Consider the following 115,437-nt stretch of genomic DNA (forward strand, 5'->3'; position numbering starts at 1 on the left):
ATATTTTGTAAAGTCCATACATTTTACATAAGAGGAAAATCAAGTCTGACATTGCAAAGTGGAAATAACAAACTTGAGAAGCCTTTTTAAACCTCAAATACACTATACGTTTTAAAATGAAGATCCTACATCTATGTACATCTATCACTTTACTGTAACGCAGAGATGGAGAACATGAGGATGACTATCAGATCTCTGGAGAAGCTCAAAAACAACAGGTAAATGGATGTTAAAATGTACGAAAATATATAATAGATTCAAATTAATGTAAGTATTTTAATGTCTATTAATGATTGGCAAGCACAAAATACGGGGCTTCGAGCGCTGATACATTTTGATCATACTGATCAACCGCTTCATGTGTTTGCAAACATTGCCGCACGAGGGCGATGCGTGTAAATTGGTTTCGAAAGACTGGGAAGTTCTTATAGAATGCCAGAAAAAACGCCTCTTTTTACATGTTGCTTATGAGTGCATTTCACACTACTTTTGGATTATAATTGGATTTTAAGGCTTGTATGAATGTCCTGCTTAATATACTGTGTGTGTCATCATCGCAAATCAACTGCATTATACTTCAAAAACATCAACTTCAAACAGTAAAATGTACTTTTGGCTAGCTTTTGCTACAGCCTATTATGTAAATGAGCGTTACTATTCTAGATAGCAACTGCTGCAACCCAAATAGTTATTTTTCAAATATCACAACCAAATTTTAAGCGTATGAGACCCCCCAAAAAGGTATTTTGTTTAGAAGTAATAAACATGTAAATCTAGGCTTTGTTGAATGGGTGCAGATAGCGATGGATTTCTTACTGCGGCCAAAAGTCGCGCGCCTCTCGGGTCTATGGAGGAAGGATATCAATAGATGGCAATGCATTGATTTATAATATTTATCAGCATCATTATCAACTTACAGTTTGTCAAAAATATATTGCTGTGTATATACTGTATAAGAGGCAAACATTTCATTAACCATATTGTATCCTTATGATGTGGTTTAAATGGACTGTAAGACTTGTCATAAGCTTGCATGACCCCCTAATAATGGCTCATCTCATTATAATTCAGTTGACAATTTGCTACTTAAAGAGACATAACATGACCAATATTTCTGCCACAGCTATCTCTTAATCTTCAGCTAGTATGAACTGCATGTGTAGTAAACGATGTATCCTGTCACTAGGGAGATTGTCCACACTCCACCAGTCTCAGGAGAGTGCTGCTGGGGAAGACATTAGGAAGAGTGCAACTAGAAACACCATCCTGGGAAGAGACGTGTTCAAGGAAGATGTCTATGCTGGATCAGTCACCTTTGAGTGTCAGAAGGAGATGGCTGACATCAATGGGAGACATTGTAACAGTGATTGACACTCCAGGGCTGTTTTGCCCAACAGTGGATAATGTGGAGATCATGAAGGAAATTGGTAAATGCATCTCTATGGCTGCTCCTTGGCCCAACGTCTCTCTCCTGGTCCTAACTGTGGGACGCTTCACTCAAGAGGAGATAGAAACAGGGAAGATGATCCAGAAGATGTTTGAATACAACACGTCCATGTACACCATTGTACTGTTCACTAGAGGAGATGACCTCAAAATGAAAGATCATTGGAGAGTTTGTTGAAACAGCGAGGAACGACATAAACCACACAATTCAGAAGTGCAGGGACTCATACATTATATATCATGGTCATTAATTCCTATATACGCACACACACACACACACACACACACACACACACACACACACACACACACACACACACACACACACACACACACACACACACACACACACACACACACACACACACACACACACACACACACACCTTCAAATTTGTGGATTCGGCTACATCAGCCATACCTTTTGCAGACAGGTGTATTAAAATCGAGCACACAGCCATGCAATCTTCAAAGACCAACATTGGCAGTAGAATGGCCTTACTGAAGACCTTAGTGACTTTCAACGTGGCACAGTCATAGGATTCCACCTTCCCAACAAGTCAGTTCGTCAAATTTCTTCCCTGCTAGAGTTGCCCTGGTCAACTGTAAGTGCTGTTATTGTGAAGTGGAAACGTCTAGGAGCAACAGCGGCTCAGCCTCAAAGTGGTAAGCCACACAAGCTCACAGAACTGGACCGCCGAGTGCTGAAGCGCATAAAAATTGTCTGTCCCTCGTTGCAACACTCACTACCGAGTTCCAAACTGCTCCTGGATGCAACGGCAGCACAAGAACTGTTCGCCGGGAGCTTCATGAAATGGGTTTCCATGGCCGAGCAGCCGCACACAAGCCTAACATCACCATGCACAATGCCAAGCCTCGGCTGGAGTGGTTTAAAGCTTGCTGCCATTGGACACTGGAGCAGTGGAAACGCGTTCTCTGGAGTGATGAATCACGCTTCACCATCTGGCAGTCCGATGGACAAATCTGGTTTTGGCAGATGCCAGGAGAACGATACCTGCCCGAATGCATAGTGCCAACTGTAAAATTTGGTGGAGGAGGAATAATGGTCTTGGGCTGTTTTTCATTGTTTGAGCTAGGCCCTTTAGTTCCAGTGAAGGGAAATCTTAACGCTACAGCATACAATGACATTCTAGACAATTCTGTTCTTCCAACTTTGTGGCAACAGGTTGGGGAAGGCCCTTTTCTGTTTCAGCATGACAATGTCCCTGCGCACAAAGCAAGTTCCATACAAAAATGCTTTGTCGAGTTCGGTGTGGAAGAACTTGCCTGGCCTGCACAGAGCTCTCACCTCAACCCCATCGAACACTTTTGGGAAGAATTGGAATGCTGACTGTGAGCCAGGCCTAACGCCCAACATCAGTGCCCGACCTCACTAATTCTCTTGTGGCTGAATGGAAGTAAGTCCATACAACAATGTTCCAACATCTAGTGGAAAGCCTTCACAGAAGAGTGGAGGATGTTATAGCAGGGGGGGACCAACTCCATATTAATGCCCATGATTTTGGAATGAGATTTTCGACGAGCAGGTGTCTAGATACTTTTGGTCATGTAGTGTACCATTTACTTAACAGCAATGATAGACGCCACGCTCAGGTCACGGAGCTCCTGGGTAAGATAAACATCATGGTGAAAGTGAATGGAGGGAGTTGCTACACCATTAAGATGTTCCATAAAGTACAGGCCCTAAGGGAGGAGCAAGCGAGAATACTGAAGGAGAGGAAGGAAAAGATCAAAAGAGAGAAGGAGTTGAGACAAAAACAAGAGGCAGAAATTGCTAAGTTGAAAGAAACCATTCAGAAGGAGGTAAAGTGAGAGAAATCAGAGAGCGAGAGAAAAGGGGAGCTGGATTCAAAAAGAGAGAGCCGAAGATACTGAAGGTAAGAGATGCTGAGAAGGAGAAGAAAATAAAGTTGGAAGAGGAGCTCAAAGAAGGAATGTTTGATGAGAAAAACAAAGAAAACGAGGAGAAAGAGCAAAGTCTTGCCTGTGAAATAAATGCATGAAAAATAGATAAAAGACCTGAATATGGAGAGTGAGAGAGCAGCAAGAAAGAAAGCAAAAAAATAATTCTGTGCTCCACTGGAGAAAGAGATTGCAAAAGCTAGAGAAGAGATGGGGGAGGTGTATAAGGGAGGAAAGGATGGGACGAGGCAGGGCGGGGAATTAAGATGGGGAGAAGGAAGGGTTTATGAAGGGAGAGGAGGGTAAAATGGAGGGATATAGGAAGAGTATCAGAAAGGAGAGAAGGTAGGGAAACTAGGATGATAAAGTAGGCTATGGGAAGGGGAACAGGAGGGATATGATGATGGAAAAAAGATGCAATATCCAAACTAATGGGAAACAGAGCAGTTGAGTTGGGTAGAGATGCAAAGTACATATTTTGCCAAATCTGCTGTGATTGGAGTCATCAATGAGGGTAAAGGGAAATGTATGAAGAGGGGAATAAGGCAGGGCATGAGGAATGGCAGAGATAGCAGAGGGCTATTGCATTTTGTACAGTCCAAGGCCCTTGGGGTTGAGAATAGACCATCTTGTAACACTGTATTTGAGCGTTTGTACAAGCAAACAAGAACATGCAAGCCAATCTTTTAAAAATAGCTAAATTAATCTACAGTGCCTTGCGAAAGTATTCGGCCCCCTTGAACTTTGCGACCTTTTGCCACATTTCAGGCTTCAAACATAAAGATATAAAACTGTATTTTTTTGTGAAGAATCAACAACAAGTGGGACATAATCATGAAGTGGAACGACATTTATTGGATATTTCAAACTTTTTTAACAAATCAAAAACTGAAAAATTGGGCGTGCAAAATTATTCAGCCCCCTTACTTTCAGTGCAGCAAACTCTCTCCAGAAGTTCAGTGAGGATCTCTGAATGATCCAATGTTGACCTAAATGACTAATGATGATAAATACAATCCACCTGTGTGTAATCAAGTCTCCGTATAAATGCACCTGCACTGTGATAGTCTCAGAGGTCCGTTAAAAGCGTAGAGAGCATCATCACGCTACTTTGTAGCGCCACCTTTTGCTGCGATTACAGCTGTTTTGCACATCGAGAGACTGAAATATTTTCCCATTCCTCCTTGCAAAACAGCTCGAGCTGGATGGAGAGCATTTGTGAACAGCAGTTTTCAGTTCTTTCCACAGATTCTCAATTGGATTCAGGTCTGGACTTTGACTTGGCCATTCTAACACCTGGATATGTTTCTTTTTTAACCATTCCATTGTAGATTTTCCTTTATGTATATAAAAGAATATATGAAATACTTCTGGTCATGGGGTTGTACTACTTCATAACAATTCCCAGTTCTCTGATCATCAAGCTGACAAGTTTTTGCTCCTCAGGTGGCCAGCGATGCGTATCCATGGTGACAAGACTCAGCCAGAGAGGGACTGGGTGCTGACAGGTAAGACGTGGTTTATTAGGTGTATTATATGGGCTAGTATAGGGCATTGGTTGTTGTCGTGACACCATCCTTTGTGTCCCTCAGCTGATCTCTTGGCATTTCCTCTCTCCTATAGAGTTCCGTAGTGGCAAGGTTCCTATTCTTATTGCTACTGATGTGGCCTCACGTGGTTTGGGTATGTACTGTGTGCTCAGAATAAAAGCACAGTCCCTCAGTCCCCCCACAAAATGCATATCCAGTGCTGTCAACAGTTAAGTAACTTTTTCAGCATATTGTCAAATGTAAAGGTTATTTCATTGTACAAACAGGCAATCTTAGTTTAGTGAACTAATGTGCTATTTTTGCCTTTCGGTGTATGAGGCAGGTGCTACCGTTTCTCTAACTTTTCTCAGCTCATTCAGATATTGCGCCTTTAGTTTTTCAGCTTTAATTAGTTTGTACGTAAGTGATTATTTTCCCATTTAGAATTTCTCTGTTAAAGGTGGTCAGTAATTCAGTTCCAGGACAGTATTTTGAAATATGGATAGACATTTCCTGTCATGAGGTAGTTATTCGACTTCTTATGTAGGTTACATTTTAATTGCTTATTTTGTGGGATCATTCCAACCCCTCGGTAGCTGAACCATATTTCATTTTTGTTTCATGGTCTTGGGATATTGTTTCTCTATTGAACTCTGTAAACCAGTCACACATGCTTGTTTCTTCCTAGTGTAGGGGTGTATCGGTTTGTGCTTGGCTGCTGTTTGTCCTTTCCACCTGTAGTTGAATCATTCTAGTATGTAGACAAGACCAACCTGTAAAATCACATTTTTACTGTCTGGTTTTGTTTTTCAGGTTTCAATAAAGCTTTTGAAGGTGTGTCTTAACATTTTGTTTCTGTTCTCCAACTAGTGCTCTTAAAACTACCATTATGTGAATGAGCTTGGTTAAGATTGTCAGACTCCTACATCTTAATGACAAGAACAGTTTAAACCCCAAGAAAAATAACTTTGCAAATGTACATGAGTTGTATTGGAGATGCCTGGTGGAATGTGCTTGGGAGACTCGAGGCTTTGAGGAAAGAGTGTTTGTCAAGTTGTCTTGCTGAATCCTTCATCTTCAAAACAGATAATCTGTGAAGCAGCAAGGAGTAAAAGACTCATACCCAAACTCAATGTCTGAAAAGATTTATGGATCAAACGAGTAACAGGTAAAACAATCCTTAAATAGGCACAAATGGCAGATTAAATAGGACTTCAGTGTTAGAATGTCTAATTCTACATGACAAGGATATCAGGCAAACCATTCTCCGTGCAGAAAGAGAGGAAGAATGATCCTTCATTATCACAGTAAGCAAACCTGGGCGCATGGTAGGGTAAACGCAACGTCAACCGTAATTCAGCAGGGCATTCAACAGCTATAAAAAGACTCAAAGATAAAGATGAGCGTTCCCCAAAACCTCATTGCAAATTCGATGAATAAAGGACAACTTATTTGTTAAAAACAAGACATGGCTGTGACAGTACTATTGCACAGCAGACAGTGTGTTTGAAAGCAGCCAAATAAAGTTCTGTAAAGCTGCACAGAGGACATTCCTCCAAAGCATAAAGAAAACACACCGTTGTGATTGGCTAAGCAAGGTAATCAATAGAAATAGAAGCATTTTTATAAAGGTTTATGCCGTGTCTGAGTGAGATGCCAAATCTTGTCAATCTGTTGAATGTTAAAGATTGCCCCATGTGTCTGAAGGTGGAAACTGTGCTACAACTCCTCTTTCATCATGGTCTTCCTCTCCTAGCGTGAAGGTTAGCTTGTATTGCAACTGCACCTTCTCCTGGAAAAGAGAATTGAGGGTTGCAGAAATCTATTTGGCTTCATAGTTTATAATTACAAGAAAATGTTGGGGATGCCACAGAGGTACATAACAGGCCTTAAATGAATGTCTAGTACCTTGTGAGGGTTGGCCAGCAGCAGGACCTGTGTGATGGCAGCAGGTGGGAGGATTGGGTTGAAGGCTGGAAGCTCTGTTCCTGATGGGGGCTGTAGGTTCACTCTCATTGTCTACAACAGAGGACATGATGTCAACCCTACACTGATAATGGAACTGAAGGTGAAAAAGGCAGATTAAGAGAGAAGAGGTCTTACGTCAGGGACAAAGGCCTGGAAGAGGATGTTGCTGACTGGAACCGGGGAGGAGGAGAGCATGGAGATGATCACCACCAGCACATCAGCAAGAGAGGGCAGAGAGTCACGTGCAAAGTGGAAGAGCACTCGCAAACTGTGGCTATCAAACACCGTCACAGGCAACAGGCTGCCTGGTTACAACAAAGAGTTTAAAACACTGTTCAAATGTGATGCACTATTAGCATAGCAAGTAGATACTACAAATATTATAGATACTTACTGGGCTTAATGGACTCAAGCGGCACAAAAACATCTGTCAGGGTCATTTCTATAGGGGGAATGACTGTGTGAACCGGAGAGGTGTCCAACAACCTATCACCGAGGAGAGCCACCGGGTGCTCAGGGGAGAAGGCCGGGATAGGACTTGGATTACTTCCAGATTTGTTCTGGAGATCTCGTAGAGTAGGTTTGAATGGAGGCTTGTCCCTGAAAATAGATAAAGGTACTACATAAAAGGTTGAATAATGTTGCTGAGTGTCTGTCATGTTGTTCTAACAAGTTGGCATGGTCAGCACCCCATGATCCTTCATATATGATTTCGCTTCTTCATATATTGTTTTGCTTCTACAGCACTTGAAGTGACTTCAAATCATAATGAACACAGTGGTCCATCAATACTGTACTAAGCAGCAACATAACTGGCAGACTAACACGAATACTTGACACAAACATCACCTGCGGTGTAAAACCATCCCATAGTGAAGGGTTAGTTACCATTTGACCTGCAGGCCCTCTGGAGGTAGGGACTGCTGCAACAGCGTCTTCCCCAGCAGATCCAACTCATCTAAGGCTGAGCTTCCAGACGTGGCTCCAGTAGAAAGAGGCTGGGTGTAGGGGAGCGGATCTGGACTCAGTAGTACACTAGGCGCAGCTGGGATATCAGTAATATCCACACTGTCAGAAGACTGCAAAGAAAGTGACACCATGTGTAAGACACAGACGTGACACTTGTTGTTAAGGTATAAATCATGAACCTGCCTAAGTAATGGCAATCAAATCGTATTGTCACATACACATGGCTGGCAGATGTTAATGCGAGTGTAGCAAAATGCTTGTGTTTCTAGTTCCGACCATGCAGTAATATCTAACAAGTAATCTAACAATTTCACAACAACTACCTTATACACACACAAGTGTAAAAGGAATTAATAAGAATATGTACATAAAAATATATGAATGAGTGATGGCCGAACGGCATAGGCAAGACGCAGTAGATGGTATAGAGTACAGTATGTACATGAGATGAGTAATGTAGGGTTTGTAAACATTATATAAAGTGGCATTGTTTAAAGTGGCTAGTGATACATTTATTACATCCAATTTTTTATGATTAAAGTGGCTAGAGATTTGAGTCAGTATGTTGGCAGCAGCCACTCAATGTTAGTGATGGCTGTTTAACAGTCTGATGGCCTTGAGATTGAAAAACAGCTTCTATCTCTTGGTCCCAGCTTTGATGCACCTGTACTGACCTCGCCTTCTGGATGATAGCGGGGTAAACAGGCAGTGGCTCAGGTGGTTGTTGTCCTTGATGATCTTTTTGGCCTTCCTGTGACATCGGGTGGTGTAGGTGTTCTGGAGGGCAGGTAGTTTGCCCCCGGTGATGTGTTGTGCAGACCTCACTACCCTCTGGAGAGCCTTGCGGTTGTGGGCGGAGCAGTTACCGTACCAAGTGGTGATACAGCCCAACAGTATGCTCTCGATTGTGCATCTGTAAAAGTTTGTGAGTGTTTTTGGTGACAAGCCAAATTTCTTCAGCCTCCTGAGGTTAAAGAGGCGCTCTTGCGCCTTCTTCACCACGCTGTCTGTGTGGGTGGACCATTTCATTTTCATCCGTGATGTGTACGCCGAGGAACTTAAAAAAACGTTCCACCTTCTCCACTACTGTCTCGGCGATGTGGATAGGGGGCTGTTCCCTCTGCTGTTTCCTGAAGTCCACGATCATCTCCTTTGTTTTGTTGACGTTGAGTGAGAGGTTATTTTCCTGACACCACTCTGAGGGCCCTCACTTCCTCCCTGTAGGCTGTCTTGTCGTTGTTGGTAATCAAGCCTACCACTGTAATGTCATCTGCACACTTGATAATTGAGTTGGAGGTGTGCATGGCCACGCAGTCATGGGTGAACAGGGAGCACAGGAGAGGGCTGAGAACGCACCCTTGTGGGGTCCCAGTGTTGAGGATCAGCGGGGTGGAGATGTTGTTTTCTATCCTCACCACCTGGGGGCGGCCCGTCAGAAAGTCCAGGACCCAGTTGCACAGGGCGGGGTCGAGACCCAGGGTCTCGAGCTTAATGACGAGTTTGGAGGGTACTATGGCATTAAATGCTGAGCTGTAGTCGAACAGCATTCTTACATAGGTATTCCTCTTGGGTTAGGGCCGTGTGCAGTGTGATTGCGATTGTATCGTCTGTGGACCTATTGGGGCAGTAAGCAAATTGGAGTGGGTCTAGGGTGTCAGGTAGGGTGGAGGTGATATGATCCTTGACTAGTCTCTCAAAGCACATCATGATGACGGAAGTGAGTGTTACGGGGCGACAGTCATTTAGAGCAGTTACCTTAGCTTTCTTGGGAACAGAAACAATGGTGGCCCTCTTGAAGCATGTGGGAACAGCAGACTGGGATAGGGATTGATTGAATATGTCCGTAAACACACCAGCCAGCTGGTATGCGCATGGTCGAGGACGCGGCTAGGGATGCCGTCTGGGCCGGCAGCCTTGCAAGGGTTAACACATTTAAATGTTTTACTCACGTTGGCCACGGAAAAGCAGAGACCACAGGCTTTGGTAGCGGGCCGTATCAGTAGCACTGTATTGTCCTCAAAGCGAGCAAAGAAGTTGTTTAGTTTGTCTGGGAGCAAGACATCTGGGTCCGTGACAGGGCTGGTTTTCTTTTTGTAGTCTGTGATTGACTGTAGACCCTGCCACATACTGCTTGTGTCTGAGCCGTTGGAATTGCGACTCTACTTTGTCTCTATACTGATGCTTATCTTGTTTGATTGCCTTGCGGAGGGAATAGCTACACTGTTTGTATTCGGGTCATGTTTCCGGTCGCCTTGCCCTGATTGAAAGCAGTGGTTTACGCTTTCAGTTTTGCGGGAATGCTGCCATCAATCTACGGTTTCTGGTTGGGGAAGGTTTTAATTGTCGCCGTGGGTACAACATCACCGATGCACTTGCTAATAAACACGCTCACCGAATCAGCGTATACATCAATGTTGTTGTCTGAGGCTATCCGGAACATATCCCAGTCCACGTGATCGAAGCAATCTTGAAGCGTGGAATCAGATTGGTCGGACCAGTGTTGAACAGACCTGAGCACTGGCGTTTCTTGTTTTAGTTTCTGTCTATAGGCTGGGAGAAACAAAATGGAGTCGTGGTCAGATTTGCCGAAAGGAGGGTGAGGGATGGCTTTGTATGTGTTGAGAAAGTTAAGAGTAACAATGATCCAGAATTTTTCCAGCCCGGGTCACGCATTCAACATCTGATGAGCCTTGTTTTCAGATTAGCCTTGTTAAAATCCCCAGCTACAATAAATGAAGCCTAAGGATATGTGGTTTCCAGTTTACATAGAGTCCAATGAAGTTCTTTCAGGAACTCTTAGTAGAGAAGCTAAAAAGGGACTCAATGGATTTGGTGTTACCTGTTAATATTATGCATTGTCTCGCATCATGTCTCCCTGTGTGAAGTGCTCAGTTCTCCCCTCACCTGGAAAGAGTCCCAGGTGGTAGAGTCCTCAGGCTGGGAGGCCGGGTTGGAGGTGTGGGGGGTCCCCTCACTCAAACCTAGGAAAGATAGGCACAAAGTTACCCACAATTAACACACACAACATGGAAGTAGCAGAGGTCTTGGAAGACTTACCCAGAGACATTAGCTCATCATCAAGGAGACTGATGCCCATCTCCTGGGAGGGAGCATTTAGGCTGTCTGTTGGAGTGGAGAATTCTGGTGATGGAGGTGACGTATCCAATCCCGATAGATCAAGTAGCGCCACACTACTTCCTGGAGGAGATAAGTATTACAGTGAGAGGAAAACTTTAGCCCATGCATGTAATCATATACTCTAGTCCCCTCCTACCAAGCTTGTGTCAAGTGACCCTATCCATGCATGTGTCATTGACCCATTATTGCTCACCTGTGAGCCTTTGTGTATTAGCTGAGTTGTTCCCGTTCACCAGCTCTCCCTTCACCTGCTGCCTGTACAGGTTGATGACCTGAGTCAGGCTGTCATTGGCCTGGAGGATCTCCGCTGCCCGCCCACACACACACACAATTGTAATATACTGTATATTGTCACCCACATATTCTTCTCTCTCTGTGTACCATACACTTAAACACATTGAGGAGTGTCTGAAACCTCACCCAGAGCCTCATCATTGTCCTCTGTATCACTGGCCAGTCTGAACAATGTGGGTCTCATCTTCTCACAGCGCTGGTACAAGTCCTAAACACACAAATACACACTATCAAATGTCTGTATCTGCATGCAGTGCTTTGTATACATCATATATAGGTGATGCTGTTATGGCACTGTGGGAGGTGTCTCTGGCTTGTGTAAAGGTGCCAAAGACCTGGATGAGCTCTGCATTGCTCTGTGGGTTGGTGGTCCGGTCATAGTCCTCCAGCAGCTGAGTCAGTAGGCTGACACTCTCATTCACATCCTGGATGGCGTTCACACGCTTGGACAACTTCTCCGCCCGCTTCTGGTCCTGAGACACACACACAGGTCAGGAAGAAGAAACCAGGGAGGGAGGAGGGGGAAGAAATGTATCCGTTGTCCCTAAACTAAAGAAGTCATGAAAGCACTGAATGATTCTGACAAGGAGACCACCCCTCAGGGCAGAGCTCCCACTTTCTCACTCAGTGCCCATACATGACAGTATAGTACTAAAGCACTTGGGCATTCACTTTCTCACTCAGTGCCCGTACATGACAGTATAGTACTAAAGCACTTGGGCATTCACTTTCTCACTCAGTGCCCGTACATGACAGTATAGTACTAAAGCACTTGGGCATTCACTTTCTCACTCAGTGCCCGTACATGACAGTATAGTACTAAAGCACTTGGGCATTCACTTTCTCACTCAGTGCCCGTACATGACAGTATAGTACTAAAGCACTTAGGCATTCACTTTCTCACTCAGTGCCCGTACATGACAGTATAGTACTAAAGCACTTAGGCATTCACTTTCTCACTCAGTGCCCGTACATGACAGTATAGTACTAAAGCACTTGGGCATTCACTTTCTCACTCAGTGCCCGTACATGACAGTATAGTACTAAAGCACTTGGGCATTCACTTTCTCACTCAGTGCCCATACATGACAGTATAGTACTAAAGCACTTGGGCATTCACTTTCTCACTCAGTGCCCATACATGACAGTATAGTACTAAAGCACTTGGGCATTCACTTTCTCACTCAGTGCCCATACATGACAGTATAGTACTAAAGCACTTGGGCATTCACTTTCTCACTCAGTCCCCTTACATGACAGTATAGTACTAAAGCACTTGGGCATTCACTTTCTCACTCAGTGCCCTTACATGACAGTATAGTACTAAAGCACTTGGGCATTCACTTTCCCACTCAGTGCCCATACATGACAGTATAGTACTAAAGCACTTGGGCATTCACTTTCTCACTCAGTGCCCATACATGACAGTATAGTACTAAAGCACTTGGGCATTCACTTTCTCACTCAGTCCCCTTACATGACAGTATAGTACTAAAGCACTTGGACATTCACTTTCTCACTCAGTGCCCATACATGACAGTATAGTACTAAAGCACTTGGACATTCACTTTCTCACTCAGTGCCCATACATGACAGTATAGTACTAAAGCACTTGGGCATTCACTTTCTCACTCAGTGCCCATACATGACAGTATAGTACTAAAGCACTTGGACATTCACTTTCTCACATGACAGTATAGTACTAAAGCACTTAGGCATTCACTTTCTCTTCCATACTAACACACACACAGACCAGATTATACAGTTCACACTGTGCGATGTGATGTACATCTCCGTATTACTGTAATGAAACAGCCTATAGATCTACATTATTCATACATTTAGGCGAGCTTGAGAAAAGAGACTGTACCTCCTGCACCATTTCCTGGATCAGTTTGTTGGCTGCTTTCAGGTCCTCAGGTTGAGTGCTGTTCAACAGGCGAGTCAGTGTCTACCAAGACACCAGGGAGGAGGAAGAATTTAAAGTTAAGGGGAGGGGTAGTAAATGGAGTGGAGAATGCATGGTGAATCACATTTGTAATGCAACATTTGAAGAAACAAAATAGTATGTTTCTTTTGTTTAACAATGCCTTACCTTTGACTTCTCCTCATCCTCAAATATGGCATTTTTTGGTCTGGGAGGTGGAAGCAGGAGGAGTTTGTCAGCTGGAAGAACTGGGTCCTGTTTGACAATGCCTGGTTTAAAAAAAAAACATTAACAACAACTGTGCGTCCATCACCATCATAGATACACTGAAGTCACCAAGTGTAGAACAGCTCACCCTGTTTTTTAAGCATCTCGTAGGCATCAGCGATCTTTGCCTCGTCAGGCAGCCCCAGTGTCCAACTATAGATGAGCTCCAACACCTTCTTCTTCACTGGCTCTGGAGCCCGGCTGCCGAGGTACTGAGGGAGAGAGCAGGAGCATGCTGAGTGAGAGCTTATCCAATTTTAACATACTTGCTCAGTGAAAGGCACAGACAGAGACAATCATTACCTTTGGAGAGACCACTTTGATGAGCTCGTTGAGGAAGCGAAACTTGCCCACCTCACTGTGGAACCTTTCCCCACAGCTCTTCATGCACGTCTCCAGCAGCTGGTTGTACACACATCACAAGTGAGTCAAACAATTAAGTTATTCAATATGAATGTAGGCACACACACTCGACAGAAGGCTGTCAATTGTATTGGCTATGATTCCTATTACAACACACTGCCATCACTTAACTCACCACGAGTGCCTGCATGGCCTCCCACTCCTGAGGGGATTGGATCTTGTGAGCCAGTAGCCTGGTGGCCAGCTGGGGTCTGAAATGGAACGTAAAGAGTTTGATGTGGCTGAATTTGGTAGCAAATCTATCTACCATTGACATGCAATTTTACATCTCCCTCTACTCTAGACAACCCCATGTTTTTTTATTGAATGACACAGATGTCAGCACAGGGTCAGTGTCAGAAATCTTTATATGTGGAATATGAAGAAATCGCTCCCCCATTTCCTGGTTGCAAAAATTCTAATAGTTTACCTAATTTCAGTTTGTGTGGCAAAACAAGCAATGTATAGTGTAGAGCATCATCGTACCATCTTAATCTATTAAATATATTATAAATAACTACAAATACTGTATTTTCAGCTGTATGAAGCTGGTGTGCAAAACCAAAAGTAAGACGCAAAAATGAAAATTAGGAATGGGACACATAGAAATAACACACAAAGAACAAATCTACCGCTTCTTAGACTTGTTTTCAATGAGAAAAACTGATCTAGAACTCACATTCCTATGTGAATTTGAACATAGCCCAAAAAGTTCCATATTGCAGCTTTAAGTAACAAGCATGTACTCAGTACAGCTACTCCGGAGAGGTGAAAACATAGTGCTAAGACGTGTACATGTCATGAGACACTGACATACCCCTCCAAATCATTGTTGAGCTGGTCACAGAAGGCCTGGATGCTGTCCCAATCTGTGTCTCTGTTTAGTGGGTTTGTGGCCTTGTCTAATGGGAGAATGAAGGAAATTGGGAAAAGGGGAAGTAAAGGTTAATCTGAATATTTTTTTCGATAGTGACACATATCCATGTTTAATTCAGGGAACTGTCAAAAATGGAGATGAACATCAATCAATTCTGTTGCAGAACTGTTTTGAAAACAGATAATAGCAAGTACTTTAGCCTTCCAACAGTACTTTGGACACGACTTTGTAAGGGACTCCAACTCCAGTTCTCCCACTGACCGAGTGAGCTAGGCTTCCTGCATTTGACAGCACACTGTCACATAGTTAAGCGTATAGTCACTGGCAGGATATGAATTCACGATAGGTGGCTTGCTGGTTCCCGTATCTAGCAAGAGTTTGATGCATTCTCTCTAGTCTAGATAGATTCCCAGAACCATCTGGATAGCTAGTTAGCTCACGTTAGCTTTACAGCTGGCTAGCTTGCCGTTTATGAGAGGTCTAACGTCACAGTCCCTCTCAATTTGCACCTTGATTTAGCTTAAACTGTCATCTCGGTCGACTGCAACACGGTTATTTTTCCAAGGATGCATGCTCCAATAGCTCTCTATACAAATTAAATAACTTTAAAAAAGACTTACTGATACGTGCCTCCAAACTGCCCGTGTCAGGCGGCGCCGCCATCACTACGGGAATTCTCTTTACCATGAACGTGTCTCGCGAGGAACAACTTTGAGAGCACCCTTTCTCACCTCCCCGACAGTGATGGGTAGATGATGGACACGATGGCAGCTGGCACTGGAGCATAAGAATATATAACACAGAAAAAAGGTTATCATACTTTCTAATGAACCTTCTCGATCATACTGTAGTTGTTTATTGCAAACCTGTGCAGACAGTGCAAGCAGTTTCAGATTTCTACCGGTTTTCTCTACCCTCTAGCGGCACAACGGTGTACTTCTGTACATGTGTGTAGACAGTGCAGTTACGGTGTAGTACATTATCGGGTTTGTTTTGGTGTTTATTCTGTGTGATCAACTCTTCGGGATAGTACATTATCTCGGAAAGCCACGATCGCTAAACAACGTAACACATTTATTAAAATGTAACCCAAAAGTGATTCGAACGAAAAAAATATTTATTGTTTTGTCAACATTTTACAGCAAATCAACCCGCGAAAGTGGACGTTGCTCGCTATTTTCTACTTCAAGGATCTGCTTCGCTGAGATTATAGAATTTTGGGGAACAGCACATTGGAAGCAAGTTACAGTGAAGTCACATAGGTCTTCTCAGTAAAAACAATGTTGAACTTAGTTTGACTTGGTCGATAAAATATAACCAACAAGCTAACGTAGCTAGTGGGTGTGCTAAACAGTTTTGAATGTCCAGGATCTGACAGGTTGAGGTTGAGTGGTTGTTGACTTTCTCAATTTAACATGGGAGAATTAAATTCTATCATGGGGACATTGAACGCTTTACAAGAATGGTGTGGCATAAAATGCGAAAATTACCCCAATGTGGAGATAAGGAACATGTCTTCTTCATTCAGAGATGGATTGGCGTTTTGTACTATTATCCACAAACACCGACCTGATTTGATGTAAGTATATAAAATAAATTAGAATAGGAATGTGAACTCTCTTGTGAGCTTCCCCATCCTCTCCACTACGGTGGGCCATCACTGGCACCCAGTCTCCCACATAATCCTACCTCTGTAGCTCTGCCCCAGTCAGTATGTTGTATGTGAGTACATTGTTGATAGTAGGCCTATAGGACGGACGTACAGTCGGACTCAGTTCCTGCCTGTCCTTAGGCTGATCCAGAGCGGCTGGCAAACTCTAATCTGTAGCTGTAGCAGGGACCTGAATCCTGTCACAGTGGATTTGTCTGCCCTGATACATGGAACCACAGCATGGCCTAAGCTCCAAGTTAACTCTTCTTAATCTTCCTCTCTATCTTTTCCTCTCCCCCTCCATTCTTTAATGGAAATGTCTCTAATGTTAAACATGTAAAGTGTGGTGTGCCGCAGGGCAGCTCTCTTGGCCCTGTACTTTTTTCTATTTTTACTAATGATCTGTCACTGGCATTAAACAAAGCCTGTGTGTCTATGTACACGGATAATTGAACCCTTCATGCGTCAGCAACCGCAGCTAGTGAAATCACTGGAACCCTGAACAGAGATTTGCAGTCAGTTTTAGAGTGGTTGGCCAGTAATAAACTAGTCCGGAACATCTCTAAAACTAAGAGCATTGTATCTGGTACAAATCACTCCATAAATTATAGACCTTAGCTGAATCTGATAATGAATAATGTGGTTGTTGAGCAAGTTGAAGGGACTGAATTACGTGGAGTTACCTTGGATTGTAAACTGTCATGGTCAAAACATATTGATTCAATGGTTGCGAAGGTGAGGAGAGGTCTGTCCGCAATAAAGAGATGTTCCACATAGCAAGTCCTGCAGGCTCTAGTTTTATCTTATCTTGATTATTGCCCAGTCATATGGTCAGGTTCTGCAAAGAAGGACCTAGAAGAACTGCAGCTGGCCCAGAACAGAGCAGCACATTTTGCTCTAAACTGTAGACTGGCAGTCTCTCTTGGCTAAAAGAAGAGGAGAGACACTTTCTTGTATTCATAAGAAGCATTGTGTTGAAAATTACAAATTGTTTACATAGTTGACTTACACACACACTTACCCCACCAGACATGCCACCAGGGGTCTTTTCACAGTCCCCAAATCCATAACAAATTCAAGAATATGTACAGTATTATATAGTGCCACGATTGCATGGAACTCCCTTCCATCACAGATTGTTCAAGTGAACAGCAAACCTGTTTTTAAAAAACAACAACAGATAAAGCAACACCTCACGACACAACGCCTCTCCTCTATTTGACTTAGATATTGTGTATGTATTGTTATGTAGGCTGTGTGTGACTTTATACATTTATGTAGTTCTGTCCTTGAGCTGTTCTTGTCTATTAATGTTCTGTATTGTATAATATTTAATGTTTTGTGTGGACCCCAGGAAGATAGCAGCAGCTAATGGGGATCCTAATAAAATACCCAATCCCCTCTTCATTACATCCCAATGTTGTTGGTCAAATTATTATTAAGGGGTCTGTGATGGCCCATCATTTGTATCACATAGTACTATTCTGATTTTGCTCCAGAGACTTCAACTCCCTCTCCAAAGATAATGTTTATGAAAACAACCATCTGGTGAGTTTTACATAATTATGTTTTACATGCATGCATGCATAACTGTCTCAATGCACGTTTATGTTCATACATTGCACTACATCTGTTTATATTGTCCTAACTGTCTGGCATTTTTCATTATTGATCCCTGTCTCCTACCAGGCATTTGAGGTCGCACAGTCAAAGCTGGGCATCCCTGCATTGCTGGATGCTAAGGACATGGTGTCCACAGAGGTGCCAGACCGGCTAAGTGCCATCACTTACCTCTCCCATTACCACCACTGCTTCAACAAGAAGTCTCATGGTGTGTGGCTAAATGGTGTCATAGTCAAATTGGGAAAACAGCACATGGTTGGTTCCACCTGTGTTTGTCAAATGTGTGTGTATTCAAAGTGTTCATTTTTACTAAGCAGCCGGTCCAGCCAGTTTGAAGACGCCATATGTCGCAGATGCTCCAGTCACTCCCAGACACAACCTGACTCTCTTGGAGGTTTGCAGCCCGCCAAGGTAATGTAATAAAGTTGTTATGAAGCCATTTTTATTTGAATTTTGTATAATTTTTTTATTACTTAATCTCAATTCAAAGTTATTTATCTCAATTTCCTCTTTCATCCCAAATTCTCACATTTCTTCCTCTTTACTGTCGCCATTGGCTGACCTCCCCTGCTCAACAGTCAAGGACAGAGGAGCGATCCAACAGTGGCAGGCCATGCAGCGTTTGTGCCTCCTGCATGAAGCACGTCCACCTGGTGCAGAGACATCTCACTGAGGGGAAACTCTACCACCGCAGCTGCTTCAGGTAACACCACTGCAACGCTAGCTTATCCTTATCTGCAGACAGTGAAATATAATCTGTGATTTGTCTCTCATGTCATCCTGTGTTTCTTTCAGATGCAGTGTGTGCAGCAGCACTCTCTTACCAGGGTCTTACAAAGAGGGGAGTGAAGTTGGCTCCTTGGTCTGCACCCACCACTTGACAGCCAGTCAAAATGCCCACCCCGACTACAGTAAACAAACTGGATCATTAGAGAATCTGCCCAAATTAGATGAGCAGGAGGTGACACTATCTCAGGGTGGATTTACAGACAACCCTGATCTCTCTGATTTTATTAGAAAAACAGACTCAGGTGAGACAGTTATTTCTGGAAGAGGAGAGACAGAGACAGAGGGAGGTGAGAGAAAGACAAGGCATGACACACTTAAGAAGCCAAGGCCACCCTGTCCTCCAAAGTCCACTGTAGAAGAGGGAAAGCTTGAAGAAGCAGGGACACGGCCCATTCAGACAACAGAAACTGTCACTGTAACACCAGACAGCGGTTCGGCTTCTGCAAGCCCTGGACGGCCAGTTCCTGCACCCAGACGAGTGTTAGACTCTACCCCTCCTCGTCCTGCACCCAGAACCCGTCCACCTAAAGCCATGGACAGCCCCCTTGTTTCTGGTGAGTAAGACAAAGCCACCCACTCCAGCTTCTCAATTCTGACCTCACTTTACGACTGTATGAAGAGTATGTCATTGTTATCAAAATATTTCAGTACACTCAATTCTGTGTAGTCTCCCCATCTTCTCCTCATTTCAAACATATCCACTAAATGTTTCTCTGTCCATCTCCCTCTCTCTGCAGGTTACACAGTTGATAATAAAACTTTACCCAATCCTTCTCTGAGGTAAGTTTGACATAACACATTATGTATCAGACATAACACATTATGTAACTTTGAGTAGAATTGTCCAATTAATGGCTATTTATTTCTTTAACTTTTGACATCAGGTTTGGCCAACCCAGTGGGCCCTGTAAACCCAAAGACCCACCGTGGCTGGAGCTTGTCCTGCCAGGGCCCTGGCCAAAGCTTCCCCCTGCCCCGCCCCATAGTATGCCCAAGCCCCACGCTCAGGCTCTATATACCCTCCCTCAGAGGCAGTTGGTACAGAGCGAGAGAACCCCCTCCCAACCCCTTTGGGGAGTTTGAGGATGAGGAGGCTGATGATGATTACACTGGGGAAGAGAACACAATGAGTGGTGCTGAAGGCCAAGCACAGCCCTCAATGGTAACCAGCCAGACATGGTGTGGTACCAGTCAGTTAGCTGAAGCAGCCAGCTCACATTGCCAAGCTCATTTAGAGGACACATCCAGAGAAGTTGACAAGTCTAGTATTGCTGGAGCGGATGACGCAGTAAATTTCCCTGAAATTGCTAATGCACCAAATGTAGAAAGTTTAGCTGAAGCAGGATGCTCACTTCCTGTATCTAATTTAGCAGAAGAACCTTGTTCAATTGATATATCTGAGTCAGCTGATGTTGGTGTGATAGCTAACATTTTCTTATTTTTTTTTCACCTTTATTTAACCAGGTAGGCTAGTTGAGAACAAGTTCTCATTTGCAACTGCGACCTGGCCAAGATAAACTTGTCCAAAGCAGCTAGTTCACTTGGTTTGCCTAATTTGACTGAAGCTAAAACCACAAGTTCATCTTACTTGGCTGAGGCTGCTAGTTCCCTTGGTGTATCTAATCTAGCTGAAGTAGCCAGATCAAGTAGACAATGGACCTGATCGGACAGCTCGGAGCCTCTGCTCTTTTCTGTCCATAGGAAACAATTGTACCTCCCCATTACACTGCACTTTTTGCACAAGATGTGATTGCTCCTGCATTCCGTAAAGCCGTAGTCAGCCTATGATGAGTTGCAGCATAGAATCATTCACTAATGGGATTTATTTTTGCAGTTCAACTTTGGTAAATTATATTTAATAAAACATTGTACTTTGTATGAACAGAATGCATTTGTATGATCAGAATCTTTTGATAATGTTTTAAATGTCATTTTAATGTGTGTGTTTTTTTTAAATGTACCTCCTACACCTGCCTAATGTATATTTCAAGAAAAAAGTCTTTGCTACTCCAGATTGTGGCGATGCTTTCCATTGCCTGTACTGTCTGATTTATTGGGCAAGATCTTTGTGAGATTGAGATTCACACTGTATTCAGATCTTTGTTATTTATGTCTCCCAATGTGGGCATTAACCACTTCTTGATGATAGGTATTTTATCATGCTCAAAACTACATTATACTTTCTAAAAACAAATACACGTTTAGTTAGTATAATACATTTGGAAAAATAAACCTAAATATATATTTTTAACTATATATATATATATTTTTTTTTTTACATATCTCGTTCATGTGTTAAGCCGCTCTGCGGAACTATATAATATGGTGCAGTTGATAGTCTACCAATTAAGTCGACGCACTACGCGACCGGAAGTTGGTTAAACGGTTTATGTCTAGATGTTAACAACAGCGTCTTGAAATTCGCTATAAAAACACTCGTTTAAAAAATAAAGGGAACATGTCCGATAACGAAGGAGAGTAAGTATATAGAATATTGTTATCTACATTTTTTTTAAATTTATTTTTTTATAAGTACAACGATGTATGTCGCATGTCTTTTTAGACTCAACGTAGGGACCTTCCATGTTCTCTGATTTTATGTTAACGTGGTGACCTTTTCGTTTTTCTCCCAGCGAGAACATGAATCATGTTAACCAATCTATCTGGTTAAATTCGCTCACGTTGCCTCAACTCTCCACGTTTTCGTGTATTATTCTTTACTCCTCTTATTACCTCTGCAGTTTTGATGATGGAGACTTTGATGACGCTGAAGAGGATGAGGGATTAGATGACCTGGAAAACGTTGAAGATGTGAGTTTTCTACCTATTTGTTCTTCCTAGTTAGCAAGGTATTAACTCTTAAAGTTAATAGTAAGTGTCATTGTATCTGGACAGATTTAAAGTGTTTTTAGTAATCTCTTGTGATCTGTCATATTCATCTGATGTTTTTTATTTCACTACAGTCAATCCATTACTGTCTGTCACCTATTCAATGTTCAACAATTTCATAAATTCAAACTCAATTTATAAAAATTCTCCCAATCTCTTCCTCTGCTCTCTCTGTCTGTTTCTTGTTGTCCTGACCTGTTACTAGGAGGACCAAGAGAATGTGAAGATCCTGCCTGCAGGGGAGGGGTCACAGGCCAACCAGAAGAGGATCACAACCCAATACATGACCAAATATGAAAGGGCCAGGGTGCTGGGGACACGCGCCCTGCAGATAGCGTGAGTACACCTCAGCAGTGTTGCAATATGCTAGGAAAGTGAAACCTCTGCTTCTTTCTAGAAATGTCTTTCTGCCCTTGACTCCCTGTGAATACGGTCTATTAAAAAGAGCCCGTGTCAAGCCTCTCAGCTGAGAGCTAGTAACCATCTATGGGTTTCTCAAATGAACATTTTGGAAGTGAATTAAAATACGATATGGAGATGACCTTTAACTCTTACATGGCTGTAATGCATATGTATGATTCCACCCATGTCTTGCCTTTACTCAAGACAGTCATTTGTCTAAAGGTGAATATCAATATTGAAACAGAGAAACTAGGACTCAACTAGCTAAAAAAAACTACCGTAATACACATGACAACTGACTGTGTTCTAAATGATCAAATACGAACATAAAGCTAGCTGTTTTGGTACAGAATTACAACAAAACTTTCCAAAACCAACGTGAATCACAACTTTGAAGGAGCTTGGTGCCTACAGCATGGCTGACAAGATGTACAACAAAGGGACAAAATGACAGCAGTGGACACGGAAGATAAATCTCCTCCCACGTGGATGCCATGTTCCCAGCATATTACAACAGATGTTTAATTTTGCCACTACTACAGGTACCACTCACCTTGTGCTCTTGCCATATTCTCTACCTCGGGTGTCAACTGCAGGTTTAGGTGGTGACCGGTAATCTGCTGAGTATGTGGAGGAATGTATAGTCTGTCATGTTGTCACTATTCATAACTTTCTCTGTGATATAGGATGTGTGCCCCAGTCATGGTGGAGCTGGAGGGAGAGACAGACCCTCTGCAAATTGCCATGAAAGAGCTAAAGTAAGCTATGCTTAATCTTGTTTTTTTTCTAGTTCATGATGGAAGGAGTCTATACAGTTTGATACTTGGAGAGTGCCTGTTACTCTTCAGTATATGATTGAGTGTGTGACCGTTACAGGTGCAGGAAGATCCCCATCATCATCCGGCGGTACCTTCCTGATGGCAGTTATGAAGATTGGGGCTGTGACGAGCTCATCATCACAGACTGAGCCAGACCAAACCGGACTGGCAGAGGCAGGGCCAGACCACCTCGCAACCCACTAGGCTGGTGTGAGTGCAAACTTTTGTTCCAGAAAGCATTAACACACCTTATTTAACTAGTCGGGGTCTATTTAAGACTATGATTCATTGATTAGTCAAATCTTGTGTGTTACTGCTTGGCTGGAACAAATGCCTGCATACATACTGGTCCTTTGCTATAACCTCACCTGCACTGGGCCAACCAGCTCTACAGGCAACCTGCAGAGTGAAGTCTTCAATTAATAAGACTTTTTACATTTTAGGCCTGTGACTCCTCCCACTGTATCTCCATTTATTTAGAAAGCATTGAAGCATGTACACTCTATGAAGTGAAAGTAGGGCTTCTAAAAGCTATGTGCTGTAATTACAGCTGTTATTCATAAGGGAGAATTGTAACTCATGTCTGCATTTACATTGTGTTAGGAACATTTTTAATTGTGATAATGAATAGTTTTATGACGGGGAAGAGCAGTTGTTGTGAAAGAGCTCTGTTTTATTGTTGTGATTAAATTGTTTTGTAAGAAAGTACTTTTTGTATTTTTCTTACCAACACAATTGACTTATTGCAATGCAGGTCTCTGACTGTTTTTATAAGGTTTAAAGCAAAAAAAGTATTTGGAATTTTTTCATGCAGTGTTAATTGCAAAACATCTAATTAAATATCTGCTACAGATGGTGCAACTCACAAATTAATTTGAGTGAATAGCTTGCTGAAACAATTTCAACTATGCTCTGAGCAAAATGTCTTTAAATAATCCTCCCAAAGAACTGAGATTTCTAAGAGATCTGTGTTGATATCTCAGAAATATGACATAATATGTTTTTCTTGGAGGCTGGCTGAAGTACTGAGTCACACTGACATGACCCAAACACAATTATAGACTGAAGGCTTGTGTGTTGCGCTGGGTTTTACTGTATCAGTTGTCTTTTACTCTGTACTGTACAAAGCTCTTGCACCTAAATCTTCTGAGTTGTACAGATAAAACACCTATCCAACCCAACACCCCAAATCGCATGTTTTCACAACAGTCAGTGTTCTTTCTCCAGTTTGAGTTCCACAGTCAAACAACTCTTTTATATTATTGTGAAAGTTGTACCCATACCTCCCAATGATGGACAGATACTGACATGGCTCTCACCCTCTTACTTGTTCTATCTGCACACACTCAAACACACAAGCACAGTCAGTTCATTGTTTTAGTTGAAATGGTTTGTTACTGAGGTAACGATCCCTACCCAAGTTTGGGACAGGGACCCTTGCCCAATTAGCAGATTTGGGTGTAAAGGGGCCATGACACCCCAGTCTAGTTTTACTCTAGTCCTTACAGTGGGCCGACATTCTCCTACAGGCCGAAATGAGTAGAAAGAAAGCTGTTGGAAAGAGGATGAGGGATATTCCCAGGTCAAGCAGGAAGAAAATAGATCTTTGCCTTGGTCAACCAGGGCCGTGCAGTTTCTGGCCTGTGACGCTTTTGATAGGAAACCATTTCATTTTAGCCTTGTTCAACCATCCACATTTAATTAACTTATATTTAGTGATTTAAGAGGTCCACAATGGGGAATGGCATTGGCGGGATCTTTTTTTTTGCTTGTCTTTTTGGGTCTCAGTGAATTTGGAAGACTCCCTGCCTGAGGATGGCACAGCATATGGGAAACAAGATCTTCACATGACCATTTCCTCAACCACAGAAAAGGGTGCATCGCTAGGGTAGATGCACTCTGGTGATGGCGTACGTGCATAATGTCTGGCCTGGGCCTACACTTACCTAACACCCTCCTGTGTTCTCTTGTCCCCCCATTCACCTCTGTTTGGAGATTTCTGTCCATTTTTATACCCATTCCACGAAACGACAACATTTGAATATCCTGCAGCCTCCCTCTTTTCCTCCATCATACAAGCATTTTGCCCACATCTCTCTCTCTCTCTCTCCAGTTTTGGAATGTTTTAATCCCATTACAGTCCCAACCTGAGCAGGCAGGGGAGTGTGGGGGTGCAGAGACTGTGCAGCCAGTATGAGAGTCCCTTTGTATCCCAGCGAGCTACAGGCCAGGCAGTTATGGGTATGGCTCCCTCATTGCCCCGTTTCCCTCCACTCACTGCTTCCTCTCAATGGCTCTCTTTGTCTTACCAAAGTATCACACAGCCGATTAAATAGAGGGAATTAGAGTCAGGCTTAACCCACAACACACAATCACACACAAGCATGGACATAGGCATACACACACATGATTTAAACTGCTGAAGTGCGTGTAGTGGGACCGGTCAGAGCAGTGGACCATAGTGGGGTTCAGTGTTGTCTGTATGGTGCTGTGTAGCCTGTGCAAAGAACAGCAATATCCAGCAAAAGGGTTCTGTGCCTAGAGCTCATGGATGAGGGCTGCCATGGTTTTCAATATTCTGTAATCATACTCAGCCTAACTGAATTAGCCATGATCCATTCACTGAAATTGCTTTTGTTAAGTGTATGAAACAATGATTGAGTTACTCCAAGCGGTGCATAACTGCTGTTGTTAAATAATTCACTTTGGCAAGTAGCATTTATGGTATATTGGAATTCACTGTTTGTTGTCCAATGGCATCTTACCTTTCTCAGGGTAGCCGGTATAAAAACATTAGTGGAGACAGACTTTTACAAAAGCAGAAAGAATACAGTTTTATTTAGTGTGAGAGGAATTCATTAGTCATCATGTCGCTAAGGTCTTGTTTCCGCTAGTATTTACAGGTTGTTTTGTTCTGCTGGCAACACTTACTGAGAAACACTTACTGAGAAAACACCAAAACAACAATAACAGTCAAAAGTTTTCAACACAGTGAAGAAAACCTGTTAACAGCGCAGAAAAACATACCAGCAAATATAAATAATAATTGTAATATTCATAAGAACAAGCAATTCCTAAAGCAAGATGTAGGATTTAAAATGAAATGTCATGTGCTTCTTACACTCAAGACATAATGTACAAAAATGGCCCAAAAGTAGTTCTGGGCCAAAAGGAAGCACTACCATTATTTAAAATAATATCATTGAAATCACATATATTAGAATAAAGTAAACATACAAGGTATTATTTCACATTACAACATGAAGGGGCATCCAACTTTAACTACAGGTACTGTTATTTTGGGGTTGTCTCTTGGTACCTCTCTTTAGAAAATAACCCTTTGGATTGTTGCTATTCTGTTGCAAACAAGGGGTTAGTATTTCATGACATAAAGGCCAGTTTGAGATCTTACCCTCTGTAGACTCGAGAACTCATTCACACATGCTGTTAATCACTCAATCTCAGGCAACTGTGTTTCTGTGATGGCATTTCAGAAAAGCCATAAACAGGTAGCAAAAATGTTACAACTATCTACAAATCTAACATTTTACACTGAATATGGTACACTGAGTGTACAAAACATTAGGAACACCTTCCTAATATTAAGTTGCAGCCCCTTTTGCCCTCAGAACAGCCTCAATTCATCAGGGCATGGACTACAAGGTGTCAAGCATTCCACAGGGATGCTGGCCCATGATGACTCCAATGATTCCAGCAGTTGTGTCAAGTTGGCTGGATGTCCTTTGGATGGTGGACCATTCATGATACACACGGGAAACTGAAACTGTTGAGCATGAAAAACCCAGCAGCGTTGCAGTTCTTCACACATTCAAACCAGGACGCCTGGCACCTAGTACCATACCCCGTTCAAAGGCACTTTAATATTTTTTCTTGCCCATTCACCCTCTGAATGGTACACAGCCCATGTCTCAATTGTCTCAAGGCTTAAAAATCCTTCTTAAGCCTGTCTCCTACCCTTCATCTACACTGATTGAAGTGTATTTAACAGGTGACATCAATAAGGGATCATTGCTTTCACCTGGTCAGTCTATGTCATGGAAAGAGCAGGTGTTCCTACTGTTTTGTACACTCAGTGTATAGACACATTTTGAATGTCAAACAATGAAGACAAATGTGAGGGCAGTGGTGCAGACTTTCAGTGTAGTGATGGCAAAACATTGGCAATATAATGACATTAATAGTAACGATTATAACAATGAAAATAATGTATTATGTCTACTGAAGATACATACTTAATGACCTCAATTTTGGTTAATAGAAGATGATTATATCAAATCATTATTTAGTATTGTCTTCTTATTCGCTATTCAGTTTTGAAATTTTCTGTGTTAAAGAGACAATGCTGAATCAACATAATAGTCAGTGCCATGGGGAAAAAAATATTGAGGTTGATAAATCAATATAGTGTTGAGGGTATGTCACCAAAGAGCTGTAATCAGGTCAGAAAAAAATGTGTTGTAATTAATTCAACATCAATGTAGTACTGTAATACAGTGTCATACAGAGGGAAACAACTTAAATAATATTTTTCTCTTTCTTTAAAGTTTTGGTTTCAAAACTTTGGTCATTTTAATTTATAAAACATTTGTAGAAACATATTTTCTGGACTGTATGCCCTTTGTTATAGTTTTACAGTATCTTCCAATTACAACATAGGCAACTTATACGCGCATTCTGTATGTCATTTAGCAGACAAATGTATCCAAAGAGACTTACAGTCATGTGAGCATACATTTTACGTATGCGGTTCAGTCGATACAAGAAATTGTAGGAAATATGCCTCTAGGCCAATCACAGAATATGTCATTGATTATATATTGTATATTGTGTTACATCATGTAATTCATCTGTTTTAAACATGCCTGAGATGTAGATGGATGGGCTAGCACTGGCACTCTGTACTGTTGACATCTTTACATCATAAAACCATTTCAACGATAAGCCTCTAGATTTGAATACGGATTTGATTTATTCTCTTATCCAACCCTCCGAGTACTCAACATTGAAGTTATACACCACACGTTACCCCATAAAATCATCTGATTTCCATTCCTCCTTGGACCCTACAGGCCTTCCTGCATCTGGGCCAGACCAGAAGGGGATTCCATCGCCCCACTGCCTCCAACCCAGGTCTCCTCCGCTCTGTGGGTCTGCCGTTGGGGCCAAATCTGCACCAGAGCCCTCTGCTCCCGGTCTTTGTCAGGGCCGCGACAGGGTGGTGTAGACCGGCTGCTCCCAGTGCGTGGGGCTGTGTGACTGTGGCATGCTGGACGGGTCAGTGATGGCTGTGTACAGGGGCCTCTGCGTGGGCCCCATGTAGGAGAAGGCAGAGTACAGCCCTGAGGCCTGGCTGGAGTGGGCGTAGTAGGATCCCGAGGCCTGGTGGTCAGCATACTCTGCAAACTGGGCCCTGGAGGCCAGCGAGGGGAAAGCAGAGCTATAGTGGGGCAGGCTGAGGGGAGTGTAGGTGACATGGGAACCCCCTGAGGATGCTTCAGCAAAGTGACCCCCCGAGCCGGCCTCACTCTTAATCTGGGCCTTGGAGGGGTCGGAGCCCAGAGGTGAGGCATGATGCTGCTGGTGCTGCTTGGATAGCCACGCTGCAGAGTGTCCACTGGCCACGGCCAGGGCAGAGGAGATACCGTAGGCATAGGGAGATGCAGAGGACCCTGCTGCTGCCGCAGACCCAGCACTCTGTCCAATCCCCGGGTGCCCATTGGGGGGCAGGTACTGGTCAAACTCGTTCACATCAAAGGGCTCCATGTTGGCCATCACCTCGTGGCTGATCTCACCGATGTCCACGTTTCCGAAATCAATGTGTGGTTTGCCTGACCCTGATCCAGAGCCACCCTCCGCTCCTACCCCCATTCCCCCACGGGAGCCCCCTGCTCCACCGCCCTCCCGCTTCCCATCGCCCGACTTCCCAGACTGGAGCTCCGTCTTGGGGGTGGTGGGTGGTGTAGGAGGGCTGTGGCTCTGGCCTGTGGGGAGACACAAAGCAGAGTTATTGTCAGCCTGGCTTGTGGTATATTATTTAGAATGGGGATGTGTGACAAACTGCATCGATAGGGCTGGTCAGACTCTGTGGCATACCTGCAGTGTGTGGGTGGTGTCCATCAGCCAGAGGAGACCCCGCCCCCCTAACGTGGGCAGCCACGTCCAGGTGGAGGCTCTTGTAGTGCGATTGGCTGTGGCTGACTTCACCCTCAGAGTGGCCGTCAGCTTCAGAGCCGGAGCCGGGTTTGCCATTCTTTCGGCGGCGTGGCTGGTACTTGTACTCCGGGTAGTCCTTCTTGTGCTGCTTCCTCAGCCTCTCCGCCTCCTCGATGAAAGGCTTCTTATCACTCTCATTCAAGAGCCTATGAGGGAGAAAATCGTTTTTGAAATAACAATGATAGAACATTTTAATTTCAGTAAGGAGGAACTTAAAGTTTGCAGGTTAGCCTAGTGGTTAGAGCGTTGGACTAGTAACCGGAAGGTTGCAAGGTCAAACCCCCGAGCTGACAAGATACAAATCTGTCGTTCTGCCCCTGAACAGGCAGTTAACCCACTGTTCCTAGGCCGTCATTGAAAATAAGAATTTGTTCTTAACTGACTTGCCTAGTTAAATAAAGGTAAAATAAAAAAAATTAAAAAGTAGAGGTGTTTTGTGCTGCTGATTTGATGCATGTGTCAAACTCTAATGCAGTAAGCCATTCTGTTTGAATGAGGAAATTACAGTAGTCTGAGAACATTTAACAGCATGTATTTTGATAACATGATGACCGTTATGTGTGTGTTAAGATAACAGTGACACAGTGCTGGTTCCTTTGACACCTCCACATCCCAGAGGTCAATAACCCTGGCCAACTCCAATAGAAGAAGAATGACATTTTATTTACCAGGTGGTCTGTGTCAACTAGGACACATCACCTTTTATATTCAATCTACTAAGTATTCTAGTATTTTACTTTTTTTTTTTTTATGTCTAACTGGTGTAATGGCAACACACTCATACGAAATTATGCTATTCTCCTTGATTAGCATTAAAACATTTTTAGAAAACAACAATTGACAATATTTCTACTGTGGAGATTATTTCTACCGTCAGTTTTGCCTCTGAAACATTCATTTGATTTTCATCTCGTTCTAAATCGGATCCGCCATCTGCACAGCTGCATCAGAAACCCTGCCCACACCAGGGGATTTTCGGCTGGACTGTAATGAAATGAAGACACAGGCTAAAGATGCATCCTGTGCACGTAACATAAATCCATATTACTGATGGTGGAGTCAGGGGGACTGGCATGAGAAAACACTGACCTTTGAGACTCCCAGTTCAGCATGTTTCTTGGCCAATTATACAATCAAGCGCAGGCTCAAGGTCAAGTCTTTATCTAATTAATGTTGCCTCCTTACAAGGTTAATGAATTAGCCTCTCTGGGCCTTCCCATCAGCACGCACTTGTCTGACCTAGCAACAGTCCTCCGTGTTTTATCTGTGTTTTAAAGGCTGACTGAACTAACCATTCAACCCGTTGACCAGTAAAATCTTGGATATGTTTTTACATAGTAGGTTCTTTAATATGGCACTCTCAATTACAAATGACAGGGCTGTAAAAAGTGTATATCTGACATAATGGTCTATGCTTTAAAATATATAGATGAGGGGATTACAAAAACCTCAGTGATTCCCACTGCAGCCATCTCCCTCCTAAACCACCATGAATTAAGTGGGTTATGAAATTGGGCATATCCAGTCACTATAATGTGAATACAAAAAAACACAGAACTACATGTTTTTTGTTTTCTGTAGGCTACATAATCAACATAATTACTATTATTTTTAATTAGGTTGTAGGGCTTTTACAAGCTTTATTCTGAGCTGGTAGAATATTATTTGAACATATCTCAGCTAATTTGATTGAGAAACTCATTGTTGTAAAGAAGGGAACCTGCCTTGAAAAATCTCAAATCTATGACTTTTTAAATTGTTTTTATGTTTTATGGGTCCATAATTCAAGTCTACTGTAGCATGAGGTGTCCTTTGAACTTTTGACCCAGAATGTTGTGACTAAGAACGCATTTGAACTTGTGTAACCCTGGATGTTTATTGTTGTTTACCAAAGCGGACCGACGCTGTAATAAACGCTTTCCCTTACCTCCATAGTTTCCCGAGGGTTTTGCTGAGCTCCGCGTTGTGGAGGTGGGGATACTGGTCTGCCAGTTTTCTCCGTGCGGCCTGTGCCCACACCATGAAGGCGTTCATAGGCCTTTTCACGTGCGGCTTGCTTTTGCTGCTGGAGTTTACACGCACAGGCATTGGCACGAGAGTCCAGTCGTAGCCGTTCAGCACCTGGCTCACTGCCTCGCGGATACCAATAGGAAAGCGATCGTCGTCTTCATCGGACTTGATGGAAATCCCGCCAGCTACATCGGATAGGGCGTCGTCGCCGATCCCTGGCAGCTGGGGCTGCGGACCGGACAGGGGGGAGTCTCCTCCGCCTGCTGCACTGGAGGAGTGACCCGGTGACAAGGAGTGACCGTCGTCCGAGACCCCCGGACTCATTTCTAACTCAGATAAACTCTGCTCCTCTCCCGACATCTTTCCTCTCTTCCAAGAAAGCTTCCTCCCTCAGGTGGGTAACAGAACGTGCACAGAGTGTAGTTTCTTGGCCTATGGGTGTTCAACGACTAATCCTAGGCCTATCCCTATGTCTGAACTAATGAAGAAGTTCACCCTTTCTCAGGAATATAAACTCTGCCTGTTTAAAACGAAAGGATTGCTTCTGTCACTCGAGGTCTCCTTTATATAAACTCCCAGTCAGTCTCAACTCTCAGTCTACGTTCTAAAATTCTGTTTGGATTCCTCATCAAAGTTCTTTCCATCCGTGTTGCTGGTATCTTACGCTGAGCGCGTATTGTGGATCCCAGTTTACCTGTTGATTCCCACCTCTTGCTCCAGTAGAACAGTGTCTTCTCCCTTGCAGTCTTTGAAATTGTAGTCCTTTATCTAAATACTGCAAAGGACATAAAGTAGAGTATGTATTAGAAAACAATACCCTAGTGAGTGAAATATAGAACATATTATTAAACTGGGTGGTTCGAGCCCTGAATGCTGATTGGCTGACAGCCTTGATATATCAGACCATATACCACCACAGGTATGACAAAACATGTATTTGTACTGCTCTAATTACATTGTAACCAGTTTATAATAGCAATAAGGCACCTCTGGGTTTGTGGTACATTGTTTGCTCAGAATACTTTCATTTAATTAGCATATAAAGGATGTAATAACAATTATTCGGAATTAGGATATAGAAGTGAATCTGAAGCCCATACAGTTAGTGCAGACGGTCTGTTATTCTAGCCCAGGCCTCGAATCCTGCTAACAAGCTACTGTTTAAGGTTTGGCACTTATTGCAAGCTCCCCAGAGAAAGTGTTGGAATAATATGAGCCCGCACCAGCACAGGGCTTCGATTTATACCTCGGAGCTCTTAGATAAACACGGGCTGGCGCTGGAAATATAAATCGCGTGGGTACGTGTGTATGCGCGTGTGTGAATTGGACACTGTCTGTTTGAAAAAAGTATAGGCTATGTGTCTGTATGCGACCTATTGGGGTCAAATGTGTAGTTTTGTCCATAGAATAAACGCCCGCCTGTGTAGGCCAACACGACCTTGAGGTTTTGATTAAGCGAACTTGTGAACTGTAATAACAAACTATAGGCTGTGTGTTTTGGAATTGATTTAATCGTTGAATCAGTCATATTGTAGAAGTTAAATTCATAATGCTTGTCTCTCTAGTGCCCAATTGATCCTTTGTAACATTTGGATGCCAATGACATACTGGTAGTGAATTATCAGAGCATTGGCGGGACTGTGCCATCTCATCTTGTACCTCAACCACGTCCTGTTGTGCACCTGGTGGTCACAATTACCCCCCCAATCCTTTCTGTACGCCGATTTGTTATCCTGTCCACGCACATAGCTGTTGCCCCCATGATAGTGTTACTGTTACATTGGTCAGTAGGGAGAAGAGCATGGGGTGTGGTGATGATGCTTCCTTTGCCACGGCCCAAATGTGTTTAATTACAGCCGTATTAGGCCTAATGGATCGCATTGCAACGCCGTGATCTTGCAAAGAGATTTGACCGGTGCGTTTTAGTCAATAAGGTTTTGACTAATACCAAAATGCAGGTTAGACGTCGCCTTTCGTGGCTCTCATCCAGCAATAGCGCGCCTACTAGTATTTTCTCGAATAGTTGGACCATATGTCTGTTTCGTTGAAGCTTATTAACACGTCTCTGGCACGGATGTTAATCTGAATAGGCCTATGTCGGTATGGGTAACTGCGCTCGCAACAAACGATCTCCAATTGCGCGTCTGCATAAGAGGCTATGGGCCTACTTTTCATATGACAGGAGGACACTCACACAGGCTACTTAGAATAAAATATTGAAGCTTTATACACTATTTATACAAAAGTATGAGGACACCCCATCAATTTAGTGGATTCGCTATTTTAGCCACACCTGTTGCTGACAGGTGTATACAATCGAGCACAACAGCCATGCAATCTCCATAGACAAACACTGGCAGTAGAATGGCCTTACTGAAGATCTCAGTGACTTTCAACGCGGCACCTTCGTCGGATGCCACCTTTCCAACAAGTCAGTTCCTCAAATGTCTGCTCTGCCAGCTCGATCAACTGTAAGTGCTGTTATTGTGAAATTGAATCATATAGGAGCAACAACGGCTCATTCGTGAAGTAGTAGTAGGCCACACAAGCTCTCAGAACGGGTAAAAATGGTTTGTCCTTAGTTGCAACACTCACTACAGGGTTCTAAACTGCCTCATGAAGCAATGTCAGCACAAGGACTGTTTGTTGGGAGCTTCATGAAATGGGTTTCCATGTCCGAGCAGCCACACACAAGCCTAAGATCACCATGCACAATGCCAAGCATAGACTGGAGTGGTGTAAAGATCGCCGCCATTGGACTCTGGAGCAGTGGAAAGGTGTTCTCTGGAGTGATGAATCACGCTTCACCATTTGGCAGCCCAATGGACTGGGTTTGGAAGATGCCCGAATGCAAAGTGACAACTGTAAAGTTTGGTGGATGAGGAATAATGGTCTGGGGCTGTTTTTCATGATTCGGGCTCCTTATTTACAGTGAAGGGACATCTTAACACTACAGCATACAATGACATTCTAGACGATTCTATGCTTCCAACTTTGTGGCAACAGTTTGGGGAAGTCCCTTTCCTGTTTCAGCATGACAATGCCCCTGTGCACAAAGCGAGGTCCATACAGAAATGGTTTGTCGAGATCAGTGTGGAAGAAATTGATTGACCTGCACAGAGCCCTGACCTCAACCCCATCGAACACCTTTGGGATGAATTGGAACTACGACTGCGAGCCAGGCTGAATGGAAGCAAGTCCCCGCAGCAATGTTCAAACATCTAGTGGAAAGCCTTCCTGGAAGAATGGAGGCTGTTATTGCAGCAAAGGGGGGACCAACTCCATATTAATGCCCATGGTTTTGAAATTAGATGTTCGAAGAGCGGGTGTCCACATACTTTTGGTCATGTAGTGTATGTATAGGCTAAGAACGGGTTTGTAATGGACATATAAGGCGACAATAATTGATGACAACTCCGGTCTTGGTGCGCTCGCCCATTCGAGTTGGTTGCAGCCAGAACAGAGTTCCTATGTGATTCAATATTGACCATTTCTTTCAATTAGCAATTGTTTTTACAAAGAAATTATTTTCACCAGGTTGTCCTTCAGATTAGTTCAGAACTATGAAAGACACACAGTTTGTCTGTCCTGTGATTATTAAAGCAGGAGTTAAATGCCAATTTTTGCTCGTCCACATTGAAAACTCGTATCTAATTTATTGTCAATATAGGCTCTACTGTATATATATATTATGTAGCCTACAGTATATTGATTGTTCTCAACATTCCTCTTAAATGTGTGTTTATGATGTCTAACTTTCCATCAGTTAGACTTTTTCTATAGCAACCGTCATTAATTTACATGAAAGAAGTGGACTCCAAAGCCCTTCTTATCGCTTGACCTAACAATACATTTCCCTTCATTTACGAAAATATTTTCCCATGATTGATGCTGTAGTCTCTTTCCCTTAGTTAGTTGTAAACGTGTTCATTTATTATAATAAAATAAAAAACGTTAACATATCCAGAAATGTGGCATAGCCTATCTGAATCTGCGATTTTTAAAATTCCAAAACAATTGTCTCTAAACAATTGAATAAAACGTGACAATTCTATGACCTATTTGAGTTTTATCGTGAATTTGGCCTTCGAGTTTGTGTTCTGATGCAGGTCTAGAATATTGTATGCATTGAACAGGTTGTTGGCACGAACCACTGATCAGAGATGACGAGAACTTGTTCTCAACTTGCTTACCTGGTTAAATAAAGGTGAAATAAATAAAAATAAATAAAAAAAGAACACGACCAGCTTTTAACGCATTATGAAATGGATGATCTTGTTGACTAACTTTCTCTCAATGAATGAGTATATTAGTCAACCTGTAAATACTCACGAATAAATAGGCATAATACTTGTCAAATGCCTCATATCGTTGAAAATAGTCCCATGCGTCATGAATTTTGGGATAGTCAGTAGATGTAATTAAGGAGTCAAATTTTGCTGTTAATGGGAAAAGTTTCGTTGATTTCAACTTGAACTCGATCGATCTCCTGACGTTATATCTAAAACTATATTTTTCACTGGTCTATAAATAATTGTATCTTCGAAAGGACCGTTTACGACAAGGCACACCTAAACGGAATACATAACTTTGAAGCTGGTTCATAATTGAAATTGTATGTCAGTAGGCCTATTTGTATTAACCTATATAGTCTGTAACATACACTTGCAAAAATATATATATAATATATTGCTGGGATGCGTATTAAACATGTATTTCATATCCTGCTATAACAGAGCAGGCGATGCCCACTTTACACAGCAGGATTATCCATTTTAAATGTAACAATAATAATATGGTAATAGTTCTAATGATAATAACCTAATAATAATAGTCTAATAATTTAAATAAAACAATGATTTAGAAAAGATGCAGGTGTAATACATCATTTCTAACTGCACAATTTAGATGAACTTTATGGCTTGATTATTTGACAAATGAAAGAAAGAGAGAGAGAGAGAGAACAGCAGAGACAGGAAAGTATTTCAAAAGCTAAGCGCCTTACTTCAGTAATGAAAAATGAGGTCGCCCGCTTAGCACGAGAGTCCGTGTGTTCCCGAGTTTCCAAAGTGACGCTCGCGCTCACTCCCTAGCCCCCTCGCTCGCGCTGCCCTTCTATGAATGCCTGCTCTGTGTCGCGCCGGGGCTTAAAGAGCTCCGTTGTGTGAGGAAAAAGAAAAAAGTGGGGGAAAAAGTCTTAAAGGAGCAGCAAACTTAGACGCATGCAACACCGGCAATCAATGTGATTGGTCGATTATTATTTTTGCTCAGTTTCTTGCAGGGTAGGATCAATATTATGCCAATTTTACGCCTACCTGATTGTTTTGGTTAGGTAGGCTACTTATCTATTTCTAGGCTGCAGTGAGATGCTGCATTTGGGTTTGGGTATTTCAGACTTCTCAAAAGCAATATCTAGCCTATGGAAAATCCTTTCTGTTGGGAAAATGTATGTGATATCATCCATATTTGGGGTGTGCTACTTTTTGACCCTCTTGTGGTGATCAGAGTAGGGCAATTCCAATGTGGAACACAAAAATATCCGTTTTCTATGAACATTTGTTAAGATTAAAAACTATAATTCAGTAAGAAATTATGTTTTTCTACGTTGTGATTTTTCAGATCCATGTTATTCTCATACGTCATTATAGCCATTACAGATTGGGTAGCAGATTTTGATTTAATGATTTAATGTGATGGATGATTTATATTATTGATTTGGAATTAGGGATTCCATCTCTAAATGTAGGCATAGCCTAAATATCTATATAATGCTCAAATCATAAAATAGCAATGTTGACTATGATATTTGTCATGTTAAATGTATTGGAGAGGGATATTAGCGGCATGCGCAATCCTTTACTGAGAAATTTTCATTTGCAAAAGCTTATAGGGCCACACCAAAAAGAGACCTTAAAAACATAAGTCATCACTCAATTTCAAATAACCAATGATTTGGGTTTCTGAATCATTCATAAGGCCTGTATTATAAATAGGACTACCGGCTAGCCTTATGTGCATTTACGCATGAGGTACATTGATATTTACCAAACTCCACAATCACCTTGAACGCGTTCCCCTGGATAAATGTTTTCGTCTTATTGTTATTATTATTATAAGCCATATGTTTTTGTAGAAGGAGCGTAGGCCTATTCTCTGATGTTATCAAATGTCATTTATTTTCCTGTTTCTGCATTTCCTGTTGGTGGTGTGAATTTGCATTTGATTTGAATGATAGGCTACATGATGTAGTGTGCCCCACAGGAGCTTGTCCAGCACCCTGTCACTCACATCACTGGATACACGCGTCAACAACTGACTTTGATGTGTCTCTTCTTATCCTGTTTGAAGTGATGTCCGGGGACATCATCTAAATTAGCATCGGGGTCTCAGGAGAACACACTGATGCTTTGTTTTTGCACGCTCATATCAGAGTCCCTCCCTCAGAGTCCCTCTAATTTAGATATCGATTTTACGCACGTTTTACGCACACAAACTAGGCTAAGTGAACAGTTGGCATATAGGCATTTATCTCTTGATATTTTGTGTTATATTAACTTAAATTTCACTGACACTGGTTTGTTGGATAGAGCATCAACGTTGGCCTACAGTAGACTATCCAGTGCAGGCCACTGACTGTCGGAATTCAATATAATTCCAAGGCGAACACTGCGCTACTTCATCCTATGTGTGAGTTTTATAATTGCATCAGTGCGCAGTCACTTAGATACACAGAGCACACATTTAAAACCAAACAGCATTTGGAGAAAATATAGAAAGTAGCGATGGGGGGTATAATGTGTCGAACGCACACAAATACATGCGCTGTTCTTTTCAACAATGACCCCTTGTATTTCCTTCTCCCGACACTACCCCCTCATCCCAAAAAATCACTTATTTGTTCATTATCCATGAATGTTGACTGTGATAAGGGAATCCTAACCATGAGTGAATCTCTCTGTCTGGTTCTCTCTCCCTCTCTCGCCCTTTCATTCCCTCTCTCCTCTTCTCTTTGCGCCCTTTGTTTTATCTCAGGTGAATTGTAATCATGTGATCAAACGAACACCCCCTTCCATTATCCCCTTAAAATGAAAAAATGAGGAACAAAAAACAGTTCTGTGTATATGAAAAGAAAAAGAGAAAAAGACATGTCTCCGTTTAGTGCGTCTCTTTGTCTGGGTCTCAGCAAACGCTCACATATAGGGGAAAATGCTCCAAGATCTCTACTTTGCTTATGGATCTCTGTCGCACTGTCCAGCTCTTGAGAGGGGGAAATTTAAAATGCAACTCCGGTGGACTGGCTGGTCCTTCAGGATTTGTGGCCTGACCGCAACATTGAAGTGAGTTTTTGTGAGTGTGCAGTAAATATTGGGAGAACATCAGGAATTAATGGTGTTTGGGGGTGAAAAGACTAGCCTATTACTGCTCTTTTCATGTCAATATTTAGCCTACATTTTGTAAGGCGTGAATATTTGAGAAATAAGTGTGATTCGTATAATTTCTGAGCCTCAGTGTTTGGTATGTCTATTATGTATTATACGTTTTTTGTTATAAACTAAGGATGTTGTAATGCAAAACGCTCAGAAAGATACACTTCATGTACGTGGTTAGTGTTTCTTTATCGAAATCAATATCCCGTAAGGACCCAGCATTTGTGTGTGATTGTGTTGTGATTTATTAAAGTGATTTAAGAGGGAGAGAAAAGCCAGATGAACATATCTGTGGTCGCATGTGTCGAATCGTTGTTGTTTAAATATTTATTTTAACTGCACCGTCATGACATTACATTTTATGTTCTCCTCTAGGCAAATTATAATCTTTTATCGAAAGAAAAAATGTATTAAATTATGTATTTAACAAAGAATATGCTTCCATGCAATTTGGTTGATTAGCCTAATGTTAAAGTTTAATTTAGCTGGTTTCTTAATTAATTGTGTAAACATTTAGTAGCCTAGACGATTGGTGTAGGTTAATAGAAGGTCGTTGTTCAAAATAACTCGGAATTGTTAGACATGGTTATATCGTTATAATCGATTCTCTTATAACATCAGGTGAACTATTATCAATGCGATTTGTTTTTGTTGGTTTGCTTTTAGGCCTAACAATAAGTAATTTCACCGTTAGGACAAACTCTTATGAAAACTCCGCGTCTAATCCATCTACCAACCTGGCCCCATTACATCATGGCCACCGAATCATCAACCTCATTCCTAATTGGCATACATCACTCTTAACCTCTCCACCTGAACGCTGATGTGTGGTGAGCGTTTTGGAACAAAAATGGTCGCCGTGCATCACCCAGGTTGGTGCCGCACATTGGTGGTGATGGGGTGAGTTTCCCCCTTACTACGTAAAGCAAGTTGAGTACTTCAGTTGGTAGAAAAGCACTATATGAATCCAATCACGTATTATTATTATTATTACAAAAATTGGAGTAAAACAAACGTATATATTATAAGTTATATTCTTCAACAATCAATGGATATATATAATTAATTTACATCCACAAATTTATATATCAACTAAGGAATCTTGCTTTAAATATGTTCAAGGATATGATATGTTATACTTTCTAATTGTAGCCTACATTTACTGAGTTTGTTGTAGGACAAAATGGTCAGACTATTGTTTTTGTTAACGGCAGCAAACGTGACAGAATAAGACGAGAAATACATTTTCCTCAATTTTACATTAGGACTAATTTATCAGAATATTAGAGGAAGCATTGATGTAACGAAAATATATATAAAGTTGTGCAAATGTGGCTTATCAATTTTGGTTGCATACAACGACTAACAGGTAATTTATGTCGAAAGCCTAAATTAGTATCAGATCATTATTAAACCAAATATTCTGGAAAATGTTTTGTCAAAATAACAAAACTTAATGTCAGACACATTTTTTAAATATATATTTTATAACAGAAGCCTAACTCCTTCACCCTCTGACTTCGCTTGTTAATGAATAAATATGCATTTTCTATACGATAAAACAGCGTCCAACTTTGTTGTAAACCTTTTAAAAATGTAAAATGGTGAATATATTTGCTCTGTTTTGTTGTTGTGTCTTTAGAACCAGTATTTGAATATTGTGCTAAACTGTATGTAATGTATTGACGTTTACAGATGTAGAGAAGTAAAAAATAGGGTCAAATTATATAATTATCAATAGAACAAATCGTTAACATGATGGTATTGATGGAAAAAAAATAAGAGGCAAAGGAATAAGAACAGTTGTTAGAATGAGACTTCTCTTACTTATTGAATATTCATTTATTATATGTTGATTCATAATGAGGATTTATTTGCTATTTGTTTATTTAGCTTTGTTAATTTAGAATGGAATATGTCGCAGTATTGGGACATTTTCTACTCACAAACCTTCATCATATCATTTTAAATCACTATCTGAAAGTAGAAACAAATGGACACTACAAACGTTGAACTTAGTGCTTTTACTGTGACTTATGTTGCTAAATGTTTCCTACAAAAGAGAAATGTGGTTCATGTTGAAACCGTCTCTTTAGTTTCTGAGTTTCCCATAAATCCGCTGTGGTGCCAGGGACCTGACATGTGACACTGATGATGCCGTTTGTTGTGCAGCCGTAGACAGTTGTGACGGTAAACAGTTGGAACTCAGGTCTGTGACCAGGGGGGTAAGGGGGTCACCCTCAAAGCAGACTGCTAATGTGGGCCTCATGGTTCTGTGACTGTGACACTACCTGAGGGGGCTCTTCCATTAACCTGGTCACAACAGGGACAGATATCAACAACATCCTGTGGCACTAGACTGGATCAAATTTGTTTCAAGAACACCTAAGGGATAGAAGAAGAACAAGAAGAAGAAGAGAGAAAGACCAGAATCTTCTAGAGCAAATGTATTTATCATTTTGTGTCTGTGAGGGAAGGGTTGACCTTTTGTCTGTGTGCTGGCAGAGAAAATTCCTGGGGGAATTCCTGCATTCTCACAAAAGGAGAGAATCTGATAGGGGGAGAGAAAGAGCTGGAGAGGGAGAGAGAGGTCAGTGGTAAAAAAAAACAAATGACTGGACATAGTGTAATGATCTCATATTTTCTGGTGGGATGGGGAGAATTCCGCTGTCATCCATCACTTGAATAAGGTGCCCAGTAAACACCCAAACTCTTCCTCCTCATAATCCTATTTTTGGCACTGAGCAATGGCAGCTGAGATGGATTGCAGTGGACAAGATGGACTAGGCAAACAACACAGAGGTCCATTACAGAACAATAAGTCATTTACTTTAATTTAAATGTATCTCTCACTTTTAGCTACGTTGTTTGGTGTCTGGCTTTGTTATGGATATTTTGGAAAAGTTACAGATTGCAAACTTTACCATACTTTTTTTGGGGTTTGCTTTTCATTTCTGATATGGCCCACAGACCAGACATTCAGCTTACCCACTCTTAAATATGTGATCTGCTCTAAGCTGTTTGGCAGTAACAGATTTTGCACCTGTACAAAATCAAACAGGTGCACAAATATTTCCCATTGCAGCAGGTCAGTCAAAGCTGCTGCAATCACCCCCCCCAAGTCAATTTTGGAACCGCCATTCTTGGATGTAGACATTGACAGGTTAGCACAAGGATATCACACAGTCCCTCTTCCCTTCGAACGTAGACTCCCAGTGTATCTGTTGTCCACTACTTCACATTAACACTTAGAACCAAAGTTCACAGACACTCAGCACTCCTAGAGTTGAACTCTTTAAGATTCCTTACATTTACCATATCACAATGACTGAATGGAATCCTTCACAGAAATGCCTCACTGATTGTGATAAATAATGATTAAAGCTCATTAAAATGTCAGGCAATCTTCAAAGGGTTAATAAAAATAATTCAGCATTCCATGAGACCTTCTGACCTTTCTTTTCAACCATCTTTTTAATAAATCGATGCAGCTGCGCGGCGCTTAAATAGGTCCCCCTCTTGAGTGTCTGTGGCTTGCCATGAATCCTGTCTTTGTGTTCCTACCACTGAATTTCCTATTCTTTTGTGTTCTTTTTTCCGATGTTGCTGGTGGTGGTGGTGGGGGGGGGGTGGTGGTAATAGTGGAGGGGATAGAACTTGGACTGGCTTTCAATGCAGCTGGGGAGCAGGGTGGGGTGGGGTGGGGGTTAGCAGGAGAAAATGCTAGAGAGAGATGGGGCGAGGAGGCAATAGGGGATGGGGTGTGGTGGTGCTGGGAAGGGGTGTGGGTCGATGTATTGCAAGCACCATGAATGGCCCTTTGTATGTCCTGGTTCATATCTACACTAGCTAGCCAAAGGGAAGAATCTAGTTACTTCAATTGTGTGAGGGGACATCTAAAGGAAATTGATAGGGGGTTGTGGAGTTAGAGTCTGAGGTAAAAATAGCGGAGTTTAGTTACCTGCCGGATCTTTGGTGGCATTCTATAACCATTCATTTGCCATTGCATGCCATTTTGTGAATCCTGCCGTTATCAATAGCATTTCAACCATAAACAAATACTTTATAATATTCTGCAGATTGCTTGTAAAGTTTTGATGATAATGTGCATGCATCTATGTTTTGCTATCCTTGTTTTTCCTGTGGCTAAAATTTCCAGGCAACTAAGTAAACTGTAACGCACAGGTGTGCCTTTATTATCTATATTATGATGTAAAGTCAGTATTTTATTATCTATATATTGATGTAAAGTCAGTCTTTTATTATCTATATATTGATGTAAAGTCAGTCTTTTATTATCTATATATTGATGTAAAGTCAGTCTTTTATTATCTATATATTGATGTAAAGTCAGTCTTTTATTATCTATATATTGATGTAAAGTCAGTATTTTATTATCTATATATTGATGTAAAGTCAGTATTTTATTATCTACAGTGGGGCTAATCTTTGCTAATTTAGAAAAAAGAAAAAACTGAAATACATCATTTACAGTGGGGCAAAAAAGTATTTAGTCAGCCACCAATTCTGCAAGTTCTCCCACTTAAAAAGATGAGAGAGGCCTGTAATTTTCATCATAGGTACACTTCAACTATGACAGACAAAATTAGGAAAACAAATCGAGAAAATCACATTGTAGGATTTTTAATGAATTTATTTGCAAATTATGGTGGAAAATAAGTATTTAACTCCTTCACCCTCTGACTTCGCTTGTTAATGAATAAATATGCATTTTCTATATGATAAAACAGCGTCCAACTTTGTGGTAAACCTTTTAAAAATGTAAAATGGTGAATATATTTGCTCTGTTTTGTTGTTGTGTCTCTAGAACCAGTATTTGAATATTGTGCTAAACTGTATGTAATGTATTGACGTTTACAGATGTAGATAAGTAAAAAATAGGGTCAAATTATATAATTATCAATAGAACAAATCGTTAACATGATGGTATTGATGGAAAAAAAAATAAGAGGCAAAGGAATAAGAACAGTTGTTAGAATGAGACTTCTCTTACTTATTGAATATTCATTTATTATATGTTGATTCATAATGAGGATTTATTTGCCATTTGTTTATTTAGCTTTGTTAATTTAGAATGGAATATGTCGCAGTATTGGGACATTTTCTACTCACAAACCTTCATCATATCATTTTAAATCACTATCTGAAAGTAGAAATAAATGGACACTACAAACGTTGAACTTAGTGCTTTTTATTGTGACTTATGCTGCTAAATGTTTCCTACAACATAGAAATGCAATTCTGCAAGTTCTCCCACTTAAAAAGATGAGAGAGGCCTGTAATTTTCATCATAGGTACACTTCAACTATGACAGACAAAATTAGGAAAACAAATCGAGAAAATCACATTGTAGGATTTTTAATGAATTTATTTGCAAATTATGGTGGAAAATAAGTATTTGGTCAATAACAAAAGTTTATCTCAATACTTTGTTATATACCCTTTGTTGGCAATGACAGAGGTCAAATGTTTTCTGTAAGTCTTCACAAGGTTTTCACACACTGTTGCTGGTATTTTGGCCCATTCCTCCATGCAGATCTCCTCTAGAGCAGTGATGTTTTGGGGCTGTTGCTGGGCAACAGAGACTTTCAACTCCCTCCAAAGATTTTCTATGGGGTTGAGATCTGGAGACTGGCTAGGCCACTCCAGGACCTTGAAATGCTTCTTACGAAGCCACTCCTTCATTGCCTGGGCGGTGTGTTTGGGATCATTGTCATGCTGAAAGACCCAGCCACATTTCATCTTCAATGTCCTTGCTGACGGAAGGAGGTTTTCACTCAAAATCTCACGATACATGGCCCCATTCATTCTTTCCTTTACACGGATCAGTCGTCCTGGTCCCTTTGCAGAAAAACAGCCCCAAAGCATGATGTTTCCACCCCCATGCTTCACAATAGGTATGGTGTTCTTTGGATGCAACTCAGCATTCTTTGTCCTCCAAACACGACGAGTTGAGTTTTTACCAAAAAGTTATATTTTGCTTTCATCTGACCATATGACATTCTCCCAAGCTTCTTCTGGATCATCCAAATGCTCTCTAGCAAACTTCAGACGGGCCTGGATATGTACTGGCTTAAGCAGGGGGACACGTCTGGCACTGCAGGATTTGAGTCCCTGGTGGCGTAGTGTGTTACTGATGGTAGGCTTTGTTACTTTGGTCCCAGCTCTCTGCAGGTCATTCACTAGGTACCCCCGTGTGGTTCTGGGATTTTTGCTCACCATTCTTGTGATCATTTTGACCCCACGGGGTGAGATCTTGCGTGGATCCCCAGATCGAGGGAGATTATCAGTGGTCTTGTGTGTCTTCCATTTCCTAATAATTTCTCCCACAGTTGATTTCTTCAAAACAAGCTGCTTACCTATTGCAGATTCAGTCTTCCCAGCCTGGTGCAGGTCTACAATTTTATTTCTGGTGTCCTTTGACAGCTCTTTGGTCTTGGCCATAGTGGAGTTTGGAGTGTGACTGTTTGAGGTTGTGGACAGGTGTTTTTTATACTGATAACAAGTTCAAACAGGTGCCATTAATACAGGTAACGAGTGGAGGACAGAGGAGCCTCTCAAAGAAGTTACAGGTCTGTGAGAGCCAGAAATCTTGCTTGTTTGTAGGTGACCAAATACTTATTTTCCACCATAATTTGCAAATAAATTCAGAAAATATCCTTACAATGTGATTTTCTGGATTTTTTTTCTCATTTTGTCTGTCATAGTTGAAGTGTACCTATGATGAACATTACAGGCCTCTCTCATCTTTTTAAGTGGGAGAACTTGCACAGTTGGTGGCTGACTAAATACTTTTTTGCCCCACTGTATATATTGATGTAAAGTCATGTCAACATGTGTATGAAGGCGAAGTCAGGTGCAGAAGAGCAGAGTATGATAAATAAAGCGCACTTTATTATAGTTCCAAACCGGGAGCACAACAAAACAAACGCGCTCAAAAAACAGAACAATAAAGTAAAGCGCTAAACGAACATCACTAGACGTGAAAACAATTACACACAAAACATGATGGGAAACAGAGGGTTAAATACAAGTAGATTGATTGGGGAAATGAAAACCAGGTGTGTATGGAAACAAGACATGGAATTATGAAAAATGGAGCGGCGATGGCTAGAAAGCCGGTGAGGTCGATCGCCGAACGCCGCCCGAACAAGGAGAGGAGCCGACTTCGGCGGAAGTCATGACATTACCCCTCCCCCCCTTGACGCGTGGCTCCAGCGGCGCACCGACACCGGCCTCGAGGACGAGGCGCAGGGAGATCCGGCCGGCGATGGTGAAACTCCCGCAGTAGTTCAGGGTCCAAAATATCTGCAACCGGAACCCAGCACCTCTCCTCTGGTCCGTACCCCTCCCACTCCATGAGGTACTGAAGGCCCGACGCCTCGAATCCAGGATGGAACGAACGATGTAAGCCGGGGCCCCCTCGATGTCCAAAGGGGGGAGGGACCTCCCGCACCTCAGATTCCTGGAGCGGACCAGCCACCACCGGCCTGAGGAGAGACACATGGAACGAGGGGTTAATACGATAATCAGAGGGAAGTTGTAATCTGTAACATACCTCGTTCACCCTCCTCAGGACTTTAAATGGCCCCGCAAACTGCGGACCCAGCTTCCCGGCAGGGCAGGCAGAAGGGCAGGTTACGGGTCGAGAGCCAAACCCGGTCCCCCGGTGCGAACATAGGGGTCTCACTGCAGTGACGGTCCGCACTGGTTTTCTGACGACGCGCGGCTCGCTGGAGATGGACAAGAGCGGCCTCCCATGTCTCCTCCGCGCGCCTAAACCAGTCGTCCACCGCAGGAGTATTGGTCTGACCCTGATGCCATGGTGCCAGAACTGGCTGGTACCCCAATACACACTGAAAGGGGGAGAGGTTAGTGGAGGAGTGGCGAAGCGAGTTCTGTGCCATCTCGGCCCAGGGCACAAACGCTACCCACTCCCCCGGACGGTCCTGGCAATAGGACCTCAGAAACCTGCCCACATCTGTCATGGAGAATTGTCTCAGAAATATAATACTCTTACAATAACTTGTGAATTCAATATACACTTTAATACAAAGTAGCAAAACTGAGCCCTTTCCCTGGAAGGACCTTATCACTAACATAACAGAGCCGAGCTCCTCCATGGAAGGACCTTATCACTACGTAACAGAGCCGAGCTCCTCCATGGAAGGACCTTATCACTAACATAACAGAGCCGAGCTCCTCCATGGAAGGACCTTATCACTAACATAACAGAGCCGAGCTCCTCCATGGAAGGACCTTATCACTACGTAACAGAGCCGAGCTCCTCCATGGAAGGACCTTATCACTAACGTAACAGAGCCGAGCTCCTCCATGGAAGGACCTTATCACTAACATAACAGAGCCGAGCTCCTCCATGGAAGGACCTTATCACTAACGTAACAGAGCCGAGCTCCTCCATGGAAGGACCTTATCACTAACGTAACAGAGCCGAGCTCCTCCATGGAAGGACCTTATCACTAACGTAACAGAGCCGAGCTCCTCCATGGAAGGACCTTATCACTAACATAACAGAGCCGAGCTCCTCCATGGAAGGACCTTATCACTAACGTAACAGAGCCGAGTTCCTCCATGGAAGGACCTTATCACTAACATAACAGAGCCGAGCTCCTCCATGGAAGGACCTTATCACTACGTAACAGAGCCGAGCTCCTCCATGGAAGGACCTTATCACTAACGTAACAGAGCCGAGCTCCTCCATGGAAGGACCTTATCACTAACGTAACAGAGCCGAGCTCCTCCATGGAAGGACCTTATCACTAACGTAACAGAGCCGAGCTCCTCCATGGAAAGAGACTAAACTCTCATATTACAGAGTCCTGCCTTTATAAGATTCTGTCTTTGCATAACATATAGAGTCCCCTCCCTCTATATAAAAATAGCTTCCGTTGACCTTTCTCCATTATTTTCTTTTCATCTCAGAGCTTGCTTGTTCACGCCCATTAACGCTCATATCTGCTTTTGGTTAGGTTATAATGATGGTAGAACTCCTTTCACGTCCTAAAAATAATGTATGCATTGCATGCTTATGTTTCACGTGTCAGTCATCAGTTATCTTGCTTCCATCCTTCTTCCTTTGTCCTTCTGACCATAGTACGTCCAGCTGTCATAAATGTACGTATGGTCTTGGTTAATGCACTCTTTCACAAATAGAGTACAGCCTGGGTGTCATATGGCCTGGATGTCATCTTATCTTAATGTGCATGTCCTTGCTACTTCAGCCTAGCAACTAAACCTATCTATATTTAATGCTGAGCTCTCCTTAATGGTTCGCTCCTACACATCCTGGTTGACTCTCTCTCTACCTGCCCGTTACTCTCGGGGTGAAAACCTGAGGTAAGGCTGGTTAAGACCCCCATACGTTCCATGAACACCCTCCAGACCCTCGAAGTGAACTGGGGACCCCGATCAGACACTATGTCCTCGGCCACCCCGTAGTGCCGGAAGACATGTGTAAACAGGGCCTCCACAGTCTGTAGGGTCGTAGGGAGACCAGACAGAGGGAGGAGATGACAGAAAAACGATCCACACCGACCAGGATCGTGGAGTTGCCCTGTGAGAGAGGAAGATCTGTTAAGACATCCACTGACAGATGTGACCAAGGTCGTTGTGGAACGGGTAAGGGATGTAACTTACCTCTGGGCAGGTGTATCTGAGCCTTACACTGGGCAGACACCGAGCAGGAAGAGACATAAACCCTCACGTCCTTTGCCAAAGTGGGCCACCAGTACTTCCCAGCCAGACAGCGCACCATCTGACCGATCCCCGGATGACCAGAGGAGGGAGACGTGTGGGCCCAAGAGATCAACTGGTCATGGACAGCAGACGGAACGTACTTACGCCCAACGGGACACTGGAGGGGAGCGGGCTCCGTACGCAGCACCTGCTCAATGTCCGCATCCAGATCCCACACGACCGGCGCTACCAAGCAGGAGGCCGGGAGTATGGGAGTCTGATCCATGGGCCGCTCAATATATAGATAATAAAAGACTGACTTTACATCAATATATAGATAATAAAAGACTGACTTTACATCAATATATGGATAATAAAAGACTGACTTTACATCAATATATAGATAATAAAAGACTGACTTTACATCAATATATGGATAATAAATAAATGGAGCGGCGATGTCTAGAAAGCCGGTGACGTCGATCGCCGAACACCGCCCAAACAAGGAGAGGAGCCGACTTCGGCGGAAGTTTATTTATTATCTATATATTGATGTAAAGTCAGTATTTTATTATCTATATATTGATGTAAAGGCAGTATTTTATTATCCATATATTGATGTAAAGTCAGTCTTTTATTATCTATATATTGATGTAAAGTCAGCATTTTATTATCTATATATTGATGTAAAGTCAGTATTTTATTATCCATATATTGATGTAAAGTCAGTATTTTATTATCCATATATTGATGTAAAGTCAGTCTTTTATTATCTATATATTGATGTAAAGTCAGTCTTGCCAGACCAAGGGTCAATTGTAGGCAATAATGACCATGAAATCATGCTGAGATGATTTGTTATCAAAAAAGACTTTGCATATATCAGTATGAATGGAGCCATTGTTTTCCACCACACTGACTTCCTCCAAAAACCAGGCACCCTTTGAAAGTCCCAGTATTTACCATGAAACAGGTGTAATTGGGCAAAGATTGAACAACAGCAGAGGTGCATAAAGATGGTGGTCCACATCACCACAAATTCCTTGTTTTGCTGAGTTCGCCGTACATTGTTCAACATATTGTTCATTGCTCTCCACTACAATGTTTGGTAATTACCACCATATACATGATCCCAATTTTAGATTCAAGAAGCCGGCAATTTGAAAAACCGAAAAGGTAGATTGTGCTGATTTATTGGCACATTGAACCATGTCACGCGCCATAGTTTCCAAACTCAGTGGGTAGTGCTAAAACATGACATCGTATCTCAATTCTGCCATCTTTATACACATCTTTACAAACAACAGACTTGAGGTTAACTGTTACTTTCTTTATTCCTTGAATTTCAGTTCACTCCACGGCCGCTGTCCCGTTCCACATCTCTCCCTCGCTCTTTCTTTTCAGCCTCACTCCGCCTCTCTGTCAGTATGCTCCCCCTCCCCTCCTCTAATGCAAAAGCATGAGCACTGCTGCAGCTGTGGGAGAAAGGAGGAGATGGAAGAGAACTGGGGGAGACGCATGAGGAGTAAGTGAGAAAACATTCAATGGAGCCTTGTGTCCCTCCCAACCATTCCCCCTGTGGTCCTGGAGCAAAACCAATCACCTACTCTTTACCTCCTGTCACCACTATCTCCATCTCTCTGTGTCACCTTCTCAGTGCCACATAACATAGTGTGTGTGTATTATGTGATAACATTTGGAAAGTTTTATCCGTCCCTGAGTGAGGGGCGTAAGACACAAACATGCTAATTGAGTGGAATGAGAGGCGAGGGACGAGGAGATTCAGGCATTTGCAGAAAATGATGCACAAGAATTTGGAAGAGAACAAGTGTCCTTTGTCGCCATGTTACTGTCTGGGTGCTGGCTGGAACGTGGTCAGAGTCATTTGCATCACTGAAAATATTCAGATGTGTATGGACTTGGCTTCCCTCTCAGGCGTGGCCATTTGGTCCCTATACAAGATCAATATTCCTACCACATGTCTTCCAGCCAACTAGGAATGTATCAGGGGAAATGTTTGTAGTTTTGCTGAATTGTTGCGTGTGCCCGCAAATCACAAACCATACACAACATATTTACACGTGTAAAAGCCTGCTATGTTTTTCACAAGCTGGTGTACAGACAAGTGATTATCAATCTGCAATTGCTGATATATGAGCTGTCATATTGTGGCAGAAGTTATTGCTGTTAATGAGCAATCACTTTTGTAGGTAATGAGGCCTCTATTTAATCAATAGCAGATGGTGGGTTTGTGGATTGTGTTTTTAAAGGTATGTTTGATATGCTGTATGTCCTGGATTGTGCTTTTAAAGGTGTGTTTGATTTGCTGTATGTCCTGGATTGTGCTTTTAAAGGTATGTTTGATTTGCTGTATGTCCTGGATTGTGCTTTTAAAGGTATGTTTGATTTGCTGTATGTCCTGGATTGTGCTTTTAAAGGTATGTTTGATTTGCTGTATGTCCTGGGTGGAGGATGTTGACACTTGATTTTAAGGCTAATGTTGAACTAACGGCAATACAACTCTGATCATATTCTCATGCTGTGAGGCAGCGGTTAGTAAGGCTGCTCAGCCCCATGATCCCCATTCTCAAAAGTCAAAGTCAAAAGTCAATCAAAAGTAATCAAGCACGACGACAGCTTTGAAGTGACTGTGACTCCTGTGAGACGAAGAGGGGCGAGAGACAGAGGTGAACAGATTGATTTGGAGGGGACGCTTAATAACAGTGTAAACTGTGTGAGAAGGAGTCTGTGTTTGACTCATCCTCTGCCTAGACTACAAGCTTCACATCCATTTGGGTAATTACCCGCCGGCTGTGATCCTCGCGACCTCGCATAATTAACACGCCTCGAGCAGGGAATGAAACTTTGATTGCCGTGGCCCATGCCCAAGTAGTAGGGGTTGCATCTGTCTCTGCCCTGAACGACTACTGTTCTGACATTGTGGGGATGAAACCACCTCTTTCAAGGAAGCCTCTAACATGATAATTAAGAGGAAGGCTCTGACAATAGGACATTCAAGCAGTCGTTTATTCCCAATTAGTTGAAGTTCATGCAGTTAATAGTCGATCAATCATGGCAGGAGAAAAACAACATATTTTATGGCCTAAGATGTGCTCATGTTCATAGTGGTGTGTATTCATGGTTACCAAGGGAAGCCAGGCCTCCCCAAAAATGTACTAATAAAAAAATTAAAAAAGTTCAAATAATTTATCTTTCATCTCTGTGTTTCATAATTTTCCTTCAATTCGCAAGAGGCTGAATGTATCTCACTGGAGAGAAGGCATTCGAGAGAGCAAAACAGCGCCCCTCTGTCTCTGTATGTGTAGCCCATCTATCTGATGCTGTCTGGTCAAAAAGGGTATGACATTGTTGCCACCCCCACAGCATTGGATGCCAGAGAAGCCAGCGAGCATTTGACCTTCCATGATTAAAAAAATACACAATAATAGCCAATCAGCGTTGAGTTAAACTGAGTGAGCTCAACTGTATATGGTCCTGGCGCACCAAAAACAGTGTCAAGGGAAGCCAGTTTGGATTTGGCTTCACAACAATCACATCACATCAAGTCAAACGTCATTGACAGATAACGTTTTTTATTGTTGCATCTTCTTGTGCTGTTGTCCTGCGGTGGCTAGCTAGCTAAAATTGTCCCTTTCCTAAATTAGCCATGGACAAGGATAGTGATTTGGACTTGTGGTTTTACTTCATTCTCCTTATTGGCCAAGGATTATAATGGAGATTCTGATCCAACCATAAATTCATACATTGTTCCCCTGGACTGAGAGGATGGAAGGTCAATATGTAGCTAGATGTAGAAGGCTAATGTTAGCTTAGTTAGCATTGGCCATGAAAAGAAGTTGGGCTAGCGAGCAAGCGTTTTAGCCAGGTAGCCTAAGACAACAAAAAATGAAAGTGTGTACTGAATGTTTCGGCAAAATGAAAGAGAGGAGGATTGGCATTTCTCAACAAGTAGGGTGAGTCAACATGTTTTTTTTTTGTCCCTACGCGCACACACAGAAACCAGTACCATGGACAGCCACATTATATTTAGTTTAGTCCTTCCCCAGTGTTTTCACCCAGGCACCGTGACTGCAGGTTCCTCTTGGTCAGCCGGAGCGATTGGTTTGGTCAGTTTTCTCTTGAAGTTCTTGTTTTGCTCTTATTTGGTCCTACTACATGTGTAGTTAGAAATCTATTTGGGCTTCATCGCTGAAAGAAACCCAGAGCATAGTGCATGAGGTGGACGAGGAAAGACCCCCCCCCCCACCTAATCATCTGTGTTATTCAGTCCTAAGTTATATGTTATTATAAAAATAATTGCAAAGAGTGTTGATGTGTATCCCGTGTAGAACCCACAGACAGAAGCCAGGTTGTTTGCTCATGTGATCATGCATCGCCTGTGGTGCCAGCAGCAGTGGTCTTGGGTCTACTGCGTGATTTGTTGGAAGACTCTCAGGTAGTGAGGGCAAGATGCCAATTCCTCCCTCGGGTCTTTCCTCTTCATCTTTCGTTTTGAGTCTTCTTTATCCATCCCTTTGATCAATCACCCGTCATGTCACTCTACCGCCCCCTCACCCTCCCCTTCTGTCCTCTCTCCCTCACCCTCCACTTCTGCCCTCTCTCCCTCCCCTTCCCCTTCTGCCCTCTCCCCCCTTCTGCCCTCTTTCCCTCACCCTCCCATTCTGCCCTCTCCCCCTCCCCCTCCCTCCTTAGACACACATCTGACCTGTGTTTTGGCTGCCTATTCTTAACCCTTGTGTCATTGACTCCATGCTCTCACACTCTCTGACCATATCACAATCCTGTTGCCACCGGTGATGATGTGTCCCATTCCTTCCTGTGCATCAGGGCAGATGTTGTTTTGATGGGGAAAACACAGACAGTAGAAGAGCAGGGAGATGAGGGTGGTGGGGTGGATACAGAAAAAAGAGTCACTTTCCAATCATGAGTTTTTCTCGGAACATTGAATTAAGCAGCGTGAAAGGGTGGGGGCCTCGGGGGGGTCTGAGGGCGGCCATAGAGATGCCCGAATGAAAGACTTCGTTGTTGGAGGCCGGGAGTGAGAGATGAAAGAGGAGAGGGAGATGGGGAGCAGCCCCCTCTCCCATCGCCTCCTTACCCTGCGGCCCACCCTCACTCTGCCCATGTGAGCTAGGGTTCAAACATGAAACCCACACACACACACACACACACACACACACACACACACACACACACACACATACACACACACACACACACACACACACACATACACACACATACACACACACACACATACACACACACACACACACACACACACACACACACACACACACACACACACACACACACACACACAGCAGAGCTACATACTCACAGACACAGACAGACGTAGTCTTAGACTCCCTCCAAACCGTGTGTCCATAAGATGTAACCTAGATTCAGATGATCTACTGCTATAGCAGCACTCAGTTTCCCAGGTGATTAGTTGTGTTAATTGATGAAGTCCTGTGTGATTGAGGTCTCGTCAGTTTAACTGCCATTACTGACACACTGGATGTAATCACATTGCATGTAAACAGACAGGAGCCGGAGTCAAATAACATCAGTGTGAATCCACTTTGATGAACGCATGCTGGACACCAGAATGAAGGGAAAGGGAGAAATGTGCTGCCTCAGCAGGTTGTATGTGTTCATCATCAATCAGTATTAGATGGATTCCGTTGGGGAAGTAACGTCTACACCTCAGGCTGTCTTCACATGTGACGTCGTTCTGCATGCAGACTGGGGACAGAAACATGTAGCACCTCTATGTAACGCCAACAAATGTGTTATGACATTGAAATCCCATTGTAATGAAAACCCAGTTTGTACGAAGCCCATTTACTGCAGTGCATCCTGGTCATTATGTACCAGAGAGGGGTTGTTATTCTGCTCCATCTCTTGGATCATCTGGTCGCGCTGGTTGAGTCATGGAGAAAACAGATGAGGGATGTATTGGTTGCCAGCTGGCTGTGACATTGTGTTAGAGCAGGAAACACAGTGGGGATAGGTTAGATTTCACACCAAGTCACATCTGTTGGTGGAAATATCTTATGTACCTACCAGTAATTCGCTGTGTAAGAAACCACCAACGTTTCGCTACCAGTGATGTTTTTTACCTAATATATTACTGGGAGGTTATATATATGGAATGTGCGACTCTCTCTGTTTTTGTAGCTTCCAGTTTATTCTCCGTTAGTCAGCACCTCTACACTAAATCATTTTCTCTGGGTGCGCGCCAGCTCATGCTTTTTATTTGAAATATGTTTTGTAACAGCAGCTTCAGTAGCAGTGTATTAGTGACTGAGTAATAAGAAAAAGAGAAGCTTTAGAGTTGTCGTTTTTCACCGGGGAAGAAGCTAGTTCCCCCCGGGGTGGAATTCTTTGGGGAATCTGTAACCTTACACCTTTAACCGAGCACCTCAGCTGAAAGGACGAGGCAAGTGAAAGAGGATAGCAAGATTGAGACAGATGGGAAATGTGCCGAAATAGTTGTTAGTGAAAGGCCTGGACATACATTTTATTAAGTTTGACATTTTAAGACAACGTATGGGAGAGAGGCGGAGGGAATGTGAAAAGTAAATGATGCAAGAGTGAGATAAATGGACGGATTAAATTGTCTAATGTGTTTGAAAATACAATGTAAATACTGACTGAAGAGAGGCAAAAATACTCTTACAGAGACAGGAGAGAAGACAGAACGACCGGAACGAAGTCAAGACAGAGAGGAACAACAGGAAGCGCTTGAATAGGGTCATGAAAATACGGCACATGGTGATGGGTGAGGGAGGTTAGAGGTTAGAGGAAGAAGAGGTCAGGAAGGAGAGATGAGGACGGTCAGGAAGGAGAGATGAGGACGGTCAGGAAGGAGAGATGAGGACGGTCAGGAAGGAGAGATGAGGTACGGTCAGGAAGGAGAGATGAGGACGGTCAGGAAGGAGAGATGAGGACGGTCAGGAAGGAGAGATGAGGACGGTCAGGAAGGAGAGATGAGGACGGTCAGGAAGGAGAGATGAGGGCGGTCAGGAAGGAGAGATGAGGACAGTCAGGAAGGAGAGATGAGGACGGTCAGGAAGGAGAGATGAGGACGGTCAGGAAGGAGAGATGAGGACGGTCAGGAAGGAGAGATGAGGACGGTCAGGAAGGAGAGGAGAGATGAGGACGTTCAGGAAGGAGATATGAGGACGGTCAGGAAGGAGAGATAAGGACGGTCAGGAAGGAGAGATGAGGACGGTCAGAAAGGAGAGATGAGGACGGTCAGGAAGGAGAGATGAGGACGGTCAGGAAGGAGAGATGAGGGCGGTCAGGAAGGAGATATGAGGACGGTCAGGAAGGAGAGATGAGGGCGGTCAGGAAGGAGAGATGAGGACGGTCAGGAAGGAGAGATGAGGACGGTCAGGAAGGAGAGATGAGGACGGTCAGGAAGGAGAGATGAGGACGGTCAGGAAGGAGAGATGAGGACGGTCAGGAAGGAGATGAGGACGGTCAGGAAGGAGAGATGAGGACGGTCAGGAAGGAGAGATGAGGACGGTCAGGAAGGAGAGATGAGGACGGTCAGGAAGGAGAGATGAGGACGGTCAGGAAGGAGAGATGAGCGCGGTCAGGAAGGAGAGATGAGGGAAGGACAGGAAGGAGAGATGAGGACGGTCAGGAAGGAGAGATGAGGACGGTCAGGAAGGAGAGATGAGGACGGTCAGAAAGGAGAGCTGGAGAATGAGAAAGGAGGGGAAGGGGATGACGGAGGCAGATGCATCCCATAATTAGCATAGTAATAGGAGAGTTAAAGGCCACACAATGGGTCACTGTTGAGTCCAAGTTTTTCCATTTGGAGACAATGCACAATAGAGTTGGTATGAGCCCCAAACAACTCTAATAGCCAGCATGTAGCCCACCCCCCTCTCTTTTACCACCCCAGAGAACACACTCTCTAACTAATAAAGTGGTATTGCCTCAGGGCTTGAAGCTACAAACCAGTCCTCCCCACTCTGAACCTTTTCATCAAGGTTAAGAGATCCAAATTGTGACCATTTGTATAGATACTGTAAATAGACTGTGTATTCTGAGAAGAGCAGAGGATTGAGAAGAGGATAGAGCAGGGGAAAGAGAAGAGGATAGAGCAGGGGATAGAGAAGAGGAAAGAGAAGAGGATAGAGAAGAGGATAGAGCAGGGGAAAGAGAAGAGGATAGAGCAGGGGATAGAGAAGAGGAAAGAGAAGAGGATAGAGCAGGGGATAGAGAAGAGGATAAAGAAGAGGAAAGAGAAGAGGATAGAGAAGAGGAAGAGAAGAGGATAGAGAAGAGGATAGAGAAGAGGATAGAGAAGAGGGAAGAGAAGAGGATAGAGAAGAGGATAGAGCAGGGGATAGAGAAGAGGATAGAGCAGGGGATATTGAAGAGGATAGAGAAGAGGATAGAGAAGAGGATAGAGCAGGGGATATTGAAGAGGATAGAGAATAGAGCAGGGGATAGAGAAGAGGAAAGAGAAGAGGATAGAGAAGAGGATAGAGCAGGGGATAGAGAAGAGGATAGAACAGGGGATAGAGAAGAGGATAGAGGATAGAGCAGGGGATAGAGAAGAGGAAAGAGAAGAGGATAGAGAAGAGGATAGAGCAGGGGATAGAGAAGAGGATAGAACAGGGGATAGAGGATAGAGCAGGGGATAGAGAAGTGGAAAGAGAAGAGGATAGAGAAGAGGATAGAGCAGGGGATAGAGAAGAGGATAGAGGATAGAGCAGGGGATAGAGAAGAGGAAAGAGAAGAGGATAGAGAAGAGGATAGAGCAGGGGATAGAGAAGAGGATAGAGCAGGGGATAGAGAATAGGAAAGAGAAGAGGATAGAGAAGAGCATAGAGCAAAGGGATAGAGAAGAGGATAGAGTAGAGGAAAAGAAGAGGATGGAGCAGGGGATAGAGAATATGATAGAGAAGAGGATAGAGAAGAGAATAGAGAAGAGGATAGAGCAGGGGATAGAGAAGAGGATAGAGAAGAGAATAGAGAAGAGGATAGAACAGGGGGATAGAGAAGAGGATAGAGAAGAGAATAGAGAAGAGGATAGAGCAGGGGGATAGAGAAGAGGATAGAACAGGGGGATAGAGAAGAGGATAGAGAAGAGAATAGAGAAGAGGATAGAGCAGGGGGATAGAGAATAGGATAGAACAGGGGGATAGAGAAGAGGATATAGAAGAGAATAGAGAAGAGGATAGAGCAGGGGGATATAGAAGAGGATAGAGAAGAGGATAGATAAGATGATAGAGCAGGGGATATAGAAGATAATAGAGAAGAGGATAGAGCAGGGGATAGAGAAGAGGATAGAGAAGAGGATAGAGAAGAAGATAGAGCAGGGGGATAGAGAAGAGGATAGAGCAAAGGGATAGAGAAGAGGATAGAGCAAAGGGATAGAGAAGAGGATAGAGGAGGGGGATAGAGAAGAGGATAGAGCAGGGGGATATAGAAGAGGGTAGAGCAGGGGGATAGAGAAGAGGATAGAGCAGTGGGATAGAGAAGAAGATAGAGCAGGGGGATAGAGAAGAGGATAGAGCAAAGGGATAGAGAAGAGGATAGAGGAGGGGGATAGAGAAGAGGATAGAGCAGGGGGATAGAGAAGAGGATTGAGGAGGGGGATAGAGAAGAGGATAGAGCAGGGGATAGAGAAGATGATAGAGAAGAGGATAGAGAAGAGGATAGAGCAGGGGATAGAGACGATGATAGAGAAGAGGATAGAGAAGAGAATAGAGCAGAGAATAGAGAAGATGATAGAGAAGAGGATAGACCAGAGGGTAGAGAAGAGGATAGAGCAGAGGAAAAAGAAGAGGATGGAGCAGGGGGATAGAGCATGTGATAGAGAAGAGGACAGAGAAGAGAATAGAGAAGAGGATAGAGCAGGGGGATATAGAAGAGGATAGAGAAGAGGATATATAAGATGATAGAGCAGGGGATAGAGAAGATAATAGAGAAGAGGATAGAGCAGGGGATAGAGAAGAGGATAGAGCAGGGGATAGAGAAGAGGATAGAGAAGAGGATAGAGAAGAGGATAGAGAAGGGGATAGAGAAGAGGATAGAGCAGGGTGATAGAGAAGAGGATAGAGCAGGTGATAGAGAAGAGGATAGAGCAGGGGATAGATAAGAGGACAGAGAGGAGGATAGAGAAGAGGATAGAGCAGAGTGATAGAAAAGAGGATAGAACAGGGGATAGAGAATAAGATCAGAGCAGGGGATGGGGGGACTATTGAAGAAAATGCTGAAAGGGGAAGTGCCTCATTAGCCTGAAGAGGAGGGCAATTTTAACTTAATTTAAATTTGAGATAGGAATGATCTCATTAAGACAGAGGTACTTTCAAATGCAGAAGTATAAATAAAACAAATGTCCATGCTGATACAAAGACTGGGACAGGAACTTTGGATAAGGGACTTCGGATAACAGACTTTTGATAAGAGACTCTGGATAAGGGACTTTGGATAAGGGACTCTGGATAAGGGACTCTGGAAAAGGGACTCTGGATAAGGGACTTTGGATAGGGGACTCTGGATAAGGAACTTTGGATAAGGGACTTTGGATAAGGGACTCTGGATAAGGGACTCTGGATAAGAGACGTTGGATAAGGGACTCTGGATAAGGGACTCTGGATAAGGGACTGGATAAGAGAAGTAAAATGTAGTTGCACATACAGAAAATGTATGCACGCATGATTTTAAGTCGCTTAGGATAAAAGTGTCTGCTAAATGTAATGTGTTATTATAATTATATGAAGTACCTCTGCTTTGGCTAAGACATGTCTACCTTGGAGGTCATAACAGATATGCAGTGTGTTCAGTGAGGCAGGGTTCAAAGAACCTGGCAATGTCCCTGGGTTTGTCTGCACCACTATTTGGCCTCTGTGACCCCTATTCAGATTCCCTATCTGTTCTACCAAGACCAGATGGGTAGTACCTGAGCGTATCTCTGAAGGTTCCGTAACAGCTCTCTGTGACCCCTATTCAGATTCCCTATCTGTTCTACCAAGACCAGATGGGTAGTACCTGAGCGTATCTCTGAAGGTTCCGTAACAGCTCTCTGTGACCCCTATTCAGATTCCCTATCTGTTCTACCAAGACCAGATGGGTAGTACCTGAGCGTATCTCTGAAGGTTCCGTAACAGCTCTCTGTGACCCCTATTCAGATTCCCTATCTGTTCTACCAAGACCAGGTGGGTAGTACCTGAGCGTATCTCTGAAGGTTCCGTAACAGCTCTCTGTGACCCCTATTCAGATTCCCTATCTGTTCTACCAAGACCAGATGGGTAGTACCTGAGCGTATCTCTGAAGGTTCCGTAACAGCTCTCTGTGACCCCTATTCAGATTCCCTATCTGTTCTACCAAGACCAGATGGGTAGTACCTGAGCGTATCTCTGAAGGTTCCGTAACAGCTCTCTGTGACCCCTATTCAGATTCCCTATCTGTTCTACCAAGACCAGATGGGTAGTACCTGAGCGTATCTCTGAAGGTTCCGTAACAGCTCTCTGTGACCCCTATTCAGATTCCCTATCTGTTCTACCAAGACCGGATGGGTAGTACCTGAGCGTATCTCTGAAGGTTCCGTAACAGCTCTCTGTGACCCCTATTCAGATTCCCTATCTGTTCTACCAAGACCAGATGGGTAGTACCTGAGCGTATCTCTGAAGGTTCCGTAACAGCTCTCTGTGACCCCTATTCAGATTCCCTATCTGTTCTACCAAGACCAGATGGGTAGTACCTGAGCGTATCTCTGAAGGTTCCGTAACAGCTCTCTGTGACCCCTATTCAGATTCCCTCTCTGTTCTACCGAGACCAGGTGGGTCCTACCTGAGCATATCTCTGAAGGTTCCGTAACAGCTCTCTGTGACCCCTATTCAGTAATGGCCTCAGATCCCCTTAATACACTACGTATTTTACGATTTGATGCTTTTCATTTTACATTTGGATATTCTTGTTTTGTAGAGTCCCGTAAGTCGCTTAGCGAATCATGAGTGATCAGACATATAGTGGGCCAAAAAGTATTTAGTCAGCCACCAATTGTGCAAGTTCTCCCACTTAAAAAGATGAGAGATGCCTGTAATTTTCATCATAGGTACACTTCAACTATGACAGACAAAATGAGAAAAGAAATCCAGAAAATCACATGGTAGGATTTTTTATTAATTAATTTGCAAATTTGGTCACCTACAAACAAGCAAGATTTCTGGCTCTCACAGACCTGTAACTTCTTCTAGTGACTCCCCATCCCGCGTGCGGGAGCGTAATCATCGACTGACACTAATTAGCATAACGCAACGGACATAAATATTCCTAAAAAATATTAGTAACAAAGCCTACCATCAGTAACACACTACGCCGCCAGGGACTCAAATCCTGCAGTGCCAGACGTGTCCCCCTGCTTAAGCCAGTACATGTCCAGGCCCATCTGAAATTTGCTAGAGAGCATTTGGATGATCCAGAAGAAGATTGGGAGAATGTCATATGGTTAGATGAAACCAAAATATAACTTTTTGGTAAAAACTCAACTCGTCGTGTTTGGAGGACAAAGAATGCTGAGTTGCATCCAAAGAACACCATACCTACTGTGAAGCATGGGGGTGGAAACATCATGCTTTGGGGCTGTTTTTCTGCAAAGGGACCAGGACGACTGATCCGTGTAAAGGAAAGAATGAATGGGGCCATGTATCGTGAGATTTTGAGTGAAAACCTCCTTCCATCAGCAAGGGCATTGAAGATGAAACGTGGCTGGGTCTTTCAGCATGACAATGATCCCAAACACACTGCCCAGGCAATGAAGGAGTGGCTTCGTAAGAAGCATTTCAAGGTCCTGGAGTGGCCTAGCCATTCTCCAGATCTCAACCCCATAGAAAATCTTTGGAGGGAGTTGAAAGTCCGTGTTGCCCAGCAACAGCCTCAAAACATCACTGCTCTAGAGGAGATCTGCATGGAGGAATGGGCCAAAATACCAGCAACAGTGTGTGAAAACCTTGTGAAGACTTACAGAAAACGTTTGACCTCTGTCATTGCCAACAAAGGGTATTTAACAAAGTATTGAGAAACTTTTGTTATTGACCAAATACTTATTTTCCACCATAATTTGCAAATAAATTCATTAAAAATGCTACAAATGTGATTTTCTGGATTTTTTTTTCTCATTTTGTCTGTCATAGTTGAAGTGTACCTATGATGAAAATTACAGGCCTCTCTCATATTTTTAAATGGGAGAACTTGCACAATTGGTGGCTGACTAAATACTTTTTTGCTCCACTGTAACTGCCTCAGTCTGATAGTTGATCCAGGGAGCTGGGAGGGTGAACACACTGGAACAAATCCACCACTAGAGGGAACGCTTGCCTCAGTATTCCCTGCTGGAGACCTCGCTGATGGAATCGTGTTCAGAGTCACCTAGTGGCGCAGCACGGGAACAACAACTCCATCCTTCCACCCCTTTATTCTCTCCTCACTTCCTGGACTTCCTCCTCTGCATTCAACTGTTTGTTAGTCAGGGCACAAATATTGTTCATATTCTACATGTACAGAGACAGTCAAATAACATACATTATACATATTTATTTTCAACATCAGAAGGTACACACAAGGAATGAAGTGCGTTCTATGATTTACTCGCTGTTCAAGCTTGTGTTGTTCAGGGAATTTGTCTGTTCTGTTTCGCCACGCACGGCATGTTAATAGAGACGTGCGAGCCGGGAGACTGAGCGGCAGAGATAAATCAACACAATTATTTCAGGAAATAATATTACACAGTTGTTTTACAAACACAAGTTGTAAACCAGATATAGTAGCATAATAAAGATTGCTCACCGTCATCGCTCAGCATTTACTCCATGCTGCTGCAGCATATCGACATGTACACACAACCCCTCAAACACAGTACGTTCATTGTAAAAATATAAAGTAGCAGTTGCATTTTGTGGTAACAACGTTTCCCATGTGCCTCAACTGTCACAAAGGTCTGGTTATTTGAAAAAGTGCAAGTTTTGACTTGAAAAGCCTACTGTCATACTGAATGCCCAGTGCTCTCTCTCTCTCTCTCTCTTTCTCTCTCTCTCTCTCTCTCTCTCTCTCTCTCTCACACACACACACACACATTCAAGTTGATATAATCCTCACAAACAATTTTGCAGATGTAAAAATGGCGAAAGTTACTCAAGAACAAAATGTTGTTGGGTGAAGATGAAGAGACAAACAGGTGCAGTGTAGTGCAGGAGACAGACAAAAGGGACATGTGCATCATTCAGACAACTACACACAATAGGAGCTACGGTGCAGGAGATTCATGAATCATTTCATACACAAACCATATGCCAACAAACAAGACAGCGTTGTTTATATTTGACGTGGGAAAGAGATGAAATATAGACACTTTGGAATATACAAAGATGTTTCTCTATTCAGTCTCTCTAGAATCAACCTTTATGAGATCTCACGTTCTAAAGACAACAGCTTTCAGATGATTCCCCTAAAGGTGTCTCTCTATTCAGTCTCTCTAGAATCAACCTTTATGAGATCTCACGTTCTAAAGACAACAGCTTTCAGATGATTCCCCTAAAGGTGTCTCTCTATTCAGTCTCTCTAGAATCAACCTTTATGAGATCTTACGTTCTAAAGACGACTGCTTTCAGATGATTCCCCTAAAGGTGTCTCTATATTCAGTCTCTCTAGAATCAACCTTTATGAGATCTCACGTTCTAAAGACAACAGCTTTCAGATGATTCCCCTAAAGGTGTCTCTCTATTCAGTCTCTCTAGAATCAACCTTTATGAGATCTCACGTTCTAAAGAGAACAGCTTTCAGATGATTCCCCTAAAGGTGTCTCTATATTCAGTCTCTCTAGAATCAACCTTTATGAGATCTTACGTTCTAAAGACGACTGCTTTCAGATGATTCCCCTAAAGGTGTCTCTATATTCAGTCTCTCTAGAATCAACCTTTATGAGATCTTACGTTCTAAAGACGACTGCTTTCAGATGATTCCCCTAAAGGTGTCTCTCGGGAAACGTCTTTAAGGTGACAGGAGAGACCAGATAAGTAACTCATGATAAGTTCTCTACTGATATACACTGAAGAGAGGGACTTTCCATTATGTCACATTCATGCTCCTTTTGCAACACAAAAACCAGGCTTGAATAAATAGGTGAGAAAAAGCTACCTGATTCTAGAGAATGAAAACACCTAGTTCTTTTCTGCAGCAAATGACGAACTGGATTTCAGACATTAAGACCCTTAGCTATGATTATTTAACGATTGCGTTGGTCATTGTATTGTTGTTATTACGCACAGTAACAACCGATAAATGATTCATTGATCTATGCTAAAGACACTATGAAAACAACGTGTGTAAATGAGTAAATTAGGGAGAAAAGAGGCTCAGAGGAAAACTTGACTGAAGAACAATAGTGCAAATAGTAGAAAGCAGCAAACTATCCTGTCTGTTATATTGCACAGCTGAACTGAGAGTTGATATAGTATTTGAACCCACGTATGATTCATATCACATGTCATATCACCAGTCATTTTATCATTACAGAACACTGGAGGTTGATTCCACATCAAAATATCATGTCCAAATTAAACAAACGGCGTAATACGACTGTGTAGATAAACATCATACCTACCTACTTGAATGTCACTCAAATATTCTGGGTATCTTCCCTGCACATTTCCTCCTGAGACAGTTTCTGTAGCAGAAGTGCTCCTTTGGTCAAATGTCTGTTTATCATTGCACACGTCTCAACAAGTCATTATTTGTCTCATCCTCAGCTCTCTGCTGGAACTGTCCATCTCTTGCTGTTCCTTTCCTATTACCTCGTTAAAAGAGTCGCCCGTTCATACAATCTCATGTGTAAATATCTCTCTAGGTGACTGTCCCACAGCCCAACTGAGGTGCACGTATGGGTGAGGTGTGCAGAGTAGAACCACTACCTCAGCCTCCCATTTGGTTCTCTACACAAACAAAAACATGGGCTCAGGTAAAAGTACAAAATAATGCTGGCAAGGCGAAAGGGGTGTAGATCTAGTACTAAATCCAGAGCAAAACGTGCAAAAAACAAATGGAAGACCTCACTTCAAGACCTACAGGTAGGTATATACAGTTGATGTCGGAAGTTTACATACACATTAGCCAAATACATTTAAGCATTTACATTTCTGACATTTAATCCTAATAAAAATTCCCTGTCTTAGGTCAGTTAGGTACACCACTTTATTTTAAGAATGTGAAATGTCAGAATAATAGCAGATATAATTATTTCTTTCAGCTTTTATTTCTTTCATCACATTCCCAGTGAGTCAGAAGTTTGCATACACTCAATTAGTATTTGGTAGCATTGCCTTTAAATTGTTTAACTTGGGTCAAACGTTTCGAGTAGCCTTCCACAAGCTTCCCACAATAAGTTGGGGGACTTTTAGCCCATTCCTCCTGACAGAGCTGGTGTAACTGAGTCAGGTTTGTAGACCTCCTTGCTCGCACACGCATTTTCAGTTCTGCCCACACATTTTCTATAGGATTGAGGTCAGGGCTTTGTGATGGCCACTCCAATACCTTGACTTTGTTGTCCTTAAGCCATTTTGCCACAACTTTGGAAGTATGCTTGGTGTCATTGTCCATTTGGAAGACCCATTTGCGACCAATCTTTAACTTCCTGACTGAATTCTTGAGATGTTGCTTCAATTTATCCCCCTAATTTTCCAACCTCATGATGCCATCTATTTTGTGAAGTGTACCAGTCCCTCCGGCAGCAAAGCACCCCCACAACATGATGCTGCCACCCCGTGCTTCATGGTTAGGATGGTGTTCTTCGGCTTGCAAGCATCCCCCTTTTTCCTCCAAACATAACGACAGTCATTATGGGAAAACAGTTCTATTTTTGTTTCATCAGACCAGAGGACATTTCTCCAAAAAGTACGATCTTTGTCCCCATGTGTAGTTGCAAACTGTAGTCTGGCTTTTTTATGGCGGTTTTGGAACAGTGGCTTCTTCCTTGCTGAGTGGCCTTTCAGGTTATGTCGATATATATATATTTTTTACTGTGGAGATAGAGACATATGTACCTGTTTCCTCCAGCATCTTCAGAAGGTTCTTTGCTGTTGTTCTGGGATTGATTTGCACTTTTCGCACCAATGTACGTTCATTTCTAGGAGACAGAACTCATCTCCTTCCTGAGCGGTATGATGTTTATACTTGCGTACTATTGTTTGTACAGATGAACGTGGTACCTTCAGGCATTCGGAAATTGCTCCCAAGGATGAACCAGACTTGAATGCACCAACAATTCTGAGGCTGATTTCTTTAGATTTTCCCATAATGTCAAGCAAAGAGGCACTGAGTTTGAAGGTAGGCCTTGAAATACATCCACAGGTACACCTCCAATTGACTCAAATTATGTCAATTAGCCCATCAGAAGCTTTTAAAGCCATGATATCATTTTCTGGAATTTTTAAAGGCACAGTCAACTTAATGTATGTAAACTTCTGACCCACTGGAATTGTGATACAGTGAATTATAAGTGAAATAATCTGTCTATAAACAATTGTTGAAAAAATTACTTGTGTCATGCACAAAGAAGATGTCCTAACTGACTTGCCAAAACTATAGTTTGTTAGCAAGAAATTTGTGGAGTGGTTGAAAAACAAGTTTTAATGACTCTAAGTGTGTGTAAACTTCCGACTTCAACTATATGAATGGAGGGGTTGGGAAGGGTCTGAGGATGCCATCCCTTTGCCTCAGATTCCTGACTCACTTTTATATGTCAGTGGATCACGAGTAATGGTCGTCTGTAGAATGTCAAAATCCATCTGATTGTCCAAAACACACAGCATGTTGCTGCCGGATGTCATTGTGGCTGTGTCCTGAAACAAATTATGAAAGTCTACAGAAACTGAATTCCTCCTTTCCTCCTCCCTGTCTTTTCCCTTTTGCCTATCCAGTTCATCCTCGTCCTCTCCACAGCTCAGTGCTACCTCATTCTCATAGCAGAAGTCGCTGGGGGAGTGGGGGGTTACAAGGTGCTGGGTGATTCTGGGGCTGGTTGGGAATAGTGAGTGGGAGGAGGCGGATGAGGCAGGCCGGCTGGCCATCTCACTGAGCTCCTTGGCGCTGCAGTGGGGTGTGGAGGGCACCTCGTAGGTCTTGTGGAAGCGAGCATAGTCCACCTGATACTTGGTTCGGTCCTCAAAGATCACAGGCTCAAACCTATGCCCCCATAGGATCTCCTTGGCCAGATAGGAGCTGCGGGCCTGGGTGGTCATGGCGGTGGCCTCCACCATGCCCTCCAAGATCACTACGATCTCAAAGTCATCCGACTCCAGATCAGCCCGGCTCACAGTATACAGGGGGCTGTCCTCGTCGATCTCATGGACGATAACCAGAGGAGAAACCAGAAAGAGTCTGTCTATGCCTTCATCGTAGCCTACGTTGAGATCCCTCTGCTCTAGAGGGATAAACTCTCCCTCTGCCGTGACGTAGGGTCGAATGAGCTGTGCCCGCACATGGGCCTCCACGATGTGGCTCTTGCGCAGGTTACCCACCCGCCACATGAGGCACAGCTTGCCATCGCGCAGGGAAATCACAGCGTTTTTCGAGAACAGCAGGGTCTGGTTCCTCTTCTTAGGGCGTGCCATTTTGACCATGATTGTACCAAGCATGAAGGAGTCAATGATGCAGCCCACTATGGACTGGACCACCACTGTGATCACTGCCACAGGGCACTCCTCAGTGACACAGCGCCACCCATAACCAATGGTGGTCTGGGTCTCGACGGAGAATAGGAATGCTCCGACGAAGCCCTCCACATGAAGGAGACATGGCTGCCACTTTTTCTGCACCCCTTCAACTTCACCAACCCCAAGCCCATTCCCTTCCAACCCCGAAGAGGAACTCATTCCAGGGTGCTCATCAAAATCCCCATGGGCTCTGGAAACTGAATAGAAGATTATTCCAAAAAACATCCAGGAGGACATGAAGGTCGAGCAGAAGAGGAGTAGTAAGTATCTCCAGCGGATGTCCACGCAGGTGGTAAAGATGTCGGCCAGGTAACGTTGTGATTTCTCCTCCATGTTAGAGAACACCACGTTGCAATGCCCATTTTTCTTGACGAAGCGACTTCTTAGTTGGCTCGATCCTGTAGTAGAGATCTTTCCGTTGTAATTGTTCATCCTACGACCTGTGGCTCCTGATATCCTATCTCCTCCGGATGTGCCACTAGGGGAGGGGAACCGGCTATTTGGCGAGCTGTGGCCGTTGTGGAGCCCAAGTGTGGAGATTTTCAGGCCCTCCTCATCTGTTGCTGTGAAGCTGTACCTGTTGGGTTAACAAAAGGGGAAAGTGTGGATAAATAAGAAAATTGACCAGAGTGATGCAAGAGATGTGTGAGTGGTTCGAGAGAGGGTGTAGAACAGGAAGAGTTGAGGTTGAGGTGTCCGTGGTCTCATAGGGCTATCTGTTCTTACCAGTGTGCCCTACAGGACACAGTGACTATGAATAGCTTGCCAACTCTGCACAGTGTGAGAGACATAATGTATGACTCACATTCTCTCATGCATTAAGACTGCGCTTAGGAAGGATATGCTGTGAATGAGAAATGTATTACAGTCCTATAAGGGTATCCTTCTTGAATGCAAAGGTAGCATGAAATGATGCTTTCTCACTTTCCTCAAGACCATTTGACCTACCTCTGGTAACCTCTTAATATTGATCAGACCGACCTGTCTCTCTCCTCTGGAGAGGATAACCTGGGAAGGTGAGTTGTGTTTAGCTATGTGAGAGGGATTGCGGTCATCACGGGTTTAGGGATTATACATGAGCCAAGTCTCTTGACAGCCTATGTTGACTGGGCCATACAGACATTATATTGACCAATTTATAGTGCTCCATTGATCAGGAAACTATATTCAACCATATACTTATTGAATTTTTTATGTTTGCACTATTTTGGTTCCATTCATTTGATATTGAAGTTATGTGCATTTGAAGTCGGAAGTTCACATACACATTAGCCAAATACCTTTAAACTCAGTTTTTCACAATTCCTGACATTTAATCCCAGTAACAATTCCCTGTCTTAGGTCAGTTAGGATCACCACTTTATTTAAAGAATGTGAAATGTCAGAATAATAGTAGAGAGAACGATTTATTTCAGCTTTTATTTCTTTCATCGCATTCCCAGTGTGTCAGAAGTTTACATACACTCAATTAGTATTTGGTAGCATTGCCTTTAAATTGTTGAACTTGGGTCAAACGTTTCGAGTAGCCTTCCACAAGCTTCCCACTTGAAATACATCCACAGGTACACCTCAAATTGACTCAAATTATGTCAATTAACCTATCAGAAGCTTCTAAAGCCATGACATAAATTTCTGGAATTTTCCAAGCTGTTTAAAGGCACAGTCAACTTAGTGTATGTAAACTTCTGACCCACTGGAATTGTGATACAGTGAATTATAAGTGAAATAATCTGTCTGTAAACAATTGTTGGAAAAATGACTTGTGTCATGCACAAAGTAGATGTCCTAACCGACTTGCCAAAACTATAGTTTGTTAACAAGAAATTTGTGGAGTGGTTGAAAAACGAGTTTTATTGACTCCAACCTAAGTGTATGTAAACTTCCGACTTCAACTGTACATTGGCGAGCTAAGGTTGTCCATTTCCCTGTGATAACACAAATAAGGAGAAGCATTGTCAGCTTTGGGGACATAAGGTATGACCAGTGATGGAAAAAGTACCCAATTGTCACACTTGCGTAAAAGTCAAGATAATCACCCAGTAAAATACTACTTTTCTCAGGTCTAAAAGTATTTGGTTTTAAATATACTTAGCTATAAAAGGTAAATGTAGTTGCTCAAATATACATAAGTATCAAAAGTAAAAGTAGAAATCATTTCAAATTCCTTCTATTAAGCAAAGCAGACAGCACCATTTTCTTGTTTGTATTTATTTACGTATCGCCAGGGGCGACCAACACTCAGACATACAATTAAAGCATGTGTGTTTAGTGAGTCTGTAAGATCAGAGGGATGACCAGTGATGTTCTCTTGATAAGTGTCTGAAATCCTGTCCTGCTAAGCATTCAAAATGTTACCGGTACTTTGGGGTGTCAGGGAACATGTGTAGAGTAAAAAGTACATTATTTTCATTAGGAATGTAGTGAAGTAAAAGTACAAATGTAAGTAAAAATATAAATAGTAATATCCCCAAAATTACTTTAGTAGTACTTTCATTTCTGGGTATGGCACAGGTATGACATAATCCATTGATGGCATCCTCACCTGTTGGCCCGTGCTGTTCCCATGGCACCAGTGATCATCAGGTGGTCAGTAGGTCTATAATTAGGGTGGGAGGCTGGACTCCGCCCTGGCAAGTAGTCTACTGCGAAAGATTTGGTATCGGCATGGCAACTGTCAATGTGTGCACGGACAGCATCCCCCTGTGAAGACCACTACAGGGAGAAAGATTTGACATTTTGCCAAGATTCCTACACAGTACAGGTGTGGGATATTAATTTGACCTATATAGTCAGTGCAAAATAGTCCTGCAGCAAAATTATTCAAACATTTAGTCCATAATGTTGCTTGATCGGTGGTTAGGATATTAGCTGGTCAAAGTGAGACTACATGAAAAGTGAAATACTGTTAATATAACTGTAGGTTTTCAGTGAATGTATGAAATCACAAAGCTCATCTACATTTCCTGCTTCTCAGGTAAATTCTCAGCCAAAATAATAATGATAAAACTAAGATCCTACATCTGTACCTGTGCATCACCATATCATTTTGCATAGATTTAGATAATTATCCCTCAACATTCATAACTGATTTAGTGTGAGGACATTTTATTGAGAGAACTAGGATTTGATGTGACCTGGTTTTTGGGTTACAAACAATCAGTTCTAGTCAAAAGTTTGGACATACCTACTCATTCAAGGGTTTTTCTTTATTTTTACTATTTTCTACATTGTAGAATAATAGAGAAGACATCAAAACAATGAAATAACACATCGAATCATGTAGGAAGCAAAAAAGTGTTAAACAAATCAAAAATATTTTAGATTTTAGATTCTTCAAAGTAGCCACCATTTGCCTTGCTGACAGCTTTGCACACTCTTGGCATTCTCTCAACCAGCTTTATGAGGTAGTCACCTTAAATGCATTTCAATGAACAGGTGTGCCTTGTTAAAAGTTAATTTGTGGGATTTCTTTCCCTAATGTGTTTGAGCCAATCAGCTGTGTTGTGACAAGGTAGGGTGGTCTGTATATCTTCAAATAAGAGTTCAGTCCTGAGACAATACACTTCTGTGGTTGATTGTGTTATTCGTCTCTTTATAGAGGCCAATGTCACAACTGAAAATACACCTGTCATTACTTCATTTCGACGCTAAATAAAGACTTCAACGAAACTAAACAGCGTGGTTCCACCATGATCACCAAATTTCCTAACGTCACGTAATATTAGAAAACGGCTCAGGGTTGTTTCTGTCATTACTTATCTATGTAAAATAAATCCCTCTCATAATCCTTGCATCATAATACCTACGATACATAACACTTAGAAATCCAAGATCAAGGTAGTAGTTGTAGCTTTATTTTGTGAAAACATGCAAAGGTTTTGTGTCATTGTGAAACTACATCATTTGAGACCTTTGCACGAAAGGGCCAGTTTTCCTGACAGATCAACCGCCAGATGTGAGGATGTATGTGACAGTCCACAAAGCCAAACATGGTTGCCAATGGAATTGTCTGCAAGACAATGTACAATACAGTGACATTATTAGGATTGTTATCAATGTTTTTCACACTTCCCAGTGGTCTTATGTTGTGTCTTCTCCCACAGGTACTTCTGGTTCAGGAGGACAACATCAACTGAGGACATGATTACACTGAAGATCACATCCGTCAATGTCGGAGTAATCATGACGCTGGTCACTTTTTGGTTACAGGAGTTGAAATGAGACAGGTACAGATGCAGTGCTTGCAGGTGATTAGCAGCGAGCGGTTTCCATAGGAACCCTTTATTGTGGAATTTGGAGGGTGACTGTGTGGTGAAGCGAGGGGGATGGAGCGTATCGGTAAAACCACTAGAGACATGGTGGAGGGGGCTAGTAAGAGCTCTTCAGGATGAGTCACGGAGAGGGGAAGATTCAAGATTAAACAGAACACATCTTAAACTGATTCACAGAGGTTTAGCAAAATTACATCTAACAGTCACTCATCATCACAGTGTAGGGAGATGATGAGTGCATAGGAAGACTGAACTTTGGGGAGAGAAGGCCTAAATAAGAATCCTTGTTACACAACACAGATACAGATACTTAATCCCCCTTGAGCAGGAGGTGTGTGTGTGTGTGTGTGTGTGTGTGTGTGTGTGTGTGTGTGTGTGTGTGTGTGTGTGTGTGTGTGTGTGTGTGTGTGTGTGTGTGTGTGTGTGTGTGTGCGTGCGTGCGTGCGTGCGTGCGTGCGTGCGTGCGTGCGTGCGTGCGTGCGTGCGTGTGTGTGTGCGTGCGTGTGTTGGCTGGGGAGGGGAGACTTCCCTCACTGTATCTTTATGTGTACTTGTCTGGCAAGGCCATTCTTAACCCATAATCTCTTAAATTACAGATGAATAGTCTCCTAATCTCTAGTCTCAAAGAAGTGATATGAAAGGCAGATCTAAATAGAGTGACCTGGTTCAGATTTCCCACTAATCCCTTACAGAGAGAGAAGAAAAGGAGGGAGATGGTGCTGGTGGCGGACAGTGTTGTGGAAGGATGACGACGCCAACAGGACATCTCCTAAACCACGTCATACTTGTCCCAGGTTAATCACTGGAGCAGGATTACATACCATTTGGCATATGGGTTCTTACTGCACATCAAGACATATCTCAAACACATAGGAAGATAATACACAAGCTGGGCCCAAGCAGTCCTCTCTGAGATGTATAAAAAGGAACAGTATGCGTATGAGCCTACCGATGGCTGTTCAAAATGGGTAGGGTTCGGTTGCGATGTGTTTCTTGTTGTCATTATGATTTTTTGTTGTATTTATTGATGAGAAACCAATGGGATGTAGGCCTACAAGGAAAGTAATAAAACAAGAAAATAATAAAGGTGGACCCAACCACAAGTTCCTTGTTTTCTCAAACGCTACAGTTAAAGCCCATGCTATTCTAAAACCAGATTTAGGGTTTGGGATTGTATAACTGAATGATAAAACATGCTATTCTAATACCAGACGCAGGGTTTGGGATTGTATAACTGAATGATAAAACATGCTATTCTAAAACCAGACGCAGGGTTTGGGATTGTATAACTGAATGATAAAACATGCTATTCTAATACCAGACACAGGGTTTGGGATTGTATAACTGAATGATAAAACATGCTATTCTAATACCAGACGCAGGGTTTGGGATTGTATAACTGAATGATAAAACATGCTATTCTAAAACCAGACGCAGGGTTTGGGATTGTATAACTGAATGATAAAACATGCTATTCTAATACCAGACGCAGGGTTTGGGATTGTATAACTGAATGATAAAACATGCTATTCTAATACCAGACGCAGGGTTTGGGATTGTATAACTGAATGATAAAACATGCTATTCTAAAACCAGACGCAGGGTTTGGGATTGTATAACTGAATGATAAAACATGCTATTCTAAAACCAGACGCAGGGTTTGGGATTGTATAACTGAATGATAAAACATGCTATTCTAAAACCAGACGCAGGGTTTGGGATTGTATAACTGAATGATAAAACATGCTATTCTAAAACCAGACGCAGGGTTTGGGATTGTATAACTGAATGATAAAACATCCTATTCTAATACCAGACGTAGGGTTTGGGATTGTATAACTGAATGATAAAACATGCTATTCTAATACCAGACGCAGTGTTTGGGATTGTATAACTGAATTATAAAACATGCTATTCTAAAACCAGACGCAGGGTTTGGGATTGTATAACTGAATGATAAAACATGCTATTCTAAAACCAGACGCAGGGTTTGGGATTGTATAACTGAATGATAAAACATGCTATTCTAAAACCAGACGCAGGGTTTGGGATTGTATAACTGAATGATAAAACATGCTATTCTAATACCAGACGCAGGGTTTGGGATTGTATAACTGAATGATAAAACATCCTATTCTAATACCAGACGCAGGGTTTGGGATTGTATAACTGAATGATAAAACATGCTATTCTAATACCAGACGCAGGGTTTGGGATTGTATAACTGAATTATAAAACATGCTATTCTAAAACCAGACGCAGGGTTTGGGATTGTATAACTGAATGATAAAACATGCTATTCTAAAACCAGACGCAGGGTTTGGGATTGTATAACTGAATGATAAAACATCCTATTCTAATACCAGACGCAGGGTTTGGGATTGTATAACTGAATGATAAAACATGCTATTCTAATACCAGACGCAGGGTTTGGGATTGTATAACTGAATTATAAAACATGCTATTCTAAAACCAGACGCAGGGTTTGGGATTGTATAACTGAATTATAAAACATGCTATTCTAAAACCAGACGCAGGGTTTGGGATTGTATAACTGAATGATAAAACATGCTATTCTAAAACCAGACGCAGGGTTTGGGATTGTATAACTGAATGATGAAACATGCTATTCTAATACCAGACGCAGGGTTTGGGATTGTATAACTGAATGATAAACATGCTATTCTAAAACCAGACGCAGGGTTTGGGATTGTATAACTGAATTATAAAACATGCTATTCTAAAACCAGACGCAGGGTTTGGGATTGTATAACTGAATGATAAAACATGCTATTCTAAAACCAGATGCAGGGTTTGGGATTGTATAACTGAATTATAAAACATCCTATTCTAATACCAGACGCAGGGTTTGGGATTGTATAACTGAATGATAAAACATGCTATTCTAATACCAGACGCAGGGTTTGGGATTGTATAACTGAATTATAAAACATGCTATTCTAAAACCAGACGCAGGGTTTGGGATTGTATAACTGAATAATAAAACATCCTATTCTAATACCAGACACAGGGTTTGGGATTGTATAACTGAATGATAAAACATGCTATTCTAATACCAGACGCAGGGTTTGGGATTGTATAACTGAATGATAAAACATGCTATTCTAATACCAGACGCAGGGTTTGGGATTGTATAACTGAATTATAAAACATGCTATTCTAAAACCAGACGCAGGGTTTGGGATTGTATAACTGAATAATAAAACATCCTATTCTAATACCAGACGCAGGGTTTGGGATTGTATAACTGAATGATAAAACATGCTATTCTAATACCAGACGCAGGGTTTGGGATTGTATAACTGAATGATAAAACATGCTATTCTAATACCAGATGCAGGGTTTGGGATTGTATAACTGAATTATAAAACATGCTATTCTAAAACCAGACGCAGGGTTTGGGATTGTATAACTGAATGATAAAACATGCTATTCTAAAACCAGACGCAGGGTTTGGGATTGTATAACTGAATGATAAAACATGCTATTCTAAAACCAGACGCAGGGTTTGGGATTGTATAACTGAATTATAAAACATGCTATTCTAAAACCAGACGCAGGGTTTGGGATTGTATAACTGAATGATAAAACATGCTATTCTAATACCAGACGCAGGGTTTGGGATTGTATAACTGAATTATAAAACATGCTATTCTAATACCAGACGCAGGGTTTGGGATTGTATAACTGAATTATAAAACATGCTATTCTAAAACCAGACGCAGGGTTTGGGATTGTATAACTGAATGATAAAACATGCTATTCTAAAACCAGACGCAGGGTTTGGGATTGTATAACTGAATGATAAAACATGCTATTCTAATACCAGACGCAGGGTTTGGGATTGTATAACTGAATGATAAAACATGCTATTCTAAAACCAGACGCAGGGTTTGGGATTGTATAACTGAATTATAAAACATGCTATTCTAATACCAGACGCAGGGTTTGGGATTGTATAACTGAATGATAAAACATGCTATTCTAATACCAGACGCAGGGTTTGGGATTGTATAACTGAATGATAAAACATGCTATTCTAATACCAGACGCAGGGTTTGGGATTGTATAACTGAATGATAAAACATGCTATTCTAAAACCAGACGCAGGGTTTGGGATTGTATAACTGAATGATAAAACATGCTATTCTAAAACCAGACGCAGGGTTTGGGATTGAATAACTGAATGATAAAACATGCTATTCTAAAACCAGACGCAGGGTTTGGGATTGTATAACTGAATGATAAAACATGAAGTGGCTAATAAGAGTCTGTTACAGCAGTACTTAATGTTGGCAGGTACAGAGGGAATGAGTTAATAAAGGGAATGACCTTTATTTTCTCTGGCTTTGGTACATTTCCTGAATCCATTCAGATGCAAAACCTTGTCTGGTCAAATTAGATTATGATCATAATAAACTATTTTAATCTTGTCAGTTCCCCGAACAAGCCTGAAATTCAGTTGATCAATCCAGTCTGGGCTCTCAGAGATTTCACTAAGAAGGTCTACTGATATCATTTTTACAATGCAACAAGTGGAACAATTTTTTTTTAAATTCTTCCATGAGCCACTGTGTCAAAGAAACATGACCAAATGACATCTGACAGTCTAGGAATTCCCATCACCCTTCATTTGTAACAGATCAATCCCTGTCTCCCTGCGTGTCAATCATGTTGAACGATCTGGAACCTTCTCTGTCTGTTTACAGCTAGGGTAGAGTACCCTAATTAGGGTCAGTCAACAACAGCCCCCTACTAAGTTTTAATTTTTTTAATAAAAAAAAAATGTTTTACCTTTATTTTACTAGGCAAGTCAGTTAAGAACAAATTCTTATTTTCAATGACGGCCTAGGAACAGTGGGTTAACTGCCTGTTCGGGGGAAGAACGACAGATTTTGTACCTTGTCAGCTCGGGGATTTGAACTTGCAACCTTTCGGTTACTAGTCCAATGCTCTAACCACTAGGCTACCCTGCCGCCCCAGTAGTGATTGATCAACCCCAGTCAGCTCGACCATTGCATGCATGGCTTCAAATGTGTGTTTAAACAAGGAAAGTGTTACATAATGAAGGGCCAAGTAGATCAAAGTCATTATTTTTGCAGGTAAATGGGATGAATTCTCTGCTTGGTTCATTTTATTACTACTTCTATTGTACTATTACTTTAACCTGTATAAATCTTGTTTTAGAAACGTGCTGAAAATTCTAATTATATGGGAAACGTAAGGTGGTGTTGGCTTTGTAAAGATAATAACTTGTTTCATCGTTGCTAAATCCCAGTTTTTAGAACACAGATGCAGAATCACAAGCGGGTTTTACCAGTAAGGATCGCCTGGCCACACAGAGTTAACTGTAGGATTATCTGTTTCATTACAACTTTCCTCCAACTTTCCTGAACCTCTGCTCCCTGTGTTTATTTATATATCCCTCCCTGTCCCCGTCTCCTGTTTATTTATATATCCCTCTCTGTCCCCGTCTCCTGTTTATTTATATATCCCTCTCTGTCCCCGTCTCCTGTTTATTTATATATCCCTCTCTGTCCCCGTCTCCTGTTTATTTATATATCCCTCTCTGTCCCCTTCTCCTGTTTATTTATATATCCCTCTCTGTCTCCGTCTGCTGTTTATTTATATATCCCTCTCTGTCCCCGTCTCCTGTTTATTTATATATCCCTCTCTGTCCCCGTCTCCTGTTTATTTATATATCCCTCTCTGTCCCCGTCTCCTGTTTATTTATATATCCCTCTCTGTCTCCGTCTGCTGTTTATTTATATATCCCTCTCTGTCCCTGTCTCCTGTTTATTTATATATCCCTCTCTGTCCCCGTCTCCTGTTTATTTATATATCCCTCTCTGTCCCCGTCTCCTGTTTATTTATATATCCCTCCCTGTCCCCGTCTCCTGTTTATTTATATATCCCTCTCTGTCCCCGTCTCCTGTTTATTTATATATCCCTCTCTGTCCCCGTCTCCTGTTTATATATATATCCCTCTCTGTCCCCCGTCTCCTGTTTATATATATATCCCTCTCTGTCCCTGTCTCCTGTTTATTTATATATCCCTCTCTGTCCCCGTCTCCTGTTTATTTATATATCCCTCTCTGTCCCCGTCTCCTGTTTATTTATATATCCCTCTCTGTCCCCGTCTCCTGTTTATTTATATATCCCTCTCTGTCCCCGTCTCCTGTTTATTTATATATCCCTCTCTGTCCCTGTCTCCTGTTTATTTATATATCCCTCTCTGTCCCCGTCTCCTGTTTATTTATATATCCCTCTCTGTCCCTGTCTCCTGTTTATTTATATATCCCTCTCTGTCCCCGTCTCCTGTTTATTTATATATCCCTCTCTGTCCCTGTCTCCTGTTTATTTATATATCTGTCCCTGTCTGCTGTTTATTTATATATCCCTCTCTGTCCCCGTCTCCTGTTTATTTATATATCCCTCTCTGTCCCCGTCTCCTGTTTATTTATATATCCCTCTCTGTCCCCGTCTCCTGTTTATTTATATATCCCTCTCTGTCCCCGTCTCCTGTTTATTTATATATCCCTCTCTGTCCCCGTCTCCTGTTTATTTATATATTCCTCTCTGTCCCCGTCTCCTGTTTATTTATATATCCCTCTCTGTCCCTGTCTCCTGTTTATTTATATATCCCTCTCTGTCCCCGTCTCCTGTTTATTTATATATCCCTCTCTGTCCCCGTCTCTTGTTTATTTATATATCCCTCTCTGTCCCCGTCTCCTGTTTATTTATATATCCCTCTCTGTCCCCGTCTCCTGTTTATTTATATATCCCTCTCTGTCCCCGTCTCCTGTTTATTTATATATCCCTCTCTGTCCCCGTCTCCTGTTTATTTATATATCCCTCTCTGTCCCCGTCTCCTGTTTATTTATATATCCCTCTCTGTCCCCGTCTCCTGTTTATTTATATATCCCTCTCTGTCCCCGTCTCCTGTTTATTTATATATCCCTCTCTGTCCCTGTCTCCTGTTTATTTATATATCCCTCTCTGTCCCCGTCTCCTGTTTATTTATATATCCCTCTCTGTCCCTGTCTCCTGTTTATTTATATATCCCTCTCTGTCCCCGTCTCCTGTTTATTTATATATCCCTCTCTGTCCCTGTCTCCTGTTTATTTATATATCTGTCCCTGTCTGCTGTTTATTTATATATCCCTCTCTGTCCCCGTCTCCTGTTTATTTATATATCCCTCTCTGTCCCCGTCTCCTGTTTATTTATATATCCCTCTCTGTCCCCGTCTCCTGTTTATTTATATATCCCTCTCTGTCCCCGTCTCCTGTTTATTTATATATCCCTCTCTGTCCCCGTCTCCTGTTTATTTATATATTCCTCTCTGTCCCCGTCTCCTGTTTATTTATATATCCCTCTCTGTCCCCGTCTCCTGTTTATTTATATATCCCTCTCTGTCCCCGTCTCTTGTTTATTTATATATCCCTCTCTGTCCCCGTCTCCTGTTTATTTATATATCCCTCTCTGTCCCCGTCTCCTGTTTATTTATATATCCCTCTCTGTCCCCGTCTCCTGTTTATTTATATATCCCTCTCTGTCCCCGTCTCCTGTTTATTTATATATCCCTCTCTGTCCCCGTCTCCTGTTTATTTATATATCCCTCTCTGTCCCCGTCTCCTGTTTATTTATATATCCCTCTCTGTCCCCGTCTCCTGTTTATTTATATATCCCTCTCTGTCCCCGTCTCCTGTTTATTTATATATCCCTCTCTGTCCCCGTCTCCTGTTTATTTATATATCCCTCTCTGTCCCCGTCTCCTGTTTATTTATATATCCCTCTCTGTCCCCGTCTCCTGTTTATTTATATATCCCTCTCTGTCCCCGTCTCCTGTTTATTTATATATCCCTCTCTGTCCCCGTCTCCTGTTTATTTATATATCCCTCTCTGTCCCCGTCTCCTGTTTATTTATATATCCCTCTCTGTCCCCGTCTCCTGTTTATTTATATATCCCTCTCTGTCCCCGTCTCCTGTTTATTTATATATCCCTCTCTGTCTCCGTCTGCTGTTTTTTGCTCTGGTGTGCTGTAGGCTACTCGACAGATCCATCCTTTATCGACATTTTCCTCTTTACACATTTACTGTAGCTTTGACATTTGGACGTCATCCATTATTGTGAATGGGTCTGTAAACCCTGGGTTAATTCGCTCTCAGTTTGTGAACAAAACATTGTGATGACCTCGAACACAGACTAAATGAGCCTAGAGAGGAGCAGGTCTTACTGTCATAACAGCAGGTGACTATGACTGATTCCTGGATGCCCTAGAGATGAAATAAGATTGAACTGTATAATAAAGCAGCTGTTTGCTCTATATCCCTACACAGCAGTTTCCTTGCAGTGTATGATCATGGACTGGGTGACGCAGTGCCTCATTGAGCTCTAGATTGATGGAAGGACAAACTTTAATGGGGAATGGTAGTGTATAAGTGTCTCATGCAAATGTCTTGAGCAGGTATTATTGTCAAATACTTAGTAGGAGATATCCAAATAACCAAGTTCACAATTATAAATTCAAATATTGCTCTGACCAGTTTAAACGTATCTTTGATAATTATTAGCCTAGTTATAAAAAAAAACTCAGTTAAACCAAGGTTACGCATCCTATCAATAGTAGCATACCCAGGTGAGACCGGACAGCTGTTCCAGGAACCATGAAATAGAAGAGGCATTTGATTCTCACTGGTTTCAGAACAAGCCTTCATTATTTGTAGATGATCTTTTTGAAAATACATTTTAAAGACTGAAAATGGAATAGTAATACATTTTCACTTGGTGAAGTCTGTGAGTCCTGTTTCCCACCACAAACGTCTTGACATTCTAATGTGTATTGGACACTGGGGACCTTTACGCATTTTAGGTTATGATTTAGGAAAATGTATAAATAGGCCAGGCTTACCTTAAAAACAACAAGTTATTATGTTGTGCAGCTTGCTTGTTGTTTCGATCCACTTCTGAATTATAACCTCAATTCTGAATAGTCCACGCACTCTTTGGAAGGAAGGATGTGTAACCCCAGGAGTCTCTGTTGTACGCCTTGCCTTTCGGCAATAGTTCTATCCTGTTCTGTTTCCACTCTCTTATTCCTTTAACATTAATCACACATTTTTGCATATCTTTATAGTTTTTTCCTCTTTTGTTTTTGAATCCTTTGTTGTCCTCTGCTGCCTTCTAACTGTCTCCTGTAATCCGGTCGGTGCGCGCTCTCCTCCACAGACTCGTGCACTGGAGTCTCCAAATGCTGTGCCAATTTACTCTGTGAAAAGTGTGTGGGTTCCAGGGGGTGCTTGTCAGTTTGATTATGTTTCCCTCACGTCTTCATGTATATGTGTAGGCGTTAAATGATGCGCCCCCTTCTCATTTTACTAGTTGACTGCATCTCAAATCTATGTCTCATTGGAATAATTGTGGTGAGATGAACATGAAGTAGTTGTAAGAATGGGTATAAAAGTTGTTATAACCTTGTTAATACACTACCAAGTCACTTGGACTGAATTTTGCGTACTGAACTCTGTATAGAATAAACCATAATTTCAGTTCCTTGAAATCTTTACCCACTCACAGTGGCTCTCAGGCTGGTTTCTAGCCCACTATCTCTGCTAGTGCAGTCAGTCTCACTGTCAATGCATGTTAGTCTCCAACCACAGTCATACACTCCCCCAAGGCACTCTGCAGGCCTAGTGCACTTGGTGTGGTAATCTTCAGTCCTTCACATAACAGGACACTTTATAAAGTGTAGGATTGTAAAGTTGTTCTCTTTTTCTCTTGATTTTGCACGTTATTTATGAGAACATATATTTATGAGGACAGTATATATGGGATTTGTCTGAACTTCATCCATAGACCTAATGGTCCGTGTGAAATCGGAAGTTGCGCTGAACTCTCATCATAACTTGACATGTTGTTGCTGTGATGTTGAAAATAAATTGCAGATAATTAACCTAAATGGAAACAACCCAGAAGCGTATGCCAGTGCAGTATTCCTGATCTTGGGTATGGATGGAGCACAATTGTTTCTATGGAAACCATTTCCTTTAACAATCTTCTCTCTCCCTTTTCTCTGCTCCTAAATTATAGAGCAGAGGGGGCTTCTTTTCAATGCGCTCTCCTCCTCAATAGGAAGGTGGGAGTATATCTGTCCATATGACAGGCTCATAGAAGAGTAGTGAGGGGGTGGACTGAGATAGGTACCAAGAACAGACTGACGAGTGGCTGAGGGGAGATGGAGAATGGATGTTGCGGGGCAAAAGGAGCTTGGAGAAAAGGTACTAAAGTATGAGCATTTGAGGTGTGTTAATGAAATCTAGATACAAAATATTCCTCATGACATGTAGCTGGCCACTGACTCAGCTGACCTGTACACTGTAATGAAGGAAGGTGTGGCTATCAAAACGTTATGGGGACTAATCTGACACCCAGGGCTGATTACTGACTAATAATACACACACAGAGGAGTCATCTTGTGGTCATCTTCTACTCAGATTCTACTGTAGCCTGTCTGGTCACTCTGTCTGACCCTTTATACTGTCCTCTTGGCAGCCAGAGACCATGACAGTTGTATAATGGTAAAAGAAAGTCACATCTAAATCAATTTAAAGTGGTTTTCCTATATTGTTTTAGATTAGCATTAGATATAGATTTATATTATCTCTAATGTTGATCCATTCATATACCTTCATATTATCTCTAATGTTGATCCCATCATATACCTTTATATTATCTCTAATGTTGATCCATTCATATACCTTTATATTATCTCTAATGTTGATCCATTCATATACCTTTATATTATCTCTAATGTTGATCCATTCATATACCTTTATATTATCTCTAATGTTGATCCATTCATATACCTTTATATTATCTCTAATGTTAATCCCATCATATACCTTTATATTATCTCTAATGTTAATCCCATCATATACCTTTATATTATCTATAATGTTGATCCATTCATATACCTTTATATTATCTCTAATGTTAATCCCATCATATACCTTTATATTATCTCTAATGTTAATCCCATCATATACCTTTATATTATCTCTAATGTTAATCCCATCATATACCTTTATATTATCTCTAATGTTAATCCCATCATATACCTTTATATTATCTCTAATGTTAATCCCATCATATACCTTTATATTATCTCTAATGTTGATCCCATCATATACCTTTATATTATCTCTAATGTTAATCCCATCATATACCTTTATATTATCTCTAATGTTAATCCCATCATATACCTTTATATTATCTCTAATGTTAATCCCATCATATACCTTTATATTATCTCTAATGTTGATCCTTTCATATACCTTTATATTATCTCTAATGTTAATCCCATCATATACCTTTATATTATCTCTAATATTAATCCCATCATATACCTTTATATTATCTCTAATGTTGATCCCATCATATACCTTTATATTATCTCTAATGTTAATCCCATCATATACCTTTATATTATCTCTAATGTTAATCCATTCATATACCTTTATATTATCTCTGATGTTGATCCATTCATATACCTTTATATTATCTCTAATGTTGATCCTTTCATACACCTTCATATTATCTCTAATGTTGATCCATTCATATACCTTTATATTATCTCTAATGTTGATCCTTTCATATACCTTTATATTATCTCTGATGTTAATCCCTTCATATACCTTCATATTATCTCTAATGTTGATCCATTCATATACCTTCATATATCTCTAATGTTGATCCATTCATATACCTTTATATTATCTCTAATGTTAATCCCATCATATACCTTTATATTATCTCTAATGTTAATCCCATCATATACCTTTATATTATCTCTAATGTTAATCCCATCATATTACCTTTATATTATCTCTAATGTCGATCCCTTCATACTTGTAATAGGACAGTTGGACATGTTTATGAACAGGTCATATACTGTATGCTCAATGTCTATCTTTACAACAAACATAAGTAATAACTCAGTAATACCAGAGCAACATATTTGGCAAATAAATAATGTCATTGAAGAATACTGCCTATATGACGGTATAGACCCTAAAACACACAACTAACTATACACTCACAATTGTCCCTTTGAAACGGACAGAAATGTTTTTGCTCTGCTATTACCTCAGGACTTAGCACTTAGATCCTCAGGAGAGGTTTTTCCACTCGGTACAGGGGAATGATGGAGGGCAATGACTTGCAACAGACGGAGAGACAGAGGGAGTGGATTATAATCACACTGCTGGACACAGGAACAATAATTTAGGAGCAGGGGACCAGGAAGGGAGGGTGAGGGGTGCCAAGCAAGAAGAGGGTGGTGATTAGTTTTGACGATGATTCAGATATTTAAGAGGATTGTAGGGTAGGCAGGGAGGTGGAGGAGATAAATATAGAGGGATGAAGAGTTGAACCAGGGAGATGGAGATAGTGAGTAGTTCAAAGCACTACACAAAACATGGAAACAAAATGATGAGCTCTCACTTGTCATTATGTGTCATAAACAGTTGAAAGCTCAAAAGAAAATTGTCAGGACTCGGCAAACCAAAAAACCATGTGTTTTGTATAGAAGTATAACAAAAAAGTTTTAAAAATGCAAGACAAAGTACACTACATGACCAAAAGTATGTGGACACCTGCTCGTCGAACATTTGATTCTAAAATCATGGGCATTAATATGGAGTTGTTCCCCGCTTTGCTGTTATAACAGTCTCCACTCTTATGGGAAGGCTTTCCACTAGATGTTGGAACATTGTTGCGGGGTCTTGCTTCCATTCAGCCACAAGAGCATTAGTGAGGTCAGGCACTGATGTTGGACGATTAGGCCTGGCTTGCAGTTGGCACTCCAATTCATCCCAAAGGTGTTCGATGGGGTTGAGGTTAGAGGTCAACCGATTAATCAGAATGGCCGATTAATTAGGGACAATTTCAAGTTTAATCAGCATTTTTGAACACCGATTATGGCCGATTACATTGCACTCCAGGAGGAGACTACGTAGCAAGTTGACTACCTGTTATGCGAGTGCAGTAAGGAGCCAAGGTAAGGTGCTAGCTAGCATTAAACTTATCTTATAAAAAACAATCAATCTTAACATAATCACTAGTTAACTACACATGGTTGATGATATTACTAGTTTATCTAATTGTCCTGCGTTGCATATAATCGATGCGGTGCCTGTTAATTTATCATTGAATCACAGCCTACTTTGCCAAATGGGTGATTTAACAAGTGTATTCGTGAAAAAAGCACTGTCGTTGCGCCAATGTGTACCTAACCATAAACATCAATGCCTTTCTTAAAATCAATACACAAGTATATATTTTTTAACTTGCATATTTAGTTAATATTGCCTGCTAAGATGAATTTATTTTAACTAGGGAAATTGTGTCACTTCTCTTGCGTTCTGTGCAAGCAGAGTCAGAGTATATGCAGCAGTTTGGGCCGCCTGGCTCGTTGCGAACTGTGTGAAGACCATTTCTTCCTAACAAAGACCGTAATTCATTTGCCAGAATTGTATATAATTATGACATACCATTGAAAGTTGTGCAATGTAACAGCAACATTTAGACTTAGGGATGCCACCTGTTAGATAAAATACGTAACGGTTCCGTATTTCACTGAAAGAATAAACGGTTTGTTTTCAAAATGATAGTTTCCGGATTTGACCATATTAATGACCTAAGGCTTGTTTTTCTGTGTGTTATATTATAATTAAGTCCATGATTTGATAGAGCAGTCTGACTGAGCGGGGGTAGGCAGCAGCAGGCTCGTAAGCATTGATTCAAACAGCACTGCCCTGCATTTGCCAGCAGCTCTTCTCTGTGCTTCAAGCATTGCGCTGTTTATAACTTCAAGCCTATCAACTCCTGAGATTAGGCTGACAATGCTAAAGTACCTATGAGAACATCCAATAGTCAAAGGTATATGAAATACAAATGGTATAGAGAGAAATAGTCCTATTAAAACTACAACCTAAAACTTCTTACCTGGGAATATTGAAGACTCATGTTAAAAGGAACCACCAGCTTTCATATGTTCTGAGCAAGGATCTTTTTTTTTTTTTACATGGCACATATTGCACATTTACTGTCTTCTCCAACACTTTGTTTTTGCATTATTTAAACCAAATTGAACATGTTTCATTATTTATTTCAGACTCAATTGATTTTATTGATGTATTATATTAAGTTTGTTCATTCAGTATTGTTGTAATTGTCATTACTACAAATATATATATACAGTGCCTTGCGAAAGTATTCGGCCCCCTTGAACTTTGCGACCTTTTGCCACATTTCAGGCTTCAAACATAAAGATATAAAACTGTATTTTTTTGTGAAGAATCAACAACAAGTGGGACACAATCATGAAGAGGAACGACATTTATTGGATATTTCAAACTTTTTTAACAAATCAAAAACTGAAAAATTGGGCGTGCAAAATTATTCAGCCCCTTTACTTTCAGTGCAGCAAACTCTCTCCAGAAGTTCAGTGAGGATCTCTGAATGATCCAATGTTGACCTAAATGACTAATGATGATAAATACAATCCACCTGTGTGTAATCAAGTCTCCGTATAAATGCACCTGCACTGTGATAGTCTGAGGTCCGTTAAAAGCATCATGAAGAACAAGGAACACACCAGGCAGGTCCGAGATACTGTTGTGAAGAAGTTTAAAGCCGGATTTGGATACAAAAAGATTTCCCAAGCTTTAAACATCCCAAGGAGCACTGTGCAAGCGATAATATTGAAATGGAAGGAGTATCAGACCACTGCAAATCTACCAAGACCTGGCCGTCCCTCTAAACTTTCAGCTCATACAAGGAGAAGACTGATCAGAGATGCAGCCAAGAGGCCCATGATCACTCTGGATGAACTGCAGAGATCTACAGCTGAGGTGGGAGACTCTGTCCATAGGACAACAATCAGTCGTATATTGCACAAATCTGGCCTTTATGGAAGAGTGGCAAGAAGAAAGCCATTTCTTAAAGATATCCATAAAGTGTTGTTTAAAGTTTGCCAATATACGACTGATTGTTGTCCTATGGACAGAGTCTCCCACCTCAGCTGTAGATCTCTGCAGTTCATCTAGAGTGATCATGGGCCTCTTGGCTGCATCTCTGATCAGTCTTCTCCTTGTATGAGCTGAAAGTTTAGAGGGACGGCCAGGTCTTGGTAGATTTGCAGTGGTCTGATACTCCTTCCATTTCAATATTATCGCTTGCACAGTGCTCCTTGGGATGTTTAAAGCTTGGGAAATCTTTTTGTATCCAAATCCGGCTTTAAACTTCTTCACAACAGTATCTCGGACCTGCCTGGTGTGTTCCTTGTTCTTCATGATGCTCTCTGCGCTTTTAACGGACCTCTGAGACTATCACAGTGCAGGTGCATTTATACGAAGACTTGATTACACACAGGTGGATTGTATTTATCATCATTAGTCATTTAGGTCAACATTGGATCATTCAGAGATCCTCACTGAACTTCTGGAGAGAGTTTGCTGCACTGAAAGTAAAGGGGCTGAATAATTTTGCACGCCCAATTCTTCAGTTTTTGATTTGTTAAAAAAGTTTGAAATATCCAATAAATGTCGTTCCACTTCATGATTGTGTCCCACTTGTTGTTGATTCTTCACAAAAACAAATAGTTTTATATCTTTATGTTTGAAGCCTGAAATGTGGCAAAAGGTCGCAAAGTTCAAGGGGGCCAAATACTTTCGCAAGGCACTGTATATATATAAAAAAATATATATATATATAAAAATCATCCGATTAATCGATATCGGCTTATTTTGGTCCTCCAATAATCGTATCGGTATCGGCGTTGAAAAATCATCATCGGTCGACCTCTAGTTGAGGTCAGGGCTCTGTGCAGGCCAGTCAACTTCCACACCGATCATGACAAAACATTTCTGTATGGACCTCGCTTTGTGCACGGGGGCTTTGTCGTGCTGAAACAGGAAAGGTCCTTCCCCAAACTGTTGCCACATAGTTTTAAGCACAGATACATCTAGAATGTCACTGTATGCTGTAGCGTTAAGATTTCCCTTCACTGTAACTAAGGGGCCTAGCCTGAACCATGAAAAACAGCCCCAGACCATTATTTCTCCTCCACCAAACCTTACAGTTGTCACTATGCATTGGGGCAGATAGCGTTCTCCTGGCATCCCCCAAACCCAGATTTGTGCGTCGGACTGCCAGATAGTGAAGTGTGATTCATCCCTCCAGAGAACGCGTTTCCATTGCTCCAGAGTCCAATGGCGCTGAGCTTTACACCACTCCAGCCAACACTCTGCATTGCACGAGATGATATTAGGATTGTTAGCAGCTGTACGGCCATGGAAACCCATTTCATTAAGCTCCCAGTTTGGAACTCGGTAGTGAGTGTTGCAGGCGAGGACAGACGATTTTTACATACTACGTGATTCAGCACTCGGCGGTCCCGTTCTGCTCCTAGAAGTTTCCACTTCACAATAACAGCACTTACAGTTGACCGGGGCAGCTCTAGCAGGGAAGACATTTAACAAACTGACTTGTTGGAATGGTGGCTTCCTATGATGGGGCCACGTTGAAAGTCACTGAGCTATTCAGTAAGGCCATTCTACTGCCAATATCTGTCAATGGAGATTGCACGGTTGTGTGCTTGACTTTATACACCTGTCAGCAACGGGTGTAGCTGCCATAGCTGAATCCAAAAATGTGATTTGATTTGTAGCTGAAATAGCTGAATCCACTAATTTGAAGTGGTGTCCACATACTTAAAGTGTATATGGCGTGGGTTAGGACTAGGGTTGCACATTTTGGGAAAAATTCAGAGGTGGAAACTTTCCATGGGAATGAACGGGAATGTATGGAAATTAATGGAAATATTTGCAAATGAATATTAATACAATTTTAATGTAGATGTTTTTTGCATTGGATATATTTACCATATCATATGTCGACTGAAACATAAACCTTTTGCCTTATCATAAGTAGACATAATTGCAAATTATTAAATCCTTCCAATAGAAGAAAGTAATAACAATTGTTACGAATTGAACTTAAATTAAATTAGTTGACTCTTCACATGGGATGATTTCACTGAACAACAAAAGAAAGGGAATATTGAATGATCCCCAATGATCCATCGCATCTCCCAAAAACTTTTTCAACATTGATAGTCTAGAAACTAAAGCTTTGGTTGTCTTCCATGTCTTCTCCCTGGACATCCTCAATGTCCACCTCTTGAACATCAGACTCTGAGTCCTCATCTTCACTGTCACTTTCCAACAATGTTGAGGATGGCTCATTATCAGGCTCAAAAAGCCTCAAATTTGCCCGGATGGCCACCAATTTTTAAACCATTGTATTGGTCAGCCTGTTGCGTGCTTTGGTGAGTGTGTTCCCAAACAAGGACCAGTTGCGCTCTGAGGCGGCTGATATTGGTAGAATTTGGAGGATGGTGGAGGCAACAGGGGAAAAAGCCTCAGATCCACAAAGTCCCTTCCACCAGGTGGCTGATGAGATATGTTGGCACGACTGCCATATTGCATCTCCATCCCAAAGCCCATGCTTAGAAGTGTACTTTGCCAGACTGCCAAGAACCTTTCCCTCATCCAGGCCAAGGTGGTGAGACACGGTAGTGATGACACCATAGGCCTTGTTGATCTCTGCACCAGACAGGATGCTCTTGCCAGCATATTTGGGGTCCAACATGTACGCATGTAACAGGTGAATTGCATGTATGGGCTTCAGGCAGAAGTCTTCACGCTTTTTGATGTATTTCAGAACTGCAATTTCCTCTGCTTGGGGCAACAGTGAAGTGGGCAGGGCAATATGGATTTCTTCTCTTACATCTGCAAGCAGAGTCTGAACATCAGACAGGATGGCATTGTCTCCCTAAATCAGTGCAATGGCTACTGCTATAGGTTTCAGGCTGCTTACCACTCTCTCCCAAAATACATCATCCAGGAGGATCCTCTTGATGGGGCTGTCCATATCAGCAGACTGTGATATGGCCATTTCTTTAAGACTCCTTCCCCTCCAGGAGACAGTCAAACATGATGACAACACCACCCCAACGGGTGTTGCTGGGCAGCTTCAACGTGGTGGTCTTATTCTTCTCACTTTGCTTGGTGAGGTAGATTGTTGCTATAACTTGATGACCCTTCACATACCTAACCATTTCCTTGGCTCTCTTGTAGAGTGTATCCATTGTTTTCAGTGCCATGATGTCCTTGAGGAGCAGATTCAATGCATGAGCAGCACAGCCAATGGGTGTGATGTGAAGGTAGGACAAGCAGCCTTCATGTTTGCAGCATTGTCTGTCAGCAGTGCAAATACCTTCTGTGGTCCAAGGTCATTGATGACTGCCTTCAGCTCATCTGCAATGTAGAGACCGGTGTGTCTGTTGTCCCCTTGGTCTGTGTTCTTGTAGAATACTGGTTAAAGGGTGGAGATGATGTAGTTAATTATTCCTTGCCCAAGAACATTTGACCACCCATCAGAGATAATTGCAATACAGTCTGCCTTCTCTATGATTTTCTTGACCTTCACTTGAACTCTGCTGAACTCTGCATCCGGCAAATGAGTAGATAAAGCATGTCTGGCTGGAGGAGTGTATGCTGGGCGAAGAACATTCAGAAATCTCTTCCAAAACACATTGCCTGTGAGCATCAGAGGTGAACCAGTTGCATACACAGCTCGAGCAAGACATCCATCAGCATTTCTCTGACTACGTTCCTCCATTAAGTTAAAAAAACTTTGTATTCCTGGAGGACCACGAGCTGTTGCTATCGATAAGGTATCTGATTCATCATTTTCACCTCAAATAGCAGTAGAGGGACTTTTGTCAGAGGTTGCTTGTTGTGAGCGCTGAAGGAACTTTATGCACTTGGCCAGATGATTCTGCATCTTTGTTGCATTCTTCACATATGGTTTGGCACAGTATTTGCAAATGTACATAACTTTTCCTTCTACATTAGCTGCAGCGAAATGTCTCCACACATCAGATAGTGCCCATGGCATTTTCCTGTAAAGATTAGAAAAGCAGTTAGGTTAAACAACTCCTTTGTAAGATAAATGTTTTAAAATGAAACATGTATGGAAACAGGTGAATTGACACTTCTCAGTTAGCAGGCTCAAGCAAGCTAAACCCCACATGGTAGCAAAAACTAACTAGCAGAAATTGTTAACAAGTTAGAAATGATTTAAACACATATCTATCTTCACAGTTAGTTCTGTTAGGTGACCTAAACTGGGATATGCGTAACACCCCGGCAGTCCTACAATATGAGCTAGATGCCCTCAATCTCACACAAATTATCAAGGAACCCACCAGGTACAACCCAAAATCCGTAAACATGGGCACGCTCATAGATATTATCCTGACCAACTTGCCATCCAAATACACTTCTGCTGTTTTCAATCAGGATCTCAGAAATCACTGCCTCATTGCCTGCATTCGCTATGGATCTGCGGTCAAACGACCAGCCCTCATCACTGTCAAACGCTCCCTAAAACACTTCTGCGAGCAGGAGTTTCTAATCGACCTGGCCCGGGTATCCTGGAAGGATATTGACCTCATCCCGTCAGTAGAGGATGCCTGGTCATTCTTTAAAAGTAATTTCCTCACCATCTTAAATAAGCATGCCCCTTTCAAAAAATGTAGAACTAAGAACAGATATAGCTCGTGGTTCACTCCAGACCTGACTGCCCTCGACCAGCACAAAACATCCTGTGGCGGACTGCACTAGCATCGAATAGTCCCCGATATGCAACTTTTCAGGGAAGTCAAGAACCAATACACACAGTCAGTCAGGAAAGCAAAGGCTAGCTTTTTCAAACAGAAATTTGCATCCTGTAGCTCTAACTCCATAAGGTTTTGGGACACTGTAAAGTCCATGGAGAATAAAAGCACCTCCTCCCAGCTGCCCACTGCATTGAAGCTAGGAAACACTGTTGCCACCGATAAATCCACGATAATCGAGAATTTCAGTAAGCATTTCTCTACGGCTGTCCATGCTTTCCTCCTGGCTACCCCAACCCCGGCCAACAGCTCCGCACCCCCGCAGCTACTTGCCCAAGCCTCACCAGCTTCTCCTTCACCCAAATCCAGATAGCAGATGTTCTGAAAGAGCTGTAAACCTGTACCCGTACAAATCAGCTGGGCTAGACAATCTGGACCCTCTCTAATCTGGACCCTCTCTGGACTCTCTCTTAATAAATGATCCGCCGGCATTGTCGCAACCCCTATTACCAGACTGTTGAACCTCTCTTTCGTATCGTCCGAGATCCCTAAAGATTGGAAAGCTGCCGCGGTCATCCCCCTCTTCAAAGGGGGTGACACTCTAGACCCAGACTGTTACAGACCTATATCCACCCTGCCCTGCCTTTCTAAAGTCTTCGAAAGCCAAGTTAATTAACAGATCACTGACCATTTCGGATCCAACTGCTCTTAAACGCTAATAAAATTAAATGCATGCTTTTCAACCGATCACTACCCGCACTTGCCCGCCCGCCTAGCATCACTACTCTGGACGGTTCTGACTTAGAATATGTGGACAACTACAAATACCTAGGTGTCTGGCTAGACTGTAAACTCTCCTTCCAGACTCATATTAAACATCTCCAATCCAAAATTGTATTTAGAATCGGTTTCCTATTTCGCAACAAAGCCACCTTCACTCACGCCACCTAACATACCCTTGTAAAACTGACTATCCTACCGATCCTCGACTTCGGCGATGTAACTTACAAAATAGCCTCCAACACTCTACTCAGCAAACTGGATGCAGTCTATCTCAGTGCCATCCGTTTTGTCACCAAAGCCCCATATGCCACCCACCACTGCGACCTGTATGCTCTCGTCGGCTGGCCCTCGCTACAGACCCACTGGCTCCAGGTCATCTATAAGTAGGTAAAGTAGGTAAAGCTAGGTAAAGCTCCGCCTTATCTCAGCTCACTGGTCACCATAACAACACCCACCCGTAGCACGCTCTCCAGCAGGTATATCTCACTGGTCATCCCCAAAGCCAAGACCTTTCCTTCCAGTTCTCTGCTGCCAATGACTGGAACGAATTGCAAAAATCGCTGAAGCTCACTAACTTTAAACATCAGCTATCTGAGCAGCGAACCGATCGCTGCAGCTGTACAGAGCCCATCTGTAAATAGCCCATCCAATCTACCTTGTGTTTGTGCATGTGCACCACGTAGTCACGTTTAGTTGTTCGTTTATTGATATATTTTGTTTTGTTTAAGTTTCTCTTTAAATTAAATATGTGGAACTCAACATCTGCTGCGCTTTGGTCCCATTCTTACAACAGCCGTGACAGAATATCCCACCAAAAGAGGATCAAGCAACGTATCCACAAGATAAAGGAGTTTTGGACATGGGAAGAAGTGATGGGTGGATGCGAGACCCTTCCTTGGTGGCAGATGGAAGGTAATAATGGAGGACAGCGACGACGCCAGGGTTCGCGTCCACAGAAAGCGGGTCATCAGTCCGGTGCCATATGTGATGGCTCCACGCACCAGATCTCCAGTGCGCCTCCTCAGCCCGGTATGTCCTGTGCCGGTTCCTCGCATTCTTCATGAGGAGCGTGTTGTCAGTCCGCTGCCAAAGAAACCACAAGATTCTTTGGGGGGAGGAAAACATGGAGCTGGCGGTCGAGCAGCGGAGAGTGCCAGAGCCTGTGTGGGAGTCGGAGGAGGAATTCGATGAAAGACTCCGGAGAAAGGTGGTAGCGATGAGAATGCTGCAGCACACTCGTCCTGAAGTGCGTGTCCCCAGTCCGGTATGTCCTGTACCGGCTCCACGCACTAGGCCTCCAGTGCCAATTCACAGTCTAGTGCTTCCAGCGACGGTTCCCAGTCCAGCGCTTCCGGCGACTGTTCCCAGTCCAGAGCTTCCGGCGATGGTCCACGGTCCGGAACCTCCGGCGACGGTCCACGGTCCGGAACCTCCTGCGCCAGTCCACGGTCCGGAACCTCCTGCGACGGTCCACGGTCTGGAACCTCCTGCGACGGTCCACGGTCCGGAGCTTCCAGGAAAGGTGTCCAGTCCAGCTCCAGGGCAGGAGCCTTCCTCTGCGCCGGTGCCCAGTCCAGGCACGGTGTCCAGTCCAGCTCCATGGCCGGAGCCTTCCTCTGCACCGGTGCCCAGTCCAGGCACGGCGGCAAGCCCAGCTTCATGCTAGGAGCCTTCTTCTGCGCCGATGCCCAGCCCAGGCACGGCGTCCAACCCAGCTCCTGGGCCGGAGCCCGCCATTGTCGGATCTGGGGTCTGGGGGGGGGCTACGACCCGCACCGGAGCCGCCACCAACACTAGTCATCCCCCCTAACCCCCCCATTTGGGGAGGGGGTACTGTCACGCCCTGACCATAGAGAGCCCTTGTTTCTCTATGGTGTAGTAAGTCAGGGCGTGACTAGAGTGTATTCTAGTTTATAATTTCTATGTTGTCTTCTAGTTTATATTTTCTATATTGGTGTTTTGTATGATTCCCAATTAGAGGCATCTGGTAATCGTTGTCTCTAATTGGGGATCATATTTAAGTAGCTATTTTTCCCACCTGTGTTTGTAGGATATTGTTTTGTGTTTGTGCACCATGTAGTCATGTTTAGTTGTTCTTTATTGATATTGTAATGACCTGACTAGATCATAAAGGAACAATTGTCCAGACTGAGGCCTGAGTTTACGAATTGACGGTTTATCAACCCAACTTTACACAGGCTACTGTTTGGCCGTAGCCCACCTCAAATAAATGAAAGATAACCCACAAACCAACCGTAAGCTTCTCTTGTGAAGGCCAGACGTAAGAGAGAGAACAATGGCTAAACCTGGTCTTAAATGCCAATGCTCCATCCCCCTGGCCAATCCCCTCCGCCAACCCCCAGGATGCCTGGCATCAGAACATTCCAGACATTCCCGTGATTGGCAGATAGCAGGTTGATTGGCATGTCGTACCCCGCAAACACTGGTAAGTACAACACAACCCACTAATAGCCTAACACATAACACACAGCTGTCTGTGCGGGTTGCTACAATATATTTGGTTTTGATTTAAGTTTCTCTTTGAATTAAATATGTGGAACTCAACATCCGCTGCGCCTTGGTCCCGTTCTTACGACAGCCGTGACAGTGTAACTCTGTGTTTGTGTTGCACTGCTTTGCTTTATCTTGGCCAGGTCGCAGTTGTAAATGAGAACTTGTTCTCAACTGGTCTACCTGGTTAAATAAAGGTGAAATAAAAAAATAAAAAATAAAAACTTTGCTGTAGGCTACTATTTACTAGTTTTTTTTAAATCATGCATGTCATATAAAATATATTCACCCCACCCAGTACTGTAATGAAAACTTACCAGAAAGCATGTAGTCTTTGGCTCAGACAGTGTAGTAATGTGGGCTCAATAGCATGCCATTCCTGTCCAAGATCTTGAGAATCAGCTGTACATGTGATGGAAGAATGCAGAGGGTTGCAATTCCATTGAATTGGGGATAGTTTAACCAAGATATGTCACAAGACCTATAATTGCCTTATGTGTATCCCACAAAAAGGTTCACTGTTATAAGCTAACTTTTTTGACGAATTTTAGCAAAATTCCCTGGCTTAACTTCCCATGGAAAATTTCCAGGAAAATTCCTGAAATTTACCCGAAGGTTTACGACCGTTTGCAACCCTAGTTAGGACACAGTAGGCTAAACTATATGCCAGGCTTCTTCTTAACTGGTGAACAAGACTATTAAGCCAAAAACATAATGGTAACCGCAGCCAACACTTTAAAGTATGAACTACTTTCATTGAATTAACTACTTAAATTGAAGCAGATGGGGTACCTTATATAAACATGAATTTCACAAGCATTTAGGCCTACAATCATGAGTCTACGGGGATGGTTAATGATGGAGTTATTGGCCACAACCAATACTACATAATTAATGTCGTTTTATATGGACAAATAGTCCTGTAAAATAAACTGTTTACTTACTGCTATTTGTCTCCATCTGCTGTTGAAGAAGGTCACATACGGACTATTTCTTAGTGACAGCCCACTTCAGTGACATGCTCATGCTTTCACGCCCCAGTCTGGCTGTAATTTGAGCGCCAGAGGCAATACGGATTTTGCAGAAACTGGCAGCCACGTCACCGCCACAGGTCTGACAAACTTTCCCAGCCCTTTGCGGAAAGTGCTGCAGAGGAATCCCTGTGCAGAATATCTAGAATGAGCATTTATGAGCATTTGTAGTGATTTCAAAAGAACAGGAGGACATAACATTTGGGAACATTGGAGTTATTATATATTTTTTAGAGGAGTATCGTTTTACATACGTTATTGTTTTGACATCGCCTGAAGACTACATTGAGGCCTCATTCTTGCAGACTTGTACCAATATTTCGGCTCTTTCTTTTTGGAATACCAAAACAGCACTATGAATATCTTCCGTCTAGCCGGTGACGTGTCACATATCGTTGCTATCATCATTCTATTAGTGAAGATATGGAGGTCCAAATCCTGTGCTGGTATGTTGACAGTGGGATTATTTCATATGCACTTGTTTACAGGGAAGTCTAGCTGTTAATGATTTATTGACTTGCTCATTCAGAGGCCTAATATCTGTTTAACAAACTTGGGGACACATTGCCTGACGACTCAAACCTCTATGTTCGCTAAATAGGCCTACTTCGTTTTTGAGAAGAAACTAGCATCCGTGGTAGCCAGGCAAGTAAATGCATCTGGCCATCTCAGTTGGGAAGTTGACCTCACACTCTTAGTACTGGTCTGAAAAACTCAAGTCATGTCATGCACTCAGCAGTTCCTTTGTTGCAACAATGACTACAATTGGTTAGAGTAAATCAATTTGTCTTGTCTACTTCGACGCACAATAATGTTACGTGGCAAAAGAGTTCAGTCTAACCATATTTGCTTAGGGAGTCGCACCCTGGTCTGGTTTCTACCTCAGATATCCGCATTGATGATGTTTTGCCATCCACCGGTCATGAAATTGAATTGTTGCATATTTTTTTTATTTAACTAGGCAAGTCAGTTGAGAACAAATTCGTGTTTACAATGACGGCCTAGGAACAGTGGGATAACTGCCTTGTTCGGGGTCAGAACGATATATTTTTTTACCTTGTCAGCTCAGGGATTCGATCTAGCAACCTTTCAGTTACTGGCCCAACGCTCTAACCACTAGGCTACCTGCTGCCCCATACATGAGATTAATGACTGTTGTGTGTTTCTGCAGGTATTTCTGGGAAGTCTCAGGTGCTTTTTGCATTAGTCTTCACTACAAGATACTTGGACCTGTTCACGAGCGTAATCTCCATCTACAACACAGTTATGAAGGTGAGGTAGACAATAGTATCCTACAAAGAAGCCAACCAATCAATGATTTGTGTTCTAACCTAAACTCCTTCCCTCTGTCTTGTGTGCTCAGGTGGTGTTCCTGGCTTTGGCATATGCCACTGTGTACCTGATCTACATGCGCTTCAGAAGCACCTTCAACTCAGAGAGTGACTCATTCCGTGTTGAGTTCCTACTTGTGCCTGTGGCTGGGCTTTCCTTCCTGGAAAACTATGCATTTGCCCCCCTGGAGGTAAATGTGCCAGGTTCAATACTTACTGAACATACAGGTAACTGCCAAAATAAAGGAAACACCAACATAAAGTGTCTTAACAGGGCGTTGGGCCACCACGAGCCGCCAGAACTGTTAAATGCGCCTCGGCATCGATTCTACAAGTGTCTGGAACTCTATTAGAGGGATGCGACGCCATTCTTCCACAATAAATTCTGTCATTTGGTGTTTTGTCGATGGTGGTGGAAAATGCATCTTAGGCACCGCTCCAGAATCTCTCATAAGTGTTCAATTGTGTTGCGGTCTGGTGACTGAGACACACACACCCTTTAAACCTCTACTCAAGTCATTGAGAGCTCTTTTAGCCATGATAGCCAAAATAATGTGCAACTGGGCATTTTTATACATGACCCTAAGCATGAGGAGATGGCAAATAGCCCCGGCTTTAAAAATACTTTGTATCCCTCATTTACTCAAGCATTTCCTTTATTTTGTTAGTTACCTATATCATTTAACCTATATCATTTAGTTATCTATTCTATCACATCATGGTATAGATCATGTAAATGAGGGGCAACTAAAACCCCAAATATTTGCTTTTGTGGAATATTGGCCTAGAAGTCTCAACTGCATATCTTTGGTGCACAGATCCTGTGGACCTTCTCCATCTACTTGGAGTCGGTGGCCATCTTGCCCCAGCTCTTCATGATCACCAAGACCGGCGAGGCAGAGTCCATCACCACCCACTACCTGTTCTTCCTGGGTCTCTACCGAGCCCTGTACCTGGCCAACTGGGTGTGGCGCTACCACACCGAGGGCTTCTTTGACCAGATTGCTGTGGTGTCCGGTGTGGTGCAGACGATTTTCTACTGTGACTTCTTCTACCTTTACGTTACCAGGGGTAAGTATGAGCCAGGGAGGGATTTTGACTTTGTATTGTATTTCTAGTACATATTTCATCCCATTTCCCTTTCCCTCTTTGCCTTTGTCCCTCTCCAGTGCTCAGAGGAAGTGGAAAGATGTCCCTGCCCATGCCCATCTAAAGAGAGTCAGTGCTGTTTTAAGCGACAGTTGAGCAGTTCAGTAACTGAAAGCACCTCTGCCCTCCAATCATACTTAGTAATGGACTACAGTCTGCAGTGTCACAGTACCCCCTGTATACCCTGGGGGTATATACTGTACCCAGAGGGCAACCGTCGTGATGTTGGTACCTGGTGTGTTTGTTGCTGTGCTTTTCCCTAGACTAAAATGACCAAAGAACTTTGTCCTATGTTTTTGTGCATGAGTGTGTGGAACTGAATGTTAATGGAAATTGAGTAAATTGAATACTGTGGGAATTTTCTTTTTTATTATACTTTTTTTCATGGAGGCAGATATTGTCCCTCTTCAATTAGTCCAATGGAGTTTGTGCCTTATTTTTCCTTTTCTAGTAAATGGCATATTTTGAACGTGTTATTACATCAAAATGGTGTAAACATTGTATATATGTGAGACATTTGTTCCGCTTTCCTGTCTTTTTACAATTTCTACATATAACAGTGACCAACCTTCAAGGCTTCCATTGTTTCACCAAGCAGAGTTCATTGGGAGTCATGTATTTAGGCTGCTCTGGGTGATATTTGCCATCCGTGTCAAGAGTTGTGCCATGTTCTTCCCTTTCTGATAATACGTCCATGGAGATGCCATACAGAACGCAGTCATGTATGTAACTCTTATATCCGTACACTTCTTGACTGAACCAAGGTTCTTCTTAAATACGTTGTATTCTGTACTTTGATTTTTACCAGTCATTTCCATTCCTTTAATATTAATGCATTTTATTAAGCAGAACGAATACACATTTGTGTGATGTCACAGTTCAAAGTAAATATATTTTCTATGCGATGAGGCATCAACCGTTATTTCTCACGAACTAGAGTTCATTCATATCTCAACATTTATTGACTACATTTTTAGACCAGGATTACAATGGCAAATGCAGATTAATGCTTCAACAAAATGGAAAGGTACTTACACTAAGTGTCTTGGTACTACTACATGTGTATATGTGGGCCAAACTTTTACAGCTGTGGCTCCCATGTTGTAATGATCAACATTTTAATACAAAGAACCTTCACCATTTGTAAATCAGGTCCGTAAAAGGTATATTTACTGGTTCTTCGTGTTGATTACTTTAAATTGTGTTTCATCACACCAGGATGTTTACTCCTGCATACTCACACTAGCGATTCACACCATTTAAAAAAATTCACAGCACACTTGACTTTTCTATTGAGTATTCAATAATGAATGCCTGTTTACTCCCGCGGCACTATGACAACCTGGTCAAATAGAATCACTTCCTCAACTATCAGGGCTGGGCTTCTACTAAGGATGATGGTGGCAGTTCCATTACACTGGTATTACACTGCATTTTGTATTCTACCAACTCTTACTCACTTTCTGATCATTTACCTCTGTGTGTTAGTGCATTAATAGCTTCATCAACTATGACTGTCAATGGAAGAAAGTGCATCGGCGCTCTTTAGCAAGCCTGCCTTATGAAGTCATTGTGAGGATTTTTCAGAGAACACATTTGAGTGATAAATAAGTGTGTAAAAACTAATTTGCACTTCAGAGACAGAAAAAAATAGACAGGTTATTTAAGACCCTCATCTTCTACCTGATAACCCAGCACCATACAGTGAATAATAGTGGATATTAAAAGTCCCCGTCAGTGTAGGAGAGTTTTGCGGTGTTTGCAAAGCACTTTACTTCCCTCTCTCACAGCTCCTCCCACCACTTTGGCAGCTGATGTGATTGACAGTGGTGTGGTAGCCAAAGCTGCTGCCCTCTCTATCGCCTTAACCTTTTTCACTGCTTTCCCTTTCCCTTTGCTTGTTACTCCAGCTCCCTCTGCCGCCCCCTTCCCCAGGGCAGACACCAGCTCACACCAGAACAACTTCTCTGCCTTCTTTCTGGCTGCCTCTTCCTCTCTTCTCCTCTCCTCCTCTTCCCTCCTTCTCATTCTCTCTGCCTCTGGTCCCTGAGGCTCTGGCCCTGTCTTCACCCCATCCTCCTCCTGCTTCAATGGAGTCATCCTTCTCTCTCCCAGAATTGCCTCCTGGTACATCTCGTTGGTGTAGAAGCCACCTCCGTTCTGCGTCACCATCTTGTCTATCTTCTCCAGGAGCTCTGTGACCTGAGTGCAGTCTGTTATCTTGTTGCTGTTGCTAAAGACATGGTAGCCCCCCTGACATCTACTCACAAACTCCTGGAGCTCCTGGCTCTCCTTCAGGAAGTCTTCCATGCTTTTTCCCTGTAGATGGTCACCCCAGGTGAACAGTACTACTGTGTATCTGAGGACTCCTGGTCCAAAAGTGGCCTTGACCCACTCCAGGGCATCCCGCTCCTCCTGAGTGAACCTGCCAGGCTGAAGGGTCACCAGGAAGGAGTGGGGGCCAGGGGCGGACAGCACCACACAGCGGCCTGCCTCAGCTGTCACCTCCTGAGGGGAGAGGCGCGTGTCGAAGAAACCTGGGGTGTCGACCACAGTGAGGTTCCTCCCAGCCACAGCTCCACTCTGTCTGTCACACTGACCAGTTACAGAACATGAAGAGATGTCCACCCGGAATGCCTGCCTCCCTAGGATGGTGTTACCAGAAGAGCTTCTCCCTGCGCCTGTCTTCCCCACCAGTACCATCCTCAGCGCCCCACTGTCAGGCTCCGGTGATGCTTCACATGCTGTGACACAAATTACAGTCATTTATACTGACCTAACCAATCTAAAAGTGTAACCTACCTTGAAATTACTATCTGACAGAGGTCTACTGTTGTCCTATTATCACCCATATAATATGTATGTCTATTATATTTATAATGGTTGGGGTCTGAGATGTATTTAGCCTACATTACAGATTTCTGAGTGCTGCTGTTTATTTTCGGTGGAAGCTGTTAAAAAATGCTATACAAACGGCATATTTTTTGATGCGAAATGGAAAATCTACCTGCTAGCAACAACGAGAGTAGGCTATTACTGTTTCAATAGTCTCTCACCCAGATTCGAGGCAGCACATTCCAATGACGCCATCTCCACTGTCCCACGTGAGTTAGCCATGGCGAAAACGGCTGCAACTATGGATTATCCGTGGAAATCCTAATATGCACTGAAATAAGTGGGTCCTGTCTTCGGTTGCGTTACTTGCATATATTACCAGCACCTCCTCATTCTTATTGAGAAATTGAGAAATTAAATATATTTGTATCCATGTCCTTTTTCTTTTCACCCGTTTACATGCCGTATCTACGATGCAATGCTGCAGAGTCAGACCATGATGTCATTGTGATAATGCGCATGTAACAGTATAGCTTCCGTCCCTCTCCTCCGCACACGCGACCAGCCTGCGCTGACTAACTGACACTGTAAGTTTACCTGTGGTCAGTTCTTTGATCCTACACTGTCAACTTGCCGTTCATGCTTACATTTTGTTTTTCGCATATAGGGTGAATTCGGAAAGTGTGGGACGTCATATAAACTGGGACAGCTTTGTCCTGAGGTGTTTATTTCTTGGTCTAACAAAACTATTATTACTCAACTATTATTACTAAACTATTACTACTAGACTATTATTACTAAACTATTATTACTAGACTATTATTACTAAACTATTATTACTAGGCACTTGCAGATAAATCAAATTATCGATTTATAATTAATTAATTAATAATTAATAAATAATTTATAAACATGTCATAAATAATTGCACTGTGCCAAACTGTAAATATGCGTACGAGTACTTTGCGGGTTGACTCCAGTGGAGGCTGCTGATGTGAGGATGGCTCATTATAACGGAACAAATGGAATCGCATCAAACACATAGAAACCATGTGTTTGATACCCTTCCAACTATTCCTCTCCAGCCATTACCCAGAGCCCGCCCTCCCCAATTAAGGTGCCAACCCCCTCCTGTGGTTGACTAACCCGCCATCCCCAACATTTTATCTGTCAACAGGACCCTGGACAGGACAGACTGGTACGGACGTGCCTCTGGGGCAAGATTGAACAGAGACAAGACAAAAGCCCAATTTCTCAAACCATGGGCAGGTACTGGGGGTAAAGTTTGACCGGGAGGGAGGAGGAAGCGGCAACTGGAGTGGGATCCTGGGGACTGTACGACAGAGACTGGGTTTTTGGGGACTTCGACAGCTGATTTGTGAGGGCAAGGTTTTAATCATCAAAGCTGTGATTTTACCTGTGCTGCTGTTATTCAGTCCTGTTTATATCCCCCCATGAACAACACTTTTAGCTCTGGAATGGATGCTGTTTCACTTCCTGTGGGGAAGCATGTGGGAGAGGCTGAAGAGGGAGGTGGTTAAGAGACCCAGGTCCAAGGGGGGGAAAGGCTTGCCTGACCTCTACTTGTTCCTGGGAAGCCACTATACAGCGTTATATCTCACACTTGCTACGTCCCCGGTCAACAACAAGACCCAGGCCCTCGCACGATTCTGTCTGGGATCTTACCTCAGGACCCTGAGGCTGATCCCAGTTGACCTGCGAGCCCCGGTCTCCTTCCTGCTCCCCACACACCACGTCCAGCTCCAAACGTTGCTGGTAGCGAAACGAGTAGAGACCACCCCCCAGGCCGTGGCCATGGTAGCCACGGAAACCCTGGGGTGGTACAGAAGAAAGAGGGCCTCGACCCCGGGCGAAGGGTCTGTAATGGTGTGGGGAATGTTTTCCTGGCAAACGTTAGGTCCCATGATACCAACTGAGCAACGTTTCCATGCCCCAAAGAATTCCCTTTTCTGGAAGTCCGACCCAGTAATAGATGGGTGTACCTAATAAACTGACCACTGAGTGTATATTTCCACACTGTGACATTGGAATAATACTGTGAAAATTATGATGATGCCCTTTTAGTGTATGAGCTGCTTGAAAAGATCGCCTGAAATTTCTGCCTGTTTTGGTGGGGTGGAGTTTTGGCCTTCCATGTTGACATCACTGTGTGGTAAATTAGTTAATAGACCAATAAGAAAGAGAGTTCCAAACATCTCTGCCAATAACATCTTATTTTCCTTTTTCCTCTTCCCACTCAGACCACTCCCAGACAGTCCGAGCAAAATTCTTGCTTGAGAAAATCTCCTTCGTTTTTGTTAATTTTAATTGAAAAAAAAAAATCACAGTAAGGTACTTAATTGTTACCCATAAATGATTTGATATTGAGATAAAAATGGCTGCATTGGACCTTTAATATTGGCATTTTGATCGCACATATCTTCACCTTAATACCCAGTTGGCCTGTGTAACCTTCTCAAATACACACACTTTCTGAAAAGGAAAATGTAAAAAAAGATAACTAACTTTCGTCTTAGAAATAAAATGTGGAACAACACAAATACAGCTGAAAATATTTGATTTGGTCATTTCATAAAGATAAACCATTCAACTGATTTTACTGTAGACTAGTGCCCTGACCGTAGAGATCCTTTTATTTCTCTATTTGGTTAGGTTAGGGTGTGACTTGGGTGGGCAATCTAGTTTTTCGTTTCTAGGTTGGCCTAGTATGGTTCCCAATCAGAGGCAGCTGTCTATCGTTGTCTCTGATTGGGGGATCATATTTAGGCAGCCTTTTTTCCACCTGTTGTGTTTGGGATCTTGTTTTTTTAGTGTAGCCTTTTTGCAGTCCAAAGCTGCACATTCGTTTTGTTACTCTTTATTGTTTTGTTGCTGGTTCACATTAATAAACATGATGAACGCCTTCCACGCTGCACCTTGGTCCAATCCTTCCAACAATGTTCGTTGCAACTAGCTAGTTGTGAGTTATAAGGACAAAAGTGCAACGGGTTAATAGAGCACAATACGGTAAAGAGTATTTTACATTGAACAAAAGAGAATAGCAGTTGTGGATATAGACGATCATAAATCAATTCAGTTTAATACAACTTGCAACAGGGAGACATCTCGCATACAGAAGCACAGAACATGTCTAGCAGGTCTATTGGAGACAGGCCTTTTATATCACCACTGGAACAACTACAGAGAGTCAGATAATGTGATGAGAAAACAACCATGAATATCCCACCGTTTGCCAAACTCGCTTAAAGGCACTGAAAGGATATTAAGAATTAGTTGAGAATTGGTTGTCAAATTCTTCGAGAGGCACGATGAGTAAGTGCAATGTATTTCGGTGTAACGTTCAGTTCTAATAATATCTGGATACATCAGGATGCCTGGTTAGAGGAGTTCACCCACTCAACCTGGCTCCTGGCTGGCATGCTGCCCCCCCTGTTGCCAGCATGTACCATAGTGTCCTCTGTAGGTACATCCCAGCTCTGGGCAGGTGTGGTCCTCACAATGGGAAGAGGGGCAGATGTGGCCAGCCCGTCTAAATGACCTGAGAACAGTGTATCTGCACAGGTTCTGTCTCCTAAACTAAGGCCTGCTGTCAGTGAGTTCGTATCATGATGCACATCAGAGAGAGAGCAACCCTTAGGTCCCCTCATCAAGTCAGAGTTTAGTCCAAAGAAAGCCTCGCTTTCACCGACTCCAAGACTTAAACTGTCAAACATATCCATCCTCCCAGGTACAGGGTCCTCCTCCCTCTCTTCATCTATCAGACTCAGTGTGGGGAAGATGATGTCCAGCTCTGGTAGAGGCGGGATCACATCACTGACAAAACTGTGAGGATACTCCAGTTCTCCACTGTAGGCAGCTGGCAGGTTCACAATGTCATGATCTGCCACTTCTGATTGGGCCATAATGTTATGATATACCACTTCTGATTGGGCCACAAGGTCGAATCCAACTCCTGACTGATCCAGGCTGTTGAACACCACAACAGGATGTTGGGCACTGAGGTCCACGGGGTACCCCCCTTTGCTAGCCCCCTCAATTAAACTCACAGCCTTTTCATGGACCCCCGGGATACATATTGGCTCAGAGATCCCACTGCTGACACCAACGTCTGTAACAGTACAGGTAATGCTCTCTAGAGGCAGTGAGAGGAGAGGGCCAACAGAAAGGAGAGTTAGTTACATCAAACAGACAAAAGAAGTGACTGAATATCAAACTGAGGAATTAAGTGCATCACAATAAAATGATTTTCTTCTCACCCCTGCCTCCTTTCTAATGCTCCAATCAAAGACAGTGAATAAATACATTTACTATATCTACTACATTAACAAGTCACCTGATATTTTCTTTTTAGGGAGTATGCGCTGGGGCCAGACTCTGGTGGTAGGCCTGTCATCCTCCTCATCATCTGGGCAGGCAGGTGGGTCTCCTCCCATGACCAGGCCCAGAGGCACCGCCCCCACCCACTGTTTAGAGCGGACACACTGCAGGACATCCATGATCCACCGGGCCTCACGCCACACCACCTCAAGACTCTAAACAGGGCAAAGGGACAGAGAGGCAAGGGGGCTCATTCCCTTTCATACACACATACTGTCCTCCTTTGATATCTATTTCATGACTCTCTATGGGTAGTCTACCTGTGAGAGCTGAGTGATGTGACCAAGGCGGTCTCTGGCCTCCTGCACCTCCTTCGTGTCCAGAGCTTCTCGCAAAGCCTGCTGGGACAGATGAGTGTCCAGCTCCAACCGAACCCAGACCTGACAGTACTGAGACAGGAAGTCTTGCTCGTACGTCCAGAAGTGCACTGTGAGACGGGAGGATTAGACAAAAATTTAAGCTCACCACCACTGACAGTTTACTCTGAGCAAAAACATAAATGGCATGACACGTCTTATATTCTCTATGTTGTCCATGAACCTTTCCCTCAACGTCAATTAGCAGCTAACCGATCGCTGCAGCTGTACATAGTCCATCGGTAAATAGCCCACCCAATTTACCTACCTCATCCCCATACTCTTTTGCACACCAGTATCTCTACCAGCACATGACCATCTGATCATTTATCACTCCAGTGTTAATCTGCTAAATTGTAATTATTTGCCTACCTCCTCATGCCTTTTGCACACAATATATATAGACTCTTTAAAATATATTTTTTTGACTGTGTTATTGACTTGTTTATTGTTTACTCCATGTGTAACTCTGTGTTGTTGTCTGTTCACACTGCTATGCTTTATCTTGGCCAGGTCGCAGTTGTAAATGAGAACTTGTTCTCAACTAGCCTACCTGGTTAAATAAAGGTGAAATTAAAAATCAAATAAAAAATGAGACCAAGGAGCTAATCATGGACTACAGGAAACGGGGGGCGAGCACACACTCATCCACATCGAGACAGGGCTGCAGTGTAGCAGGTCTGGATCTTTAAGTTCCTCAGTGTCCAAATCACTAAGGACTTAAAATGGTCCACACACACACACAAACAGTCATGAAGAAGGCACGACAGAGCCTCTTGCCCCTCGGAAGGTTGAAATCATCAAAAAGTTCTACAACTGCACCATTGAGAGCATCTCGACTGGCTGCATCACTGCTTGGTATGGCAATTGCACCGACGTCGACCACATGGCACTACAAAGGGTGATGTGGACAGCCCAGAACATCACTGGGGCTGAGCTCCCTGCCACCCAGGACCTCTATATCAGGCGGTGTGAAAGGACGGCACAGAAAATTGTTAAAGACTCCAGCCACCCCAAAGACTGTTCTCTCTACTTCCGCAAAGCAAGCACACACACACATAACATGCACATACATTCATACTAACTCTACACACACGCACACACACACAAACTCACGAACAATCATCAAATACACTGCTGCTACTCTGTTTATCATATGTCCCGATGCCTAGTCACCTTACCCCTATACATATCTAACCCTCCCACTCCAGTATCCCTGCACATTGTAAATAAGGTATTGGCACTGACCCTGGAACTGATCCTGTATTTAGCTTACTTACTTTCTCGTATTCTTCTTATTTCTATTTCTGCGTTTTTGTTCTACTTTACTTGGTATAACTTTTTGTATAGTACTACTAATATTGATTACTGCATTGATGGGAAAGAGCAAACAAGAAAGACATTTTACTGTACTTGTGCGTGTGACACTAAATACTTAAACCCAACCCTGGCACCAATACATACCCAGCTCAAAGATCTGCAGTGGCATTGTGAGGCCTGGCTCCTTGGTGCCCACTAGGGGCCAGTAGCTAGAACTGAAGTCTTCACTGGGGGGCAGCAGGAGCAGCATGGACATCTTATCCCCAAACTGCAGCAGCTCCCGAGTGTAAACACCGTACTGATACGCCTGTAGGAGAGGAGAGCAGGGAGAAAGAAGTGATGATCAGAGGATGAGGACAAGAGGTGAAGAATATCGAGAGAGAGAAAAAGAAAAAGAAAAGAATAGAGAGAGAAGACAAGAGGAGGTAAGAGAGGTGTATTACATGAAACAGTATAACATTCAAATGAGATCTAAAAGCATGTGAGTTGGAGAGTAAGTGAAACCATGGTTACCCTGTAGAGGGGGATGTTGAGCTTTGTCAACAGGAGAGTGACAGCGGCCCTGAGTGACCTCACAAAGTCCCCCAGCCCAGAGCTGTCCATCGAGGTCTCATCCTCACCCTCTGTGTCCTCATTGGCTGTTAACATGTTGTGGCTTTGTAACCACGCCCATTCATCGCTAAAACAAAAATGCAGCCCAAGACACATCACAAGGAACTATCGTTAGCAATGATCTCATCTGACCAGTCAGTAATCCTTAAAAACACTAGACAAACATTGAGGACACACTTCATTCTAAGTATTATACAGTATACTATTTCATCATCAGCTATACCAGGTCAGAACAGTTTAAAAGTCTGTCTGTACGTGGCAGTGCATACTGAACTCAGTGGTAAGCTCAGTGGTAGTATGTTATCTGTGTTACCGGGACACATGGGGAATGTGGCGCACTCTGGCGTGGCATAGCAGGTTGGGCAGCCTCTGGGGCACTAGAACCCTGATCTGCTCCACTGTGCTGCACAGCTTCAAGATGCCCACGTACAGGCCCGGCTGGGCCCACTGGACACTGCGTCTGTGGAAGGACAGTTTCTCCTGGTGAAGGACACAGAGAAAGGCATCGTTGTATTAGCACAATAAGAAGCTTTACTACTGTATATAAACACGAGCACACAGTGTCCCAGCCAGGAAGGGTCACCTTGAGCTGCTCTGTGAGGGTGTCCATGGCAGTAGGCTCTGGGAGTAGAGGGGTCCTGCTCCGGTTCTTCTCCAGCCAGGCCAGGGGGACCCAGTGGAGAGGGAGGTCCGGGGGTTTTGTGTGGGCCGCACAATCCTTCACTGTCACCAGCAGGACATTACCCTGCCTGTCCTTCAGAGGCTCATAGTACACCTGCCCCAAGTCTACTGTCCCCAGAGAGGACTGCAGAGAGAGGCAGGGAAGGAGAGAGGGAGAAAAGTATGAAATATTAAAATGAAAATAAAGAGTGAAAAGGAAAGTCAACAAGAAACAGGCAGTGGAAGAGAAAGCTCAAAGAAAATGTTGTCTCTTCATCTTTGCTAGGTGCTTTATTGATGAGAAGGCCATGTACAGTGACCTATCAGTGTACAATATCCTTTTTTTCACCTGTAGTTGTGCTACAGCCTGCAAGATATTGTGCCTGTTCTGAAGTAGTGATGAAGAGGAGGAGAGAGCGGAGGAGAGGGCCTGCTGGAGCCAGGGCACCTGTTGCCACGCACAGGACAACTATAAGAAAGAGAGAGAGGGATGGAAAGATAGAAAATAGACAATGTAACTTTGGAACATATATTTCACACAGGTATACCTACCAATGTATTCAATTAGATTGACAGCTAACCTTGGCAAACCAAAGGAAGTCCTGAGAGACAGAGGTGGAGCAGCACTGGATCTCCACCAATGGGAGCTGGTCATCTGCTGTGACCAGGATGTTTTCCTTTCTGTAGAACACAGTTGCCAGGTATACACCCCTAACAATGAGACAAAGAGGAAGAACAGAGGAGAGAATAAGATTAGTTTCATCCTAACGAGGGAAGACAGAAAATAAATGAATAGAGAGGTAGGTGCAATAAAGGGAGGGCGGAAAGGGACTGAAACTCTTGTTTGAAGAGTAGGGGATGTACTGAGGGAACAGAGACAGAGTGGGATCTTTCTCCAAATGTAACCATGGGTGAGGTTAGTGGCAGAGATACAGAGCTGTTGGGTGAGGAGCACTGCTATCTCACCTCTGTAGGAGACGGACAAACTTGGTGGCAGACTGGAAGAGCAGCTTCAGGCTGCGAGACAAAGACATGCGCTTACTGGGGCTCTGGGGCTTGCAGCTCTCTATGGGCCACAGGACAAAGGAATGAGACATTCAGACATGGAGGACCATGTGAAAGAGCCAGAGTATTATTTTGACTGACTGATACTGTTTACATTCTCATGTATTATACAGGTATTGAATGTACAAGGATGTTTATCTTACACAAATAATTTGAATAGGATATTCATTCCCCTTGTATGAGAGGCAGAACTGAGATGCTGTATCTATGTTATGGTTCAAGAAGTACACTACCTATACAGTATCCCTTGTAGTGTGGCTCTCTGGTCTGCTCCAACAGTCTCCTGGCTAGAGCCTCCTTGTTCCTGCTTGGAGTTTTCACTCCCATACACTCCCTCCAGCCTGCAGAGGGACACAGGCCACCAGCGTTCACTGGTATTCATTGTGGAGTCATATGATCCAAGGTCAGCTGTTTTTTTCAAATGGCGAAGGTTGGTATTTGGGGAGCTGCTTCTTGATCTGTGATTGGGGGCAACTTCTACACAGAGCATTGATGATAATATAGAATATCAGAAAGCTCTTTTGTCTGTCTGTCTGCAGTTCCATTTACTCACTGGAGGGGGCAGCACTGACTGGGCTGGAGCTCTGAGCCGGGCCCCATCCCTTCACATTGTAGGCGGTCACTCTCACAAAGTAGTGCATTCCCTAAGAGACCAATACATTATCATCATGACTTAACCCTACGAACAGGCAGACCAGGGCAAATAACTTTACATCGTAGTTGTTCATTTCTGCAGGTAACTGAGAGAGTTGTGTTTATGTGCCTCCTAGCCTCAGGGTGTTCTGGTTTAGGAGATGTGACCGGGGTCGTGTGTGTCTTACTGTCGTGAGTCCTGTGATGCTGTGGATGGGAGTCTTAGTGTCGATCACCTGGGCTGAGCCAAGTATACTCTTGAAGTTGGCAGAGGTGCTCCATTCCACTGTAGGAGGTGACAGGAAGAGAGACACGGATGTATCTATGATATTGAGGACTGAGTGGTAATTGCAATAGTGATTAGAGCCAATGTTAGAGTTGGAGTAGTAGAACCCCACCTCTGTAGCGGGTGATCAATCCAGTGGCGATACCGGTTGGCTCTCGAATGGACACAAACAGGGAAGAGGCACTGGTCACAAACAGTGACACACTACTGGGTGGGCCAGGGAGGTCTAGAGGACACAGAGAGATGGAGAGACATGCAGACAGTAAACACAGACTTGGAGCCAAAAGTACATAACATAAACGAATCAATGAGACTGGCTTGAGTGCATCATACTTGTCCTTCATCACCCCTGACCCCTAGCCTCTGACCTGTGTGGTGGAAGCTCTCCCTCATCCTGCAGTACAGCTGCTGCCGCAGAGTCCAGAGGTGGAGCTGCCTCTGTATGTCGGCCTGCACATGTGGCCCCGCCCCTGCTCCAGCCAGTAGCTCCTCCCTCCTGTCCTCCACCTGCCTGTCGGCCAACCTCACCAGGGCATCCAGCTTGCAGAACCACTCCGATGGAAGACACACTGAGAGAAAGGGAGGGAGGGAGGGATAATATATCATTGTTAACACAGTGTGGGAACAAGATAGAGGGAAAGGGTGACAGGAATTATATCTGTAAACATTCCATTTAAACATCATTCACTAGTAGTCACTACCCCAAAATAATAATGTCTTAATGTACTGGATGATCCATTGTTTGTGTGAAATGTGTACAACTGTTACTTGACCATCTCTTGATTGCACTGATTCAATCTACGTCACTGTGCAAGACTCACAGACGGGGTTGTGTCTGGCTCCTGCCTTTGTCAACACGTGCAGCAGAGGGGAGTTCTGGGTTAGAGCAGCCACGTCCAGAGGTACCAGGCCCTGCTCACTCACTCTGTTTACACCTTTCTCCCTCTCTCTTTCCCAGTCCTTCTCTTTCTTCTCTTTATCCCGTCCTCCTCCTCCACCACACACTCTGTCCCTGCATAGCAGGCTCTGCACCGCCAGGGTGTCCTCCTTCTCCACTGCCTCCCACAGGTTCTGATACTAACACAGGGGAAGGAGAGGGGGATTGAGGGAGAAATGAGAAACAGGCACATGGAGGGATACAGGGTAAGAGGGTACATCGTCACGGGCATGGCAGAAAAATGCAGGAAGAAAATGTTACTTTAGATGATAGTATGGAACAACAATATAAGACAATTCTCAAAGATAAAACACCCAAAATGGATCCAAAATTCACTTTCTCTTAGGATGTCTTACTGTGTGAGTGGCCTTGCATGGATGTTTCGGCATGTCTGCCTCTCCGGAAAAAGAGGACTCTCCGCCCCTCAGCCTGACCGACAGGTTTCTGTAGATGCGTTTAGGCAAAACGGGACCCAGAGAGCGCCGCCGCTGTGGCGGGTTTCTCACCGACACAGACATACAATAGATGGCACACACACAATTGGTAGAGAGTGTGCACAGCAGGATACGGGAGTTACAGGGGACGAGGTTGGAACAAAAGAGAAGAAGGTGGATGGATGATGGAGAGGTCACAGAGAGACAGCGTGAAGAGAGGAACGGTACACGGGGGAGGGAGAGGGGGAAGAAGGGAGGATGAAGGGGGTGTGAAACAGGAAGAGGTGCATTAGAGGACTAGAATGGAGTGATACAGTAGGAATAAGATGAGGGAGGGAAAAATAGATTTAAACAAAAAACAAAACAAAGTCAGTCTTACTGTCATCTTACCAGCTGGTAAAAGGTTGCAGAAATGTATCACTACTTATGGGAGCCTGGGTTGAGTTGAGCAGCACTGCGTGTGGGTGGATAAGTGGATAAAAGTTACAATGCCTGAGCAGAGCAGATGGAAAATGCCTCACAGAAGTTAGAATATCTCACTCTTCTCCCCTTTGTTCCCACTTTCTAGTCTAATGCCTTATGGCTTTTCTTCCTACTCAATGGAGTCTCTGCACAAAGCAATCTCACCATCAATCTAATTGACTGAGGAATGGAAGTCTACAGAGTGCACTGTAAAAATATATTAAATTGAGTGCTCCTGAGATCAAACATGTCATACATATAGAACCATTTATCTGCCCTCTCATTTGCCTTTATCGTGTCTTACATTAGTGATGGATAATTGTCTATTCCTCTTCACCTCTTTTCAGACAGGAAAAACCAGCAGCATTGTATCCTGAACAGTTCACTGTCTTCATAATCCAGCTGCACACTTTCCTTCCGAAAGCCCCCTGAGACCTTTTTGTTGCTTTGACCAAAATGCTCTCTTTCACTTTTATTTTCTCTCCTCAGTCACTACACTCTCTTCCATCCTCTCTCTCTCTCTTCTGCCCTTTTTCAACTCCTCAGCTTTCCACTTAATTCCATCTACATCATAGTGCTATTCAGACACAAAATACATCCCTGGCAAGAGATGCCATGACTCCATCTCTCTGTCATCACTCCTTTTCCCTCACCCATTTCCCCTCAACCCTCATTCTAATGGAAATGAAAGCCACATTCAATCTTCATGTCTGTATGACCATGTTCTGACTAACTACGTTGTGTCTCCTAGAGAAAATGAAAACTCCCTAAGCTTGTACTGGTACTGTGGCACTTTCCTGTGGCCACGAAGGCGCCTGGTGTCCCCAGCTGGCATAACAATCCCTCACTCCTCTTACCACCTGCACTGCCTGTTCACGCATAGGGAAAAGATACGGGTGAGACCTCCTCAATGTTATTGGTAGATTCAGTTCTATTGTTTGTTCATGGCGCATTTCATCTCTTATGGAAAGTGTCGATCTGTGTCTGTGAAACTGGTTTAGTGAAGGGATTCTTGTCTATGCTGCATGGAGGTGCCAACAGATGCCAATCACTGGACAAAAAGACTTCATGTAAACAACAATTGACATTCAGTAATTTGAGTTGATATTGACGCTTCAATTAAATAGCATTAACATATTTGTATGCAGATTATGTAGTTATTATAAATGTATTCCATTCTGTTGTGGCTTTTTTGTAGGCCTAAGCATTTGCTTGATAACAGACAAAGCAATGTTTCACAGTAAGTCTATACAGAAATATCCTATGACTCATACCTGGCACCAGGAAGTGATGCTGTTACTCGAAAGAAACGCAATAATTGCGTGAACCAAATAAGGAAACGTTGGAAGATTCTGTATACATACAGATAATGAATAAAACATTCCTGAAACATTACACAAGCATCTGACAGCAGCCAAAGCGCAAATGCAACAGTTATGCCAATGTAATAAATACACAGTTGTTTGAGTTAATGAAAGTTTAGAAAATGATCCAACTAGAATAGAATGAATGCACAACATCATATTCAGCATGCACATAGAATACAAACGAATTTACAAACAGTGTCAAATTAAAAATGAGTTTAAAAATAATCTACTCGAATCCTATGGCTCCTGTAACAACCTGGTTTTGTGTTGTATTATGAATTATTAGGCAGGTAAATATGTTAGATTAAAAGTATACAAGACAATACCTTCCGTAGATGTAAGCCCCTGCTTCTCCTTGTCACATACTACACCACAATCACCACGAAAGCGTCAATTAAAAGTCAAGAAATTAATCCTAAAATTACGATAGCAATCGGAATTCACTCATCCCTCTCAATCCGGTTAATCCACTTTCATGAATTTTCCCTTCTCACCGTCAAGCGAACCTGCTCCGGACGCTCAACATACAATCTGGTACCTCGCGCCCCTCCTATCTCTCTCTTTCTCTCTCTCTCATTCACACATGCTGAGGCTTACATTCACGGACCAATTCAGAATTCACATGATTATACAGGTAGATGGATAAAGGTAGATACAGTAGTGGCTCCATATCGAAAGGCTAATGTTAATAGATTCTTCAGTCACTTTGTATCAATAACCTAATTGGCAAATGTAAGCCTATTACACAATGTGAAATAAGTCGCTAATTCAATGATAAAATGTTATTGTGAACCTGTTCTACAGAACTATCCATGCATTACATTCTGAATTCTTATTTTTGCCTCCACATTACAGTTTTTTCCAACTGCATACACAAGTTTTCAAAACTATCTCCTTTTTTTTCAAAACTACACACAATTCCAAAAACTGCACACACAAAATGCAAAATGCCCCACATCTCATTCAAAATGTAACACTGCATTCAAAATGCCATAAACACATGTCAGAGTGAAGCATTTGCATCAAATGGCAAACACTGCTTTCATAATAGTACATTTTTGGATATACCATGTAAACACTGTTGTTCTAAATCTAAAGCTTCTTGGTCTTTCATAGGCTTATATCTACATTTCAATACAATGTTCTACAGTGAAAGTAATCTGCTGAGAGGGGTAACAAGTACACTGTAAACACCAATGCAATGTAGAAACAGAAAATATTTATTAGGCCAAACATTACTGTTGTATACAGTAGCATACAACAAAACCATAAACATATGTAAACCAAAAGTATATTCTTTAGAATACAGTAAAGAACACAATTGTGTGTGTGGGGTCCCGGGGGGGGCAGTCCAGGAATTGGGGGGCAGTCACCAGTGCTAAACTAGTGCTTCATCTCTTCTCCGGCCTCTTCTCCGGCCTGGGTCTGGCCACAATACTTCGTCCACATCACAAGATACGTTTTCTCTTGCCAAACATCGAGGGAAGTATCTCCTAGCATGGCGTATCCAACCTTGGACAGAGGCAACCTCTATGTCCCCACATGCGTCCTCCATTGCCTGAAGAAGCGGCATGCGGGCATAGGGTTGGCGATCATACACTTTCCAGCGCCAGGCTGAGAAGAATTCCTCTATGAGATTTAGAAAAGGTGAATATGGGGGTAGGTACAAAACTACAAATTGTGGATGGGTGGCAAACCAGTTTTGGACCAGAACAGCCCGGTGAAAACTAATATTGTCCCATAAAACCACAAATCTAGCAGGCTCCTGATCTGGATCAGGGACAAGCATTGTGTAAATTGCATCCAGAAAAGTGAGTATATGGCCGGCGTTGTACGGACCCAGTGTGGCATTGTGATGGAGGACCCCGTTTTGAGTGATGGCAGCACATAGTTACATTACTCCCACGCTGTCCAGGGACATTGGTAATTGCCCTCTGTCCTATTACATTTCTTCCGCGGCGCCTGGTTTTGGTGAGGTTGAAGCCAACCTCATCCACATAAATAAATTCATGGCGAATTACATGGGCATCCAGCTCCAATACTCTCTGTAACAGACAAAATGATATACAGATGAGTAAATATGGTATGTCTGAAGTACTGGAAGTAGTGTTGCATACATACCTCTACAAAGTCATGTCGCATATTGTTGACTCTGTCAGAGTTTCTCTAAA

General features: G+C 42.7%; 8 protein-coding genes and 1 long non-coding RNA gene across 10 annotated transcripts; 4 read left to right on the plus strand and 5 right to left on the minus strand.

Moving 5' to 3' along the window:
• Positions 1-6,027: 6,027 nt before the first annotated feature.
• LOC115110511 (ADP-ribosylation factor-binding protein GGA1-like) lies at positions 6,028-15,645 on the minus strand. The gene is made up of 17 exons (XM_029636232.2): positions 15,361-15,645; positions 14,681-14,765; positions 14,000-14,075; positions 13,765-13,863; positions 13,550-13,673; positions 13,363-13,463; positions 13,138-13,218; positions 11,603-11,740; positions 11,394-11,475; positions 11,167-11,280; positions 10,893-11,033; positions 10,740-10,816; positions 7,755-7,945; positions 7,261-7,466; positions 7,002-7,171; positions 6,807-6,917; positions 6,028-6,690 (listed from the first exon to the last, which is right to left on the minus strand). Exons 1-17 carry the CDS (start codon positions 15,524-15,526, stop codon positions 6,580-6,582), a joined length of 2,073 nt encoding a protein of 690 aa, XP_029492092.1. The 5' UTR covers positions 15,527-15,645; the 3' UTR covers positions 6,028-6,579.
• Positions 15,646-17,114: 1,469 nt separating this feature from the next.
• Positions 17,115-21,051, plus strand: LOC115110512 (MICAL-like protein 1). Its single transcript, XM_065010931.1, has 7 exons — positions 17,115-17,126; positions 18,081-18,224; positions 18,312-18,425; positions 18,593-18,717; positions 18,810-19,357; positions 19,541-19,583; positions 19,688-21,051. Exons 1-7 carry the CDS (start codon positions 17,115-17,117, stop codon positions 19,884-19,886), a joined length of 1,185 nt encoding a protein of 394 aa, XP_064867003.1. The 3' UTR covers positions 19,887-21,051.
• A 111-nt stretch (positions 21,052-21,162) lies between these two features.
• On the plus strand, positions 21,163-23,765 carry LOC115110513 (DNA-directed RNA polymerases I, II, and III subunit RPABC2). The gene is made up of 5 exons (XM_029636235.2): positions 21,163-21,281; positions 21,545-21,614; positions 21,898-22,028; positions 22,781-22,852; positions 22,971-23,765. Exons 1-5 carry the CDS (start codon positions 21,262-21,264, stop codon positions 23,059-23,061), a joined length of 384 nt encoding a protein of 127 aa, XP_029492095.1. The 5' UTR covers positions 21,163-21,261; the 3' UTR covers positions 23,062-23,765.
• Positions 23,766-25,720: 1,955 nt separating this feature from the next.
• LOC115110510 (transcription factor Sox-10-like) lies at positions 25,721-36,298 on the minus strand. Its single transcript, XM_029636231.2, has 4 exons — positions 36,162-36,298; positions 31,074-31,931; positions 29,027-29,292; positions 25,721-28,914 (listed from the first exon to the last, which is right to left on the minus strand). Exons 2-4 carry the CDS (start codon positions 31,514-31,516, stop codon positions 28,133-28,135), a joined length of 1,491 nt encoding a protein of 496 aa, XP_029492091.1. The 5' UTR covers positions 31,517-31,931; positions 36,162-36,298; the 3' UTR covers positions 25,721-28,132.
• A 1,860-nt stretch (positions 36,299-38,158) lies between these two features.
• On the plus strand, positions 38,159-72,540 carry LOC115110508 (uncharacterized). Its single transcript, XR_003860639.2, has 3 exons — positions 38,159-38,493; positions 71,162-71,284; positions 72,022-72,540. It is a non-coding gene; the product is annotated as an uncharacterized LOC115110508 (long non-coding RNA).
• Positions 61,878-80,608, minus strand: LOC115110507 (inward rectifier potassium channel 4-like). Its single transcript, XM_029636230.2, has 3 exons — positions 80,264-80,608; positions 69,601-69,770; positions 61,878-67,635 (listed from the first exon to the last, which is right to left on the minus strand). Exons 2-3 carry the CDS (start codon positions 69,636-69,638, stop codon positions 66,060-66,062), a joined length of 1,614 nt encoding a protein of 537 aa, XP_029492090.1. The 5' UTR covers positions 69,639-69,770; positions 80,264-80,608; the 3' UTR covers positions 61,878-66,059.
• Positions 80,609-95,451: 14,843 nt separating this feature from the next.
• Positions 95,452-98,806, plus strand: LOC115110506 (ER lumen protein-retaining receptor 3-like). Its single transcript, XM_029636229.2, has 5 exons — positions 95,452-95,867; positions 96,593-96,693; positions 96,785-96,943; positions 97,571-97,823; positions 97,922-98,806. Exons 1-5 carry the CDS (start codon positions 95,777-95,779, stop codon positions 97,963-97,965), a joined length of 648 nt encoding a protein of 215 aa, XP_029492089.1. The 5' UTR covers positions 95,452-95,776; the 3' UTR covers positions 97,966-98,806.
• Positions 98,293-101,275, minus strand: LOC115110505 (GTPase IMAP family member 7-like). The gene is made up of 2 exons (XM_029636228.2): positions 100,958-101,275; positions 98,293-100,645 (listed from the first exon to the last, which is right to left on the minus strand). Exons 1-2 carry the CDS (start codon positions 101,016-101,018, stop codon positions 99,636-99,638), a joined length of 1,071 nt encoding a protein of 356 aa, XP_029492088.2. The 5' UTR covers positions 101,019-101,275; the 3' UTR covers positions 98,293-99,635.
• A 1,857-nt stretch (positions 101,276-103,132) lies between these two features.
• On the minus strand, positions 103,133-113,909 carry LOC115110504 (ankyrin repeat and fibronectin type-III domain-containing protein 1-like). 2 transcript variants are annotated; one of them, XM_029636226.2, is made up of 18 exons: positions 113,593-113,909; positions 111,360-111,734; positions 110,888-111,143; positions 110,435-110,635; positions 110,179-110,292; positions 109,969-110,066; positions 109,701-109,791; positions 109,381-109,488; positions 109,049-109,148; positions 108,664-108,793; positions 108,432-108,551; positions 108,006-108,227; positions 107,736-107,902; positions 107,324-107,489; positions 106,955-107,117; positions 105,395-105,561; positions 105,091-105,289; positions 103,133-104,889 (listed from the first exon to the last, which is right to left on the minus strand). In XM_029636226.2, the coding sequence occupies exons 2-18, from the start codon at positions 111,519-111,521 to the stop codon at positions 104,123-104,125; spliced, it is 3,231 nt and encodes a 1,076-aa protein (XP_029492086.1). In that variant the 5' UTR covers positions 111,522-111,734; positions 113,593-113,909; the 3' UTR covers positions 103,133-104,122. The 2 variants fall into 2 exon arrangements, with proteins under 2 accessions (XP_029492086.1, XP_064866246.1); XM_065010174.1 differs by lacking the exons at positions 111,360-111,734; positions 113,593-113,909 and having other exon boundaries at positions 110,991-111,078.
• Between the last annotated feature and the right edge of the window lie 1,528 nt (positions 113,910-115,437).

The sequence above is a fragment of the Oncorhynchus nerka genome, linkage group LG26 (assembly GCF_034236695.1).
Source record: "Oncorhynchus nerka isolate Pitt River linkage group LG26, Oner_Uvic_2.0, whole genome shotgun sequence".
In the NCBI taxonomy this organism is placed as follows: domain Eukaryota; kingdom Metazoa; phylum Chordata; class Actinopteri; order Salmoniformes; family Salmonidae; genus Oncorhynchus; species Oncorhynchus nerka.

Excerpts from the sequence above, each read along its gene's own strand:
- LOC115110511 (XM_029636232.2), bottom strand. The coding sequence starts at position 15,526 with ATGCTCCAGTGCCAGCTGCCATCGTGTCCATCATCTACCCATCACTGT. Across the intron at positions 11,034-11,166 it reads TAATACACAAAGGCTCACAG|GAAGTAGTGTGGCGCTACTT; the intron begins GTGAGCAATAAT and ends TATCTCCTCCAG. Across the intron at positions 6,691-6,806 it reads TGCTGGCCAACCCTCACAAG|GAGAAGGTGCAGTTGCAATA; the intron begins GTACTAGACATT and ends TCTCTTTTCCAG.
- LOC115110512 (XM_065010931.1), top strand. Across the intron at positions 19,358-19,540 it reads GGACAGCCCCCTTGTTTCTG|GTTACACAGTTGATAATAAA; the intron begins GTGAGTAAGACA and ends CTCTCTCTGCAG. Across the intron at positions 19,584-19,687 it reads TTACCCAATCCTTCTCTGAG|GTTTGGCCAACCCAGTGGGC; the intron begins GTAAGTTTGACA and ends TTTTGACATCAG.
- LOC115110513 (XM_029636235.2), top strand. The coding sequence starts at position 21,262 with ATGTCCGATAACGAAGGAGA. Across the intron at positions 21,282-21,544 it reads ATGTCCGATAACGAAGGAGA|TTTTGATGATGGAGACTTTG; the intron begins GTAAGTATATAG and ends TTACCTCTGCAG. Across the intron at positions 22,029-22,780 it reads ACACGCGCCCTGCAGATAGC|GATGTGTGCCCCAGTCATGG; the intron begins GTGAGTACACCT and ends TCTGTGATATAG.
- LOC115110510 (XM_029636231.2), bottom strand. The coding sequence starts at position 31,516 with ATGTCGGGAGAGGAGCAGAGTTTATCTGAGTTAGAAATGAGTCCGGGG. Across the intron at positions 29,293-31,073 it reads ACCCTCGGGAAACTATGGAG|GCTCTTGAATGAGAGTGATA; the intron begins GTAAGGGAAAGC and ends TCTCCCTCATAG. Across the intron at positions 28,915-29,026 it reads ACACCACCCACACACTGCAG|GCCAGAGCCACAGCCCTCCT; the intron begins GTATGCCACAGA and ends GTCTCCCCACAG.
- LOC115110507 (XM_029636230.2), bottom strand. The coding sequence starts at position 69,638 with ATGATCACTGGTGCCATGGGAACAGCACGGGCCAACAG. Across the intron at positions 67,636-69,600 it reads GGAACAGCACGGGCCAACAG|GTACAGCTTCACAGCAACAG; the intron begins GTGAGGATGCCA and ends TTAACCCAACAG.
- LOC115110506 (XM_029636229.2), top strand. The coding sequence starts at position 95,777 with ATGAATATCTTCCGTCTAGCCGGTGACGTGTCACATATCGTTGCTATC. Across the intron at positions 96,694-96,784 it reads TCTACAACACAGTTATGAAG|GTGGTGTTCCTGGCTTTGGC; the intron begins GTGAGGTAGACA and ends TTGTGTGCTCAG. Across the intron at positions 96,944-97,570 it reads ATGCATTTGCCCCCCTGGAG|ATCCTGTGGACCTTCTCCAT; the intron begins GTAAATGTGCCA and ends TTTGGTGCACAG.
- LOC115110505 (XM_029636228.2), bottom strand. The coding sequence starts at position 101,018 with ATGGCTAACTCACGTGGGACAGTGGAGATGGCGTCATTGGAATGTGCT. Across the intron at positions 100,646-100,957 it reads ATGTGCTGCCTCGAATCTGG|CATGTGAAGCATCACCGGAG; the intron begins GTGAGAGACTAT and ends TTTGTGTCACAG.
- LOC115110504 (XM_029636226.2), bottom strand. The coding sequence starts at position 111,521 with ATGTCTGTGTCGGTGAGAAACCCGCCACAGCGGCGGCGCTCTCTGGGT. Across the intron at positions 111,144-111,359 it reads CATGCAAGGCCACTCACACA|TATCAGAACCTGTGGGAGGC; the intron begins GTAAGACATCCT and ends CCCCTGTGTTAG. Across the intron at positions 107,490-107,735 it reads CACATTCCCCATGTGTCCCG|CGATGAATGGGCGTGGTTAC; the intron begins GTAACACAGATA and ends TTTTTGTTTTAG.